The following is a 144,179-nucleotide window of genomic DNA, read 5'->3' as shown; positions in this document are numbered from 1 at the left end:
TGATAGGTAAGAGAACAGTACACAGCATTTTTTATGGAAGAAATCAGTGGACTTAATATGAGAATTCTTGAGTTTGGTTAGTAAATCCATCTAAAAAAAGGCTATGGGAATGTTGTGTAACTTGAGAAGACTTTTTTGGGCACCTTTTCACCCGAGAAAATTGACAATAAACCAGAGGATTTAACTCTCAACAAAAACCTGAGCAACATACTTTTGATTTAAAAAAAAATGGTAGTACTGTATATGAATATGAAAATATGAAGTTCTCATAAGTAAATGCTTGATGTATAGAAGCCTAGCCAATGGCTTTTATCTAGAGCAGTGTATGCTAGACTAGGGGCTGGGGGGCTGAGATTGACAGACAGTTAGGCTGATATTTGGGAAGTATATGTATTTGCCGTTCTAAGAAGTAAGAAGAAATTAAGTACTGCACATATACACACATACTACAAATTCCATCAAGGTATTGGAACTTTTACCATATATTTTAAATGATTGTTGTTATTGTTATTATCATGTACATTATATTTTATGTATTCTAGTATAATGCTCTTTTATTTATAAAGTAAGCAAAAATCACAAGCAAGATGTCTGCCATACATTTCACATATCCTTGTCCTCGAAGGTTCATATCTGCAAGTAAATACATTTGGGCTGATGGATGTTCTCTAGAACCAGCTGATGGCACACCCTCCCTGCTACTGGCACTATGTTTTCAGGTGAGTGCATTAGGAGCCTGTTATATTGTCTTTCAACTGGGGAAATAAACTTGAATCCCTTTCCTTAATTTTGTGTTATACACAATTAATTAACCACACACTGATTCAACATGTATGACCATTGCTGTGTATTGTAAAGAATCAACCAGCGATATAATGTGGCCGTGATGATATTTCCTACATTGGTTTCCTTTTCAAGTAAGTGCACTTCTGCCATTTTGCTTTCATTTAATATTCCATTTTCCATTAAGTGCAGTGAGTAGTAGGGTGCACATGGGTGGCGTCGTGATTTCCCCGCCTACATTCCTGCCTTCACATCCCTGATACTGCTATGGTTTATGTCAGGAAAATTGTATTAATGGATTTCCTCCTCTCTACAATGTACGACTACCAATAACTGCTGAGTATGTTGACAATAAACCCTTAAATTATGTATACGAGCACTAAACATCTTGGTGTTGCTTAAACCCAGCACTTGTAAATATTAAGGTACCTAATGCACCTAGAAGAGATGAGAGCTAGGGCTACTGGGATATGTGCAGATGGAAGGCCTAGGATTCAGGTTTAATGCTAACTTGGATTAGTTGTCTAGTGGAAGTTCATCAGACATCTTGTTACTATTCAAAAACCAGATTTTTCACAGCATGCAATATTTATGCTTCTAATGTATCCAAGGCTGGATTGTTTTCAATGGTCTGCCTAACTGAGTCAGCTTCTTAGCTCCCAAAGGGATTTTAATTATATATTGAATGGCTGCCTTCATGAAAAAAAAAGAAGTAAATGCTGTATGCAGAAGAAGACAGATCAACCTTCGGCAACTTGAAGTGCGTTTCCTTTCTATACCACAAGAAAATGCCTGACTTGTCATATTTTACATGCAATCGTACCAGCTTGTCTGACATAGAACTGCACTGTAAGGCGAGGTATCTATAGCCAGGAATCAAGCTGACATATAAATTTATATGAATTGCAGGTCCCTAGTTGCTTCACTTTGTGGCATATAGAAACCTTACATACCAATATTAGAAGGCAGCGATAATACTAGTTATGTTATAGACCCCCTGTCTCTTAATTCAGCATTTACATTTCTGCCTGTTAAGTGTGCTCAATGTTCACTGACTTCTACTAGTGTGATAAGAGACCATAAGGATTGAAATGGAAGTCAGCAAGGGATGTGTAGACGTGTAAGTACAGTAGTGTTACTGCAGTTTATCACTGTGTTTAATTCCTGAACATGAGGTTTGGATCTAATTTTAATAATGTATATTGTAATTAAGATTGATTGATGTAGGTACAGTCTATTATAATTCTATTGTAACAAAAGGTTAGGATTAAAGGAGAACTAAATCTTAACTAAAGAAGTAGGGCAGAAATGTACATTATGTTTTGGGCTTCTGTACCAGCCCAAGATATCACAGCCCTTTAGCAGTAAAGATCTGTACCTCCAAAGATGTCCTAGCAGCTCCTCCTGCTGATTCACTGCACATGCTCTGTGCTGTTGTTAGGTACCTGGGCTTAGGGTCCCACGTATAAGATACTGAACATATATAAAATGTCACAATAGATAAGGCTGAGGCTGATTAGTAAATAATTATTGGTACATGGCAGCTCAGAACACAGCATAATTAGCATCAGAATTTAATAATCAGCCCTGTAGCATCAGCTTATATGACAAATATAAATATAATATAAATATATGGCAAAGCTCATTTTCTGCTTGATGATTTGTGATAATCCTTTAGCTTCTCAACAGCTGCTCAAATCACACTGAGCATGTGCGAGTCCCAAGATGGGAAACTCCTGTGACAACAATTACTGCTATAGAGATGCTGAACATTTAGCCTGGTTCCATAAGTTCAGTATATAAAATATGGCATTTCTAACCATATTATTTGTAGAGTTCAGTTTTCCTTTCAGCCCTCATATATACTGTTAGATAAACAATACTGTATTACTATATATGTATGTATATGTTATTAGAGAATGTAATAAAATTGTAAGGAAAATATTGTGACTAGTATTGACAACTTAGTGAATATATGCTATCTTCAAAATAAAGCACAGTCACTTACCCTTAACAATGTTTATCATTTATAAATGCATTGAGCTGGGTTTCTACACAATGGTGTAGTATTTTATACCTCCTATAGGTTGCATAACCACTCTTTCCTAACTTTTAGGGGCAGATTTATTAAGGTTCGAATTGTGTTTTCCACAAAAAATCTGAGTTTTTCAAGGTTATTTTTGAGTCAAAATCCCCAAATTTTTAGTTTTTTTCAAAAATCTATTCTTTGGGTAAAAAAACCCTAACATTTTTGGATTTTTTTTTCAAAAACCTCTAATTTTTCAAGATTTATTATACCCTGTCCCTGGAAATAGTAAGAATCTCAAAATACTCGAGCTAAAACCTTTTGAGGTCATATAGAAATCAATAGCAGAGGTCCCTTGAACAATTTGAAGATGTTAATAGCCTTAATGATGTTCGAGTTTTTATTCGAACGGTTTAACTCAAAAACATTTTAATTCAAGTGTTTTTTTTCGCCAAACACTCAATCAATTTGAATTTTCTGATTGTTAACCTGGAACTTACTGATTCTAGTTTTTTCTATTTGCTTTTTTTCTTAAATTAGAAACCAATCGAGTTGTGAGTTCATTCAAGGTTTCTCTTCTACCTGATAAAGAGCTGCAGCACCAACACACCTTATGTACCAATATTATAGAGTGTAACGGAGGGGTAGTGGCTTATTTACTGTTTGTGTTCCATAATACGTAGAGAGCTGAATGGCCAATAAGCCACAGCTGTTTCACCTGTGTTGACCTTCACTATAGTAAGTTGATCCAAAGGAATAATTAAAACCTTATATACTCATTCAGTACACATCTGCAGGTAGAATATCTCGGCTGGCCATATATGGCGGTTGGTATAACCCTAGAGCACGTAATCATTCCAACATTATTCTTGACCCTGCAGAGAGGGCATAAGCTAGCTGAAGATACTATAGAGGCGCATGACTGCCCAAACCAATCTTTACAACACAAATATTGTACATGGTCAACTTATAAATAATTTGTGCAACAAGATGTCGGCCAATTTTTTGTGAAAACAGTAATAGTATTAATTGTAAAGTTAAAAAATATTTATTAGGACATGCATGATCTAACGTGCCCCATAAGGCATGAAACGGGTTCGAGCAGACACCGTTTACTTCAAGTTTACTTTTCGTATTTTGTAGAATGGCCAATTCTAAGCACCTTTTCAGTTGGTCCTCATTTTTTATTTTTTTATAGTTTTTAAATTTTTTCGCCGTTCTCTTTGGATGCTTTCCAGCTTTCAAATGGGGGTCACTGACCCCATGTAAAAACAACTGTTCTGTAAGGATACACATTTATTGCTATTGCTAATTTTTATTACTCATCTTAGGCCCTCTTCTATTCGTATTCCAATCTCTTATTCAAATCAATGCATGGTTGCTAGGATAATTTGGACCCCAGCAACCAAATTGCTGACATTGTAACTCATTACTCATCAAGGCCCTCTTCTATTCGTATTCCAATCTCTTATTCAAATCAATGCATGGTTGCTAGGATAATTTGGACCCCAGCAACCAAATTGCTGACATTGCAAACCGGAGAGCTGCTGAATAAAAAGCTTAATAACTCAAAAAACACAAATAATAAAACATGAAAACCAATTTCAAATTGTTGCAGAATATCACTCTTTACATCATACTAAAAGTCAACTCAAAGGCAAACAACCTCTTTAATTATAAGTGGGTGCCTGTTGTTAAATATACATTTGGATTTGGGGGTAAATGATCTCTCACAACATAAGGTTTCTGGTTTGTGGACGGGTTAGATGGAATAGAGGTGTAAAAACTAAGGAGGCTGCCAAAATAATAAAAGAGAAGTCCAATGAATCAATGGTGTGATTGACATTAGTACAACATGCATGTTCTGCACATCTGCCATTAACCAAAAGGTGCCAGATAGACAGATTTTGAGTAGAAGGATTAGGCTGACATCATTTCATAGCCTATATATCCAAGGCTTTCAGTCTGTTCCACCTTTAATCAACCTCAGGGCTTCTCAGGGCTCTTCCAATCTCTGTCTATGAACCCAGGCCTGTCAGGCATATTTCTTAAGGTGGCCATAGACATAGAGATCTGCTCATTTGTTGATGTCGCCAAACAAGCGAATCTCTTCCCAATATGCCCAAATCTGAATGGATCCGATACGGACAGTCGGATTGTGGGGCTGCATAGACTCACAGATGCGCCCGTGATCCGACTGGATTTTTTAACTTACCCAATCGAGATCTGGTCGACTTTCGGCCAGATATCGATAGGGGAAGCCCGTTGGATGGCACCACACTGCCAACTCGCTTTGTCACCAGCTTCGGCCGGTGTATGGGGGGCTTTAGACTTGTTCCACCTCCACCTATTCTGCGGTTTATGTTTATTGTAGGTATTGTCAGTGTCGGAGTGGGCCACCAGGGGCCCACCCAAAAACCTTAGACCAGGGCCCACCAAGAAAATTTAGACCTGGGCCTACTCTAAGTACTATTATTCTTCCTCTCCTCACTTAACCTCTATTCTCCTAGTCTCTTTAGTTAGACATACTATAATCTATTATTCCATCTATTTAGCCTCTTTGTTCTCATAGAAATAGGGAATGGCCATGAAATAGGCCAAATGTTTAGCAGCACGAAGGCCCACTGACACCTGGGCACACTGCGAGTTTTCCTGGTATCCCGGTGGGCCAGTCCGACACGGAGTATAGTTAATCTGCATCTTTCCAACAAAACCTGTTAATTATGTGCATATTATTGGTATATAATGGTAAATACCTACATTTACTACATATACCCAACATAAAGCATAACATTGAATGATCAGTTTAAACCGAAACAAAGAAATTCCAAGCTAACAAAAAAAAAATATTAACAATAACACATAGCTGATATGATAAAATGCTTCCTATAGCTGCTCCTGGGGACTTGTGACTAGGTGATCCTGCAGACGTTGCATTACTGGGTTTTTGCCTTCACCACACAAGAAGCCTAGAAATGTTGGGAAACATATAAATCATTGGGAATATGCACCTGGGGTGGCTGAACAAAGTAAACCATGGGCAGTTTCTTGTGGAGACTAGCAAGAGCAAGTGCACAGTACAGCACAGCTGCAATCCTTGCAGTCACAATGTTATCACATGACATAACAGCAAATGATGTTCTTAGTCCTTTTTTTTTATATTTGAAGGTTTTTATTGGTTTTCAATATTACAAAAATAAAAAGAATGCAGTAAAGCACACCATATATTCAGCTGCATGTCTGGCTATGTCTAAATATGTTATGACATTGTATACAGAACATTCTCAGGAACTAGCCATTTCCCATAGCCTCTCAGGCTTTGCTGATTCGATATTAATCATGCAGCTGGCTCGTGGATGGGGGAGAAAAAACAATTATGGGGAAGGGAAAAGAAAGAAAGGGGGGAGAAAGATTAAGAAGAGAGACAGTTAACATTGAAAGTACTGTTTCTATTTTTGCAGATGATACTAAATTGTGCAGAACTATAGGTTCATTGCAGGATGCTGCCACTTTGCAGAGTGATTTGTCTAAACTGGAAAACTGGGCAGCAAACTGGAAAATGAGGTTCAATGTTGATAAATGCAGGTTATGCACATTGGCAAAAATAATATAAATGCAAGTTATACACTAAATGGCAGTGTGTTGGGATTTTCCTTAAATGAGAAGGATCTAGGGGTCTTTGTAACACATTGTCTAATTCTGAGCAGTGTCATTCTGTGGCTACTAAAGCAAATAAAGTTCTGTCTTGCATAAAAAAGGGCATTAACTCAAGGGATGAAAACATAATTATGCCTCTTTATAGGTCCCTGGTAAGGCCTCATCTGGAGTATGCAGTGCAGTTTTGGACTCCAGTCCTTAAGAGGGATATAAATGAGCTGGAGAGAGTGCAGAGACTAAGTGCAACTAAATTGGTTAGAGGGACGGAAGACTTAAATAATGAGGGTAGACTGTCAAGGTTGGGGTTGTTTTCTCTGGAAAAAAGGCGCTTGGGAGGGGACATGATTACACTTTACAAGTACATTAGAGGACATTATAGACAAATAGCAGGGGACCTTTTTACCCATAAAGTGGATCACCGTACCAGAGGCCTCCCCTTTAGACTAGAAGAAAAGAACTTTCATTTGAAGCAACGTAGGGGGTTCTTCACAGTCAGGACAGTGAGGTTGTGGAATGCACTGCCGGGTGATGTTGTGATGCTGATTCAGTTAATGCCTTTAAGAATGGCTTGGATGATTTTTTGGACAGAAAAAATATCAAAGGCTATTGTGATACTAAACTCTATAGTTAGTATAGATATGGGTATATAGAATTTAAATAAAAGTAGGGAGGGGTGTGTGTATGGATGCTGGGTTTTCATTTGGAGGGGTTGAACTTGATGGACTTTGTCTTTTTTCAACCTGATTTAACTATGTAACTATGTAACTATGTAACATGACTTCATTACAGCGTTATCAAATGCCATCTTATTTATTGCACTGTTCAAGTGGTTCCAGATTCAGAGGAGTCAGACTCAGATTGGATTTCCTCCAGATAATGAGCCCACGGATGCCACTCCAGCTCCCCCTCATAGCTCTTGTCCAAAAGTATAGATAGATTCCATCGCTCGGATCCAGTTCACTTTGGTTATCAGTGATTGTCGGCCAGGTAATTGTGGTCGTTTCCATTTAGCTGCTAGTAGAGATCTTGCTGCTGTCAGAATATGTGTGGCAAGTTTATGAGAGAGTTTAGAATGGATAGTTTAGATTTTCATAGTAAAAATGTATGTGGAGTTGCTGGGATATCGCTATTTAGAATCTCGGAGAGCAGAGAGGCTATCATCTTCTAGAAGTCTTGGGCCACGGTACATGTCCACCAAATATGTAAAAAGGATTCTTGTTTGCCACAACCTCTAAAGCAAATGGCGTGTTCCATGTTGCCACTAAATTTACTAATGCGTGTTGGAGTAAAATACCAGCGGTAAATGATTTTATATGCCCTTTCACTGGAGGTTGCACATATGGATGTTTTTTTGGCATTATCCCAGATATATGACCATGTCTTATCTGATATTGGGAGATCTAAATCCGATTCCCATTTCGTCATATATGGCTGGCGCATATCAGTAGTGTTTAATGAGATGTGGTGGTATAATATAGATATCAGATGTGTCGGGTATGAGCGTTTGAAGCAGGTCGTTTGTTCTTAGCGTTTTTTCGCTAGCGTTCGGCATTTTCGCTACTGCGCAAATTCACTAACGAACGCTGGCGTAGTTTCGCTAGTGTTACTTCGCAACCTTACGCCAGGCGGATTTTCGCTAGCGACGAAACTAAGCAAATTCACTAACTTGCGCAGTGTAGCGAACGCTACCTTTTACGCTAGACTTCCTTCGCCACCTCAGACCAGGCGAAGCGCAATAGAGTAGATAGGGATTGTTTCCAAAAAAGTCAAAATTTTTTCTAAGTCCCAAAAAACGCTGGCGTGTTTTCTACATGATGGCTGATAGGCTGAAAAAGATCTAAATATTTTTGGGGCTCCCCTTCCTCCCCCCTACTTTTCCTGACTCATGGCAACTTACCTAGACAGTGGGCACATGTGTAGGGCAAAATAAAATTTTTATTTTCTTAGTGAATTTGCCCCTTAGTATCTTAGCCACATTGTTGATTAATTTATCAAGTAATCCATGCCTGATTTCCTTCATAGAGAATCTTCCTTCAAAACTGATCTCAAAGATTGGATCTTGGGTCACTGCCATAACATTACATTCAGCCTTGGCATTTATCAGGCAATGCCAATCACTGTACATGGCAGCACTTATCATACTCCTATTTGCACCTCTACATTACCCACCCATTTAGATTGTAAGTTCTAAAGGACTGGGACCTCCTCCTCTTGCCTCGTAAGACCACTTAATCATGAGTATAATTGTAATTAGGAATTTATGTTCTAATATTGCATTGATGCCCCTCTATTCTGGATGTATGGGATCTATTATCCGGAAATCCATTATCCAGCAAGCTCCATATTATAGGAGGATCATCTCCCATAGACTCTATTTTAAGCAACTAATTATGAGTTTTAAAAATGATTTCCCTTTTCTCTGTAATAATAAAACAGTACATTGCACTTGATCCCAACTAAGATATAATTAATCCTTATTGGAGACAAGACAATCCTGTAGGATAAAATTAATGTTTACATGATTTGTAGCAGACTAAACATACAGAGATCCAAATCTAACAGTCAGATATTTCCCCCAATATGTAAAAAAAAATGGCATAAAATTTGGTGACCAGCAAATGCTTCCAGCTAACTGGTTTCTACAGGTGACTAGTCAAGTAGCTAACTTTGTACCTTTTACACAATAACCCTCTTTATCTGCTATAACTGTGGACTGAAGCTGCCCCCCAGAAATAGCAACCTCCTCATTTTAATTCGACTGGTACTGCTTTTGTTTTTTATTTTAACTTTTCTATTGGATCAAATGTTCTAAGGGATCTTTCTAATCAAAAATCGTCATCTTCAGTGGATATATTTTTTGCTTGTGGTTTCCAGTGTGTGAGTGAGTATGTGCATGTGTGTGATTATTTGCTGGGTTGATGCACATTACTTCTAAGTCTTTGAACCTGTCCTTGTTTTGTCAGTTCTTTATCTATGAATTTCTAACATTTTTAACACATATATATAAATAAAACAAAGAAACAAGAAGACCAGCAACACAGAGATATCTTTTGAAATGTATTTGAAAAATATTTGAACAATTACATGCAAATATTTTTCAAATACATTTTTGAGCATTTCACAAGATATCTCGGTGTTGCTGGTCATTTCTTCGTTATCTAATCTACTTACCGTGCACCCGAGGCAAGTCCTAACGGCGGAATGCTGCCCATTTGAAGATATATATATATGTTCAGATGGTACCTGCACTCAAACTCCAACTTCTGTTTGCGGGTGCTGGGTCAAATTCAAATGTATAATTCTTATAGATGGACCCGCACTCCAAATTCATGTGAAAAAAAGGCTTTTATTTATTAATCACTCGTGCATCCACGAGTGATGAATAAATAGAAGCCTTTTTTTTCACATGAATTTGGAGTGCGGGTCCATCTATAAGAGTTATATATATGTATCCAGCAATGAGTCAGTCTCATTATATAGGGGGATTTAAACTTTTCTGTTGAAGACCCTCCCACAAATGACCCTTGAGGTTCAGCCATACTGTTAGGACCCCACTTAGCTGATAACTCGTTTTTAGACAAATGAAAACATTAGTGTAGCAGCAAATCAGCCATAATTACAAGAACCTCTAGGAAAGCCAATAACATTTCATGCTAAATCTGACACTAATTGACCTTCTGATCTCCCACGAGTTAAAGGAGAGTAAAAAGCGCTTCTCCCCATATCTCACTCAACCTTGCCTTCAGGCTGTGCCTTCCATGAGGGACTATTCCAACTGTTTGGGAACCACTACTCTAGAAGTAGAGAGGGCTATATGCAGTACATATTGTGATATTAGATTAATTATGTGCTGCAAAGAGGCAATGAAAAACACAAGAGAGTTAATTTACTAACATAGAAGCTAACTTGCACATGCCAGTAGAAACTAATCAGGTCTTGTAGCAGACTGTTCAAAACAAATTGCTGATTGATACTGACATTTGCACTTGTGCTATTTACAAACTTTGCATTTGGAAATTTAAAAATCAGACAACCCAACTTGGCCACTCTAAGCTTTCCCATTATCTTATACCTCTGCTAGACTGGTTCCTCATTCACTTAACTCACCTAAGGGCCTACTCTGATGGGAATGTCCTGTTTACTATATGCCTTCTCTTTTCATTCTTTTTTTTCGGAATTTCTCACATTTCTTCAGAGATATCGGCTTCCAACGTCCCGCTTACAGGGTAACCAGAAGGAAAAGACACTTTAATGCACAAAACACAAAAAAACAAGATTGATCTTCAATTAGCTCCAAGTATGTTAGGACTCCCCATATTTACAAGGAAGCAATGGCAGTAAAATAGCATTCATTTAAACCACTTTCCTGTGCGTTTGTTAGATGCTTTCCAGACCCCAGTCTCTCTCCCCTGTGTACAGGCAGAAAGCAATGTGTTTGCTCTTTCATCACATTGCGAGGCACTATGCTGAGATTCATCACTTATGCACAGTACTGCTGAGCACTCAAAAATGGCGACATCCTCATGGGCTAAAATACTAAATCCTTTGAGAATACTGAATCTAGTCCAATAAAAAAAATGAGTATGAATGGGAGAACACCAATGCTCGTGACACAGAACAGAAATTACCCTGTTTATGAATATATAGGTTTCAGTAGTATTCCAAGTTACTCATTTCATAAGCACCAGTGCACAAGATCAGTAAAACAGCCATTTGCACTTACAGAAAGTTACATTATCTCAAAAGCCTGGTCTGGTGATAATTAGGCTTGCTCAATTTTATCCAAAAAATGTTAATCCTTTAAAGTGATACTGTCATGGGAAATTTTTTTTTTTTTCCAAAATGAATCAGTTAATAGTGCTGCTCCAGCAGAATTCTGCACTGAAATCCATTTCTCAAAAGAGCAAACAGATTTTTTTATATTCAGTTTTAAAATCTGACATGGGGCTAGACATATTGTCAATTTCCCAGCTGCCCCTGGTCATGTGACTTGTGCCTGCACTTTAGGAGAGAAATGCTTTCTGGCAGGCTGCTGTTTTTCCTTCTCAATGTAACTGAATGTGTCTCAGTGGGACATGGGTTTTTACTATTGAGTGTTGTTCTTAAATCTACCAGGCAGCTGTTATCTTGTGTTAGGGAGCTGTTATCTGGTTACCTTCCCATTGTTCTTTTCTGGGGGGAAAAGGGGAGGGGGGTGATATCACTCTAACTTGCAGTACAGCAGTAAAGATTGATTGAAGTTTATCAGAGCACAAGTCACATGACTTGGGGCAGCTGGGAAATTGACAATATGTCTAGCCCCATGTCAGATTTCAAAATTGAATATAAAAAATCTGTTTGCTCTTTTGAGAAATGGATTTCAGTGCAGAATTCTGCTGGAGCAGCACTATTAACTGATTCATTTTGAAAAAAAAATTTTTTCCCATGACAGTATCCCTTTAAACTTTTTCTCTATCATAATAAAACAGTGCCTTGTACTAAAATATATGTAATCCTTATTGGAAGCAAAACCAGCCTATTGGGTTTATTTAATGTTTACATGATTTTCTAGTAGACTTAAGGTATGAAGATCCAAATTACAGAAAGTACCCTTATCCGGAAAGCCCCAGGTCCCGAGCATTCTACATAACAGGTTCCTTACCTGTACTAATGAGAAGCAATAATATCTTTTTAGTAATAAACAAGTAATAAGCAAGATTTGAGGTGCTCCTCATGCTAAGGTCTATTTCATTAAACGAGGTGCTTAGACAGAATGGGGTGATAATGAACCACACATTTTAAAATGACACTGCAAGATCAGGCAAGAATGAAGGATTGATACAACAGGGTACTGTAGTGAAGGCATTGCCAGTACAGGTATAGGCTCTATTTTGCAGAATACTTGGGTATTGGGGGTTTTCTTTCTGTACTGAGATATCCATACCTTAATTTTGCTAATAGGATTGTTTTGCCACCCATATGGATTCATGCAGCTTAATTACCATCAAGTACAAGGTACTGTTTTATTACTGCAGAGAAAAAGAAAATCATTTTTAAAAATTACAGTTAAATGGACTCTAGGGGGCAGATTTACTAAAGGGTGGATTGTTGCCAGCAACTGATTGCACACTTCGCACCACTTGTCCAGGTTGCAAATTCGTTACCACTACTCTAATTCACTAAAATGCGATGTTGAGTCCCGGGCGCTTGAGGTGGCAAAGTCAACTCAGGCGAAAGAGGTATCGCTTAGTAAAATTCTCACTTTACTGAATTTGGGAGTAAAGGCTGTACACAAGAGCGAAAAGTCGACGATAGAGTATGAATGAACGCTAGCAGACAGTCCTGTTCGCTAGCGAATTGTCGACTACACTTGTTGAAAATTGCCAATGTCCCTGTGGATGGGATTTCTGTCGAAATGACGCTAGCGCAAGGCACTTTGCCCTTTAGTAAATCTGCCCCTATGAGAGATGGCCTTCCTGAAAGTTGGTGTTTTTTGAATAATGGGTTTCTGGATAAGGGATCCCATACCTGTGTTTAGAACATTCTCAATAACAGGTTTGAACTGCAAGATCATTTTTAGCTGGAAGTAAATCACTAACCACATGCAGTAAATCGGTAGAGGGTGCAAGACGAGATAACCTCTCACTCATCTGCCTGTCTCATCGTTTAAGGATCTCGCTGCCTGCCTTCTGACCTCGGACCTCCTGACCACGATTCTGCTTAATCCTCTGTACTTCGCTAACCGTCTCACTGGCTACTCTCCACAACCCTACTCCCTGTTCCACTCCAGGTGGGTAGTGGTTGTGTGAGGCGCTTGTGGGTTCATTATCCACCGCTCCAGCTCCTTCTACGACTGGATTATACTGGTAAGTCTGACAGCTTCCCCCCTACATTTCCTAACAAATGCCACATAAACTATACACTGGGCTCATGTGTAGGGCAGTATAATAATTTAATTTATTTTATTTTATTAAGGTTTCCTGGGCTTGTGTAATGTAATGTACTTGCTGCAACATTTACGTCCATTCAACTTTAACTTCCCGCGTATGCAAATTAGCCAACTATAGCGCAACTTCGCCAGCGCTCAGTGCCCTGAATGCAACTTCGGATTTTAGTGAATTAGCTAAATGACCCTTTAAAATGCCATACTCCACAGGGTTAATCCACAGAAATAAAAACAGAGTTAAAGCAGGAGGGCACACAATTCCAATACACCCCACTTTTATGACTGCCCTTTGGGATTTTGCCACTTATAAACACCAGTATGAGCTCTCTCAATCTGTGACCATAGCTGTACAATAGCTTGTGTCACAGCACGGAACATGTAAAATATATTTGTGGCCCTTTATGTTAAGGTTTACTTTCTATTGTCTGCACTTTTAATATACTGTAAGCAATGCACAGCTATGCACATAGTATTACCATAAATATTGTACAGCCCGTTATCCAGAAGGCAGCTACGAATTATGGGAAGGCCGTCTCCCATAGACGCCATTTTCTCCAAATAATCCAAATGTTTTAAAATTATTTTATAAATGGATTTCAGCTTCGAACTTGTGTCCTAAGAAAGAAATAGGTCATAGGAAGGATATTCTGTCATATGCATTTCTTTTACACTTGTTCAAGCTTCAACACGTTCAGCTCTTAAAGTTATTTGTGTTCCATAGTGTAGATAACCCGTAGATATACAGGTAGATGGCTAATAGCCACCTGTGCAGGACTTGAGGATACAAATCTTTGAGGTTGAGAAAAAAATGTGATTGCAAAAAAAATGTGACAAAACTTGTGTGATTTTTTTTGTGTACGTTGGCTTATTTAAGAAAAAAATGCAGCAAAAAAAGTGGCATGCAGCGAAAATCACATTGTTTAATTCTTTGTATTTGTATTCAATGAAAATCTCAAATGTAACAAACTGTCTCGTTTTTTTCTCAAATCGCAAAATAAATTCAATCTCCGTTTCTGAAAAAGCTGTCGCTAAATATGAAACGAGTACTCAGGCAACTGAGTTTTTGATACATAGAAGGGGGTAAGAATCAGCAATATATTCACCTCTTAGTAGTCCTGATTGCAAAAGACTACCCGATTTTCAAAGTAAAATCTGGGGACAGATATGTGGATTTTTATTTAATCTATATATTTACCCCACAGGGGCTGCAGTATAAAAGTAGTACAAAACAGTAATATAGCCATTGATATTTCTAATGTATGTTTCATGGCAACCACTGAATAATATGGAACATACACTATAGTGGTATAAATACAATGCCATTCATTGTAGTGTCCAATTACACACAGTATAATGAAGAGCACTGCACGCACCCCCACCTAAAGTGACATGCCTGATATAAAGTGAGTTATATAGGGTAATGGATGAAAGAGACTTAGAACAACCAAAAAGGATCATTTTAAAGACCTTAAACAAATGCTCAGGGCTTAAATTATGGAAAATGAAAAATGACACCACCAAGAGCAGGAGAAGTGATTGGGAGCATAGAGCCATGGTGGGAATTTCTCACCCACTGTTACCTGTATGGATCTAGTGAAACTGCCTCTCTGCTCTGCGCTTATTCCGTGAAATGTAAAAAAAAAAATGTGGAAAGTGAAATCATTTCTTCTAAGGTTATCCAGCCTTCATTTATCTTTTTATGACAGGGTGTGTGAATTTAAGACCATTAATCATCACCAAACTGCCTGCTGGGTTTACCACTCCAACCGTTCAGATTCCTCCAGTTGGATTTCTGCTGAATCAGTTGCACTTTGTCTTCTGTCTGATTGTTTGTAGGCTTAGAGCCCCGGAAGCCAGCTGTATGGCTGCTGTGTTCTTACTGTAGCCTTTTATTTATTTTCCAAAATATATTTGCACAGGTGAATTAAAGGGGTGGCTCACCTTTCAGTTATCTTTTAGTATATTATAGAATGGCCATAAGCAACTTTTCAATTGGTTTTTATTAATTATTTTTTTTATAGTTTTTGAACTATTTGCCTTCTTCTTCTTACCGTTTCCAGCGCTGAAATGGGAGTCACTGACTCCATCTAAAAATAAATATTCTGTAAGGCTACACATCTAGGGGCATATTTATCAAGGGTCGAACTTCGAATAGAAAAAACTTTCAGAAAGACCAACCGAAATTAAGTCGAAATTTTTTTTGGGTCGAATAGGTCAGTATTCGGCCGAACTTGAATCGTACGAATCAAAGGAATAGCGAAATTGATTGAATTTGATTCAAAGTTTTCCCAAAAAAAACCCTCGATCTTTCAAAGTCCACCAATTGACTCCAAATAGGAGGTCCCCCATAGGCTAAAACAGCAATTCGGCAGGTTTTAGATGGCGAATGGTCGAAAGAGACAGTACATGATTAATTTCAATATTCAAATTTTCCAATTTTCTAATTTGGACTATTCCCTAGTCGAAGTACACAAAAAGAGCTGCTGAATAAAAAGCTAAATAACTCAAAAGCTACAAATTATTAAAAAACATAAACCAATTGCAAATTTTCTCACAATATCGCTCCCTACATCATACTAATTAATTGAAAGATAAAAAACCCCTTTAAGGCTTGAATTCATTTTAGAAAAAACTTTGAGAATTGCTTTTCTGTTTGATATAGCTCCACCAAAATATCTGTTTTACTTGCGGTACTTGTTTTACTTGCGCTTATTTATTATTACATTTTCCCGAAAATCTGCTTTGCGGGGAAAAAATCCAGTTTTCACAATTTTTTTCGGATTTTTCATCCGATTTTAACGATTTTTTTGATTTTCCATCTGATTTTGACGATTTTTTTAGGATTTTTCATCTGAAAACTGAAATTTTTGCCCGAAAACTGGGTATTGCATGAAACCCAGCGCACATCAAAAAATCATTGGGACTTCTCCCATTGACTTATATGCAACCTCGACAGGTCTGAGATGCCAGATTTTCAGATTCGGACTCAGGTTTAACAACTTCCCAAAAAATTCGTGATTTTTTAAAAGTCAGATTTTCGTGATTTTTGCATTTGGAGTTTAGTAAATAACCCCCTCATGGTCTCATAAGTGTGCAAAAGTACAATTTACTATTGATATTAGTATGAGTAAGGGTATATAGTGGATTCACTGAGCCACATAGTTCAGTAACAAATCTTGTTCACGTCATGCCTATCTGTCTACCAGCTCAACCTTCTCCTTGGTCCTTACCACAAACACTACGACTAGTGGACCCTGAGACTGTTGTTTGGCTCCTTGGTCGTAACAGGCTAAACAAGAAAATCAATAACAATGTAATTCTGAGACTATTACATTGAACAAGATCAAGAAATAAAGCCTGATCACTACTGGTGACATATAGTTAGGATACCGCATCTTCAGCCTGGACTATATCATATTTTATCATCTTGGAATTGGTTCATCGTGGACAAGTACTCAGGAACAAGGTAAGTGTATCTCACTAATGAACTTACTTTATTCTTTATGCCTTAAAAATATCCCTCAGTTGGTTTGTAAGAGCACCAATAACACACCCCAATACTGATCAGTTGGTTCTTACAAGTATCCAGCTTGGCTCTTGGTTATGTCTTGGGTAGGTTTAGTGATGGTCATTCAGATTGTCAGGCAGAGGCTTGTAAGGCACTTGGTGAGGGGCTAGCTTGATGAATAACAATTATCTCAATACAGTTTCTCTTGCAACTTAACAGATATGTGTAAAATTAGCAGCAGTTGAAAAGGTGCATCTCCAGCTTCTGTGTGTGGAAATTGTAGAGTATGCAGTCACTTAGCCAAACAGAATCTCTCTAGATTGATTTGCTATTATTTATTATCAAGCTATTAAGAAGAGCACAAAAAATGCTTGTAATGAGTTTGTAAAAGATATGGCGAACACACAAAAATTAAAGTGATATCAGCAATAAAAACAGTACCCAACAGAAACCAATGGGATACTCATCACACGTTGAGTCGGAATACTTACCAGACCAAAACCATCACCATATCTCCTGCATTCAACTACCATGCAAAGACACAATGATGACAATGTGCCATGCCCTGTAGAACAACTATGACCTGGGGGCATATTTATCAAGGGTCGAATTTCGAAGTAAAAAATACTTTGAAATTCGACCAGCGAATTCGAAGGTTTTTTATGAATTTGACCGTTTTGCGGTCGAAGTAAAATCGAACGATTCAACCAATTTCAGCGATCGATCGAAGGATTTTACTTCGACTACAACAACCTTAGCAAAACGCATTAGAAGGTCCCCATAGGCTAACATAGCACTTTGGCAGGTTTAATTTGGCGAACTATTGAAGTCGAAGTTTTTTTTAAAGAGACAGTACTTTGATTATCGAATATTCAAACTATTTTACTTCGAATCGAATTCGAAGTAAATTCGAAGTCGTAGTATCCTATTCGATGGTCGAAGTACCCAAAAAATTACTTAGTATTTCGAATTTTTTTACTTCGAAAATTCCTTTGAATTCACTTCGACCCTTGATAAATCTGCCCCCTAGTGTCAACTATGACCAAATAACCACATTGATCAAACTGCTTTTATTTACACTAAAAGGCCAATATTAAGATACTATAATAAAAGTTACATAAAACACAGAACTAATTAGGTTTTCGAGTTCAAACCACTTACCATTGAATACTACCTTCTGATTGGCTGCTATGCATTACTAGCAACCCAGTGATTGCTGGTTGACCAGAGGAAATTCAAGAGACTAGAAAACGTGAACAAAGGTTCAGGGTACTAAAAGAACTCCGCTCCCTGATACTCAGTTTTCCAGGATTATTTGAGATCGGCCATGGTGTTGAGAGATTGGCAATTTGCTAACACCGTGCCATTATTCCAAATGGGTTCCTCCACTATAGAAAAAAGGGGGGTTGTGGGTGCACTCCTAAGGCTAAGTTAAAATATGTTTAAGTACAATGAAAGTGCTACTGATTTGGCCAGTTAATCAGTGCACATTCCCTGGTCCCCTGTCTCATAAGTAATTCAGTAAATATGCAAGTGCATGTGTTTATAAAAACAGGGCTTTTTAGTTACAAAGTTATGATCATAAAGTTGATAAGCCACCATACCACGTCAAGGTAAACCCCATATGGCGGTCCCTAACTTGTTTACCTCTGGTCATAGTATAAAAGGTCTTGTACCTCTCTGCATAATAGCATTACTTTGAGTAAATGTCTCCTGAACTTTGGTTTCAGTCTGAGGGCTAGATCCTCCCCCGCCACTAGCTTGCGGCTTTTAAGAGAAAGAGACTGCGGCTTTTTTTTAAATAACAATGAAATTATGGAAAAACAATAGTGAAGGCAAAGTAAAGTTGCATGTATAGGTGCACACTTGGAAAGTATACAGTATGTGTGTGAATATAGGTGTGAGTATAGGTAAGAGTATAAAACTATCCCCTAAAAATGAATATGGCTAAAAATGCCTTATTTTATATAATGAATTTATTGCACCAGCCTACAGTTTCAGCTTGTAAATAGCAGCAATGATCCAGGACTTCAAACTTGTCACAGGGGGTCACCATCTTGGAAAGTGTCTGTGACACTCACATACTCAGTGGGCCCTGAGCAGCTGTTAAGAAGCTAAGCTTAGGGGTCGTTACTAATTATCAAGCGCAAAATGAGGTTGGTCTGTAATATAAGCTGATGCCACAGGGCCGATTATAACTTCTGATGCTAATTGCACTGGTTTCTGTGCTGCCATGTAGTAATTATCTGTATTAATTACTAATTAGCCTTATATTGTGACATTTCTATTCTATGTGTACTGTATATTGTGAGTCAATCCCTAAGCTCAGTAACTGACAGCAGCACAGAGCATGTGCAGTGAATCAGCAGAAAAAAAGACAGGGAGCTACTGGGGCATCGGAGACACAAATCTTTACTGCTAAAGGACTGTGGTTGCCCTAGGCTGGTACAGAAGCCCAAAACATAATGTACAGCATTTCTGCCCTCCTACTTTAGTTAAATTTTAGTTCTCCTTTAAAGTTGCTGACTAACTAAGAGTTAGAGAGCTGCAAAGCAGCAAGTTGGTTCTGCCTTTTATGTTAGACATCCAGTCACTCCAGCATTAATAGATTCCATTTTTGACTAACTATATTAGAAACATTTTTTATTTTGTACAGACTATCTATTTACCCCACTTTTATTTTTATACTGAACGGTACCTTTAAACTGCCAAGGTTGGGATTGTTTTCTCTGGAGAAAAGTCAAGGGGACATAATTACTCTTTGCAAGTACATTGAAGGACATTATAGACAAATAGTGAGGGATCTTTTTTTCCTTTAGAAAAGATCAAAGAACCAAAGTCCCCCCCTTTCTTTAGACTAGAGGAACAGTGCTTTTATTTGAAGCAGTGTAGGTTATTAAAGGTGAGGACAGTGAGGTTGTGAATTACCCTGCCGGGGATGTTGTGTTGCAGATTCTATTAATGCCTTGAAGGGCTAAACTACATGGGAGATTTTTTAAGACAATGGGGAAAATTCACTAAAGGGCAAAGCGCCTAACGTTAGTGCAAATTCGCCAGCGTCATGTCATTTCGTTACTTTGCCAATTTACGGGCGCTGGCGTAAATTCGCTAGCGAAGTGGACCTACTCTAGCGCTAATTAGCACCCTTACGCCAGGCGAAGTTGCGCTTTGGCAAGGGTCAATGTAACTACGCTAATTCACTAACTTGCGCATTTTACTGAACGTTACCTCTTGCGCCAGACTTGCCTTCACTACCTCAGACCGGTCGAAGTGCAATAGAGTAGATAGGGATTGCTTCAAAAATAGTTTAAATTTTTGCTAAGTTCCAAAAAACGCTGGCGTTTTTTCCTTTTTTAAGGGTGATAGGCTGAAAAAGATCGTAAATTTTTTGGGGGTACCCTCCTTCCTCCCTACATTTCCTAACATATGGCACCTAAACTATACAGTGGGCACATGTGTAGGGCAAAATAACAACTTTATTTTATTTTATGAAGGTTTCCCAGGCTTGTGTAGTGTAATGTATTTGCTAATGTAATGTATAACTTGGCACCGCATGCAAATTAGGCATCGCTAGCGTAACTTCGCTTTGCTTGACGAATTAACGCTAGTGCAAATTCGCTACCGTTCGCCTCCCTGAGCGCAACTTCAGATTTTAGTGAATTAGCGGCACCCTGGCGAAACTTCGCCTCGCATTTTTGCTGCTTAGTGAATTTGCCCCAATGTTGGATCAACAGAGCACATCCTGCAATTGGGATGTTGCCGCATGGGTCAAAACATAATAGGAATCTGATGTGTAAACTACGTCATTTGCCATCCGTCACAACACACTTGTAGAAAGCGAATGTTGCATGCTGTATGGAGTGTTTTGAAGGCTTTTTACTCTCTTTGAAATACACTGACTTTGAGCAAAACATACCATCACCACCACTTTATCTAATCCATCAAAGCAGTGGGGATCAGGCTGCTATATCTAAATCCTGTGCCGTTATGTGACACGATTCTGATGAAAATCATCCATGTAACTTAGCTCTAAGAGTCTTAGCTCTAAGTGTCTTAGATGATCTCTTGGTCAAGCACAATATCCAAGGTAAATATCCAATTTGGTATAGGTATATATATAGTACATGCATTTGGGATTGAATTTGATATACCTTGATCTTTTTTCAACCCAAATTAACTATGTATCTGTAACTTTGAACCATTTATTGCCATACCCCATATTGCCGCAGAATTGTATTTAGTACAGGGAATAATTATATTGACATTTCCATGACAGCCCATTTGTCTAGACATTTCCATCCACGACCATTTGATTGTTAGGTTATGCTACTTTATGTCATGTTGTTAGGGAATTATACAGTAAGGGTAAGTGGAGATCATAAGGGCAATGGCACATGGGGCTAATTTGTGTGCTGCGTTTTTTTTTTATCAGCCTGACAACAGGTGCCAAGCACCAGAAGCCGTTTAGCATAAACTTTCATGTAAATTGTATGACCGGAGTTTGTAGCCTAAAAAACCATCTTGTCTATTTTTTTACATAGTGTAATTCTAAGAGTTTTCAATTATTAGTATATTCAATCTATAATAAATCTATACTAAAATATTGTCTAGCTGCTTTACATTCTCTGGACTCCAGGCTCTGGCTCCTTAAAACAATGTTACAAGCTGGCTAAATTGATTAAACACAGAGAAGATATGGGAATAAAGAAACACTTATTATAACTTTAAAATCATTTAATATTTGTAATAATGTATTTTATTATGCAAATTAGATTATATATCCTGCTTTGACAATCATATATAAAGCTCTTCCTGCGGGTTGGCCAAGTTACTTGAAAGTGCCTGGTTATGTTGGAATCACTGCTGTGATAAAAGCACAGAGGCTGTTCAACTAGGTTCCAAAAGGTTTAAGATTGAGGGCACACAGTGCATTGGCTCTGCTGCTCTCAGCCTTGTTTTTTTGCAGGCTGAGAGAAGTGGATCAGCTCCCTTTCACAGCTCTGTTGAACTGCACTGAAAAGTAAAGCTTCCACCTGAGTGCAGATATATGGGCATGGCCTGAAATGGGAAAGCTTACATTTTTGGGCTAAACCTCCGCTCCGGATCCAATTCTCTCTGCCTGCAAGAAAAACACAGGCTGAGAGCAGTGGATCTTAAGGGCTTAAAGGACTATTTAGGCTTGTACAAAAATATATGGTGGATCAGGGCTGCCTTTAGAAATCACAGGGCCATGTAGGAAATGATTTTCTGGGTCCCCTGGTCCCCGCCCACCACCAAGCCCCCATAGCTTGCCCACCCCACAGTAAAAAGGCCACAAAGACAACAGGGATAAAACAGTAACCCCTGAATTCCAGAAAAGCCATTGGTGGCCAGTCCCCCCACATTATAAAAAGCCATTGGTGATCAGGGGGCCCCCTGCAAGTGAAAAAAATAAATTATTGATGGCCTGGGCCACCCCCACAAGTTATAAAAAGCCAGTGGTGATCTCACCCCCCCCCCCTTAAGTCCTGGTGAAGCTGCATTGGGATTGGATAGGCTGGAAGGAAAGGTCCTACTTCACCCATCCAATCCCTGTACAGCTTTACCAGGACTTAAACTTAAGAACTCAGAGAACTGAATAGGAGAAAAATCATGTAGGCACCGGATCTCCATTCCTCTTGTCCATTAGCTTGTGTCCTGTTTTTACTATTGTGTCCACTGCTAGCTCTCACTAGCTCTCTTATCCAATTGTTACTTTAATTAATTTCACATAGCATTGTAAATGCCAATCATTTCCTGTTTTATTACCTGATCAACCATTCTTACTGCTATGTGGCAATTTCTCCAGGGATATAACCATTTTTGCTTCTTGTCCAAACTACTTACCATTTAATGCTAACACCATACTAACCTTAATCCTACAGGGATAGGTAACTGGAGGCAAATACAAAAGGTCCTCTGCACTCAACCTATTATCAATATATTTAAGACATTGAGACATTTTGTGCATACTGCTACTGAAAAATGCTTCTATTGCTTATACATTTTACAAAGGGACTAAGTAGGTAAAACTCAGTCCCTTTGTAAAATGTATAACAAAGCAATAGAATTCTTAATGAATCAGATGAAAATTGAGCATAGGACTGGCCAGATATGGGATGACTTTGACGTAGTTGGCCAGCTTAAATTTATTGCAATATATGGACAAACAATCCCTGTTTTGTTTAAAGGGTAAGGCATTTTCAGTAGCTGTATGCACAAAATATATCAATGTCTTAAATATATGTATTTGTCTATATGTATTTTGTGGTCACAGTCTCATTGTAAATTAGTGGTAAGCACAACTTTTTCCCTTGTTTGTTATAGGTAACTGGAGGCCGCAGGCCATATGTGGCCCTCCAAAAGCTTTATATACATCCAGTTTTGCATCATCCATCTACAGTATGTAGAAACAGTTAGTCCTAGAGCAAGCGATTACAGGTTCTAACGTATCATATGTAATATAGTTCAGTCTGGAGCCTACTACAGTGACACAGAGGGGGGTTGTGGCAGCATTCCACTGCTAAGTAAAAGTCAAGTACAGTGGGAGTACACCTAATCTAGCCAATTCTACTTTAAACACATGAAAGAGGTTTGCTATGTTTTATAATAAAATTGTCCAGATCAGCTGGACACTTCCATTGCAATTGGACATACCCCTCCCCTTTTGTGTATTTCTGCATTTTAGCTGAATTCAGCAAAAAGTATGGCCAAAGTTTCATGAGATCTCTATAAAAGTTACTGTGGGAGTGATTCAGCCTGTGAGACCAATGCTTTGCCATGCAGGGAGGTGCCAGTCTATGAATAATATGACCAGAGGAAAATAGTTTAGGACCACCATATGGGGTTTTGCTTTCACTGGTATTGTTGCCTGGTAACTTTATGATCATAACTTTGTAACTAACCCCCTCTTTTTAAAAATGTATGCCCTTGCGTATACAATAAATTACCAATAAAACACCGGATTGGGAATGTGCATTGATCAAGCTCTTCTTTTGAATTCTCAAGTGAATCACCTCTGTGCCACCCACTCCCAGGCTTCTCAACGACAATGGTAACAAATCATTACCTAATAAGATAAACCAAATGAATACAGATCCAGCCTCATGATTTGCAACCAGGAAGAGAATGTTCTATCTTCCTTCTCAGTAAACCTTGGACAGACAGAGAAATGGATATTACCAAATATCAATGATGTTATTCACTGAAATCCCCCCGATTTACTCATTGTCGAGGGATGGGTAACTATAACTATTCACAAGGGGGAACCATTTTATTAGTCTACTTGTGGATTTGTAGCTCAGTGATATAGCTGAATTTAAAATATCTTGAAATGTTTGGCTGGTTTGTGACAAAGTGTCCCAGGTAAAGGACAATGACAAGCCTAAAGGGCACAAATATCACAAATATCATCTCACAGCTGATCAGTATTCTGCTACCTGGGCAGGCCCTTATAGTGACACTGACACTAAAATCCTATTCAAAATATCAAAGTTACATATAGGTCGCGTTGATCGTTTTTTGCTGATCGTTCCGTCTTTTGTAAGTGTTTCTTGAAGTTCCTAAACCTGACTGTTTTGCCAACCTGACTGTCCCATCTCAGCCTGTCAGATTCTAATGCTAATGGACTCCTGCTGCACAAATATGGCAGCCCCCTCATACAGGAACATGGTGCATCAGACAGATAATGTAAAAGCATCAGGCAAATACTTTATGGCAAAATTATAAATAGCATTCAAAGATAATGTTATGATGGATATAAAAAAGGTTATTTGCTGGTGTCAGTATCTCTTTAACTCCACTGTGTGTGAATGCAGCCCTGCCTATAACTATGAATGGTGTGGCCCCTGACAGTAGACACTATGTATCCATTATGAACCCGTGCAACTTCTCATTTTCCCTAGGAGTCCAATTGCCCATGTGCTGCTGCCTGAGACCAGGGTTCCCTTCAAGGCTCAACATCGCAGGTAAGTGGATAGTGTTTGAGTGTAGGATTGAGTGTAGGATTGAGTGTAGGATTGAGTGAAGGATTGAGTGTAGGGCTGAGTGTAGGGCTGAGTGTGGGACTGAGTGTAGGATTGAGTGTAGAACTGAGTGTAGGACTGAGTGTAGGATTGAGTGTAGGATTGACTGTAGGACTAAGTGTAGGATTATCTGAAGGACTGAGTGTAGGACTGACTGTAGGATTGAGTGTAGGACTGACTGTAAGATTAAGTGTATGACTGAGTGTAGGTGTGAGAGTAGGACTGAGTGTAGGAGTTGCTGTGTTGGCCCAGATGGTGAGTACATGGGGCCCAGCCGTGTATGGAGGTAGGTGCCAATCTTTACATACAAAGCTCCCGGCTCTGTTTCTTGGCGATTTTTGCGCACCTGGGCCATTTCCAAGGACATCGAATCCCCTGAGCCGATAGTAAGACAATTGTCAGGACTACCCTTCCCACGCCTGCACAGCACAATGCATCCACCGCATTGTTTTCCACGAGAAGCTGTGAATGAAAGGCGAGTTCCCAGCGCAATTAGGAGCCACGCTCGCCCTCCCCGCCGCACTCATAAACTTGTCTCCCCAGCGCGGCTGCCCCACTCGCTTCCTTCCAGCATCTCCCCGGCACCTCCCACTCGAAGCGACTTCACGTGACCAGGTGACGTCATCAGAGGTCCTTCTCTCCCCGTAGAATGTTACAGTAGCAGCCGCGGGCAGCATGGCGACGGGCGCAGTTCCTCCTCCTGCAGCTGCAGACTCCCCACCTCTGCAGTCCGGCGGCGCCTGCGGGGACTCGCGCTAGACCTGTGGCCAAGTAAGTGCGCGGGGGAAATAAAGCGGCTGCAAAAGCGCAGCCTGACATTGAACGTGGGTCTGGGATGTGATTCGCTGCCAGTAGGATTGTTGCACAGATTGAGGGATGGAGAGTGAATTCTGCTGCTGCTCCGGGATATGGGGCTTGTGGAGATGTAACGCGTTTTGCCGCACAGCCCTGCATATTCCTCCGCTCCCGTGTGGACTGGGCTGTGGGGGAGCCGGGGCTGATGTAGCGACGTGTCTCTATCCCCAGAGCAAGGCAAAGGCACCGTCTCATTAGAACTCTTTACTAGTGATACCTGTGTACTGCACGGGCCCCGGCAAGGGAGCGATTGTTTAGGGGACGTCCTTGCCTTCAGGCTCAAACTACAACTCCCAGGGTCCCCCGACAGCCGGCAAATGTGTAGTTGGGCAGGTGTATGGGCCGCAGGTTGTGTCTCATTGCTTTACCTGCGTGTGGTCCAACACTGACCTTAATGTATGTTCAGCACCAATGTCCCCTCCTCACCCGCTCACTTACTCCAGGGGCCAATCTGCACCAGTTCTACTCCAGCTGCTCAGTGCGGCTCTACACAATCCCAACTGTCATCTCTTTCCGTCCAGCCCCTCCCTTGTCTGTGCCACATCTACATTGGAACCTATGGCCAAGGCTTATGGGGCTCCGATGGGTTCTCTGGTCAGTCCTGGCTAAGGGTCCCCCCTCTTCCTTGTCCCAACGAGACCCCCCCACCCCCTCCTAAGTCCTGCTCTTAAAGCTGTAGGTGAGTTTGGAGGAATGCGGGTGTGGTGGGTGGATATTTCTGCATGTTCTGTAACGTGTATGGCTCGGCTAAGTGCATTTATCGCTCACATGGAAAGATTCCTGTGCCGGGAGGCGACTTGTGCAGTGTAGGGCCGCGTGACGAATCGGCAGTTTGGACTGAGCCGGCTCCGCTACACTGCAGCATTTTTTTCCTCTTCACGTGAAGCCTATGGCCCTTGCGCCCTGCAATGTGAGTGCGCGTAGGAAGAAGCCCCTCTGCTTTGCCCTATGTCGTGTATAATCATGTGTTTAATCATGTGTATAATCATGTGTATAATCATGTGTATGATTTGTATAATCGCAGGGACGTCCTGCAGGCGACCCCTCACTTGTTATTTGGGGCATGTAGTGTTGGAGGGCCGCTCATCTTGCAGTATTCACAATCGGTCCATTCATATCACTGCGCTAACATCTTACTGCTCTGCAATGTTCTATTTCACTTCTTATTTCTCTTGTCGTGTTTAGAATTAAGACCAGGGTTGATCTTCAATTTGGTGCTACGACGTCCAGACATCTCTGATGGGGAGAGTCTGATTTTTTTTTTAATGTTGGGCTACAAATGGTTAAAGAGCAAAGGCTCCCTGGCGCAAACTTCAAACCTGATGACCCACGTTTTGTGAACAAAGCTCATTCAGAGCAGGACTGATACCATTGCGACTGATACCATTGCGACTGATACCATTGCGACTGATACTATTGCAGTGGTTCGTTTTGCAGGTTATATAGTTATTATTTGAGCCTAGGATCCATTAGTAGTAAGTGCGACCCTGTGGTGCTGAATGGACAGCTCCAGTGGGTCGCACTGCTTTCTGGCAGTGATTGTGGTGCTGAATGGACAGCTCCTTATTTCTGCTGTTCAGTGTGCAGTGAGATTAGTCCTGAAACCCACCTTGCATTATGGGGCTGGATTGCTGGCCTCATTTTGTCCGTATAGATCAGTCATTCTGCCTTTCTTGGAACTACAGTGCTGAATTGACGCTTCTTGATGGTGGTTAGGCCCATGTGAGGCAGTGTCGGACTGGGATGCCAGGGGCCCACCAGAAAACCGTAGACCGTAGGCCCACTTTCCAAACTATTATTCCTCTCGTCATTTAACCTCTTTATTCTCCTAGTCTTTTATATCTACTTATTATACTCTAGTCTTTCAATATTAAGCCATTTTTCCCCCATGAAGAAATAGTGAATGACAATGAAATAGGCTAAATGGTTAGAAGCAAGAATGCCCACTGACACCTGGGCCCACCGGGAGTTTTCCTGGTGTCCCGATGGGCCAGTCCGACACTGTGTGGAGGTGTTCAATATGTCGTACAGCATCCTATGGGTTACTGATCCTAAATTTTCAATATACTGTTTGATGCAGTACTTCTGGGGATTGTTTAAAACAAAATTTTGATGCCTGCTAGAGCATAGTGTTGAATTGGCAGCTCCTGAGGCTTGCTTGGCGCAGGTGGTGGGCTGAGCAGATTTGTCCTTACTCCTGCTTTACATTAAGATGCTGCATTGTTCGTTTCTTCATTCTGAAAATACCTGCTTATTTTGGACTGGTTTTTAGAAATGGGGTGCTCCAAATGTTTTGATAATTGCAGAAAAATGCAGATGGAGGGGCCCATGGACCTCACGTTTAATTTGTTGTACCGTAGATTATTCTTCACATTTCTGTAGGAAGATCTCCTGATGATCGCTAGTCCTTTAGTGTGCCTTAGCTCACGGGAATGAATAAGCAGCTCATGCACATTGCTTGCCCCAGATTGCATTAGTGAATATATAATTGCTGCTTACTTGTCTTTTTTTTGTGATGCTAAAAGTGCTACTCAGAAGGACTGCTCAACTTAAAGGGGAACTATTGGGAAAATGAAATTTCTATATACGTATCATCATGCTGAAATGAGAAACTTTCGAAATACAATCAATTAAAAATCCTGCATCGTTTCTGAAATAATCAAGTAAGATCCAATATATCTTATGGGGGGGGGGGCTCCTTTTCCTAGCAGATGAATTAGAGCTCACTTAAATAACTGATTCCAGTACAAAATAACTGCCTTTTGCACAAATTCTGCATGTAGAGAGGCAGGATGTCTGGTGATTTTTTTTTAATAGAGTGAGCTCTAATACATCTTCTAGGCAAAAGGAGCCCCCTAATAAGATATGTTGGATCTAACTGTCAATGAATCTCGGACACCAAACTGCATGTAGAGAGAATGAAGAAAAACCAATGCTGAGAGAGAAATAGTAAAGGTGAACTTTATTATTTCAGAAACAGTAACAGTACATAAATTTTAATTGATTATTTTAGAAAACTTCTTATTTCAGTATGATGAAGCTTATATTGAATTTTCATAATCGCTAGTTCCCCTTTAATCACGGTGAATGACTATAGCTTAATCCTAATGCTGGCTTTAGAGTATAGTGCTGCAGTATCAGCAGTAAACACAAAATACATAGATTGGTATTGCATTCAGTTTCTTTACCTTTTCTTTGACTACTTTGCTAACCAGACCACTTCTGGTGATTTGCCCAGCCCATGCTGTAGTGATGGATTGCTTTGAGAATACAGCCCCTTTATATTGCTGACCTCAAACTTTTGCTGCTAAGTAGACTAGTCCGATACTGGCTAGGATCATAGATGGACATAATGGATGTGATCTCTGATGACTTAGATTACTGCTGAGTAAACATCTCCCAAAGTGCTGAATAGATCGGCACATGGTTTAGCCTTATCTCAGATGGTTGCGAATAGATTATTTCTGTTTATCTGCCTTGGATTATGGTACACAATGTGCAGTTAATTTGAAATGCCAGGTCCAGATGGTGGGAGGGTAGAGCTCCAGATGTTTCATGGCCGTAAAAGCGGTGGTTCACCTTGGGGTATGTATTAGAATGGTCTATTCTTAGCAACTTTTCAATTGGTCATCAGTTTTTATTATTAATTTATTTTATAGTTTTTGAATTATTTACCTCTTTCCACCTTTCAAATGGGGTCACTGACCCCAGCAACCAAAAACGATGGTTCTGTGAAGCTACAATGTTATTGCAACTTTTTGTTACTTATCTTTCAATTTAGGCCCTCCCCTCCCTTTATATTCATGTTCCATTTTCAAACCACTACCTTAAATTGGACCCTAGCAACCAGATGAAGTAACTTCAAGCCAGGTTGGAAGACTGAAGTGACACACGGGTTTTACCACTAGCGATTCACATTATTGCCAGTGGGAATGCTTTTACAGGAGATTAGTCTCCCGCAGAAGCAGCGATTTATCGCTGGTGATCAATCTCCTGGTGTGCCATTGCCCTAGGGGTGATATCTCAACCTTAAAGACATATCTTCGAGGTTGAGATACCACTCTTAAGGGCTTATGTAATAAAAAGCACTAAGTTTGCCTAGAAGCAGTAACCCATACGAACAAATGATCAGGTAGCATTTTCTGGTCACCCGTTTAAAGGAGAATTCAACCCCCTAGGTGCAAAAATTACGTAAAGATCCCTTATCCAGAAAACTACAAGTCTTGAGCATTCCGGATAACCAGTTTCATACCTGTAATAGATCCCATACCAGTGTGTAATATTTACCTTTGGAATCCTCTTCGATCTTTTCAAAACTAAATTCAGACTATTTCTTGGAGCACTGTCATAACATGTGACACAGTCTAAGCACCTTTGAGGCTAAATGTCAACCGCTGTAAATTTCAGTGCTTAAAATTCTCCTTTTTTTGACTGTAAGTTACCCGGATCTTGTGCTGTACAACCATTTTGATAGAGAAAGATTTAAATGATCAACAGCCTCAAAGGTCTAATATGATGTAAGGCAAAATCTATATTAGTCTTGGCCCACCTGTGACCATCCATATGTTGTTTTATTACAACTCCCAGTATCCCATTGATGGCCTTGCTGAAAGTCGCTCTTCATCATATGTAGAGTCTCGTGTTGCTTCAATCTTATTTGTATTAAAGCTGAAAATGTAAGTTTCAGATGTTCTTGCTAAACATATTTTAGTCTGGCACCAGCAAATTGTTGCAGGTTGTGGAGGAACTCTCAGCTGACTGCCCTGCAGCTGTGTGTCACTGCATAGTGTTTTCCCCAGCTCTGTTCTCGTCTGTCCTGCCTTCTACTATATCATGATTTGTTTTGTTTTCTTACCTTGCAAAAAAGCAGGTGTAAATACCTTTAATTTTATCTAAGCAGAATTCACAAATCTATTGTTTTTGTCTTTATTTTTCCTTTGTATTCTGTTGTATTTAAAGGAGAACTACTGTGAAAGTGAAAATTTAAGATAAGGTTCTTCATACTGAAGTAAGAAACTTTCTAAATACAATCAATTCAAAATTCTGCATTGTTTCTGAAATAATCAAGTTTATATTCACTATTATTCACTATTATTCTTATTTCAGTATGCTGAAGCTAATATTACATTTCATTTTCACAATAGTTCCCCTTTAAGGATGCTAGAACAAAATGTTAGTTACGCATGCAGAAAGGCTTTTTATATTATTTCCAACAACATTCCTTCTCCAGTCTACTCGTATCTGCTTTCATTATTTTAAAGGGAGACTGTCATGGGAAAAACAAAAAAATTCAAAATGAATCAGTTAATAGTGCTGCTCCAGCAGAATTCTGCACTGAAATCCATTTCTCAAAAGAGCAAACAGATTTTTTTTATAATCAGTATTGAAATCCGACATGGGGCTAGACATATTGTCAATTTCCCAGCTGCCCCAAGTCATGTGACTTGTGCTCTGATAAACTTCAATCACTCTTTACTGCTGTACTGCAAGTTGGAGTGATATCACCACCTCCCTTTTCCCCCCAGCAGCCAAACAAAAGAACAATGGGAAGGTAACCAGATAACAGCTCCCTAACACAAGATAACAACTGCCTGGTAGATCTAAGAACAACACTCAATAGTAAAAACCCATATCCCACTGAGACACATTCAGTTACATTGAGAAGGAAAAACAGCAGCCTGCCAGAAAGCATTTCTCTCCTAAAGTGCAGGCACAAGTCACATGACCAGGGGCAGCTGGGAAATTGACAAAATGTCTAGCCCCATGTCAGATTTCAAAATTGAATATAAAAAAATCTGTTTGCTCTTTTGAGAAATGGATTTCAGTGCAGAAAAACATGTTTTCCGAAGACAGGATCCCTTTAAGCTCTTTTGTATCTTGTCCTCCACCAAGACTTGCAATCATGCCTGAACTAACACTCATAAACTACCAGGGTCCTCTGAAATAAGCTGCGATCTCTTTATATGTCACAGGCTTGTAGTTTTGTCATGTTCCCTTTACTATGTTTTGTTGGACATTGCTTATAATCCATCCACATTCCTTAGACTGATGTCTGTGACATGCTTACTAACACAGATCATGCCATTGATTTGTTAAAGCACAACTGTTTGACATTGGCAGCTCTATTCTCTCCTGCTCTTCTTGTTTCCACTTTTACACAGCATGTTATTACAACAAAAAGCCTCATGTATCAAGACAGTTTACCAACTACAATCTATCTATAAAATATCCTTTTGTTGGAGCTAAACTTTTACACCATCATTACTGTATGTCAGTGTTTGGAAAACCGATGAGAACCATCGAATAGGCCAAATTCGACTTTGTCGAAAATCGAAGTACTGTCTCTTTAAAAGAAACTTCGACTTTGACACCTTAAACCTGCCGAATAGCTATGTTAGCCTATGGGGACCTCCTAGAACCTATAGGCAACATTTGGCTAAGTTTTTAGAATTGAAAATCGATCGATTAAATCGCAAGAATCGTTTGAATCGAAGGATTTAATTGATCGACCGAACGATTTTACTTCGATTGCATATGGCCATATTCGATCAAAAGAACCTTCGACTTCGAATATCGTACTACTGCAATTCGATGTGAATTTCGAAGTGAAAAAACGTAAACGTGCCCCTTCTTAAGTGTCTGCCTGATAACTACAGTTGGATGGTCGAAGCTTGTTCCTCTCTTTGTTTATATACCTCTTTTCCCAGAAATTAACAGAACAACAGATATTTAATATTGGGTTTGGTGTTTCTTAGAAGAAAGCAATGTTCTTGGGATATAAAGTTTCCTTTGTACTTACTCCTACGGCTTGTTCTGCTGAGCACAACATTGCTCCTGTTGTAAGGTAATTAGAGAGAACAGCAGGGCATTAGACTGATAAATAACACAGACATATGTGCACGAGAAGACTCTCCCTGTTTAACATGTTATGAAAACCCAGTGGGTTTGAACATATTTTAAGGGCATCTAAAGACCAATGTTTAAGTGTAGGTTGATGGGCTGGTGCACAGAACCCAATGTCCTTTTGCCCCATTTAGGTTCTGAAAAGGCATTACAATGATGAAATGCAACTGTACCCTAATAAATAACTTTTAACATGATATGGAGAATATTATTCTAGAATAGTCTGCCATTTGTAATTTCTAAGATGCTGATGGAACAGAGTTAATGGAAGCATTTGGCACCCAAAGCTGTATCTATTTTCCCATTGCCTTCTGGTAGCAGAGGTTAGCATCCTATAGCTATTATAAGCTGGAGTCCCATTGACTCCCCCCCCCACTTGGAAATACATTCTCCACCTACAAATGACCCTTTTTTACGCTGTTATTCTTACCCATCCAAATATATGGGTAGATATAATGTACGATTGTGCTGGGGAGTGCATAAAATTGGAGCAAGGACTTTACGTTATTACAGGTATGGGACCTATTGTCTGGAATGCTCGGGACCTAGGGTTTTCAGGATAACTGATCTTTCTATAATTTGGATCACCAGACCATAAGTCTACTAGAAAATCATGTAAACATAAAATATGCCCAATAGGCAGGTTTTGCTTCCAAAAAGGATTAATTGTATCTTTGGGGATCAAGTAAAAGGGATTGTTTTATTATTACAAAGAAAAAATAAATAATTTAAAAAAAATTGGATTATTTGAATAAAATTGAGTCTATGGGAGAAAGCATTTGTGTTAATAAGAACTTTCTTGATAACAGGTTTTAGGATAACCGATCCACACCTTAACTAGGATGGAGAGATTTTGCAGGCTCAGTGATATCCACAATATTATATGCCATGCAGCATGAACATCTTAATTATTTTTATCTTTGATTCAACCTTTATCCTACCTTGTCTACAAATGCTATGAACTTACACATCTATATAATAATATATAATAATGATATAATGCATTTGTAAACGCCATAGGGAATTTCAGCACCTTTTACGTTAACTACTGCGAAAGAAGTTCCAGCATGTTATATGAGACAACCAGAATGCAGTACCAATAATCTGTTCTATTGTATGTAGGTCTGTGGTTAGTATCCTGACAAGTGAAACAGTTCTGAGATGCAGGAGAAAGTTGTGAATGGTGTAACATTGTAGACTTAACATCTTTTTATTTAATGTTGGCAGGAGAGTACCATTCAGACTAGATAGTGCGAAAACTTCATAGGCATGCTAGTTAGATTCAAAAGAGTTAACATGTCTTTGCAACCTTGAAACAACCTTATTCTTGGAATGATAAAGTGCGAATGCAGAGAAAACAGCTCAAAACTGTACAAAATACAACAGTCTTTGAAACATTCGAGGGATTGTTCAGTTTAAGGAATCCAAAGTGTCTGCACTTTGTATATTATAGAATATGCTGTTTTACCAGGAGGTCCACCTGGGCTGGCCTTGCTCTTGCTTGCATGATTTATATCTGGGCATCATAGTCCCCACCTTACATCTGATAGGGAACCCTTCATCATTTCCTGGTTGCTACATATAAGCAATGTTAAGTAACAATAAAATCATCAGGAAAATGCGATCTGAACTTTAGGTGGAGTCAATAAATGAAAAAAAATGAGCAGTCTTAACAGAGGATCCCGTCCCATATGATATGGTAAATATACTTTTGGATTTTTTTGTTTTGCAGCATCATGTTTGAACCGTTCTAAAATCATTCTTCATTTAGTTGTGAAAACTGAATAAAAAGTATATGTTTTGATGGGCTTGTTCTATGATATCCGAGATCAAACTCTGAAATATATTATATGGTCCTTAAAGGGGAAAAAAATTTTTTTCAAAGTGAATCAGTTAATAGTGCTGCTCCAGCAGAATTCTGCACTGAAATCCATTTCTCAAAAGAGCAAACAGATTTTTGATATTCAATTTTGAAATCTGACATGGGGCTAGACATTTTGTCAATTTCCCAGCTGCCCCTGGTCATGGGGAAATTTTTTTTTTTTTCAAAGTGAATCAGTTAATAGTGCTGCTCCAGCAGAATTCTGCACTGAAATCCATTTCTCAAAAGAGCAAACAGATTTTTTATATTCAATTTTGAAATCTGACATGGGGCTAGACATTTTGTCAATTTCCCAGCTGCCCCTGGTCATGTGACTTGTGCCTGCACTTTAGGAGAGAAATGCTTTCTGGCAGGCTGCTGTTTTTCCTTCTCAATGTAACTAAATGTGTCTCAGTGGGACATGGGTTTTTACTATTGAGTGCTGTTCTTTGATCTACCAGGCAGCTGTTATCTTGTGTTAGGGAGCTGCTATCTGGTTACCTTCCCATTGTTCTTTTGTTTGGCTGCTGGGGGGGAAAAGGGAGGGGGGTGATATCACTCCAACTTGCAGTACAGCAGTAAAGAGTGATTGAAGTTTATCAGAGCACAAGTCACATGACTTGGGGCAGCTGGGAAATTGACAATATGTCTAGCCCCATGTCAGATTTCAAAATTGAATATAAAAAAATCTGTTTGCTCTTTTGAGAAATGGATTTCAGTGCAGAATTCTGCTGGGGCAGCACTATTAACTGATTCATTTTGAAAAAATGTGGGGGGTCTGCTTCCTCTGCTTCCTCTATAGTTACGCCACTGCTTTCTACAATAACTTGGAAAGCAACCTTGACAGGAGAGAGTAATTTAACATATGAAACCACTGCAATTAACAACAAACACATTAAAACAATCGGTCTAGCTGTTGAGGCCAAATGAATGCTTCTCTATAGCATCTTATGGAGATACTTCCTAATTCAGTGATGCCTCTCAGCTGCTTCATGAATTTCTGGTCTTTTCTTAGGTCGAAGAGCTACTTTTAGGGGCAGATTTATTAAGGTTTGAGTCGTGTTTTCACATGGAAAAAAAAGAACTGTTAAACAGCTGGATTTCAGCATAGAAAATGGCATTTATTCATAGTTTTTGAAGAAACCAGTAGCTGTGATGGATATATTAGGAGTTTCTGTGTTATGTGGGCCTCTTTATCAACTTTTTGGTTGATAAAGCCGGAGTTCCCCTTTAAAATGATACAGAAGGGGTTGTTTTATGAAACAAAATTTCAAAAGACTCTAGAATACATTTTGATACATTCTGATCCAGTGTTGCTTTACAGATACATTTTATAGAAAATGAATAATGAATTTGTTGTTTTTGTAAATGTAAACCTTTACACAATTATGTTACTTGTAGGTGATACCGAAGAGGTCAGATGGTAATTCCAGCTTCCCAAAAGATGTTGGAGAAAGATTGGTCATAAATTAGAAATACTGAGGTTGAAAACTAACTTTCTGCCCTTTTAGTTGATACTAACTTTCTGTCCTATATTCATTTAATTGTAACCGAGGTAAGGCGATTAAAAGCTTTCATCAGAATGTTTTCAAGGGTCTAGACATGTCTGGGAAAAATTCCAGAATATGAAATCATGTTGACATTATGGGGCTGATTCACTAACTTCGAGTGAAGGATTCGAAGTAAAAAAACTTCGAATTTCGAAGGCTTTTTTGGGCTACTTCGACCATCGAATGGGCTACTTCGACCTTCGACTACGACTAAGACTTCGAATCGAAGGATTCGAACTAAAAATCGTTCGACCATTCAATAGTCAAAGTACTGTCTCTTTAAAAAAAACTTTGACCCTCTAGTTCGGCAGATAAAAGCTACCGAAGTCAATGTTAGCCTATGTTAGCCTAACTTTTTTTGATCGAAGGATATTCCTTCGATCGGTGGATTAAAATCCTTCGAATCGTTCGATTCGAAGGATTTTATCGTTCGAACGAAGGAATTATCCTTCGATTGTTCGATCAAATTTTCTGCGCTAAATCCTTCGACTTCGATATTCAGATAACCAGATAAATTGGATCTTCCTGTAATTTAGGGTTCCTCAAACCCTTTTAAAATAAACCCTAGAAATGAATGTGGTTAACTTGTCAATTTGTTCCAGGTTATCATAAATATTCGTACATTTTTAGTTCATTCTGCTGCCGCTACAAACTCGATGCCCTTGTTTAAACTGCAGCATCTCCTATTCTAAGGATGTCTATGTAGCTACAGATTGAGTGGCATCAGAAGATGCAAAATGCTGTGCAGGAAGGGTGTTTTTTTTACAGTAGAACTGTCACACCACTACTAAACTACAATGTGGCAATTTAGGTATGAAGGTTAGTGGGGCAGGCAGAAAGTAATACTAATACTCCATTAGCTCATGTTCTTATGTGTGCTCAAAACTTCTTTTTAAATGTGCAGAAAAGAATCCAAGTGAAAGTGCCCTAAATATGTTTGTTTAAATCACAACAGCCAATAAAATCAAGAAAAATATCCAAACACTTTAAAAATTTAGCAAATGAATTAAATCGCCGCATCCCTCCCAGGCAAAAAATTCCATATTACTTCTGATCTCAGTATCAAAAAATAATATTCCTGTGCTGAAGTTATTTGCATTGACCTTGAATTAAATTGTATATTTGGAAATCCCTTTTACAGTTGCTTAGAAAGAGAGCAAACCTATCTAGAAAAAAACATTTTGGCTGGGGATGTATTCATTTCCACTTTTGGTTTTGTTGCATATGTTCATAGTTTGTCCAGTTAATATTATATTTTTCGGAGATCTGATCCTCAAAAAAAGCATTTATCATTCAAGGTCAAGTTTTGCCAAAGATTAGGCGGAATTCTTTTCCTGTTCCTCTTTGAAAACATCCATGAAAGAAATCTTTAATTCTCCTGAAACACATTATTTAGAAATTTTCAATAATTCCAACATTATTTGAAAATTGAAACGCTTTGGAAAGCAGTTTCTGTCTCTGCAGGTGATGACCACATGTACCGTTGAAACAAGGAAGTAGAATTTTGCTTTCATCTAGACAGAAATTCCCATAATGCCTTGCACTGTGATCGTCTTTTTTTTAACAGGTCTGTTAAGCACAGAACGTGCAATGCAAAGTAATAAAAATGGCTATTAAATACAAGTTGCATATTTTTTGTTATAAGGTTTATTTGTGTGTCTTTTTCTCTCCAGCTTTTAAGGGCCCATGCCTAGGGGAATTTGAATGTCCCTCTATTTAAAAACTTAATGAAATGCTCAAGTTGAATTTCTTTTATTGCGAAAGGCATACAAGTGTTGCATGTTAAAAAAGAAATCCAATGAAATTCTACTATAATGCAGCAATTAAGGTCGGAAGGTTAGTGGGGCAACCAGTTAGAAAAAAAATACTCAGCTCATGTTCTTATGTGTGCGCAAACCGTTTAAATGTGTAGAAAATAATTCATGTGAAATTGCTCTTAATATGTCTGTTTAAATCACAAGAGCCAAGGAAATCAAGAATTGTATCCAAACACATTCAAAATGTAGTAAATGAATTGAATAACCACAGCCCTCCCAGGCAGAGAATTCCATATTCCCACTGCTCTCCGTAGCAAAAACATAATATTCCTGTGCTGAAGGTGAAACATTCCTCCTCTAAACATCATATATGAGCTCTTGTACTTTGCTCTTCCATGTGAGGAGAGAAATTCCCAAGTGTGCAATTTGCATTGACCTTGAATTACATTTTAGATTTGGAAAACCCTTTTACAGCTGCCTAAAGAAGGGCCAACCTATCAAGAAAAATACATTTTGGAGGGGTTGGATGTGTTAATTACCACTTTTGATTTTGTTGCATATGTTCATAGTTTGTCCAGTTGAATTTTTATTTAATGTATAATAATATGTTCGTCATTTGTCCAATTTAATATTATACTTTTCAGAAATCTTATCCTCAAAGAAGCATTTATTATTCAAGGTTAAGTTTTGCCAAAGTAGGCAGAATTCTCTCCCTGTTCTCCTTTGAAAACATTATTTTGCAAAATCAAAGAAATATTTCATTCTCCACACATTATTTAGAAAATTTTCATGCATTATTAGTAAAAGGAAATCCTTCTGAAAGTAGTTTGTCTCTGTCCTTTGCAGGTGATGATTACATGTACTACAAACCATTAGAATTCTTCTTTCATCTAGCCATGACTTCCCACGAGTTGAACAATTCTACTTTTTCATGTTGGTAGATTTAAGGCATGGTGCTCCATATTATCTTGAAAGACCTGTAGTTTCCAAATGTTCTGGATAATATATACCATACCCGTTTCCTGAATTTAGAATATAAGCCACACAAATTATATGTTATCTATGATAGGAAAAAAAACTTGTGCTCAACACTAAATAATTTTAAACCATTAGACAGGGGTGCAATGAGGCTGTGACCACAAAATTCATATAGACAAAGCAAGAGGTCCTCCTCACTCAACCCATTATCAATATATATACCTGTAGGACAGTAAGACATTTTGGGGCAGATTTATCAAGGGTTGAATTTCGAAGTACAAAAAACTTCAAAATTCAACCATCGAATTAAAAAGCTTTAAATTCAAATATCGAATTCGAATTTTTTTCAGAAAACTTGACAATCCTGCATCGAATAAAAATCGAATTCGATCGCATGATTAAATCGTTCGAATCGAACAATTAGAACGATTTTATCATACGATCGAAGGATTTTTATTCAAACCAAAAAAAACTTCTAAAAGTATTCTGGAAGGTCCCCATAGGCTAACATTGCACTTCAGTAGCTTTAATTTGGCGAAGTATGAAGTCGAAGTTTTTTTTAAAGAGACAATACTTCGATTATCGAATGGTCAAATATTCAAACGATTTTTACTTCGAATCGAAGTCTAAGTATTCTAGTATTTCATTATAAATTTTCCACAGGGCCTAAATTAATTTCCAGGGATTAATGCCTTTGGGTCCTTTTTAATGGACACCATTGGGATCACCTGTAGATGGAAACGATGGGAGGAACAACAAAATGCTGGCCACTGTTCCTGTATAAACTTTAACAAAAAGGAAAGTTGTGTGTGTGTGAAAATATACCCAAATAAATACTGACTATATTGCATGTGGTGCCCTGGGTACATACGGATAATTTCATTTTATCAATAAGGATAAACACTGCTTTCAAGGGCAGTGAGTTGTTGTCAGTATACTAGAGTGTTCTGACACTTTTCCAACAATATGTGGAATCTGTTTCTCTTTTTCAATTCTCCAACAGAATTGAAAACAAAACCCAATCTTTGGTCAAGAAATGAATATATTATTAATATACTTGGCCTGTCTGTTAGACTCTATGTGACAAGATTATTGTTCTAGTGTCAGGGCAATATTTTCATATAATACTGGAAAATACCAAATTATATTGTTGTTATTGAATATTTCAAACCATTTAAAGAGTTCATTTCGGTAAAGATGTTGGTCTGCCTACTAGTGAGCTATGCTCATTTTAGTTTGTATACTCTAGAGCGCTGATTCCCTAACCAAGCTACATGTTGCTCACCAACCCCTTGGATGTTGCTCCCAATGGTTTAAAAGCAGGTGATTATTTTTGAATTACTGGCTTTGATTCAAATTTTGGTTGCATAAAACTCACGTGCAATGGCAAACCCTCCTGTAGGCTGCCAGTCCACATAGAGATACCAAATACCCAACCACAGCCCTTATTTAGCATCCCCATAATACTTGTGTTGCCCCTGCTCTAGAGACCCAGTGCTTTATTTGCTTTTATTTATGTCTACTGTAATGTTGTATGAATGCCTTCTTGGGTTATGCAACTGTGTTAAGGTCTTATTTCTTGATCTTGTTTACTAGCAAGTTAAGCTGTTGTATTGCAGCTTCTTTGATGTAAATAGAATCAAAGGATTGTTTTATTTTATAATTCAGCCTGCTGCCACTAACCCACTTAGACTTTTCTGTTTCCTTGTTTTGCTAAATATTTAAAAACATTTTTGAGGTCTTGCTGTCTTGGCATTGAGCCCTTTATTTTATTGCTTTGCTGACTTGATTTGTGTTCGTTTTCCTTTCTGGGCAATCATTAAAAGGTACGACTTTGTTTTGTCATAAGCAATCAATATCTGCTTATTTCTACCCATTTTGTGGTTAGCTTTCTACTAGGCTGCGGTGGTTTTTATATGTTTCAGTTACTTTTTTGTATCTAGTAGTTTTCTCTGCAATGTGCCCCACTTATTTATGGTTATGTTCTCTATCATAAGTTCATTTTATCCTGTTTTTGCACTACAGTGATGTGTTTATTTTAGAACGTCAGAAATTTCCAGTCTTTGGTGCTTTGTAATTTTGTCTTTTTTTGAAGGTAATGCAAATTTCTGTTCCCATGGAGATTGCAAAATATAAAAAAAACCTTCATGTCTGCCTGTCTTCTGTAATTGAATGGACAGGATTGCACAGTTTCGCTAAAATCTTGTTCCCTTTCCTAGGTTGTATAATTCTTTAAACAAAAAGTCATTCATATAAGATTTTAAACTTTGTACTGTAGAATTTTTTTGCACTGTTGATCAAGAGACATACAAGAAAAAAAAATCATCTTAATGATTTTAGCTTCAGTTTGTAAAGTGATCAGACATTCCCAGGTAAGGTGGCCATACATAGGCCAATAAAAGTTCAAAAACACTCACTGATATATGCCTGAAAATCCACTAGATTTGGATCAGGCAAGTTTAAAGATCTCATCAAGGTGAAAGGAGGGGTACTGCATAAGACCAAACATGGAGTAGCTATAATTTCCCTTTTTGTCTCAAGTTTACCTAAAAGGAGAACCAAACCCTTAATTATAAAAAACCCTACCCTACATAGACCCCTCTCTGCTCCCCCCCCCAGCCTAGGTGTTTACCCCCTGGTAAATGGCCCTACCTCTTTACTTACCCCTCTGTGAAGATAATGGGTATCCGTATAACGGATCCCTTACCTGTATATTCAAATTTTAAAGCTTTATTGGAAAAAAAAATTTTGTGCCGTCGACATGCATATCAGTGCATTTATCTACACAGAACCACGTCTGAAATTTGGTTGTGCCGTCTCTTAATTCTAACCAAGTCATTCTGAAAAATAGGAGACATCTTGCATCTTATTTTGCATGATTGAAAAATACAGAGATGATTCTCTCAATGTCATATTCAAGGTCGTTCATGAATATATTATGTGGAAGTGGTCCATTGGCTTATCCCTCAGGAACTCCACTTCCAGCAGTGTTCCAAGTAGGAAATGTCCAATTAATCACTGTGCATTCTATCTTTCAGCCAGTTTTCCATCCAATTATAAATAGTTGGTCCCAGACCTATATTCTTTCATTCACATTCTAATTCTAAAATGTTTTGGCTAAATCAAATTATACTATACTCCGCTCACAGATTAAAGCGTATACTCACTTCATCTCTAAAGTATAGTGTCTAATTTAGAAATGCGCCAATTCTGTTGAATCCCAGGGTTCTTGTGACACATCATCAAACCATGACCCATTGTTTTTCCAATTTTTAGTATATAAATTAGGGTTTGCAATTCAACTGAATGCACACTGTTTTGATTCAGGGCATTTCCTAATCTAAATGCATAATTGCAAGCTTGCTCACATAGTTTTGCTATTCAAATCCATTCAATGATATGATCTTGCAGATATAGACATTGTCCTTGTGGCATTCTTGATTTTATTATAATTGTGAACTACCAGTGTACTAGCTCCCTATGCATTAGGAGATAGATTTATTTTGGGTCCATATAGGTCTGGTCAAATGGTCTAATTTTTATTATCATTCCATTTGGAAAAAAAAAGCTCATAGCTATCCAAAAAAACACTCACCTATCCCTGTGTTCTGTTGAAGCAAGCCTCAGTACACAGGCGATTATGACTTCAAAACCACTGATATTTTGTCTCTAAGGGAAGTTTTGCCTTCTATCTGCAAATATAAAATGGGCAGATCACAAAATTGCAACTTCTTCATTGCTCCTAGTAAAAATATTGGTCTGTGTATAGGTATTAATTAGAAACAATAAAAATGTAGACTCATACATTTTTTTTCATTGGGAGTACAAACCTTGGTAAACAGATGTTATTGAAAATATCAAGATAATAATAAGCAAAATAAGCAAATAATTCAAAAGTCATCGGCAGAAACTTACCTGTGCCCTCATAACAAATGTCAATATTTGAGGTGTACAAAACAGCATCCAGACCAGAGGCCTTTTGGAAACAAGTGATGTGGACCAATTAAGTCAAAACACAACTCTTTAGCCACATTAACCAAAGGTTTTTTGGAGAATAAAAACACATATTTTGGGTTTGTGGGGCAGCCAGCGGCACAGAGAACATTGGACACGTAGAGGGAAGAATGGATTTAACTAAATATCAGGAAATTCTGCATTCCAATGTGAAACAGTCAGCAAAAAAGCTGACCTTGAAAAAGGGATCCACCTCTTACAACAAGATGATAATTCTGATGGTTTTGGAATTTCCCTCACTATTCTCTGACTTAAACATTGTTGAAAATCTATGGGTAGATGTTAAACATACTAGGCCCAAGAAAATCTCAGAATTAGAAGTAATCTGCAAAATATCTGCAACAAGAACGGAATAATTCTTATATGGATACAACAGGCGATTACAAGTTGTGATCTGTGCCAAAGGGGTCGTTAACAAATGCCGACTAACTAGCGTGTCCATACCTTTGCACATGCCACATTTACTAATTTCTTTCCTTTCAACTGTGCATCATATGAACATCAAGTGGCATCTCCCCCCGAGTTGCCAGTTACCAAAATTCTGCTCTCCCCGTTCACTTGCCTGTGAAGTGCTGCAGGGGCTCCTGCTTGATATAACTAAAAGATTTATTGCTGCTCCTTTTGGCTGCTCTTGTCTGGTTGATGACTTTAAACATAAGCAGTAAATCAAGAGGGGGCATCCATCCCACACAGGGAACATGTCTGGACTGAGAATTATAGCAGGCCCAGTCATTTCAAGAACACAGAGGCCCAAACAGCTCACACAGAGGCTCAAAAAGCCCCCCACCAGCCCAATAAATAGTGACGGTCCATGGCATCTTACAGCAGCCCCTCTGCCATTTGCCAGAACCCACAGATTGCCAGTCCGGGCCTGACAGGGAATGACTTTACTCCACAACCCATTTATACATGTACATGTTGAATAATTCTTAAAATATGTTCATTTTATTTTAGCAGGTTATTGTAGGCTGCATAGCTTTTCTAACTTCATGGCACTGTTTAGACCAAATTTCCCATAGAGCAAGTTTTCAATTTGTCTGAGAGGGGTACAGTATCATTTCAGCTCAGAGCTGGGATCATGGTTTGCTCTGTAAACCTCACATTCTCAAAAACTGTACTGTCTAAGGCAATTCTATTTTAAGAGGATAAAGTGTTTCCGAAACGCAGTCGATGATACTTTCAGGAAGATCATTTACTCATTGTGATATGATTGATTATTACCATAGCCCAGTAAGACTGTCTCCACTGTTTCTGAATGTTGCTGTAGTAAGCACTTGGTGTGTTCTGCTAGTTCAGTTGCTGGATTTTCGATTGCATTGATAGCAAATAGCAAAATGTGCGTAACCTTTGCAGCATCAATTAATACTTTACCTGTTGCTTTTTTTTTTTATATAAACCAGATGTAAATACCCACCAGCTACTCGCTATTCTAATTTAATACTGAGGAGCATATATTTTATCATTGGACATATGGACAACATCATTGGTGATGTTTGTCTCCAACCAATCAGATCTTTGTTTTTATTTTCTAACTTGTAGGTGTTTAATTCTAATTGCTGATTGGTTGCTATGTGCAATATCACCAGTGATTGTTTCCAGTGTTAATCAATACACCCCCCGTGTGTTACCTGTAATGTTCATTAAGTACTGGGCATGCAAACACAGCAATCCCTAAGCAATTATAGGGTGTTAGTATATTGTAAGATCTTTGGGACAGAACACTTGTTTAATATCACTGGATCATTTATAATTGCACCTGTTTGTGTTTATGCCTACCAAATAGTGAAAACACTGCAAGACACGTCCAGAGTCTGTTTTGCATTTGTGCCCTCGAGTGTTCTAGTGTCTAACCAGTTAACTTGTATGCAAGAAGGGAAATATTGCTTTGTGTTCCCAAAAATGATTTCCGATAACCAATGACTCCAGAGGTGGCTTATATATGGATTTAAAAAATAATACATTGAATGGATATTCTAGTTGAGTACTGCTTTTGACTGATGCTTTATTCAAAGTTATTTCTTGTCACGGTTGTTCTGCTGTTATTCATAACTGCCATGGCTGCCTTCATGGGTTCCCATACTACTTAATGAGCAGGGCTATCGCCCCCTAGGGGACCTATTTGTTAATCCACTGCCTGCCAGGGCATCCTGAGCCTCCATTAAAAAATACTCACCTATTCATGAAATGCAAACGTGCTGCTGAAGACCACTACGTTTCTGACCTCTGTGTGGTATCCCGCCACCACCGTTACGGTGGCCCTGTGCGCTACTGGTGCCATTGGATTCAACAGAGTCCCTGAATTGTTTTTACTTCAAAATGAGCACCTATTATTCTTAATACATATCTGTTGCGTGACTTATTCAAGATATTCACTAAGGATAAATTGAGGTTATGGGGATGTGTCAAAATAGCTGTGCTTTAAATAAAACACTTTTAATAGGATAATTAGTATAGTTGCAAACATCATTGCAGTTCTAGGTTAGAAAATGGCAGAATTTTCAGGTCATAACGATTTAACATGTCCATAAATTCTGAACAGTCAACTTCATAATGACCATACAAACTTAAAATCCTCTGTTTGCGGTAAAATAAATGATTTGCACCCTGCACAGAACAGGCTTTTATCGTCCTCTGTAAGAGCCGTTTTAGATAAGTGTAACCCTGGTTTATCAAGATTTCTCCTGAGACCTAAAACTTTAAGGAAAGTAGAGGCGACTAAGCCCTTTTCTATTTAGAATTTCTGATGGAGCTCCATGTTATGGGCTTATATTCACCTCTGTTAATGATGTCGGCTTATACTTATGCCTTCATATTCACTATGATGTATCCATACCAAATGTTTACCAGAAGGTATTTTGTCTCATTCATCCTCTTAGACTGATGCATCCAAAAGATTGGGTTTGTAACCTGAAGTCCTGTTACTGCACTGATGAGTTGTGCTTAGTACTAAGAACTACTAGAAGGCTGTCACAGATCATGTCCTTAATGATGTTAGGCAATACCCTCTGGGCCAATAGACTTGCTACCTTTAAGACGATCATTCGGAAAGCTGAGAAAGATAACAGTGCTTGTGGCCAGCCTCCCTTGTAAGCAATGGCATCCTAGTTGTCTCGCATCGGTTCTTGCAGTCTGGATTAGTGATGGGTTAATAAATTCGCCTGGCACGAATTAGCGGAGAATTTCCACGTTTCGCCGCTGGAGAATAAATTTGCGAATCTCCCGCGAAAATTCGCCGGTGCAAATTCATTTTCCGATTGTCACAATTTTTCATTAAAATGTCAGATTTTCAAGATTTTTTAGTGAAAACCTTCAAATTTCACGATTTTTTTGTGAAAACGTCAGAATTTCACGTTTTTTTCGTGAACTTTCGGATTTCACGATTTTTCACCGTTTTGTAAATTTTGCAGGAAATTAGAATTTTTGGACGAAGCAAACGGGAAAAATTCGCCCATCACGAGTCTGGATGCATGTTTTTAGCTCCTTGACTTGTAAAATTGATTCTTTCGTTCAATTTCCAAAGTCATTGCTGAATATACAAATGATTTTTTTTTTTTTTTTTTTTAATATTTTCTTTTGTAGGTCCAACAGAACTTGAATTAACTGGCAATTCTCCAGCAGATGAGAATAATAGGAGAATAAGCAATCGCTGCATCTTAGACACGTGTATGAAAGCAGATTGATCAATGACATTTTGGCCATTTTCACAACAGGGAGATCCAGCATATCCTGTAAATCATCAAAGCACAGTTTAGAATTTTTCTGTTTAGGCACAAACCAGGATTTTGGAAATGAATTGGTGCAGTGTCGAGTAGCAAATGCTATTCAAGTAAATGCACAAGGAAGCTGATGTCATAATGGAAAGAATTCTTGGCAGGGTATTGTCAGTACCAGAGCTGCTATTTGTAAATTGGCTTAGCAGCTTATTTCCTGTAAAGCTTTGGTGGCTGAATCCTTTTTCTATTCTCTTAACTCTTTAAACCTAAAAAGCATCCATACATTTCTGCCAGATGCTGAAGTTATATGAACTAAACATTGTAGTTCTCTGGCATTATATTTCATTACTGTATGGGGATGTTATAGTATACACACTAGGCTGAGACAAAATAACATTCTTGAGCCAAACATTGTTATTGTTAGTGCTAAAAGTTTGCAAACAATAAAAAAAAAAAATGAGAGATTCATAAAAAAAACTAAATCAGATACAGGTATGGGATCTGTTATCAAGAAAACCCTTTTGAAAGCTTTGAATTATGGAAAGATCATCTCCCATAGATTGTTTTATCCAAATAAACCAAAGTTTTTTCTCTGTAATAATAAAACAGTAGCTTGTATTTGATCCCAACTAAGGTATAATCAATCCATATTGGAAGCAAAAGCAGCCTATTGGGTTTATTTAATGTTTACAATATTTTCTGGTAGACTTAAGAAGATCCAAATTATGAAAAGATCTCTTATCTGGAAAACCCCAAGTCCCAAGAATTCTGGATAACGGGGTCCCATACCTGTACATATTTATATAGCTTGCATACAAAAGTCCTTAGAATTATCAACCCTCTCTAATGGGGCATGTACAGTATGTTTCCAAATACAGGTATGGGATCCATTATTCGGAAACACGTTATCCAGAAAGCTCCAAATGACAGGAAAGAGATTTCCCATAGACTCTATTTTAAAGAAATAATATATATATTTTTTTAAATGATTACCTTTTTCTTTTGTAGTAATAAAACAGTTCCTTATATTCGATCTCAACTAGGATATAATTAATCCTTATTGGAGGCGAAACAACTCTAGGTTACTATTAGGTTTATTAAATGTTTAAATGATTTTTCAATAGACAGCATGTCTATTGAAAATTGATTCAGATGACAGAAAAATCTCTTATCCAGAAAACCAGAGCCTTCTGGATAACAGGTCCCATAATTGTAATACCTCTCTGCTTAAACAGGTACAGGAATAGTGTTTAGCTTAGCATCTCAGTTTCATTCTTGGAAAGCCTTTATTGACAGCTGGTACATTGTGCATGTGTCATACGGTATACTTGAACCCAGTCTGGCAATCTGTGGATTCTGGCAAATGCCAGAGGGGCTTCTGTAAGATGCCATAAACAGCGACGTGCAATTGAATTGCCAGGGCCTATTATGAATCTCAGTCCAGGCCTGCTTGAACCTTAATAGGTTCATAAGTAAAAATCACTTTAGGGGCAGATTTATCAAGGGTCGAATTTCAAGGTGGTGAAAGTTTTTTTTTTTAAACTCCCATCATCTCGAAATTCGAATAAAAAAGACCAACCTAAATATTTTTTTAAAAAAATAAAATTTTTAAAATTCAAGTGAATAGGCTGTATTCGACCGTTCAAATAGAATTCGGCTTGTATTCGATCGGATTCGATTCAAAGTATTTTTTAAAAAAAACTTTGATTTTTCAAAGTCCACCAAATGACTCCAAATAGGTTCTAGGTGATCCCCCATAGGCTAAAACAGCAATATGATGGGTTCTAGATGGCGAATAGTCGGTCGGATGTTTAGAGAAAGTTTTTTCAAAATCGAATCGAATTTGGAGTATTCCCTAGTCGAAGTACACTAAAATTAGCTCAAAAATTTGAAAATTCGATTTTTCAATTCGACCCTTGATAAATCTGCCCCAAGTGTATGACTCAACTACAGGTTGCTATGGGAACTTTGCATATTCTGTTTCATTATCTGCCTACTAGTTCTTGCGAGCACCATGGACATTGCAGTGATGCTTCCAACTGTGGTCTTTGTTTTCTTCCATTATATTATCCTTAAGAGCCTGTTCCACGGCATGGGGTGCATTATTGTTATGCTTTTATTACTATTCTTTTTGTAAATATTTCATGTGCTTTGTAGTTTTTGTTATACCTGATGGTTTTTGAAGCTCTTTTTGACTTCACAATTCTTGTGTTCAATAAGCAAGCAAGGGAAGAACCTCTAAAGCTGGCCATAGACGTGCAGATATAGCCTTATATCGGATGAACGATCATGCGGTGCAATTTCCCAACCTACCACTAGCCATTCAGATTAAATGAAGTTGTAAAAAGAACAAATCAGACTATGTTCTGACCATTAATTCACTGTACAACAATTGTACAAAAGTTATGTCCAACAAATAGTAGCGACCGCCTCCCATTGATATTGTAAGATAAGCAATACATGCAGAGATATTATCTTTAGCTAACAGACATCTTCTAAACCAGTCTGATCAACCATGGCATGAAAAATGTTGGGTTTATCCACACACGGTCCGAAAATCTTAAGAAACAAAGATTTGTAAGTCTTTATCTTTGTATCTATGGCCATCTTAAGCCAGGCATAGAAACAGGAAAAACCTTAAGTTGGTCAAAACCTATACAGCAGGCGATCTTTACATTTTTTTTAATAGTAATCAAATGGAGCCAGGAATATGCTTGATACCCTAGATACCTGCAGGTTAAGACACTATAAAACGAATGCTTGGGACCAAGGACCAAGGGTTTTCCAAATGTAATTTGCCTCATAATGTAAATAAACCCAGTAGGATTGTTTTTCTACCAATATAGATTAATTTAGTTTCTTGAATGTATAGCTTTACTTATCAAGATTTTTGTATAATTGTGTAATTATAACTGGTCAAGTGATAATTTTTAATGTAGCTTTCTCTTATTCTTTACAGAGTTGACCTGTTGTAGGTACTACTTAATGGGAGAAGTTGCTGCAGGATGAAAATATGGCACCGCCGCTTATCAAACCACCTGGCCCTGATAGCTTCAAAGCTTTTACTCGTGAATCTTTGGCTGCCATTGAAAAGCGCATAGCCGAGGAGAAGAATAAAAAGCCACCAAAGCAAGACAGTAGCCACAGAGACGATGATGAGGAAAATAAACCCCACCCAAACAGTGATCTGGAAGCAGGCAAAAGCGTGCCGTTTATTTACGGCGATATTCCTTCACAATTGGTTGCTGAGCCAATCGAAGACTTGGACCCTTTTTATGTAAAAGTGAGTCTACATCTCACAGAAATATTTCATTGGGATTACAGATTTATGCCTGTTGGTTGATGGCTTCACTTGGGAATTAATTTGACAAATAAAGTGAATGGGAATGGTTTTAGGCTTGCATCTTGCACTAGAGCACTGAAGCAGTGCTGGGGATTCTTACAAGAAAGAGAGAATTCCTCAAGATATTGGAACCCCCAGTTTGTTGATAAGTTTGATATGAATTTTATTCCATTGCTAATATTTTTAAAGCGTGTTTTGTGTAAGTTGAGATAGTTGTATGAATGTATTTTTCCCCCTAAATATGATTATGCCATTATAAGAATCAACCAGTCATTTTGCATTGCACACGTTGATGCCATAGGCTAGTACATCACATCAGGCCATCATTGCTTTGCCCCCCAAACAATCTTGTATGTTACATATACACACATGTTACATAATACAAACCAGGGCATCACATTATCTGTGTTTCATAAGGAAGTGATACAAATAATAGAAAGTTTGACTCCAGCCTACATACAATATTCTGACTAGCCCTTTTATGTTTTAAAATACTCCATATAAAACATGTAGGCATTATACAACTTTATATGCCACATGTTATAGTGTGCATATGTAACACCACTTTGTTAATTAACTCATTTATGGAGACACCACTTAAAGGAACAGTTCAGAGTAAAAATAAAAACTGGGTAAATAGGCTGTGCAAAATAAAAAATGTTTCTAATATAGTTAGTTAGACAAAAATGTAATGTATAAAGGCTGGAGTGACTAGATGGCTAATATAATAGCCAGAACACTACTTCCTGTTTTTCAGCTCTCTAACTCTGAGTTAGTCAGCGACTTAAAGGAAAACTATACCCCCAAAATAAACACTTAAGCAACAGATAGTTCATATCATATTAAGTGGCATATTAAAGAATCTTGCCAAACTGAAATATATATTTAAGTAAATATTGCCCTTTTACATCTCTTGCCTTGAGCCACCATTTCGTGATGGTCTGTGTGCTGCCTCAGAGATCACATGACCAGAAATACTACAACTCTAACTGTAACAGGAAGAAGTGTGGAAGCAAAAGACACAACTCTGTCTGTTAATTGGCTCATGTGACCTAACATGTATGGTTTGTTGGTATGTTTGTGAGTACAGTGAATCCTACGATCCCAGGGGGCGGCCCTTATTTTTTAAAATGGCAATTTTCTATTTATGATTACCCAATGGCACATACTACTAGAAAAGTATATATTAATGAATCTTGCCAAACTGAAATATATATTTAAGTAAATATTGCCCTTTTACATCTCTTGCCTTGAGCCACCATTTCGTGATGGTCTGTGTGCTGCCTCAGAGATCACCTGACCAGAAATGCTACAACTCTAACTGTAACAGGAAGAAGTGTGGACGCAAAAGACACAACTCTGTCTGTTAATTGGCTCATGTGACCTAACATGTATGGTTTGTTGGTATGTTTGTGAGTACAGTGAATCGTACGATCCCAGGGGGTGGCCCTTATTTTTTAAAATGGCAATTTTTTATTTAGGATTACCCAATGGCACATACTACTAGAAAAGTATATTATTATGAAAATGGTTTATTTACATGAAGCAGGATTTTACATATGAGCTGTTTTATGCAATATCTTTTTATAGAGACCTACATTGTTTGGGGGGTATAGTTTTCCTTTAAAGGGGGGCCACATGGTAAATACTGTATCTGTTCCATGAGCTTGCACTTGATCCTCGGCATTCAGCTCCGATTCAAAAGCTTTGACCCATTTGGCCCTCCTCAAGTCTCTCAGTGGAAACCAAGAGCGTTGCAAAGCAGGAAGTAGTGTTCTGGCTATTATGTTACACATCCAGTCACTCCAGCCTTTATACATTACATTTTTGCCTAACTAACTATATTATAAAATTTTTTTATTTTGCACAGCCTATCTATTTACCCAGTTTTTATTTTTATACTGAACAATTCCCTTAAGAAGTGCTATTTGTGAAGCTTGGACAACAGATCCACAGGGAAAGCTCTTGTTGGATACTTTTTAGAATCCTGTCTTTAGACAAGAGTTTGTAAGGGCTGCAAGGAAATGGGCATTCAAGTAACTTCTACACTGAGAATGAACAAACATCTTGCAAAGATCCTTAAGCATTTAAGGATGTTGTAAGTCACTGAGGAGTTCAATGACCAAATAAAGTTATGAGGCTGGAGGCTGAGTGCTTTTATACAGATCATGCAACTCCAAGGTAAATTCTAATATCCTCATATTTTACAACAGAGGGTATATTATTTTTTCATAATACACATGTTTCAGTGAGTAACATTAATTTAATCATTAAGCACTGATTAAAACTGATGACACAAAGCTTCATGTATAAAGATATAATTTACAGTATAGTTATGAGGATGCACCAAATTCACTATTTGGGATTTGCCTGAATTTCCGAATCCTTAGTAAAAGATTTGGCCGAATGCTGAAGCCGAATCCCAATTTGCTTTTTACTTACATATTTTGTGACAAAAAGTTATGCGATTTTCCTTTCCAATCCCTAATTTATAAATGCAATTTATGATTTGTATTCGGTTTGCCCAGGCACAAGGATTTTGCAAAATTTGAATCCTGCTGAAAATGGCTGAATCCTGAAAGAATCCTGAACCCAATCCTGGATTCGGTGCATCCCTAATATTTATGGCTCCTGTGTATTACAGGGTGAATAATGTAACCCCTATTGTAAAATTTAAGAATCTTCTATGCCACTAAGGCTTTCTATGAATTGAAGTGTGATGTGGCTGCGAATATCCTCATATTTTATAATAGTGGGTACATTAGTATAATACAAAAGTTTCAGTGGTTCATGAGATCACTAAGCACAGTTTATATATTGAATAAAGTACCCCCTATTGTAAAATATAAGGATATTATAAATCACAGAGGAGTTCCATGACCATATAAAAGTACGAGGCCGAAGGCCAAGTGTTTTTATACAGTTCATGGAACTCCGAGGTTACTTCTAATATCCTCATATTTTCCAACAAGGGGTACTTTATTTACTATAATGTTTCAGTGAGTCATGTGACAGAAATGACATCACTACTCACCGTTTATAAGGATATAATTTACAGGATATTCATGGCTTTTGTGTATTATAAGGATAAAATTTACAGTACATGATATTCCTGGCTCTTGTCTATTATATTCATATATAGTTAGAACATATTATTTTCAAGTAGGCACGACAGGGTGAATCTATTTTTTTTTTTTTTATAAATACGTGGAACAAATATAATATAATGTCTGACTCACATGGACGACCATTTATATTAGAGGGAATAGAAAATTGTTTCTTTCTGTCAGATACCAAAAAAACTAATCCTATTAAGTGTGTCCATACAAGGACCATTTATGAAGGATTTGTTTTTCACCTATGTGGTCAAAATACAGGGTTCAGGGTTCTAACTTTTGGCCCAAGGGGCCATCAGTTGATAACCTTAATCACTCACACCTATGGAAAGCAATGGAAGATAGATTATCTGGCCCGTTTATTGAACGTTGAATAAATCTGGTTGAGGTTTTACGGGGGAAAAAGTTTTTTGTCCGCTAATCTGGAAAAGTCAACCTTACTATGCGGATTGATGCTCAGTTTTGACTAAACGTTTTGTCACTTGGATTTTTTTGAGAAAAATGATTGATAAATGAGTTCAATTTGTCGAAACAAAAACAGAGATTCATTTGTTTTTTTGTAAATAACCCTCTACGTGTCTGAGATGTGAAGCAATGAGATTTGATGATGTAATGCCTAAACATCTGTGTCCATGACACACTGCTCAGAACATTTAAATGTAGATAAATGAAGGACCTGTCTAGATCACTTTGTGTTTGGCAAGGTAACTTGACATTACTTTGTATAAATCACATCAAAGGCAGACAAGGTTCAGTGTTTGGATTTTGAGTGTGTAGAGGTTGTGACATCAAGGGATAAACCTCTTTGATGTCACTGTTGAAGGAATACTCACAGCTAGGCTGCACCCCATGTATCACAGAGAAGTCTAAAGACCATTTGTTTTATGCTGAGCAATGGACACCAGCAACCAATTTGTTTTTTAGATGTGATATTGCAGTGGTTTACAGGGATAGCTCGATCTTAAGGCTAGTCGTAAATTGAATAATTGCTGATCTTATATTTTCAATATGTCTGGAATTATAGCATGTTCACTGTTAGGGCCTTACTTTCAGCTATCCATAATTATATTCTACCCGGAAGTGGGCCTTACTAGTTTTAAGCCCATATAGATGTCAGATGAAGGTCTCATCTGGTAGTAACCTTATAGCTAACACAGGGAGATTTTGAGTCTTGCCCCAGCCTTATGCTTTATTAATAAGGTTTGGTGGCTAGGTATGCATCATTGATGCCTAAACGTCTTTCATCATCATTAGTTAGAGGTTATAGTGGAACAGCAACAAAAGGGAGAGTCAGCGTTTTTGTGCACATGCAGTAGCCGACCTTTTAAAACCCATTGCTTGAGTTGTAGTTTGTAGGGCTTTGCATGAAAACCTTTATAGAAACCCAAAGTGCATATGTGCCCCTTACTGCTCCTCCTACAGCTCTTTTGTTTGGGATCTGGCTGCGTTTGGCACCGGACTGGAAATTCAGCACTAAACACTGAACACAGCCAGATTCTGGTCTGCCATTATTACCTGCTCTTGTGGCCTGCACTCCCTAAAGTGTTTAAATAGCCTGAAGGGTAAAGGATGGAAGGTGGGGATGCCTATGTGCCTCTCCCGCACCTAATGAATACAGTACTGCTGAACTAAGGAACATGTTTCGTGATCCATTTTGTCTTTTTTTCAAACCAAAGTAACGGTTATGTATGCTGTAGCCTTAAGGTTTGCTTTTAATGGAATCGGGATCATGGAAAACGTACCCAACAATCAATCTTCCTCCAAACTGTACCATCAGCTTTATGCATACAGGCAAGTAGTGTTCTTCTGGCATCTGTCAAATACAGACTTTTTCATCAGACTGCCAGATGGTGAGATGGTGTTTATTATGACAGTCAATGTGTTTCCTTTGCTCCCGAGTTGGTGGTGACTTTTTTTGCTAATGCATTGCATTGGAGATGCTTCCTATGAATAGTTCTTGTCCTGACAGTGAGTGTTTCAACAGAGGATATGCCATTTTAGGCTGAGCATGTTTGCATTTTTTATTTTGTGTACCTTCAACTACTTCTCCCTTGAACAGCTGAATCCTGGCCTATCCCAATTCTTTATTTTCTGTGGGAGAATAAAATTTTTCAGCAAAATGAGAGTGAAAAAATATTTGTTCTACCTACTGAAAATTATGACTTTCATTTTCATTATTAAATTCTCAGTGACTTTGGCTTTCTTTAAAAATAGGCCAACCTCTCACTGTCTGAAACCAGAAAAGTTGTTTTAAGAACTCATATAGGGCCCAAAGAGTAACTGTGGAATGCAGAATGTGCCTTGAATGAGGCAAAGAAATAGGGTTTCTGAATTAATGAAACCGTTAACCACCTTTCACATAAAATTGCTCTTCAAGTTCACTTGTGCCATATTTTGGCTACAGTGACTAGAGGTAAAGCTTAAAAAATGGGTGAATTGTTGACATAGTGACTATTATCTACATTGATCAAGACTGCTCAGGTTGCTAAGGTTTATAAGTAAAAGGCAGTTACTTATAAACCAGATGCAGTTGAACTGCAGACTTTCATCTTTAATGCAGTGGGTTGAACAAAAAGATGGGAGGAACTAAAGCCTTTTTTTAACACAATCACTTCATTTCAGGTGCTCAAAAGTAATTTGACAATTGACTCAAAGGCTATTTCATGGGCAGGTTTGGGCAATTCCTTTGTTATGTCATTATCAATAAAGCTGATAAAAGCCCTGAAGTTTACTTGAGGGGGGTCAACTTCAGAGTAGTGACACGTCGCAATGCGACTAAACGCATGCAACGTGTCACTACTCTGGGTGAAAATGTAACTAAGTTGTTAATGAGAAAAAAAAGTCATAAACAAGATCAATGTCATATTCTATTGGGGGGGTTATTTAATAAAAAAAATAGAATTTCTAAAACTCGCACAAATTTTACCAACTCGAAACGTATTCAAATTGAATTCGACTAAACTCGATTTCGAGTTTTTTTCAGAGATCAGAAAGGCCAGTAACATGTCCTAATTGGTCCCTGGACCACTCCCATTGACTTGATACATGAACTCGGCAGGTTTTAGGTGGCAAATAGTCAAATTCGAATTTTTAAATGGTCAGAGTTGGATAAATCTTTTAATTTTTATTAAAATTAGAATCGATTTTAGATAATTCACAATTATTCACACTCTAATTTGAGAGTTTTGACGAAAAAAAAAAAATTCTAAATTCCAATTTTCAATTCGACCATTAATAAATCTGCCCCTGAATGTTAATTGTGCATAGCGTATTTGAAAGATCTCCTTAAAGATCACATTCTGTCCTGGCACTATGATAACCTTTTCATTAAGAAGTTTTATTACATACTCGGCAAACTCTAAAACTTGCAGTCTTTCATCCACTGAATAATGGGGTCGCTAAATACTTTCTAGGGTTGCAAAAGCTATATAAATTTTGCACAATGGCAAAATTGTTTTTTCAAGTTGCAAATATTTTTTTCCATTAATTACTTTTATTACATTCCGCCCACACCCATCTCTTTCACTTCAGCTACAGGCATTTCAGGCAGCAGTGTAGTAAATGGTTATGAGCCATTCAGATATAGGTACAATATCAACCAAGCTGGCACACAGATGCAGTTCAACAAGTGGAAAACCACTGTGATTTATTGTGTCAACCAGATACACAAACACTTTTTTTTTGGGGGGGGGGATGTGTCCTATCGAAGGTAAGCCCCAGAACCAATGCCAGGTTGGTTTATTTTGAACCAGTGTATTAAAGGGGACGCTTTTCACCAGAATATTTCAATAGAGAGGCTCCCAAGGTGTGTCTGTGTGTATGATTACCATTCTGATAAAGGATAATCGATTGTTCTTCATCTTGTGGGACACTGGCTTTGATTCTGACAATATGTCTAGAATTCCTTCTGTATTTTTCTAGAAAGAAAACAGAAAGGGGCAGATTTATCAAGGGTCGAATTTTGAAGTTGAAAATACTTTTAAATTCGACCATCGAATTTAAATACTTCGAATATCGAATTTGAAGTTTTTTCAGCAAATTTGGCATTCAATCGATCAAATTAAAATCGTTCGAATGAACGATTAATTCCTTTGAATCGAACGATTCGAAGGATTTCAGCGATCGTTCGAACGATTTTAATTATGCGTGTAAAGACTTGGAAAAAGCTTGTAGAAGGCCCCCACAGGCTAACAGCAATTCAGCAGGTTTAATTTGGCAAAGTATTGAAGTCGAAGTTTTTTTAAAGAGACAGTACTTCGATTATCGAATATTTGAGTACTCAAACTATTTTACTTTGAATCGAATTCGAAGTCGTAGTATCCTATTTGATGGTCGACGTATCCAAAAAATTTCTTTGAATTTCGATTTTTTTTTTACTTTGAAAATTCCCTCGAATTCACTTCGACCCTTGATAAATCTGCCCCAAAGTGTTGCATAAATACCAGGGTATTTTATTATGCAGAAAAGTGTTGATATCTTTTCCAGCAGTGAAACTCATACAGCTGGAGTACACTTTATTTTGACTTGTGGCACATAGTCCCGAATTACATTGTGGATGGTTTGTGCCACATGAGAAATTAAACTGTATTAGATGGCACCAAACATTTTTGTTTCGTTGTTTATATACCTGCATCCATAAAAGAACAGTAAATTGTAGATCTAGATTAGAGTTTTCTGTAAAGATTTAATATAAAACGTATTCAAAGTATAACTGTTTTCTTCTTCACTGTAACTGTATTCTACAATCTCTAATTTCTTTTTCTTTTTTTTCCCACAGACCTTTATAGTAGTAAACAGAGGAAAAACAATCTTCAGATTTAGTGCCGCGCCTGCCTTGTATATTATAAGTCCTTTTAACCCACTAAGAAAATTTGCAATTAAAATTTTGATACATTCATATCCTTTTGATGGAAGAATACTTTTTGTATAGCAGAATTGTATGTTAATTTAGAGGGACAAAGCTGCTGAGCTTTGAATAAGTGTGGTATTTTTCTATTTCTTATACAATGTGAATAAGAAAAAGGTTACTGTATACCAAAGACTTTGCAGCAAAAGGTCTAATTTCTGGAATGCCTGCCTAATTCCACAATGTCCCCATCATTCCTTATGGCTACTAAGAACCATTAAATAAAAAAAAAAAACGATACGGTTGATTGGCCATCATGATGGATTTAGAGATGGATTACAGAGAAAAGAGAGGATGTGCCAAAAAAAGGAATTGTTTGCATAAATGGTACTCTTAATTCTGAGCTATCTGGATAATCCATTTCCAGATAATAGACCCCCCATACCTGTATTGTTTGTGTTGTACATAAAGGGGCATATTTATAAAGGTCTCTAGCAGCAGTCGCTTAATTTTGTAGTGACAATAGTAGTCAATGGGTTCTTTATAAGTATGTTTACAACATTAAAAATAGGAATTTAAAGTAACAAGCAGCTCCATGACCCAGTCAAGAGATATAAAGATTGGCATTGGCAAACCTCTGAATACAGTAAGACCATATAGAAGAATTATTGTAGTATCTACAATGGTTCAGTAAGTACTAAAGTTTAGATTTGATAAATCAGCTACCATTGGCTAACCCATGAACTGCTGAAATATGGGGAATATTATCGCTGACCTATCACAGGATGAGGAACTGAAAATTTATTATGTGCAAAAACATGTTTGACATTTTTTATACCAATGATATTTTGTTTCTCCTTAACCTCATGGTACAATATTTAGCATGATCATTATGTGCACTATTTTGACCAACTGTGTATTCATGACTTTTAGTAATCCTCCTGAATGGTCCAAACAAGTGGAGTAAGTACATTTCATTTTTCTGTTAAATCATAGAAATTAAAGTCACAGATAAAGGAAATACCGGAACAACCATAAAACAGCAATGTTTGCTTTAACTGCCACTGCATCTCTATTTATATCTTCTTTTAATATGAATTGCATGAAACGAGTAACTAAATCACATAAAAGTTTTGCTAAAATGCAGTGCTTTTAGTATATCCATTTATATTTTGGAGCAGTTGAAGAATGGGTTTGTTATTTATTGATCTAGTTTTTGGCAGAACCTTTTCCCTGCTCCGTATGTATAATTGTAATATCATACAGTACCTCTAATTGTCCATATTTACAGGACAGTCACCAGTTGTAGGCTTTAAAGGGCAGGAGTTATGCAGAAACTGAATGTGGTTTGCGCTGAGGGTTATGATGTAAAATGTGCATCTGGAAATTAAAGAATAATAAAATGTGGAACTCAAAAATATTAGTTAATTAGACATTGATTTTCTGCACCAATTTTTATCTTATTGCCCAATATCTTGATGCACAAGTTTTCTGTAAAGCAAAATTATATATCTAGTCAACATTTATAGTAAAATTAGAATGATTATAATTCGTATTTGAATAAATAGAGCAATCCAGAAATCTAGGAATAAACCTTTTTGCTTATTAAATATTTTATGTTACTCTCCCATATTCATGTTCCCACAGATATACATTCACTGGCATTTATACATTTGAATCACTTGTGAAAATCATTGCAAGAGGTTTTTGCATAGACAGCTTTACATTTTTGCGGGACCCATGGAACTGGTTGGATTTCAGCGTTATAACGATGGCGTAAGTTGCTTAAATTTACATACTTATTGGTTGTAATTGGGGACTGGTATTTTGTCTTTTTTAGTGTCTACCTTAGGGAGGCAAATCTTACATTATCCTGATGCCAGATTTGCACATCAATCTACTCTGCATTATGAGTGCTAGAGGCCAGATAACAGGTATCCATGGGCCAGCTGGTGTGGAAAGGGATAATCTTTGAAACAATACAGGGATTTATTTTAGTAATACCAACATGGCTAAGGCTCTTCTGCCATGGTTTATAGACATTTTCATAGGTATCATGATAAAATTATGTTCTATCACAAATGTTATGTATCCTCTTTTTTAATTTCAAAATGGCAGCCTTTAAAGATCTTGGACTGAAGCCAGATTATTCAAACCAGCTAAAAACTAGTGCTAATGTTCCCATTTGGCTTCTGACAATCACTGCTAAAATTCTTTATGCAGTGTTAGTTGCACAGGCCTTCCTGCTCTTAACAGACATGCCTAAACCACAATAATTTAATCATGCTGAGAATGTGATTCAATATAGTTTCTGTTTTAATGGTGTTTATTCTGATATAAATGCAAATCTGTCTTCTCTTAAGAAGACCTGTAGTTTCACAATTGTTAATTAAAAATATACTAACCACATTTTTAGTTCCGGGATTGCCCTTCCTGTTAAGTAGACACTTTGTTTTCCGACTCTTTGAGTCTGAGGACTGGAAGGATTATTTAAGGTCCCGTATATCATCTTTACAAGGGAGGCTATTGCAAGTACTTACAGCATTGACAGCTCCCAAATTAGAGGGACACATTCATTGACGGCCTCAAAAAGAAAAATGTAATAGGACTATTCATTAAAGAAAACTATACCCCCAAAATGAATATTTAAGAAACAGTTTATATTATATTAAAGAATCTTACCAAACTGGAATATATATTTAAGTAAATATTGCCCTTGAAGCACCATTTCATGACTCTATCTGTGTGCTGCCTCAGAGGTCACCTGACCAGAAATACTACAACTCTAACTGTAACAGGAAGTAGTGTGAAAGCAAAAGACAGAAATATGTCTGCTAATTGGCTCATGTGACCTTACATGTGGTTTGTTTGTGTGCACAGTGAATCCTATGATCCCAGTGGGCAGCCCTTATATTTTAAAATGTCGATTTACAATTAAAGATTACCCAATGGCACATACTTCTAATAAAGTATATTATTATGTGAATAGTTTACTTACATGAAGCAGGGTTTTACACATGAGCTGTTTTATGCAATATCTTTTTATGAAGACCTACATTGTTCGGAGGGGATAGTTTTCCTTTAATAAAAATGCTTGATCGGGTCAAACAAAGGGATAGGACAATGCAGTCCAAATTGAATGAATGGCTAAAAACACAATTCTGAATGTATAGTTGAATAGTATTTGCAATGACTTAAAAATCATATTCCCATACTTGCAAGACTTTGAATCTAATTACTAAAGCAAACTGGGAAAGTTCAGGTGCTTGAGTAATTTTTGTCATGGATACTTCATGTATGATCCATATATAAAAATTACTGCTTAGTATCTTATATGCATGAATCATGAACATGATTTAAGTATATTAGACACATTTACAAAGCACAATGATTCAGCTCTGTTCACTTACCCCATCCTTTCCTAAAACATTACTGAAAATCTCCCCAGTCTTGTTGGCAATAACAAACAATATATGGTGCAGGATTCAGGGGCTAAACATAATCATTATCTTTAAAACGGACCCCTTTATTTGAGCTTCCCATAGATCCTCTCTGATTCCTGTTTCAAATGAGGAGTGGATGTATCATAACTGTCCCTGACAGAAGCATTGTAGGAGGGGGATAGCCACTCATAGCATTGCAGTTGTACAAGCAAACACTTTCTTCAGTCCCCTATCAGGTCTGCCTGGCTGCTTATCCTACAGTGCAGTCTTGTGAGTGCTGCTGCACATCCCGAGAATTAAGCTAGCAGGAAGTGCAAGAGTAAGGTGTTGTAGGATGGGGGGACATTTAAAATAAACCAGCCCAAAAAACTACTTTTTAAAGCACATTTCATTCTTTTTTTAAAAGAATATAAATCACAACTGCTTTCTTGTTTTTTTTTATACATGTGCTTGGTGTTAACATTAGCTCCTCCTATTTTTAGGCCTAATCCTTGCCCCTGGCCAACACTTTAATTATAACATTGGTTCAGCATCCAATTCTGAAATGTATTGCAAAGTTCAATTAGAAGAATCCTCAAGAACTATATGGCCCTTGACAAGTCCATAATATATCAGCCATAACTTCCAGGCCATATAAGGATAACAAGTATCTTTCTTCATTTATTTAATCATCCTCTCCATCTGTAAGGTAAAGAAATAGCCAGATCATATGTAATAGAGTTCCTCTTATAGTAATTTCCATTGCCTATCCTAATTACCTGTGACTACCTGTTCTAGCACCTTCCAGCTTAGCTGCCTAATTCTGATTATGTTCCTGAATTGTGTTCCTACTGCATTGTCACTTGAGCTAGCATTTTTTAATGCAAATGTAATGCTCATTTAACCATAAACATAGGTGACTTGAGGTTTGTCCTACCTTATCCTTAGCCACATTAGGATGTTTTAATTAAGAATATTATAATGTGTGATAAAGATGTGATCTGTGATTTGTTTTATCTAAATGATTTAATACTGTGGCCTCTTGATGAATGCATTTCATGGCCATGAATACTTTCTCCTAAATTGCATCCTTTGACAGTGTTCTTCCCTCCATAAACACACACAAAAAATCTTCTCATCCATAGAGTCTCACAAACAAAACAGACTATATAATTATGTGAAGACCTCCTGAAAAAGTAGTAGGGCAAAAAATTAGAAAGTATTAAAAAGGGCATTAATAAACCATTGGGTGGAAAAAGAAGGCACTCGGTAATAGCAAAAGGAAAAACTATAGTAAACAGAACAGAAAGCGGCCAAATCAAGCAAAACAGAAAGAGCAACTCTGTTACTGTAAGGAAGACGTCTATATCTCCATTGAGCCTTAAATGTGAGGCTGGTGTCACAGTGTGAGAGACAATGGGGGTCATTTATAAAATTCGCAAAGATTGGTTCGCAAAGTGAATATATTTGCCCTGCGCATGGTTATATTTATAAAGCTGAATAAGAGGGTGCAAACAGAATTGCACATTTTTTTTTTAACAATGCGAATGTCTATAGGAGCTTTTTAAATATGTCACAATTCGTAAATTGCAAATATTTATGCGCACACTCTGCTACTCAATTACGCCACAACTTTGGTGGCAGATAAAATATTCGCAAAACAGTTTCGCAAACTGCGAATTTAAGTTACTGTCAACGCTATTTTCGCGCACAACAACCTCGCACATTGGGTGCGCGCAAACTCCCTTCTCATTTGCGAAAATTTATTCACACTGTGAATTCGCAAAAACCGGAAAGACGGGCAGAGCAGTGGAATATGTTAGCGTGCAGGAAAAAACATGCGTAATACAACCATTTGCGAAAAATATGCGCTGTGCGAACTTTATAAATGACCCCCAATGTTTTAAGGACTCTTCCAAGGGGGCTTGTAATAGATGCTAGTGGGTTTTCTATTTGGAATCTGAAGCATTGAGTAGGATCACACTGTTTCCACATTTTCTTTGTGTTTTGAAAACACAAGTGAACCCCACAGAGTCTTGTTCACTTTGCATCATGCCCTTCCAACCTCCAGAGTCCTGCAGTAACAAAAGTAGTTAATGTTGGTCTGCTTTCGCCTCTGAAACCATCCACACTATTACAAGTAACTCTGATTTGATTCTGCAGGTATATAACAGAGTTTGTAAACCTAGGCAATGTTTCAGCTCTACGCACTTTCAGAGTTCTGAGAGCTTTGAAAACTATTTCTGTAATTCCAGGTAAGGTGGTATGCAGTCAATGTTAGGTGTTGGGTAGGCCCTGTGATGTACTTCCTGTTGTAGCTGTTTTGTGTTTTGTCATTGTGTTTGTGTGTGACCTCCCTTATTACAGATATGTGACAGAGTTTGTGGACCTTGGGAATGTCTCAGCGCTGAGAACATTCAGAGTTCTCCGAGCTTTGAAAACTATCTCTGTCATTCCAGGTGAGAAACAGTTTAAACACTAAGGCTGAACGCTCCCCTCAATCTGCTTTTTTTGAATTCTTTCAAAAATGGTAAAAATACATTTTTGACAGGCTTTGCGGTTTACTTTACTATGGAATGAGGTTGAAAGGCTAGTGAGATACAATGGAACCTTGTGAAAGGCAAAAAGTGCTATTAAATGCATAAATGTAATGCTCAGCAATAGACAATTGTGTCTGTATCCCATTATGTTATGGTTTTGTCACCGCTGTTAACTAAATTCTTCAGAGATCACATTTGTGAATTCAAATTCTTCTCCAAGTTTTGATCTCAGCACCTTTCATTTTTAAAAGCACTTTATAACATATCTTCAGAAATATTGTTGAAAATAGATGTTATGAGTGCAATGACATGCTTGTGCTGAAAAAAATGTTGCCTGTTCTTTTAATAAGAAATAGCTGTGTGTTTTGTGCACTAAACAGGCCAAAGACTTAAACTGAGTAATTAGTGGTTCAGAGAAATTGTGGGGAGAGGGAGAAAGCAGTTAATTAAATTGCAAGCCCCTGTATAATGAACTGCTCCTTACCTCTAAGCTTGCAGCTGGGGAAGGGAGGGGAGTATTTATACAGTGCTCATTATCTGTATTTAAAGAAAGTCTTCCTATAACACGGGGTGGTACTAAGGATAAAAATAAACAATGATCTGTTAGGGCAAAGACACACGCTCAGATTCAGGGAGATTAGTCGCCCAGCAACAAATCTCCTCTTCTTCAGGGCGCCTAATCTCCCTGAACTGCCTCCCTCCGGCTAGAATGTAAATCAGAGTGCCATCCCGCCGTTGATTTACATTCTAGCCAGCGGGAGGCAGTTTGGGGAGATTATTGGCGATTTATTGCCGGGTGACTAAATCTCCCCAAATCTGAGTGTGTGTCTCTGCCCTTAGTATATCAGAAAAATAAGGAAAACATGGATTAAAGGAATAGGCAGAACACATTTTCAACACAAACAATATATATTTTGCTGATCATAAACAAATTGTATTGTTTAAGCTTATATAAACTTGTAAAAAAAAGTTCCAATATGCCTTTAAAGCTCAATTTCCCTGCCAAGACTGCCGAGCCTAATTTATAGACATACATTTCTTGCATGATGCTCAGTGCGTTTACAATATGACCGCAAAATAAAACCTTCTGATGAAATAAATACGGTCTTCTACTTAAGACAGAGGTCTGTGACCTGTGGCCCCTCTAACTGTGTGTGTTATGACTTTGCAACAGCATGAGAGCCACCTGTTGCAAATCCATGTTCTTAGGCTAAGAAGAGCTGCAAAATGCTGAGCATGCCTAGAAAAACCTTGCATTGCTTCCAAGAACTCTAGTTTCCAGATGCTCTAAAACATTCCCTTTGAGACTGTGTAGAAAGAACTTGGGTGGATCAAGGTCTTGACATTTTATTCATAGGTTGATCCATAGGCTCAAGATAACATGAACGATAGATTGCCCAAATTGCATTAAAATATTTTATAAATTTATGATGAAGAGGTATTAATTGTAGAAGCCTGAAGTCTAGCATGTTTAATGGTGTAAGGTGTCATTCTCAAGGCCAAGTTTTGGAAACCACAATATCATCTACTTTTACAATGATATGGCTCCACTAATATGAATATAATATATAAAATGTATTAAGGCTTGTTGCACTCCAGTGTAAAGACCATTTTTGGAGTGTCTACAGATGCATTTCTTGCTAGCAGGATTGTGGTTTATGTCATCAATTATTTTGGATGCCTTTTATAATTATAAATTAATATCACATTCACATGTAGGAACTATATTTAGGTGCAACCTTTATTTAAATTGAAGCTGCAGTATACTATGCAACCAATAAAAGCATGTATAAAATATATGTATTAACTGTATGTGCATATTTTTTTTATCAGAGGAAATTTCTACTTGTCTTTAAATGGGAGAGTAAAGGACACTATAATGTATTAATTTATCTTTCACTATAGCATAAAATGCCAATTGGCTTCATGGCAAATAAGAGAAATGTGATTACTAAAATGCAAACTTTTTTTATTCTAGTTATAATATATCAGCATTACGATTTTATTTCCAGATGTTCTGTTGCATGGCAGAATCAGCACCTGAAAGCATTCCCCCTCCTCTTAACTAATCAATAAAGCATCTTCATGTCTGTCTCAAGCAATAAAATATTTCATTTATTGGATTGCATCAATTTGAAAATTTGAAAAACTGCTCAGCCTTGGCGTTTAAATGATTTGCATGGAAATGATCTGAACCCTGCCTGAATTCCATCCATGAATGAATTTGTTTATTTTGTGTTAATGGATTGCATGAAATTTTGCTGTAATGTCTCTTTTTAAAAAAAATGTTGTGTTATTGTCTGATAACAATATAGATATATTTTATGGAGACAATTAACCTTACATTGCTTTTTAAAAGGAAGTCTGCATCTTTTACCTCAAAATAAGATTTTTATATTTCTTGCTGTTTACTTGTGCATATTTAAGAAAAATTGCCAATCTTGGGATATACAAATAGAAAATACAACATTTGTTAGGCATTTCTAGGGGAATGTAATAAGCTGTAATAAAAAACTAAAACAAATTAATTAATTTTGCAAAAAGATCTTCTTAAAGTGCAGTTTTTAAGCCACAATTATTATGATATTTCAGGCAACAAGTTTTATGACATATACTGCACAAACTCAAAAAATTGCATTTTTTGGACTGTAAGATGATTGGCTGAATACTTTTGTGTGTTTGCAAAAATATTTAGTGCAACTGAAAAATTCTCTGCACAATATTGTTTAAATTGCCATATTTTTTCAGACTTTTATTACATTCCCTGAAATTATTCTGCTTCTACATTTTCTTCCACTGTTTTGTGTTAAGATTTTTCTACAGGATTTCTCCTACTGTCTCTTTGTATATTTTAGATGTTTTTTATTGGAGTTATGCCCATAGAAGGTTTTTGCTGTATACATGATAGTATTAGCACCCCTTGGTGTAAACACAATTCTCATAAAGCACATCAATAATAAATCTTAAAGAAGAAGGACATTTTTATATACAGTATCCACAATATAATGAGTAACATATTACCACAACTCTGCCCTGTGTTAAATAGATTGGCTGCAACTTTCTACTCTCTGCTAATAGAATCAAGTACCTGGATCACAACAGCCCCACTTCCTTTCAGTGATGGCCGGGGGATCCTTGCATGTGCAATGGAGACCTCAGCTGTCAGAGGAGAAAGCTGTGCTTGGGGAAATGTTGGAAAAATATTTGCGCATGCGCATTAGAAGGTAGCTGGTAGAGTAAGTGCAGAGCTCCTTGCTAAAACAGTGACCACAAAGAAATGGAGTAGACTATCGTATCAACAGACATTATCTTAAAGTGGTGGTTCACCTTTAAGTTAAAGGGATCCTGTCATGGGTAAAAACATTTCAAAATGCATCAGTTAATAGTGCTACTCCTGCAGACTTCTGCACCGAAATCCATTTCTCAAAAGAGCAAACAGATTTTTTATATTCTATTTTGAAATCTGACATGGGGCTAGACATTTTGTCAATTTCCCAGCTGCCCCTGGTCATGTGACTTTAGGAGAGAAATGCTTTCTTGCAGGCTGCTGTTTTTTTTCCTCAATGTAACTGAATGCGTCTCAGTGGGACATGAGTTTTTACTATTGAGTGTTGTTCTTAGATCTACCAGGCAGCTGTTATCTTGTGTTAGGGAGCTGCTATCTGGTTACCTTCCTATTGTTCTTTTGTTCGGCTGCTGGGGGGGGGAAGGGAGGGGGTGATATCACTCCAACTTGCAGTACAGTAGTAAAGAGTGATTGAAGTTTATCGGAGCACAAGTCACATGACTGGGGGCAGCTGGGAAATTGACAATATGTCTAGCCCCATGTCAGATTTCAAAATAGAATATAAAAAAATCTGTTTGCTCTTTTGAGAAATGGATTTCAGTGCAGAATTCTGCTGGATCAGCACTATTAACTGATTCATTTTGAATTTTTTTTTTTGGTGCGAGCTCTACTAGCTCTACTAGCCCGAACCTTTGGTGGGTGGAATTAATGGCCAACAGGTGCCCTTTAAATATATTGTATCAGTAATGCAGACAATGCTAAGATAATTCTTAACATTACAGATTTAGAGAGTGTCTTTTATACTGTATGGTGGTTTTCTTTTGATTTATGCAGTCAATTTCTAAAACTATAGTAAATAAAACAAGTTAATTGTTCACTCACTATGTAGAAGCAAAATAATTGTATTTGCCAATCCCGCTTTTTCCTCTTTCCGCTATGAATCACAATTTTATAGAATGCTTACAATTAGGAATATTGGAAAAAGATATGCTATGTAATTGTAGATGGAATTTTATACCTGGATTATTCCTTATGTAATATTGGCAGTGCAAAGAGCACTTATAAAGGAGTTTATAAATAATTTGTTACCCTTTTTCCACCACAGGCCTGAAGACCATTGTGGGTGCACTAATTCAGTCTGTGAAGAAGCTGTCAGATGTAATGATTTTGACAGTGTTTTGCCTCAGTGTCTTTGCTTTAATCGGTCTACAGCTTTTCATGGGCCATCTAAGGCGCAAATGTGTTGCTTGGCCTGTGGACATGGACCAGATGTACTTGGCCAATGGCAGCAAAGGATTTGATTTTGACGAATACATCATGAATGACAGTATGTTACACGTCCTCCCCTTAACTTAATTATATTTGTACTTACATTTTTTGATTGAGATTATTTTAAGTAATACAAAATTAGAATAATCAATGTACATATAATCAACCATATGAGGATAAAGAACATTTTTAGAGGAGGGCTTTTGGAAAAGGTAAAAATATGCTTCCATCTGCAAAAGAGCGAAGTTCACCCAACACTTTTCTACGTACATCAGAAACTATTTCTCTGAAGTTGTATTTGGCAAACCCATGCCATTTTGTTTTGGGGAAATACACTACAGGACTCTTCTTAAATATGAAGAGTGCTTTTTTTTTTAATTGAGACATATGCATTATATCTTTAAAAAAAAATAATGTTACAGTCATTATATTTCTGTTCTTAAAATGCTGTTTTATTCTCTTAAAACCTTTTCAGCAAACTTTTTTAAAGTCCATGGAGCATTGGATCCAATACTCTGTGGTAATGGCTCAGACGCTGGGTAAGATATCTTGTTCTCTTTTTTTGTTATTTATCTGTTTACAGCATGCCAGTGTGTATCTGTTGAACCATTTCTTTCCTTGGTCCTGTCTCCCAAAACTGATTTTTACATGATGAAAGAAAATGTCAATGTTTCTGTATACATTTAAAAATACATACATTCTGAGGGTAGTATGGGGAAAAAGGATATTACAGGCCACACCAGGATGATAATGGATATGGGCCAAACATTTGCATGTTTATTAACTAGAATTTGCAACAGAAAAATAAAATTAATTTATATTACGGGGCATATTTTTCAAAGCATATAAGACATTTCTCAAAAAAATTTAGACTTACTCAAGATGATTGAGAATTTTGTGGAGAATTGCCTTTTAGATATATCCCCCCTAATTGTAAATACACCCTTTACTAGTTTGTATTAATATATAAATGCTTATTTATAATGACCTTTGCAGTTGCTATGTAAAATGTTTATTGGTTTATAAAATACTGACACCATTTGTAACTAATCCACCTATAGAGAACTTAATGGTCTTTTAGGACAGACAAACAATGTCTTTCAGCTTCCTTTTCAGCCATGTTCTCTTTTTCCTGGGGGTAAATATATATACTTTGAATTTTTTACTAGCAATATGCCTCACAACTGCCAAAACATATTTAATTAGTGTAAAGGGAAACCATTTAACACATCACCCTGTCTAATATATACAAAAAGATGTTTTGGGCTTTTGGATAGTAAGAAGTTAGTTAAGTTAGAAGACTGAGAGAAGATTAAACAGAAGAAGGTAGAAAAAAACTGTATTAAAAGTAACAGAGAAAGGAAAAGAGACATAGAAAGGTGAACAAAATCACATATGATTAAAAAAGGTAGACTTTGTTCATAGAAAAAAAAGCTGAGGAAGATGAGAAATAAACTTGGGTATTGATTAAAGTTAAAAAGATTACATGAAGCATCTGGAAAAAATGATTATGGTATATGAAAAAAAGTTAATGCAGGTATAATTAAAAGGTTAACTCAAAAGAAAGTTTAAATAAACGGAAACAGTGGAAGATGGAAGATTTAAGAATCAGGAGTTGAGTGAAAAAGAAAGGGAATTAAATCAAAGCAAATCATTGGAAATGGAGAGATCGCCAATTACTTTATAGAAGGTTTTGCTGATATCTGACGGAGATGTGTTTTACCATTACTGATTTCACCTTCAAATAAAATTAAGCTTATATGGAAAGAGCCGTTCTAAGACCACCTACAGAGATAGTTGTATTCAGTGATACCAATAGGTTCTGAAATTCTCTCTGAAGTAGTATCCAAATTGTTGTGGAAATTGGACTATTTTGTGTTTGCCTCACCATCTTAAAGATCAATTTCCAACAAAACCACCTCTACAGTTTCTTGTGGAATAATTGGCTTTCATGCGCTCCCTTCAAACACACTTGAGAATAGTCTTTTTTTTTTTTACTGTGGCTGCTTAAAATATGACATGCTTTCAGTCCTGCTATTAATTATGTTTTCATATTAATGTGTCTAGTGCTTTTGTGAAATTCCATACTATCTGAGGCAGATCCTATTCAATACTGTCATACATGTTACAAATAAAGCAATTTTTGGGTCAGATTACCATGCTATCTGTACTACTCTGTACAGTGCAATGCTCTTATGGGGAGTGAACTTTGTATTTCAGGCAATGCCCAGAAGGATACACATGTATGAAAGCAGGGAGGAATCCAAATTATGGCTATACTAGCTTTGACACTTTTAGCTGGGCCTTCTTGGCTTTATTTCGCCTTATGACTCAGGATTTTTGGGAAAACTTGTACCAGTTAGTAAGTATGCATGTTTGCATGTATGTATGCATGTCTGTCTTTATCCCTTTGTGGCATGTCATACTGTCCATAATATTGTACCTATTAAAGTGAAGAATTATTAAGCTCTACCCCTCTTGTGCCATTAGCACTGGGATGAGTCCTGCTTGCTTTGGCACATTGCTTGAGTATCACTATCCTGTCAATTATGCCACAGAGGAAGAGATTGCTAGCTGTCTATGTGGCTCCTATGGTGAAATTGGAATGGCATATAGGTACTTGAATTAACCAACAACTCTTTGGGGGCCTGAGCTTTCTCCATAGGAGGCACACTCACTAGCCTTGTGGTACAGCATGCATGTGGACTAGAGTGTAGGGCTGGTAGTCAGACTAAGGTGTAAGGTGGCGTGCAACACAATCCACTGACAAGCTGACAAGCTAAAGGAGGTCCAAGCACAAGAGCAGGCAGGTGAAATCTGGTTAGATCTAAGGTGTCAATCAGAAAAGTTTTAGAGAAGAGTTGCAGCAAACAGATGCCAGATTGGCTATTGATGCTGGAGTATTCAGCCACTTTAAATGCTCTATTATGCCAATGACCCAATGTTGCATGCAGGGTCACAATTACCAGGTGGCTGAAAAAGCATCCCTGTGACTAACCTGGGTAACCTTCTGATTATTAATTTTGGGAAAAATATAACTCTGCTAGGCTTAGATTTCTTATATTATTCTAAATTAAATTTTGGTCAGTGTCTTTCTACAGAATATTCTTCTCTAATGGTCATTTGTTCAAATGGTCACTAGTATATTATACATTTTTATTTTAGACATTGCGTGCATCTGGAAAAACCTATATGATCTTCTTTGTCTTGGTGATCTTTGTGGGGTCATTTTACCTGGTAAATTTAATTCTGGCTGTAGTGGCCATGGCTTATGAAGAACAAAACCAAGCCACTTTGGAGGAAGCAGAGCAGAAGGAACATGAATTTAAGGCAATGCTGGAACAGTTGAAAAGGATGCAAGAAGAAGCTCAGGTCTGATGTTGTTTCATTACTTATAAAGTGACACTTGCTCTCTTGTATGCCACTTATTTAAACAGTATTACAAGTAACATTTTTAAGAGGCTTGTCTTCTTTATATGTAAATTCCCACCAAAATACAGTATAGCTATATATAATACACAAGAGCCATGGATATCCTGTAAATTATATCCTTAAAAACAGTGCTTAGTGATGTCATCGGTTATAATTGAAGCTTAGTGATTTCTGTCACATGACTCACTGAAACTTGTGTATTATAATAAATAAGCTACCCCCTGTTGCAAAATATGAGGATATTATAAGTAATCTCATAGTTTCATGGAACTCCTCAGTACCTTAAAATACCCTTATATTTCACAAGAGGGGGTACTTTATTAACTATATAATTTATTTCTTAGATGACCATGATAAACTATAGGGGCCATTTTAATTAGGGATACACTGAATCCACTATTTGGAATTTGGCAGAATCCCCAAATCCTTTGTGAAAAATTTGACCAATTTAATTTCTTGTTTTTTGATTTCCCTTCCTGCTCCTAGTTTACATATGCAAATTAGGATCGGATTCGGATCGGACAGGCACAAGGATTTGGCCGAATCTGAATCTTGCTATAAAAAAGTCTGAATCCCGAAGCGAATCCTGGATTTGGTGCATCCCTAATACAGAATATCTACAGTATATATAATCTTTCTTTTTCTTAGACGACCATGATAAACTATAGGGGCCATTTTAATTACTGTGTTCTATTAAATGGGGTTTTCACCTTTAAATTAAATTTTAGTACAATGTAGAGAGTGATATTCTGAGACATTTTGTAATTAGTTTTCATTTATTTTATTGGTGTTTTTTGCGTTATTTAGCTTTTTATTCAGCAGCTCTCCAGTTTGCATTTTCAGCAATCTAGTTACTAGGGTCCAAATTATCCTAGCAACCATTGGGTATATAAAAATATAAATCAAGTAATGGTGGGAGAGGTATATTAAATTATAATTAAATTATTAATTGTATTAGTAGTAAATGATCTGGTTTGTGGAATTCTTTTTTATTAATTCCTCATTAAGACATTTTAATAGAAATACGGCACTGAGCATTGATAAATAAGGGATGTTCTTTTGTTTTCTTAATCATGTATAAATGTTAAAATAAAATTAAAATTGTCATCTTGCGTTTTCTTTATATAGCTATCCGCATCTTTATGCTGCTAATATCAGGTTCAGCTCTAGCTTTTATAGCTGCTAGTTGGACCTAAGATTAATTGAATATGCAAGGTTGTGTTTTATTAGAGGCACTGCCTGCATATTCAATTAGTCCTGCATACACATAATCTGTTACAAAGAGCTACTGAGTGAAAAGCACTATACAGTAGAACCCCCATTTTACATCCCCTGATTTTAAGTTTTCCCTCATTTTACATTGTTGTTTTCTGGTCCCCTAAAAAACGTAAAATGGTGGTTCTACTGTATTAGCAGTATAAAACTACTATTTTAAAACCAATAAAAACAGAAAGTTAACATAAAATTCAAAAAAGGAAAAGTGCTCTGAAGCTTACTTTTATGTATTTTTTAATGGGGATCATAGAGATCCAGCTTTGGTTTTGAATCCCTGCCATGAACGTTAATTCAGAGTTTACATTTAAATCTTTGTGTGCAAAATACCTAACATGGGAAAAATTTATTTATATGCTGGTTAAATGGATAAACCAGTGACTGAATGTCAGAAAAGTACACATGGTGGCCTAATGTATGCACACAGCTTTTACTGTATACAGTGTATTTGTTGACTGAATATTTTTATTAAAGAAGCTTTCAAGAAATTGCAGATTTGCTTTAGAGTGCAGGACTTGCATGCCTGGATTTGTGGTGAGGCCAAAAAGGCCCGAGACTAGGGCGGCAAAATTTTAGGAGTGGCAAGTCACCCAGCCGCATCCTAAAGTGCATTGGGAATGGAGTTTCCCAGCGCTATGGCACATGTGTGGACAAGGGGGGTTTGCACGCGAACGGCGGACACTAGGATCATGAGGCCTGTATATGTGCTTTGTGTTTGTATTAGGCTCAAGCAAATGCTACATCTGCTGGCACAGTGACTGAGGATGCTGTGGAAGACGAAGATGGAGAGGCTCAGATGTCTCACACTTCTTCTGAGTTCTCCAAACCAAGCTCAAAGAGTGCCAAGGAAAGGAGAAATCGCAGAAAGAAACGGAAACAGAAAGAATTGTCTGAGGGGGAAGAGAAAGGAGATAGCGAAAAGGTGTACAAGTCTGAGTCCGAAGATGGGGTAAAAAGAATAGGCTTCTGGTACCCTGACAATAGACTGGGAAGAAGGTTTTCAATCATGAACCAGGTATTGAAATGAAGGCTTCTTTGGTCTATAAAGCTATAAAAAAAACTTTTCATTAATGTGTGATAATCCTGCTACTATAGGACTGGTTGGTGGGTGGGGCAACCAAGGAAATGTAAAGCCAAATACAACGCATTTGCCATACAAATACTGAGATCTAGAAATATTAAGAAAGAAAAATATCAAGATCAAAACTTAAAAAAAATAAGTTGAAAGGTGCAATAATCTGGTGATATGTGTTTGTAACTGAACTGTTTTGTTGTTGTTGCTTAATACATTTTTCAGCTCCTCTCCTCTTTCTTTATTGTCTGTTGCAGTCTCTTCTGAGCATACCAGGGTCTCCATACCTCTCAAGAAACAACAGCAAGAGCAGTATATTCAGTTTTAGAGGACGTTTCAGGGATCCAGTCTCTGAAAATGAATTTGCCGATGATGAACACAGCACAGTAGAAGAGAGTGAAGGCAGGCGTGATTCCCTTTTCATCCCAGTCCGTGGGCATGACAGAAGGAATAGCTACAATAGCGGTTACAGTCAGGGCAGTCGATCATCTCGCATCCTCCAGAACCTGCGGAGAAATCCGAAAAGGAATAGCACTGTGGATTGTAATGGCGTGGTCTCTCTGATTGGTGGTCCAGGCTCCAATATCCCTGGTGGACGTCTTTTGCCTGAGGTGAAAATAGATAAGGCAGCTACTGATGACAGTGTAAGGAAGTTAATAAGTAGTTTAGTATAGGCATCGTGGTCTACCCTTCTGCTTTCCTGTATGCCACCCTCAAAGTCTGAAATGGATCCCTCCCTGATGGAATGAGTATTGGTTTATCCTATCCTCAGATGCTTTCTGGAAACTTCTAAAGAGATTGATTATTCTTTTTGTTTTCTTAGATTTTAATTAACCTGGAGACAAAAGCAGTTTGAAATGTTACATTTGGTACACAATTTATTTATATCTACAATAAATTTGTGTACGTGAACGAAATTCAATTTTCCATATTTATTGGGTATTTTATTTAGTAAGCAATTTGTGAAAGATGAAGCGAGATGCCAAGCTAAATATTATTCCATAAAACAGCCTTAACACATCAAAATTGTAAATTCCAGTTTGCTTTTGTCTCATGGGCAAAACATTTTAACTCTCTCTATTTCTATATTTTCTTCTTTGTGTTAGTTAAGTTAAATGTTACACCTTGATTTAGATAGCATGTTAGTTTTCTATATTAATCAGTTTTCCCTTTCTAACCTAGCATGGGAGATTATATATTTAGCATGATGCATGTTCAGATACCAACTGAAAAAACATAGTTGATATTTTATTTTTCTTCTATCTGACTATGCCTAAAGCAAGGTAGAATGACTGGGTCTCTCCAACGTTTGTGGAGCTAAACCCATCAACGTCTGCAGATCATTGGAACTTTAGTTTAAAAATAGCTGAACCACAAGTTGCATTATTTTCATTTTTAACCGATATACGAATAGGTTAAACTACCTATTCTTTGTATTACACCAAGAGTGTCCAAACATGCATCCTGGTTTCTTTCTTCAGCTAGGAGTAGGCAATTTTCAGAACAGTTTGTTGTAAAAGTACAAATTCCATCAGCTTGAAGGTCAGTTAAAATGAGATTTGGTGTGCAAATGCACAATTCTTTTCCAGAATCCTAGCATAATTATGCAACTGCAGTTCAGTACAAATTTTTGTGGCCAATGACACAAAGATTTGTGGTGGTTATGTACTAGCACTTATTTATTCTGCTAAGGGAGCATGGCCATTGACCATGATCAAATAACAAACACCTAAGGGACTGTGTTAAGGGAATCCTATACTTTTTTTTATAAGGCTGTACACCCTCACATGCTGCTACTTGCACTGGAAACTACAACACAGTTGCAACTGGCACATACTCTTGCACAAAAGCAACCACTTTTTTTTTTTAAATAAAAGTGCATTGAGAACATACAAAGAGTGCAGGTAGACTTGTCTTGTAAAATACAGAGTCCCAATACTCTACGTTACCCAGTTAAAAGGCCTGCAGTGAACAAGAATCTTCTTGATGGCAAATGGCAAATCAAAGACCACTTACTATAGTAGCAAGAAATTTATTTTAGTTTTAGTTATTTATTTTATTTGATATTTTTAGATGCAAGATCTTATACTCAAAAACTCAGTCATAGTGTCGTTTTTCTATAATGCGGCATGCACAATCTTGCTCTGCACTGGAAATAGTTGAAAATATTCGTGCCTCTTTTAGATTCTGTACTGTGGCATTCCATTAGTAATAATTAAGAAGAAATTGAAGATTGCAATAGCTATGTCACAAACATTTGCTTTTCTATAACAGTATGAAATGAAGGAATGGAAATTTTGAAAGGTATGATTAGCATGCTGACGAAATCACTATAGAAAGGCAGTATGGCTCCATGCTCCAGCTGTATATTACAGATACACTTTTTAAATGTACAAAGCAACTTGGTTTCTCAGCATTCTAATCCTAAGAACACAAAGTGGCTTTAAAACACTTCCTCTGTATAAATGAATGTATCTGTTCTGCAGCCTACAACTGAAGTAGAAGTAAAAAGGAAGCCTTCAGCATCTCTTCGTGTGTCCATGGACCAGCTGACTGCAACTTTTGGAAGGAAGAGAGCCAATAGTATTCTGAGTGTTGTAACTCAAACTTTAGTGGAAGGTAACATTTATACTATTATTTCTGAGCCACACTTTTAGGGAATACAACTTCTTTGGTGGCTTATCATCAATTGATGTTCCTAGTTTGGCAAAGCGATTGCAGAAAAGGCGAGTGACTTCCTGAACTCACTCTTGTTTTCTCAACCAATGGGTTTTATTTTTTCCAAAAAGTTTTTTTTAAAAACAATGGCTGTCTTGTTTTTATCCACAAGTGGATTTGGAAAAAAACTAAAAAGCTTGCCACGTAAAATCAGGCAAGCTTTTTATTATATGCAAAACAAAATTAATTTGACTGGGTGTGATTGGCTATATGTATGTTACTGTTAATTTTATATAATCTTCTTGCCATCTAAAGAAAAATCATAAATTCTCAGGTTTAGGTTAGCTATAAAATCACTACTCGTCACTGGTGAATTGAAGTCCAGTCCTCGTATATATAACATGCAGGAATTATAGAATGTCAGGTTTCTTAAGATATTCAGCAATACAGATGTTTTTAATACATTTTCTTTTTTTCTCTCCAAAGAGCTGGAGGAATCTCAAAGAAAGTGTCCCCCTTGTTGGTACAAATTTGCTGACACCTATCTAATATGGACTTGCTGCCCTTTTTGGATTCGCTTTAAAACCATTGTAAACATGATTGTAATGGATCCTTTTGTGGACTTGGCCATCACCATTTGTATTATTCTTAACACGTTATTTATGGCTATGGAGCACTATCCAATGACGCCTCATTTTGAAAGTGTTTTGATTGTGGGAAATCTGGTAAGATATTTTCAACTGTTTTTTTGTGGCTTGATAAAGCTGTACGAGAATGGTATCCCAAATGAAAGTTAATCAAATCATATCCAAGAATGTATGGCATGCTTGCATTGACACATACATAAACTGACATGTTCTAATTTGAGATATTGATTGGCCTGTTGTTTTGTGATCAAGTTGATCTACGCTTTGTCTTTATTCTGAGAATGAGAAAGCTACAGCTATTGTGTAAATTGGGTTATTTAACAAAAAATGTAACTAACCCGTTGCAGGTTGGTATATATGGTCATGGCCAAAAATATTGCACCTCTATACCTCTGCACTATAAGTTCCAAAATAATGATTTCAGGATGGCATATACACTTTTTCTAAGAATTACAAGAATTTGATTTTGGTAAACTTCAGTTCTGCTTTTTTAAGTTTCTTCACCAGCAGTGGAGTCTTCCTGGGAGTCTTTCCCACCATAGCACCCACTTTCACTCAGTTGGCCATGTGGTACCTTGGCGTCCAATTCAAACAATCTTGTGCAATCTTGAATCATTTTTTTGCTGCAGTTTTTCTAACATTACTTTTGGTTGACATGGGAACTCTAAGATCTCTGGAGACCAAAATATAACCTTGACATTGTCTGCCTTACAATTTTCTATTTCACCTCCTCAGATAGGTCTTGGCACTCCTTTCTTTTCTTCACATTCACTGTGGTGCACAGAGATGATTCAGACTCCAGAAGAGATTCAAGATTTCTTTATTTGTCAATACAGACTATATAGCTATACAGCATATTGAAATCACGTTTCACTCAGGCCCCCCCACCCCATGGTGCATTTGCATAAAGAAAGAAACGGGTGATTTTACTCCTAAATGAAAGGAGAATCATCTGATCGAAATCATGTATATATGGATTACACAACTTCATATTTTACACAACTTCTAAAAGGTGCCACAAATTTTGTTAAGTTTAGTCTGTCTTAAGAAAGAAAAGATTGAGTACTTTTTGTGTTGTACTGCGTTAAACAAAATCAAAACATATATGAATACCATAGTATTGTGACAATTGTCTGTTAGAACTGGTACATTTATTAAAAACAAGTGACAGGGCGCTGATATTTTTTGTGTATTTCTCAAAGTTCTTTGAAGCTCCTATGATGCCCTTGAAGTGCTGATAGCCAGTCCTGGTGAATATCATTCCCTTTTTGGAGCAACTAGCTTTCTGCGCTGTTCTGATGCTGGACGCATTATTACCAGACAAGAATTCATTTAAATACAACTGCAGTCAAAAAGCAGATTAGTTTTAGGGCTGGTTGTGGATAATATAGTAGTCAGGTCAAGCAGGTGATTTTTCAAGTCACAGGTGTTTTTAAGCAGCATTTTACACTGCCGTCTGGTAGTTGCCGAAAGGACTCTGCCAGTAACCCTATCAATTATTTTTGTGTGTTCACCAACCACCAAACTAAAATAAAAATACAATCATACTTTTAATTTTAACAACTATTCCAAAGAAATCAGCATGCCAATCTGCTGCACGGCTGTGCCTCATTCAGTTGTGCCATTCTAGTTGGAAAGCTTGTTTACCATTTAGAAGAAAAAGTTAGTAAATTCTGTGGTACTACCTGAATATGTGCATATCCATGTGTAAAGTATTTGTGGCATGCATGTTCTTCTATAGCACTTAAGTTGAAGTACTTGGAATTCTGATGGTATCAACACACCTTTCCTCCATTCTGCTGATTATGTTAAAATGCTGTATTGTGTGCCAAACGGATGAGGTACAATGATTAATACGTGGTTACTTCTTTTTTTCTCCCCAGGTATTCACTGGCATTTTTACAGCAGAAATGTTCTTGAAGCTGATTGCAATGGATCCATATTACTATTTTCAGGAGGGTTGGAACATATTTGATAGCTTTATTGTTTCCCTCAGTTTAATGGAATTAGGACTTCAAGATGTTGAGGGGCTCTCTGTACTGCGCTCCTTCCGCTTGGTATAACAAAGTTCCATAATCTTTTTGCGATTGCTTAAAGGGAATTATGTTAATATGTTGTGAGAAGTGTTAGAGAATATTTGGAATTTGACTTAATTAAGTGAAATCTGTTATAAAGAGACTAGTGATGTGCGGGCCGGCACAATACCCACGAAACCCGCGGGTCGGGCTGGTTTGGTCCAACCACGAACTCCCATTTGCAGGTGACGGGTACCAGCTGAGCTCTTCTTCCTGCTCTTCCTGCTCTTCCTGCCTGCCACCTTGAACTGCGTGCTTCTGGCTTCATTTTTTAAAGTTGCGTGCCTGCTTGCCCCGCCCCCTTTGTGACATCATTGGTGGGGCGGACCTTAAAATGGATGCCGGAAGTCGGGCTTGGGGGTGGAGGGAGGGCGGGTTAAAGTTGAGTGCGGGTTTAACCCGACCCTCACATCACTAAAAGAGACCAATAGCTATAAAGCAGTGAATCTTTCTGTAATTTGGATCACTTTAACTTTTCCCCCATTTTTTCCTACTAAAAACTTTTAAACTTTAAAGAAACCCAATAGGATTGTTTTGTCGCCAGTATGGCAGCATAGTCACCATCAAGATGCTGATTTATTAATTAAAGAAAGGGAAACGTTTGCTTAAGGTGATCGGTAAAATAATTCATATATTCAAGTTTTCCTCATAATGGATTTCTGGATAGTAGATCCCATTACCTGTATTTGACTTTTGTGTGTGTATGTTGCTCATAAAGCAGTGAAAATAATATATCTTTTTTTGTCCTTCCACAGCTAAGAGTCTTCAAACTAGCTAAATCGTGGCCAACATTAAACATGCTGATAAAAATCATTGGGAATTCTGTTGGTGCCTTGGGGAACTTGACCTTGGTGCTTGCCATTATTGTCTTCATTTTTGCTGTGGTGGGCATGCAGCTATTTGGCAAAAGCTATAAGGACTGTGTCTGCAAAATACACCCAGACTGTATACTGCCACGCTGGCACATGAATGATTTTTTTCATTCCTTTCTTATCGTTTTCCGGGTATTATGTGGAGAGTGGATTGAAACCATGTGGGACTGCATGGAGGTTGCTGGACAATCCATGTGTATTATGGTCTTCATGATGGTGATGGTCATTGGTAATCTGGTGGTCAGTATTTGTTATAACTTTTTTTGAAAATAGTTCATTTTCCTTTTTAGAGATAAGAGCTCATTTACTTGCAAAGGTGCACAATTGTATCAGTGCAGTAACCCACTAAAACAAATAACAGCTAGCTTTTATTGGCTAACTTCCACTAACCTAATCTAAACCTGTTACTGCTTGGTTGCTATGAGCTACTGTGCAAAAATAGCCTCCTGCCAACACAATTGGCCAAGATAAGATATCAGTTACAGAAGGATCTTCACCTTTTAACCAAAATGAAAATAAAGTTTTCTTCGAGGCTGCCATGAAAATACATAATTTACTTTTTGAACTAGAGAATGAGGAATTTTACTCAACAGAACCTCATCAAGCTTAAATTGCAACAAGGTAAAACAAGGAGAAAGTTTTAGTGGTATTTTTAAGTCTAGGAATCAAAAAATTCTGCCAGAAACTAATTCCTTCAGGACAAGCCCAAAGATAATGCAATAGGTTCACATCAACTTTCGCGCATTTAGGGCAATAGGAAGAAATAGAAGAGGATTTACTCCTAAAAAACATTTCCCTGTAACCCAACCGTTGAACCCTTCAGTTTTCAGTGTGAATCCATTCATTATAGTCATGCATAGATTTAATAAGCTGAGAAGGGGAAACCATATTTTGTAACTAATTGGACCATTTATAAGAAGTTGTGTCAAGTGGATGGCTACCTAGTTTATAAGAATCCCAGAATGTTTTGGAGATTATATTAAATGTAATATTATTAGGATGTTCCATGAATTCTAAAATCGCCTCTGCTAACCAATGATTAGTGAGATAGTTTGTTTTTGTTATGGATAACTGACAAACCACAACTGCTTGCCATATAATATTTGTCTTGTTCAATATTTTTCCTTAAAGATCCATTTATTGTGTTCAATATATCTTTCAACAATACCATCTTATTTCCTCCCGGAGAAGTACAAAAAAGGATTTTTAAATGGTCTGAGACTTTCAAAAGCAGTTTGATTGGCATGAAAGGAATTACAGACTAATCAAACCCATGACAAGTAAATTGGTTCTTCCAAACAAAAATGGAATCTCTATACACAGGATTTTTTTAAAGGAGAACTATACCCCCCTTTAGGCAAAAGTCCCCACTGGCCCCCCCTCCCTTCCTCCCCCCTGATAAGTGATACCCCAGAATTATGTCGCCTATAGGGTTACTAACCGCACATGCAGAGTCAGCTTTGGTAAGCTTCGAGTCTTCTCCATTCCCTTCTGCAATTTCTATCACTTTCAGCCCATGCACAGTTGTAACAAACCGGAAAACTGCTCCAACTGCACATTCGCCGATACGCTGCTCACTTCACAAAGAATATCGAAGCAACGAAGATGGTGCCCGTGAGTTCCACTGCGCTGACTCTGCATGTTCGGTCAGTAATCCTACAGGGGACACAGTTCTGGGGTAGCACTTAGCAGGGAGGGGGGCCAGTGGGGACTTTTGACCATGGGGGGTAGAATTCTACTTTATAGTCACTAGGAACATCAAACCATTTACTGTATTAAATAGAGAGAATGTCGTGCGATTCATGAAGAATTTCTATCTCTGGGTAGATGAATTTATTACTGCATGAAATCCATTCAATAGGATATTTAGTTAGTGCTGCCAAGTTTAATGTGGGACTTTAGGACCTCAGAATTTGACAGTAGTTCTTAGCAATTTTAAACTTTTTGCCATTCCATATAAAGCTAATGAGTGCAAAATCTACTTTTTAGTTTCAGAATGTCTAATGAGTAGGATAAACCAACTTAGGAAATAATAATGTTTTAAAGAATATCACTCTTCCTATAATGTTTAATGGAAAATAAGCCCATCTTTTACACATTGAAGTTAATTTTCTATAACTGGTGATTTTTGATCTTGATGTCTTGGATAGTTCTCAGAGAATTAAATGCGCAAAGTAAAGGCGATAAGGGACAGTTTTATCTTTTTTCAGTCTTATAATTGAAAATACAAAAAGTTTTAGGATTAGCTCAAATATATTTTATGTAATGATAAAATGGACCTGTAATGCCACAAATTTCCAAACATCTGAAAAGGTAATTCCAGATGATATTGTCAAAAGCCTTCTCGGTACCATTATTAATAACTGTGCATGGAATTTTGTTCTTCTTGGAAAAATATATTATATTTAATAAAGTCCTAATGTTTATAATTCTAGATCGGTTTTTCATGAAACCATTTTGAGCATCTGAGAAGGGGGAAGACTAACAGGGCCTGATTTGTTTGATTTCAAATTGTTAATAGTAGCAAAAACTTATTCGGTAGTTATTGGCTTGTTAAGGTCACTCAGCTGTTCTTTAGTAAGCTTGGGGGTCCCTGCTTTAGCATAAAACTGATCCATTATTTCAAAGTCGCTATGAGCATTAGAACAAAGTGCTTTGTAGTACTCTTTAAATATAGCAGCATTTTTGTTAGGGTTATTTGTCAGTGAGCTTTGTTTGTCTTCAATTTGGATGAGTTTAGCTCACCTATCAACTCTTTAAGTTATGTTAAAAAGGACATTGTTAGGACATTGCTGTATTTCGCAGTCATTTCTGTAAGCAATCCAAGCTTTAAGATCAGCAGTAACCTTTTTGTATTTTAGGGCATTATCCTGAGAAGGGAAAAGTGCAATTTCTAGTGCTATTGCTATTTTTTCCCCACAATGCAGTGTTTTTTCACAGAATTTCAACCCCTTTGTATTCACAAAGAAGCAATTTACCGGACGCAGTTGCTTTTGATTCTCCAAAATTAACATAATACAAACACATTTTGCTTTGAATCAATTGCAGTTGCATGCAAGTCCATCTGTCAGCATTAACACTGTTCACGGTGCAGTTGAAATGTGCCCACGATTCCTTAGTCACTGGTCAGGAGGTGGCAGTAGCTTTAATAAGTGCAGCAGTGCCTGATTTGTAACTAAAATCAAGAAGGCCTGAGTGGCACAGAGCGCAATTCAGTGGTGTAAATAAGGCCCCTGTAGACCCTAAAATGCAGGGGCCCCTGAGTCCTGAAAGGCCATGCTGCCACCAGTGTGTTTGTGAGGGGGATGGAGCGGGAGGAGAAAGGCAAAGGAGGGAAGGGGAGGTCCAGATTGCAAGGACAGAGTGACTCCTCTGGTCTGGCAGGAAACGAAGAATTGAGGAAACGGCACACAGAATTGAATGCAAAAGGGGATATACCCCTATGGATTTATTCTGTCAAACAGCACTGCTGTTTGACACAATAAATCCATAGGGGTATATCCCCTTTTGCATTCAATTCTGTGTGCCGTTTCCTCAATTCTTCGTTTCCTGTGAACCCAGGGGAGTGCCGTCTCCCTAGAGGACTGAGCACCAGATTATTGCATACGAGAAGGCCTGGGAGTGCATACAATTTCTACTTTTTCCTCTGGTCTGGCACAATTAGTTTAGAGCAGGGATCCTCAAGCTTTTGAACCCGTGAGCAACATTCAGATGTAAAAGGCGTTGGGGAGCAACACTTGCTTTAAAAATGTTCTTGGGGTGCCAAATAAGTGTTGTGATTAGCCATTTGTTAGCCCCTATGTGGACTGTCAACCTACAGGAGGTTCTGTTTGGTAGTACATGTGGTTTTTATGCAACAAAAACTTGCCTCCAAGTCAGTGATTCAAAAATAAGCACTTGTTTTGAGGCCAATGAGAGCAACATCCAAAGGTGTTGGTGAGCAACATGTTGCTTGTGAGCCACTGGTTTAGAGGCAGCAGCAGTGAGAGACAGTGTGCAGGCTGCTCAATTTTTGTTAGTAAACACATTGGAGGACACTAGTATAACCTGACTGACCTGTAACTTGAATATTTTTTTTAATAGACTAAGACCATTGCAATTTTGGGTCAGGGTTACTGTGGTCATCCCTTATTAAGATTCCTAGGTTTAGGCCAATAATCTTGTGGCATCCATATAAATGGAGGGGCACCAAATGTTCTTTGCAAGGGGGTCCTAAAAGTTCCTCTGCATGGGCCCCACAAACTTTAATTACACCACTGGTGCCACTATTACAAAGGCAAAGGGCACATTTTCAGTAAAGTTCCTTTATTGAAAAGGGTTTCATGTGCAACTGACTGTGAGGAAAAGTGCAGGAGCGCAACTGCTCTTGCAGACATAAATAACCTCTATTGTCTCTGAGGATGCACCAGGTTCAGTTTTCATGCTGAATTTCTCATCAACACTTTGGGGTTCAGGCAATACAAAGTAGGGAAAAGAAAGCGAAAGAATAATAATCCATTATCAGTTTAATTAAATAGCTGACCAGGTTTAAGTGGCATGGCCCAACCCCACTTCTGTGACTCTGCAACTCCTTTCTGCTTTTAATTTATATACTCATTGAGGTCAGAAATGGATGGGTCCAGCGCAGGTATATAATTTCAACCTGTGCATCACAGGTGGCAACTGGTGGCAATGTTTTTAAAAACCCAGCTCCTGGATTAAAAACATTTTGATGGAAGAAAACACAAGGGACATTAAGATTGCACTCTCATCTTTTCTTACTTTAAATTACCTAAACCCAAGCTACAATTCTTTATAAATAAGCCCCTGAAGGTAGCCAGCAGGTGTAAATAAAAACATTGCTATTTATTTCCCCCATAGTATTTTTTCTTATTATTATTCTATATCTAAGAATGCCATTTGTAACAGGGCTATAAAATTACAATTTTAGACTGGTTTTAAATAACAACTTTTAAGTAAACTCTATTACCACACATTTCTGAGGGGCAAATTTACTAAAGGGTGAATTTTCACCAGTTCCGCCACACTTCACGCTTGAAGTGGCTACTTATTATTACACATGTCTAAGGAAGGAAAATAAGGATTAAAGAGATCCTCTAATGCCTAGACATCAGTCCACACTAAAACAAATGTGGCATGCCCCTCAAATTGGTTAAAAAAATTAACACAAAAATCTTTCATAGTTAAGACTTTTGAAGGCAATCCCACTTTAAAAAATCAAAAGATGCCAATGTTTTTTTTTACAACTTTTATGACTTTTCAGCATACAGGATATGATGTCGCTGACATAAGATTGAGGAGGAAGTAGCTTAGCTTTATCCATTCACATGGTCTAAGGTGGAGAGAGAAACTCTGATAAAAGAGGTAATGTTCTATAAAATTCGCACTTTAGTGAATTGTGGTGTAACGATTGTTCGCTTGAGTGAAAATCCGCCTGGCGATAGGGCGCGAGACTACATTAGCAATGGTCTCTTTTCCTAGAAAATTGTCATCTACGCCTGTTAGTAAATTGGTGATGTCCTTGCAGATAAGATTTCTGGCAATTTTTTCTATCGATGACCACTTCGCCATTTAGTAAATCTGCCCCATTGTATCAGCAGTGATGGTGGTGTTTTATCCCTTGAATCCATGATGCATTTATATAAACATGACTGGCCATAACAGTTTTCATGAAATATATATTTTTTTATTTATTTGTCACTTCCTGTTCATTAGGTGCTGAACCTTTTCCTGGCTTTACTGCTGAGCTCGTTTAGTGCAGACAACCTGGCAGCCACAGACGACGATGGTGAGATGAACAACCTGCAGATATCGGCCATTCGAATCAAAAAAGGGATCGCCTGGATTAAGCTCAAAGCACATGATTTTATGCAAAAGCATTTTAAAAAGAAAGATGCAGATGAGGTTAAACCTCTGGATGAAATGTATGAGAAGAAGATGAACTGTTTGGCAAACCACACAGGTGCTGATATTCACAGAGATATGGATTACCCAAAGAATGGAAACGGAACTACTAGTGGTATTGGAAGTAGCGTTGAAAAATACATGTTAGATGAGGATCACATGTCTTTCATACATAACCCTAACCTCACAGTCAAAGTGCCCATTGCAGTTGGAGAGTCGGATTTTGAAAATCTGATCACGGAGGATTTGAGCAGTGCGTCTGATGGAGAAGACGGCAAAGATGTAAGAATGGATGCATGAAACAATGCTTTCAATTTGAGATTTTTAAAATGAAGGGAAACTGTGTAAAGGTTTAAAACAGGTCTGTTAATTGGTGTAGTAGTCTGTATATTGTCCTTCAAGGGATAGTTTTTATAACTAATCATATTTAATATAACCTGGCCAGTTGTATTAAATGGGAATGGGGGTAATAATATTACATTTTTAAATGTGTTTAAAATCGTTTGCATACAAAAATAGGTAATTGTGTGCCATTATGCTTATTCAACGAATACATTAAACTGAGGTTTAGTAATGTTTATCACAACAGTAATCCTGGTGAAAACAAATAAGAAGTTCTCAATTGTCATATCATCTGGTAATAAAGCACACAGTTAATATATAATATATATACAGTTAATATATACAATAAATACTTTGTTATAGCTATAATTGTATTCATATGGTTTCAGAAATCGGATGACACCAGTTCTTCAGAAGGAAGTACAATTGATATAAAGCCAGAAGATGAGGAAGTTCCTGTAGAGCAGCCAGAAGAGTATTTAGATCCAGAGAACTGCTTTACTGATGGTAAGTATTCTGGCTCCTCATAAGTCATTTATCCAGTCTATTTTCTAACAATAAATAAGCAAAATTACAAATTATGATGGCAGTTAAGAACAAATCAAGGTCTGACAATAGTTTTAACAAAAAGGATTATAAAATAAAAATCAGAGGATCCATCCTACTCACAAGAGCTTAAGGGTAAGGGAACATTTTAAACATAATGATGATGAAAGCAATTCTTTATTTATTATAATACGTTGATTTCTTATATGGGTCTTTAGGGAGGCTTTGGAAGGAAGGAGAGAGTGTGACAGACCATGGCAGGGAGTTCCAGAGACAGAAGTAAGCTTGAGAGAAGTCTTGTAATAGGTTGAAGTGATGTGAGGAGAAGAAAGCAAAAGGTCAGAAGTATAGTGTAGGCATGCATTTTGAGATCAGTGCTGAAATACTTATTGAGAGGGACATTTTAATTCAGATTTGAATCTGCAACTTTAAAAAATGTTACTTTTGTATATACTTGCATTCCATTTAGTGAGATAGCGTGTTAGTAGGACATGCATTTTTTAATTATGTTCAACAACCCTTGGTTGTGTAAGCAGCCTGATCTGTCTTTTTTTCCTTAAGGCTGTGTGGCACGTTTCAAGATTTTACAAGTTAGCGTAGAAGATGGTTTGGGTAAAACTTGGTGGACACTGCGTAAAACCTGTTACCTCATAGTGGAGCACAACTGGTTTGAAACCTTCATCATTTTCATGATATTGTTAAGCAGTGGAGCGCTGGTAAGTTTTGTTTTTTTAAAATATAGGTTTGGATACAGTGTGTTTCTGTTTATATAGATCTATCTATCTATCTATCTATCTATCTATCTATCTATCTATCTATCTATCTGCCTATCTGCCTATCTGCCTATCTGCCTATCTGCCTATCTGTCTATCTATCTATCGCTTTTAAACAGGCATAGGCTCAATATTAGGGAGCACACACATTATATAATTTATTTATCTTTACATAATAGAAATATTCGCAGCAGTGGTTTCTATGTGGGGTTCTATAGGCCGACCTAGCAGATAATGATTAATTTAATACAGGACATAAACTGGATTCAAATACCATCTTACATTATGTAAATTTTCCTAAACAAAACAGAAATGCTGCTGCCTGATGTATTTTATTTATAGATAAGAATAACCTACAGTTCTACATATTTAAATGTTTTGGCATTCCAGTCTTTTTATTTAGCCACCATAGGTCTAGTCCAAAAATATACTACCAAGATTTTCTTTACGACAATTTTCATGTAACCAAATGAGTCTTTTGCATACATCTATTCCTTTCTTCTGTGTCACCTTGCAAATAGATTACCGTATATACTCGAGTATAAACCGAGTTTTTCAGCATCCAAAATGTGCTGAAAAAGTCTACCTCGGCTTATACTCGGGTAAGCGGGCAGTAGCTGAGATTGCAGTCACTTTTAATCATTCCTATACCAACAGTTCACTTGGGGAGAGACTGCAATATCACACAGCGCCCTCTGTTGGTTATATCAAAGTATAACAGTGACTGCAATATCACACAGCGCCCTCTGTTGGTTATATGAAAGAATAACAGTGCGCCCTCTGTTGGTTATATGAAAGAATAACAGTGACTGCAATATCACACAGCGCCCGCTGTTGGTTATATGAAGGATTAACAGTGATGGCAATATCACACAACACCCTCTGCACATGGTAGTGGGACAGTGGGACAATGCACACAGTAATCCGTTTGGCAATTCTCTGTCACCATCAACTTTGCAAAGAAGTCCGGTTGATCGCTGGGGGGGTCGCTTTGGCTGAATGTGCGCTGCTGGGAGACAGGGCTGTAGTTGTGTCTAGGCTTATACTCGGGTCGGCTTATACTCGAGTATATACGGTATGTATTGTAAGACAGATAGAGGGCGAGGCTGAAGGGTTGTCTCTGTTGATGCCCATTGTTAGTGATGCATCTGTCCATGTGTAAGTATAAAAAGATGTGAAGGGATTTAGGACATAGTCATCTCTACAAGAAGACCCACCTGTTTTTTTTTGTATTGAGTATAGGTGGAAATCTAATTTGCAATTAGTGTTTTTCCTAGGGTAAAAGAATAGGATAATTAGGACAGCTTCATTAATAATATTTATCATCACCCCCCCCCCATTATAAGTCAACAGGGCAGATTTACTCGTGGGTGAAAACTCGCCAGCGACCACTTCGAGTTGACGCTAGCGTTAGCCACTTCACCCTCCAGTAAATCTATAACAATATCTTTCCCCTAGATTATGGAAGAAAGGCAGTTGTAGTTTAGAAGCAACAAAGTTTCATGATGTTATGGGTAAATTGGATAGGATTAGTTAATGATAGACTGAGATCCTATGCACATATACAAGACAGAGCTGCTACTTTTCCAGCAGCCCATAGCTCCTCTGAAAGTTGGTTATTATTGTAATGATATCCACACGCTTAGGTACATACTGTAAATGTCTGCCTGGGAATGTGCACTGTAAAAGGCTAAAGTTATAACTGTGCATGAATACTGCATCCACAGTTATAACTGATTAATAACCAACGACAGTATCCATTGCTGCGGCACATTACATAGTGAACACAACCTTCCAATGTATAACCTTTTTCAAATTGTACTATATATACACTGTACTATCACTGTATATATCACTCTACATCATCAGTGAACTTGGGGATAATAAGTGAATAAAAATGCTGAGCACATACAGCATAATAAAAACACAGAATACATAAGAAAGAGCTTTCCTTCTCTGAAGAGTTACACAGAGTTACACAGAGCTAGGGATTTCTTTTAGAGCTATTTCTAAATTAATTGTCTTTCAGGTTTATTATTCATTGAAATATTACACATTTAATTTTTATTTCATTTAAAATGTCATTTCCCTTTTGACAGGCCTTTGAGGATGTTTACATAGAACAGCGGAAAACCATACGAACGATCCTCGAATATGCAGATAAAGTTTTCACTTATATTTTCATATTGGAAATGTTACTGAAATGGCTGGCGTATGGATTTGTGAAGTTCTTCACCAATGCCTGGTGTTGGCTAGACTTCCTCATTGTTGCTGTATGTATCTCTTTATTTTTGTTTTACAACAACTGTTTCCCTTAAATATATGGTTTTTGAGACATGATAAAAACTAGGAAGCATTGTTATTATTTTTTTTTATTAAAATAATAAGTGGTAGTTTTTTTTTTTTAAATAAAAAAAGTATGATTTTCTTTAATCATACGGTAATGCAGAATTAGCAAAATTAGATTATTTATGTGTGCTTGGTTTTGCTACTAACATTTCACTGTTTTCTTTAATATATTTGTTTATGGAAATTAATGTGGTACAGGTATGGGATCCATTATCCGGAAACCTGTTATCCAGAAAGCTCCGAATTACTGGAAGGCCATCTCCTATAGACTCTATTTTAATCAAATAATTAAAATTGTAAAAATGTATTTCATTTTTCTCTGTAATAATTAAAACAGTACCTTATACTTTATCCCAACTAAGATATAGTTAATCCTTATTGGAGGCAAACAAGCCTATTGGGTTTATTTAATGTTTAATGTTTAAATTCATTTATTTTATTAGAGAAAGTACGGAGATCCAAATTACAGAAAGACCACATATCCAGAAAAACCACAGGTCTGAAGCATTCCGAATAACAAGTCCCAAACCCGTATAACAATATAAATAAGAAGATAATGTATTTCAATTATGCAATGATTGGTCAGTGTGTTAGGCATGGGAGTAGTACAATGTAGTCAGTGTATCACACACAATTTCTCAATATCTGGCATGTATTGCCTTAGCCTTCTGTTACAATGTAAGGTAGTTTGTGATGTAATATAAAGGGAAAAATCAAATGCAATTGGGGCTCATTTTCTGTACATTACATCTGTGCTTTTGACTAGTACTGTATAGGGTATCTATTTCTTTAGTCATATATTTGTTAAAATATGATTCACCGGAAAGAAAATTGCTGCAATACATTTCGAAATAGGTAAAATAGTTGCCTTTTGTTATTATTTTATTATGATGATCTGTTGTCATCATGATTGAATTATTGTCCTAATACACAATAAAGTCTATGGAAAAAGACACGAATAGGCATCAGTGGATTAAGTCAAATGAATGGTGCCATTTTCCCAACTAATAAAAGTTGCAATCAATTTGTTGAAACGTTATAAAAAGACTCTGTTTTACATATTCCTGGTTTTGCCACTATTTGGCATTCTGCTTTGTTCAGTATTGTCAACCAATACTGGTACAAAAGGGCAGGAAGGCCCTGTGATAAAGAGCTTACAATTTAAAGGGAAGGGAATAAGACACAAGTTGTGGGCAAGATCACAATTAAGTGGGTGAGAGATGTAGTAATGTATGTGGTATTGCATTTGGTAGTTAAGCAGAGTGAGGGTAGGCTTCACTAAATAGGTGTGTTTTAAGAGATCTTTTGAAAGCAGAAAGGTTGGGAGAAAGTCAAACAGACCATGGGAGAGATTTCCAGAGGAGGGGTGCAGCCTTTGCCAAGCATGCAAGCATGTGAGGAGGTAATGAGAGAAGAGCTGAGTAGCAGGTCAGCAGAGGAGCGTAGTAAGCGGTTGGGTGAGTATATAGAGATGAGATCAGAGATGAAGGGAGGGGCAGAGTTATGAAGTGCTTTGAATGTCAGGGTCATTCATTTGAATTTTATTCTGGAAGGTAGCTGAAGCCAGTGCAACGATTGGCAGAGTGGCGAGCCAGAAGAGGAGCAGTTGCTGAGGTTTATGAGCCTTGCGGCAGTGTTCATTATGGACTGTAGAGGCGACAGTCTCTGGTGGGGAAGGCCAATTAAAAGAGAGTTATAGTAGTCTAGATGTGATCTGACGAGAGAGTGAATAAGAATTTTGGCGCCATCTTGGGTAATAAATGATTGTATTTTGGATATGTTCCTTAGGTGGAATTGACATGATTTAATAAGTGACTGGATATGAGGAGTGAAGGACAGGGTAGAATCAAGGTTAACCCCAAGGCACTGGTCCTGGGGAGACAGGGTGATAGTGAAATTGTTAGCTATAATAGATACTTCAAGGATGTTACAGGTGTTAGTTGGAAGAAAGAGAGCCATTTCCATTTTAGAGAGGTTTAATTTAAGGTAGCGTTGCGACATCCAAATAGAGATAGCAGATAGGCAGGAGGAGACACGAGTTTGGAGTTCTGGGTTGAGATCAGGAGAGTAGAGATAGATCTGAGTATAGTCCGCATAGAGGTGGTAGTGGAAATCATGTCCGTTGATTAGTTTGCCGAGGGAGAAAGTAAAGAGGGAGAATAATAAGGGGCCCAGGACAGTGCCTTGAGGAACCCCATCTGAAAGAGGTAGGGGAGAAAATGCTACTCCTTTGTAGGAGACACTAATGGAACGATTAGTGAGGTAAGAAGAGAACCAGGACAGGGCCATGTCACGAAGGCCAAACAAATGGAAGGACTGGTGGAGGAGAGGGTGATTCACAGTGTCAAATGCAGCAGAGAGATCAAGCAGTATTAGTACAGGTATGGGACCTGTTATCCAAAATGCTCGGGACCTGGGGTTTTCCGGATAATGGATCTTTCCGTAATTTGGATCTTCATGCCTTAAGTCTACTAGAAATTCATTTAAACGTTAAATAAACCCAATAGGCTGGTTTTGCTTCCAATAAGGATTAATTATATCTTAGTTGCGAAGCTACTGTTTTATTATTATAGAGAAAAAGGAAATCATTTTTAAAAATTTGGATAAGGGATAAGGGATCTTATACCTGTAGTGAGAAATGGTTTTTGGCTTTAGCTATTAAAAATAGCTGAAATTGTAGATTGCAGCCAGTTTTCTGACAATTTGTCCTTTTAGGAAAATGGATTGCAGCTCATTTGCTCAAGATTGATGTGGAGAAATGTAATAGAAGTCATATATGGAAAAAAAATCCCAATGGATAAATATGTGCTTTATCTGCTCTTTAATATTATTTGCTAACATTTCTGATCATTTTTAAGAAATACTTAAAATTTACATATTTTTGCAAAAATAAACCTTGCTTTTGAAAGGTTTATTACACACTGTGCTCTGGCGGGTGGTTCATTAAATTTATACAAAGACAAAATAATTTCCTTGGTTGATATATCTCCATATATCTATTTATTACATTCCCCCATTAGAGATGTTATTAAAGGTACCACTTCTTTTTCTTTGTGATTTAAAAACAGCTAATAAATTAAATGCACTGCAAATAAAGCTGTTTATTCTATCTAGCATGAATTTAAAAAAAAAACTGAAAATGTACATTGCAACGTCTTAAAACTGTATATTGTGCAATAACTACCAAATTTTCAGTTTCAGAGGACTACAAATGTTATTTATTACTCTTCTCCAGGTGTTATTCCTCAGGAAATATGCTAACCGCTTCGAGTGCATATGAATGTAAAGGTGACATAACTGAATTCACTGGTGTGGAATACAATGATTTGTCACTGTGGTAACATGGGTTTAAATAGACAGAACATATTATTTTATGAAAGGAGTAGTTTTTATAACCGATTTCAAGTTGCACATTTAAAAAAAAAAACAAAAAACAAAAATGTTGATACAGGTATGGGATCCATTAGCCGGAAGCCCTTTATCCAGAAAGCTTTGAATTACAAAAAGGCCATCTACCATAGATTCACATTTTAATCAAATAGTTAAAAATTTAAAAAAAAAATATTTACTTTTTTGTGTAATAATAAAACACCACCTTGTAGTTGAGCCCAACTAAAATATAGTTAATCCTTACAGAAAGAAAAACAATCCTACTAGGTTTAATTAATGTTTATTTTTTTTTTAATTTAATCTAAATTAAGGAAAACCCAGGTCCTGAGCATTCTGGATTACAGGTCCCATACCTGTATATGTAATTGGAATGTAATTTGGTACCTCCACCTTAATTCTAATTTGCCAATAAGACAAGCTCTTATCCTGGGTAGTGACATTCTAATATTTATAGACTAGTATACCGTGCATTCAGCAGTTATAGAGCTAATTAACCTAGCTCAGTCTATATTAATAACTTATATTAATAACCTATAAGTTTGAAAAATTGTGACCTAAAAATAAGTAATTCCCTTTTCTATGGGGATATTAGATTTGTATAATATTTATTAGCAAAATAGGTTAAAATTGAAAATCTAACAAAAGGATTGGGTCCGTTAAAACCAGTGTATGTGGTTCTTAGTTAAAATATATTGTATTTTAAATAGGAATCATTAGAATAGCTTACACTAGATGCTTAGTCTATTGTGTTCTAAATTTTCATATCTGAACACAACGTTGTGCTGAGATGACTGGATCCCACCCGCCTACTTTATAACAGGCAATGGTTAAAGGAGAACTATATATTCTGAAAAAAATACTACAGGGTCGTCGACCCCCCCCATCCCAGAGCTGCTTTAGAAAGATGAAAGATTAGATTTACATTTCAATATTAGAACGGACACAGATAAAAAATAATCGGAAAAAGTCTTTATTTCTCGTGAACTATCTGTAACCTCCAAAGAATCTTAGAAATTGAATTAGAAGTATCCGTAAATATTAGGGATGCACCGAATCCAGGATTCGGTTCGGGATTCGGCCAGGATTCTGCCTTTTTCAGCAGGATTCGGATTCAGCCGAATCCTTCTTGCGGGCCTAACCGAATCCTAATTTGCAAATGCACATTAGGGACGGGGAGGGAAATCGCGTGACTTTTTGTCATAAAACAAGGAAGTAAAAAATGTTTCCCCCTTCCCATCCCTAATTTGCATATGCAAATTCGGATTAGGTTCGGTATTCAGCCGAATCTTTCGCAAAGGATTCGGGGGTTCGGCCAAATCCAAAATAGTGGATTCGGTGCATCCCTAGTAAATATTGCCCTTGGTTTGTCTGTGAGCACAAAATATCAGCGTTTCAGTATGAAGTTATTTAAAGGCACAGCTCTGTCGTCAATGCTACAAGCCTTTTTGCTGTAAGGCTGTGCATTTGAATGCCTAAATATGGTTATATGATTAACCATAAGGTATATAGAGCGCAGACATATAATTATATTAGATGAATATGATCTGCAAAACCATGTGCCATGTGTTTACATACATTTAACACTGTGATACTATTTAATGGTGCAGTGATCCAAATTATCTGCACTTTTACAGGCAGCCACCTTGTGAGGGAAGATGTCTGCACATCGTGACATATATCTCTCTTCAGTCTTAATCCATAGATTTAACACAGAGGTTCCCAAATTAGTCACACTTACAAGAACACAAAACTATGATGCTTCCTGCATTTACGACAAGTAAACAACAAATTACATCATAACATTTAAAATAGTATTAAGTAGCAACAAAAGTGCTGGGTTAAGCCCCTCCTTATTTAGGCAGAGAGGGTAGCATTGGTTCTGAGTCATAGAAATAATCTAGAACTTTAGAAGTTCTAGGTGTTATTTTTATTTAACATTGTAAAATGCCGCCTCACTGTTATTCTACGGCAACCCGCTGGTTGCACTTGTTTTCTCGTGTCCTCATTGATTAAAATGAAGGAGTCCATAGTGTTTCATCTCATAGAGACTGTGATAGAGATGAAATGACTCACCTGTTTATTTTTTAACTGTTGATAAGCATGTCTGTAAGTGCTAATGCCATAGGGTTTAAGTACCACATACTCTGGTTTTTGACACATATTCATATATTTGCATTGTTAAGAAATAGTATACTTAAAATAATCGACGCTAAACATTTACAGTAAGAGGTAACTATGCACGGTTTAATTTCCTGTAAAAAAGGCAATCATTTGCATATAGTATTTATCTTCATTTCTGAGGGCAAGCACTAGGTGAAAATATTCTAGACATAATGGAACCGCAAAGGAAAAAGCAAAGTATAGCACCAGTCAAGAAACCCAGTATAATTTTTTACATTCCAGTTAAAATGGTCACAGGAGGCATGTCCTGTATATGTTTATCTGTATTCTTTCTCACAGGTACGTTTATTTTGTCTGGCTTAATTTAATGGGAGGAGCTGTTACCGAGAGACGGTGAAGGGCCAGGGTAAGAACTTTGTCTGATCTGCCTTGAACAGACCCCACTATCTGTGTATGTGGTCCTGCTTTGCTCTCATATATTTTTCCCTCCTTTTTCTAATCCCTTTCTTAACCAGGTTTCCTTTCAGGTCAATACTGTCCAGTGACTTAGGTCCCAGCCTTGAATCCAGTCTGTACAATCAGTATTAGGCTTTGATTCTAACAGTCTGGAACCTCTCTTTGCTTTTCTGTTTCTGTGTAGGTCTCTATAGTAAGCCTTGTAGCTAATGCCCTGGGCTACTCGGAACTAGGTGCCATTAAGTCCCTTAGGACCTTAAGAGCATTGAGACCCCTAAGAGCCTTGTCACGATTTGAAGGGATGAGGGTAAGATGCTGAAAGCAACTGATCCTTCTGCATGCATATGGAGCAGTTTTAAGCATGCTAGAACTGATCAAACTGGATTGAAATTCAAAATTCATGATGCAGCTGCTGACTTCCTTATCCCTGCACCCTCTCCTACAAACAAGGGAGATGCATTCAGCTGCCTCATCGCATTAATACTGGCCCAAAACTACATACCGTTTGTAGTACATCGTAACATTGGCTGTTCTCATCTGGCCTGGCTTGTCCCCAGCACCCAGAAGGTACCCCTGCTATATCTCTGTAGGGAGAATCACCAGGTGCAAAGAAGAGGAATTTAAACCCCTTCTTTTGTCATTAATTCAACATTGGAACTTTGTATATGAGTGGGTAATTGGGAATGCAAAGCAAATTGTAGTAATTGATCTTGATTATTCAGGTTAAAGAATGAGTTATTCTAAACAGTAAATGATGCTTTCACACTTTGGTTTAATTCATCTTGTTGCACCTTGTTGTTCTCAATCCAGTCCTCCGTAGACTGGAAGGCTTGTCTGACAGCAATTCTGCTTCACTTTCTCCTACTTATTTGTTTGCTTTATGATACCCTGCCCTATCACTGCAGCTTATGGAACACAAACCATCAAACAATACTGTCTGATACTTCCAAGTAGACTATAGTGATCACATGGCACCATTTTTCTGTTTGGTCCTAGCCCATGTTCATAAAAATTGAAGAAAAACATGGAAGCAAAATAGTTAGCAATCATTTTTTTCATTAAAATTTTACGTGCCCTCGTAAATAGGTTTAGTTTTCTTCTAATTTTCCAGAATGCATTTTTTTTTATATACGATTCCAGAATTCTTGCATGGCATTTGGGACTATATTTCTGTCTAAGTTTCCTTTATAAATACATTTGTTAACAATTGAAAGTACCTTTGTACAATAAGTTGAGAATAAGCACTGCATACATATTACATTTGCTTTAGCTATGTTGCTTGTTCTACTGTATTTGTGTTTGAAGGATACATTTAGACCAAGATGGAGGGAGGATTGAGTAAAGATAATGCTTTAAATTGACAGCTTTGAATATCAAAAGCTCAATGTTGTTATTCAACTATTGCCGCACCTTTACTACATTTTTTAGAACTATCTATTTTTATCTCACCAATAGATTCTATTTTTCCAGATTATTGGCATATTTATTAAGGTTGAATGAAACTATGAAGATTTTCATTCATCCAGGTCATGGTATATCTATTATAGGTAAATTTAAAACAACTGGATTTGCTGAGTAATCAATGAAGACGTTTCACTACTCATCCGAGCAGCTTCTTCAGTTCAACTGACTGGTGTGGGAAGTGTGGGAAGTTCTCTGCTGGTGTGGGAAGTGTGGGAAGTTCTCGGCATATAAACTCTTCCACTTATCCAATCCAATGTGCCATTGTGATTGGATTAGTGGAAGAGTTTATATGCCGGGAATTTACCACACCAGTCAGTTGAACTAAGGTTGAATAAATTGATTTTTTAAAATGACTTTTTTTCATGTTAAGACGTGACTCTTGACTCTTCTTGACTTTGCGTTCAAATGGAATTCGAGAAGCACACACTCTGCTCAATTCCTGCTTATTCGGTTGCTCCTCCCACAGTGTCCTTCCACACTGGAAAACACTTATAGCAAATCGAAATAGGCAGCATTCCAAAGTTAAATTAAAATTGCCTTTATTCTTAATTGCAGGGCAGCAGTAATCGCAACATTTCGAGCCTGGCACGGCTCTTTATCAAGCTTGATAAAGAGCCGTGCCAGGCTCGAAACATTGCGATAAATTACATTACCTTTCTTACCCCCTTTTTTCCCTATGAAGGGGCTGCCATATTTGTGCAGCAGGAGTCCGTTAGCATTAGAAACTCTAACTGACAAGTTGAGAAGGGTCAGTCAGGTTGACTTCAAGTAACAATTAATTACAAAAGCAGAACTATCAGCGAAATACGATCAACATGACCTATAGATAGCTTTTCATGTAGATTAATATTTTGAAATAAAATTTTTAGTGTCAGTATCACTTTAAAGATGGCACGTAAGATGAATAATAGAGGGCTTCAGTAGAAATACATGTGATACAAATATTGGAAACATCTAACCACAGGAATGTTCTGCCAGGCTCCAAACTGATCAAACACCACACAAAAATAAAAGACCAATTGCAATTGTCTCAGAAAATCGCTGCTTGCATCATATTAAAAGTTAATTTTAAAGAGAACTGTTAATGTATCATTACATTTCCATATACAAGCTTTAATTTAGCTAAATATGAATGTTTTGAGGCATATAACATGTCACTTTATGATGATAGTGCCTATAATAGTAAGTACACAAAATATTTATTTGGGATGGGCCTGTCTACAAAGTCACTTGACTTTATGCCTTTCTATAGGTTATGAAATATTATAAGGCAGCTTTACATGACACAAATACAATAGAAATACTGTTTCCAAGCAATACGGAAACTGACAGTACCGCTGTTGAACATGCATGCAACATATTAACTGCACAAATCACATAAAAGCCATGTTCCCTCAGTTAGTTGGGGGAATCACAATTTTAAAGTGAAACATGAATGGTAATAAAAAAATGTTTATTCTATATGGTTGGATCTTGTTAAAAAAGCAAAATCTAAACAATGAGCCAAATATCTGAATCCCGAGGAAGACAGGACTGCAGTAATCCTTACTCTTCAGGGTCATCCTTTATCAGAAGCAGTTCTCATTACTTTACATCTATCTGAATAAAAAGGTTTGCATTATATGCTAAAGTGAGCAGACCTTTGTTAACATTTAAATGCTGAGTGGAATAAGATGACATTTATCACAGGGCACAAAATTCTGTGTGCATATTAATAATGTTCTTTTTCAACTAGATTTCTTTCACTCTAATAAATAATATAAATTATCAAGGACAGCATAAGAAAGTGTGTGCTTTTTTTTTCTTTTTTCTTTTTTCTTTAAAGGTGTTTTAGACAATTAAGCTTTAGTCTGGCGTAGACAGAAGTGTTTTAAGGCAATTTTCAATTAGTCTTGCTTTATATTTTTGGATTTTTTTAACTTTTAACCCCCCCATTACCACTCAAACATGAAATGTAACCCCTATATGGAAGATAAGGCTTAATTACTCTAGCAACTGTTATACGCTACCACTGATGGTTTGTTGGCTCAAACCCACCCCACATGCAGGTATATAGGAAAACAACTTGGCACAATCATGTTTTCTTAAGGAAGCTCAGCTTAACCTGTGATGTAGGCCTAACTAATTTTTAGAAACAGAACATTTTCTTGAAGTAAGAGTGGCCTGTCAGCATTTATTTAACTGAAGGTTAAACTTCAGAGTAGAGTTAAAGGAATATTACAAGTGGTCAAACCATGGCTGCTGTTAGTAGATATGGGAAAAGTGGGAAAGTGAGTTCATAATTGTTCGATGTTATTATGTAAGGAATGGCTTTAAATAATTTGCACACGTTCAGTCTGTCCATCTATGCATTTATGAACTGTATGCAGAAGAGGGTACAGCTCCAGTATGATACTTTTTAAGTTGATTTACAAAAAAAAAAAAGAGAGACACAAATATGCCTCTTGGAAATATATCCATAGTTAAATAGTTCAGTTGTGTTGAAATAGAGCAAAACCCATCAAGTTCAACCCCTCCAGATGAAACGCAGCGTCCATATATACACACGCTCACACCAACCCCTCCGCACACAAAAACTATATTCACCAATATGTATATTAATTGTAGATTTTAGTATCACTATGGCCTTGGATATAAGTCCCTCTTAAGAGCATTAACAGACTCAGCCATCACAACATCACCCGGCACTGCATTCCACAACCTCACTGTCCTGACTGTGAAGAACCCCCTACGTTGCTTCAAATGAAATGTCTATTCCTCTAGTCTAAAGGGGTGGCCTCTGGTCTGGTTATGTATGTATGTACAACCTATTTGTAAAGCGCTGCTAAGGAGCTGCAGTGCCATACAATGCATAAAAGTACACACAGGGAGAACAAGTCAACAAATACAATAAATGTATACATCACACAGTACACAGAGCTCATATAAGGACACATCGCTCATGTAGTAAGAGACACAGTAGGAAGGAGGTCCCTGCCCTGTAGAGCTTACAGACTAAGTGGGTGGGTGGATAACATACAAGCACAAATTGGAGGGGAAACCGTACACAAGGTTAAAGGCATTGTCCTACTTTTCCTCTTTATGGGAAAAAAGGGTCCCCCAATATCTGTCTATTACGCCCTCTAATGTACTTGTAAAGAATAGTCCTGTCCCCTCACAAGTGTCTTTTCTTCAGAGAGAACAATCCCAACCGTGACAATGTACCCTCATAGTTTAAATCAGTGATTCCCAACCAGTGGCTTGTGAGCAACATGTTGCTCTCCAACCGCTTGAATGTTTCTCCCAGTTCCCTCAAAGCAGGTGCTTATTTTTAAATTCCTGGTTCGGAGGCAAGTTTTGTTTGCATTAAAATCAGATGTGCTGCCAAACAGAGCCTCCTGCAGGCTGCCAGTTCACACAGGGGCTACCAAATAGCCAGTCAGCACTTAGTTTTGCACCACCAAGGAATATTTTTAATGCTTGCATTGCTCCCCAACTCTTTTTAGATTTAAATGTTGCTCATGGGTAAGAATCATCTGGGACCTCTGGTTTAAAATTTCCATCCCTCTAACCAGTTTAGTTGCATATCTCTGCACTCTCTCCAGCTCATTTATATCCTTAAGGACTGGAGCCCAAAACTGCACTGCAGAAGGTGAGGCCTTATCAAGGACCTATGAATAGGCGAAATTATGTTTTCATCCCTAGAGTTAATGCCCTTTTTATGCAAACCAGCACTTTATTTGCTTTACTAGCCACTGAATAACACTGCTTGGAATTAGACAATTTGTTATCTACAAAACGCCAATGTAGACAAAAGAAATAGAAACAAGGTTAGTAAGTAATTGAATACAAATGGGTAATTTTTCTTAAATCCACAATAACCAAAATAATAGTTCAGCCACAAAACAAAGGTACACCTACAAAATCCATAGACAAATGAAATGCAAGAAGGAATAGGCTTAGGTAAAGTAGACTCCCTAACAGAGTAGGAGGTTGTTGTTAGGGGCTTTATCCCCTCCCTAAGGTGCATATGCAATGTACCAAAATCTGGTTTGATCTCTGTGCACATTCAAATCAAATTAATATTGAAGATAAAGGACCTGCACTCCCATGGAACATAATTTGTGTGCTTTTATTGCATATCACTGTGTATCCAGCATTTTATCTCTATATCAAATATATATTTTAAAAGTGATATAATTCTACCTATATGGTTTGCACATCACCCAACAGCTGTGAAATAAAGGAGGATCCTAGTTAAAAACAATAAAAGAAGATTAATCAATAAACAAACATTCGTTATGATCCATTTGTACAGTGCACCTTGCCTGGTATTTTTCTGTTATTTGTTAACTTAACAGGTACAACACAGGTCCTAATTATTTGGTCCCGTTCCTATTAATTAAATGCCAAGGTGGTGCTTTCCATACATAATTACAATGCAGCAATAGCAAGGTACCAGATGCATAGCAAATGTATATAAGTAGTATTCAATTTATTTCAAATATGACCACAAACTAGTTCTTTAATCTGCTAGTATGCCTACAACCAGAGTAGGTGGTTGTCTGCAGCTCACATAGCACTTATAAAATGCCATACTCTTGTAAAAAACCATAAATAGTAGTTGCTGTCACCAAAACAGCACATAAAAAGCAATATGGCAATATGGAGGTTATACAGGGAAATGTAGTGGAAGAACCGTACTTGCTGTGAAAGCAATTGTTCTGCTTAGAGATTTGGAACAAATCATAAATACTATACATGAATGTTATGGGATCTATGTATAAAGAAATGTCCTGACATGTCTAATTGACCAACGTCTTTCTGTGATGAGAGCTTGTAGTTCAAAGAACAGCAGCAGATTAATTAAATCAACCTTAGAGCATTTAATTGTAGTTATTACTGGATCACACACACTGGGGCAGATTCACTAAAGGACGAAGTGGCTTACGCTAGCGTCAATTCGCCAGGTATCCGCAGGAACATCGCCTATTCACTAACAGGCGCAGGCATCAATTCAATAGCGAAAGAGACAGTCGATAGCATTCGTTCGCATTCTATCGCCAGGCGACTTTTCGCTCTGGTGAAAGGTTGTTACTCTGCAAATTCATTAAAGTGTAGATTTTACTGAACCTTACCTCTTTTGCCAGATTTAATTTCGCCACCTCAGACTAGGCAAAGTGCTTAAAAGCAGCTAGATCCTCCTCACTTACATCATATCCTGTGTGCCGAAAATGCATTAAAGTTCAAAAACGCTGGCGAGTTTTTCTTTTTTTAAGTGGGATTGCCTGCAAAAGTCCTAACATTTTTTTTTGGGTAACCGGTTTTGGTCTCGACCCCCCCCCCCCCACCCTTTTGCACATTTCCAATTTCACATTTTATTTATTATTTTTGTTTTTCTTCAGTTATCTTAAATTCATTTTTTTAAGCATAGGGAATATGGCTAATATTTTCTACAAAAGAAATTTTAAAATGTTCATGTATTTCTCTAGGTACACCTCAACCAACCATCACAGGTTTACATTTCAGGATATTGCAAACATATGTAAAATGTTTAACATTTATTCCACTCTGCTTTTAAGTATTACTTATTTAAAAATACAATATTGATGCAAGGATTTACACTGGCTATATCTTTACTAGAGAACTCATCAAACTCATCAAGCTCATCAAAGCAACCAAAATAATATAAGGAGAAAGATTTTTAAAAGCCTTAAAATTTAGTTATAGTCTTTTCTAAAGTCATGAGCCTACCTGCAGTTTTCATCTTCCCACTGTGGCTCTGAGGAGGGGATATGGCTTTTTTTTTCAACTTGAGCTTGCATTCTATGCATGCTCAATGCCTTGCCTGAGGCATATGTTATACATAGTCACCAATGCAGTCTATCTGGACACTAACCCATTGTTAAATAATCAACATTTTACCAAATATCAAGGGGAATGTTGATTTAAAGGCCACTTGCCGATATGACTACTGATTTTTCACCACTTAAGGCTTTAAAAATGCATGTTAAAAAAAATATTATTTACTATTTTATAATATATTGTGGTTAGTTACATTTTTCGATGTGGAAGAAGCTTCCTTTGATTGATTTAGTTATTTTTCCACATGAAAAACATATATATATATATATATATATATATATATATATATATATATATATACAGTATATATGAAGAAAATAAGCAAACATAATATTTTGAAAAAAAGATTGCATATTTTATTACTGATATCAGTTGTTTCCAACCTTTCTTAGTATAAAAGCACAATGACATCATATACATAGCAGAAGCCAGATACACCTGATCATATACAAGATAAACTGAATATACTTGCATTGTACCATATCATTGTAACATAGGCACCATGCATTATACATGTGCCATAGTTTGGAAACCCCTGATGCAATCTACTGATTTTATTTTTCACCCGTACGTACCTGTTAGTGGCCTTTAGTGTTAATCATTTGTTTGTTAAAACCAGCACTTTTTTTATTTTTCTCTCATGTTGTTACTGCATTTGTTCTGCTTCCAATACAGGTGGTAGTTAATGCCTTGGTTGGTGCCATCCCGTCCATTATGAATGTGTTACTGGTCTGCCTTATATTTTGGCTGATTTTTAGTATCATGGGTGTGAACCTGTTTGCGGGCAAGTACTACTACTGCTATAATGAAACAGCAGAAGGCATGTTTGAAGTTGAAGACGTGGATAATGAAACCGAATGTTTTGACCTTATTTCAAATAATGCTACCGAAGTTAGATGGAAAAATGTGAAGATAAACTTTGACAATGTTGGAGCTGGATATCTTGCTTTGCTTCAAATAGTAAGTTTGCTTTCTTTTCATTTGTGTTGAATATGACATCAGTAATCGTTCCTTATCATGCAGATGTATCTGTGGGGCTGTTAAAGGACCAGTAACATCAATTTTTTTACATTTTTTTTTGTATAGAACGAAATAAAACAAATTAAACATTTAAATCACTAATGGGAGAATGTAATAAAAGTCGGTAACAGAAAAAATATTCTCAATGCGAAGAGTTATGCCTCTGTGCGAACAAATTTTCAATGCGCAAATTTAATATAGCTTTTGTGAACCTGGAACTGTTTATCGATCACTTTGGTCAGTGGAGGAAGGTTTGCGAATTTTATAGTTTGCGCCAGGGCGCAGTGAATGTAATAAAACTTCTTACTGAAAAAGTCGTTATGTTTGCTCCAAAAGATTACGACACATTCAAGCACTTCTTAAAAGTGAGCAATGCGCAATGAAAATTTGCAATGCGCAATAACAGTTTAAAAAAGAATATTACATTGCGAAATGCACATTTATATTCTTAATTGTGCGAATTTTTTTGCTTTTTGCGACTTTTATTACATTCCCCCATAAGTCTTTATTAAGAAATAACTTACAGAGACTCTGCTTGTGCTCCTCTTCAGAAAAGCCGATCCATCGTGGGGCGTTTGATTTCTCCTACCTGCCTTCCTTATAGGAGATTGCCAGGGAGGAGAAATCGAGTGCCGAATGATGGATTACCGCCCTGTCGCCTTTTCTAAAGCCGGAGTTTCGGTAAGTTATTTGTTAGTAAAGACTTAGCGATTTTCATTTGTCTTTGTGTTTTTTTTTTCATTCTATACTAATGAATTTAAAAAAAATGATGTTACTGGTCCTTTAAGCTGGTTGAGGGTCTTGATAATTACTTGGAGGACCATTTGGTGCATGCCTACAGTAATCAATAGCTACTGCAGGGGAAATAACGAAAACAAATCTCTTATAGGTAGCTATGCTCATGTGCAAATGTATAAAGTGTCTGTGATTGGACCCTATTATTTTTAAAATTTATATGTCTTCCAGAATAATTCTGTTACATCAGAGTCCATTTTATAAACTATGAAGTAAGTTCTTGCACTTAAAAATAATGTTAAAGCAATTTTTATGGTTGTTGAAATCTCATCCTAAGGGCATCTATTTTGGAGACCCCTAAAGATAGGTGTGATCTAGTCATGTTATATTTCCTTACAGTTGCCAGGACATGATGTTAACATTACCTAGAGCCATCAATTCAGCTGAAAAACTAGACAATATGCTGTTTTTTTTCTTGTGGATTTTCTTTCTTGGGTCTTAGAATGACTTGCTCCTTAAAGGGGACATGTCACCATAAGAAATATTTCCAAATCATTTTCTATCATGTTAGTTGAGCAAAATAAACTTTGTTTCACTATATATTATTTAAATATTGTTTCCTTTAGTCTTGGAATTACACAATCACAGCAAGCAGGCAGGCACCATTTTGTAGGCAAGGTGTGTATCACCACAAAGTCTTGTGTATGTATCAGAATTAGGAACCAAATGCCCATGTGCAGTGTCCTACACAATTATAGAGTGTGAAGAGGGAGGAGGAATGAGAGGAGGGCAGTGACTTCTATGAAGTGCTAAATGGAAAGTGAAAGTAATTGATTGCCCCACCTACATGCCTCAGGCCTAGAGGCAGGGCAAGAAATATATGATTGGCAGTGCAGATTTTTAAACATCTCTACAACTGTTATGGATGTTTTAATGAAAAAAATTAATTTGGGTTTCATTTGCAAAAGACTTTCATTATTCAGCTTTTTTGTGGGTGTGTGACAGGCCCACTTTAAAGTATATTAAAGTTTTTTTTTTTTTTTTTTTAATTAATTTGAATACATTACTTTAGTATTCCTACTATCTCTATAGACTTTTTTTTTTTTTACATTTTGTATAGATTTTAATAGTTATGTATTGTAAATCAATAAGAGGAGGACATAGAGGAGACTGCACGTGGGGCATTTCCAACAATCTATTTTTACAAAGTAAACTTGATAAAAGGTGCTTTATCCATGTTGTGAACATCATGATTAATAATAGCACATGACAGCCAAATTACTGCCTGAGAGATGTACTTTGCTCTCTTTTTAATGATAAACTTTGAGGGTCAGAGATCCAAGTCAAATTTGTATCCACAATATACTTATATGTATATGTATATATATATATATATATATATATATATATATATATATATATATATATATATATATATATATAATGTTATAGTCTGTATTCTGATTCTTCTCAGATTAAAATGTCTGTATTACAGTGATGTCCAGCATCTGCTGAGCTCATGGAAAGGTTTATTTGAAATTTAGGTATAATTTACTCTATGAGAAAATCCCCCCCATGGCCACCCCATGACAAGTCTGCTACTCTATGTTAACCTTAAAGGAAAGGTTTAACCCCAAAATGAATATTTAAGCAACAGTTTATATCATATTGCGTGACATATTTAAGAATCTTACCAAACTGGTATATATATTTAAGTAAATATTGCCCTTTTACATCTCTTGCCTTGAACCACCATTTTGTGATGGTCTGTGTGCTGCCTCAGAGATCACCTGACCAGAAATACTGCAGCTCTAACTGTAACAGGAAGAAGTGTTGAAGCAAAAGACAGAACTCTGATCATGTGACCTAACATGTATGTTTTTTTTGTGTGCACCATGAATCCTACGATCCCAGGGGGCGGTCCTTATTTATTTATTTATTTTTTTTAAATGTCAGTTTTTTATTTATGATTACCCAATGGCACATACTATAAAAAAGTATATTATTATGAAAATTGTTTATTTACATGAAGCAGGGTTTTACACATGAGCTGTTTTATGCTATATCTTTTTATGATAACCTACATTTTTTGGGGGTATAGTTTTCCTTTAACCAAATATACATTTGTAAATCTGCTGTGTATTTATTATTTCAGGCTACTTTTAAAGGCTGGATGGATATTATGTATGCAGCAGTAGATTCCAGGAAGGTGAGCATTATAATTTATATTTAATACCCTATACTAATTCTCCCTCTCTTTTAATTTACCCCTTGAGAGAGTGTTCTAGTCAAACAACCTACATTTGTTCATAGCGATTGCTAAACAAAAAGGTCACCTACTGGTCTTTGGGGGAACCTGGATTGCCACATGTTGTTCTAGAAAGGTGGCTTTAATAGCTGTACCCTTCAGTATATGCTTTATGCAAAAATTGCACATGCAATTTGCAGTGGGGATCCCATGGGGGCTGTGAGAACATGAGTAACCATCCCAACAAGGTGCTTGTGGAAATGGCTGATTTAGGATAAATATTAACACATTAGGCCAGTAAATATTGATCCTAGGTACATTGGAGACATTTAAGCTGACCATAGACGCAAAGATCTCATCGTACGAATCGAGACTGTCACCAGCTTTGTCTATCGTACGATTGCTGTCAGGGGAAGAACATCGGCTGATCTGTTCTTTAACTACTTGTTTGATCTGAATGGTAAGACTTTGATCTGAATGGTTAGTAGCAGGTAGGGAGATGGGAAAGTCCAATCGTACATTGATTCATATGATTGGATCTTTGCGTCTGTGGCCCGCTTTAGGTTTGGGTGAAGCTGAAGCTAGATAGTCAAAACTGGGACAAATGGTCAATAGCAGCTGTTTAATAAAATATGCTTCTGTATTAGTTTGGGTAAAAATTATCTATGAATTACAAATCTGGTAAGTCTAGTTGGTAACCCACCATGTTAGTATTGCTGAAAAGTTTGATCAGAATTGTCAGCCCCCAGAGGCCCTTACAACTATTCCATGTAATCTATCCATGTAATGTTTTTTCTTATAATTAATAGGTTTATACATTTCTTTAAATTTTCATGTGCATTCATAAAAATTGGTTACAGTTGTGTAGTGTGTAGCGCTCAACACTCATGAAAGCATTTAGCTAATCAATCTATAATGTTTGTGTACTTCTCTTTGTATACATATATTTAAGGAGAGATGCTTTTTTTATTGACTTATGTTTTTAAATTATAGGTTCACGACCAACCAAAATATGAAGACAACATTTATATGTACATTTATTTTGTAATCTTCATTATTTTTGGCTCTTTCTTCACTCTAAATCTATTTATTGGTGTCATCATTGATAACTTCAATCAACAAAAGAAGAAGATAAGTTTTTATACATATATATATATATATATATATATATATATATTATGCTAAACATTTGTTGCCTCCATAAAGTTCTAAGTGCAATTTGGAGAGGAGCAGCACAATTTTAGTTTTGTCACTGCATGACACAGAAAGGGGGTTTGGTGCTGCATATTGTAGAAGATGTATAATCTGTCTTTTAGACAACTATTACAAAGAATGCCAATGCGTACTTCCATAGATATTTTCTGATTATGGTGCAGGCATATTTGTGATGTTGTCATTTAGCAGGTGTCATATTATATGGAAAGAATATACTGCATGGAGACTGCAAACCAAAGGGGCATACCAACCCATGTTTATTGCTTCATAGTAGAGCACACAGGATTTCTGGAGATATGGGTGGCCACCTTTCATCAGGTCATTTTAGACAGCTTGCCCATTTCAATAATAGTGTCTCTCTCTCTCTGTATAGTGTTAACAAGTGTGGTTTATTTAATAAAGGGGTGGGATAATCTATCTATCCCTTGCACATTTTTTGAAAAGTATACGATATTTAAGGATGAGCATACGTGAAGATGGATTGTAACCAGTTTTGTCTTTTTCTATTTACTTTGGAGGTCAAGACATCTTTATGACAGAAGAACAAAAAAAGTATTATAATGCTATGAAGAAACTGGGATCTAAGAAACCACAAAAACCTATACCCAGGCCATCAGTAAGTGATCATATTGACTTGTGAAAATCGCATTGCCATAGACTGCCTTTATTTAAACAATTATTTCAATAAATTAGGATAGGCTAGGTATAATAATGGCAATACAATGATTGCAAGTTTGAAAATATTACTAAGAAGAGTGCCATAAAGTCCATAATGAAGTGCATACAACCAAAAAAGTAAAATGTAAACAGCTTTTTTCAGATGTGGTTGAAGAACAACTTATCATTGCTGGCCATGATTTGGGAATCACATTATTGCCCTGGATCAAAGTGTTACCTTTACAAATATTGTTATAATCACCACTTGAAAGCTGGAAAGAGGAAGATCAGGGCAAAAAAACTACAAAAAATGTAAAAAAAAATTAAAAAGAAGACCAACAAAGGCTGCTAAGAATTGGTCATTAAATAACACACACACAAGTTAATGTAGAACCCTTTACTGTGGGTTCCTCTAACATGTTTGACTCCAGAGATTGGCCAATATCAAGTAATACTGAGTTATAAGTTATACTTCAATTCCTTCCACTGCAGAACATGTCTACATGTTATTCAAATTGATTTTGTTGATACAGATTAGAATCCACAAGCAGAACTCTTAAGGATAGTCTCTACATTCGAGATTACAGGGTAATTACGACTGCAAGTGCACTAATTTTGCCACAGTCAGAAACTTCTTATACCCCATTCATGTCAAAATGCATTCTTTGCATTTCCATATAGTTGCGAAGACCTATCGAATTCCTTCTACTTAGGAGGAAAATATTACCCTATTTATACTATTTCTCTGGAGTTGCACTTATCCTTGCACTACAATATTTGTAGTACTTTGTATACTCTGAAGTTATTTGTATTTAACTGTATTTAACTTTTGCTCTGACTTTTTTTTTTAGCTTTCTATGGTCCATTTGATGTATTCATTCACTAATTTGAGAGCACTGTGTTTAGGATTATATTAATGATTATTGGTGAAGATTACACTGGGTATGGAGTACTTGATTTTTCAGTAATGCCTATGACTAAATCTGTGCCAGCATATGAAATATATCTGACATGAGTTTAGAACCACAGGGGGCCCCACAAGTTGCACTTGATGCTATTGATTCATCCATTTTTATTGCAAGATTCATTGTTGCTAGGTTTATGTGAAAGCAATGATAATATAGGGGTCAAGTTATTCTTGTTATCAGGTATAATTTATAAAGCAAGGGAATTGCCCTATTTTAACAATGTGTTCTCTGCTTTTAAACAGAATAAATTCCAAGGAGTCATTTTTGATATAATCACGCAACAAGCGTTTGATATCGTGATTATGATTCTGATTTGTCTGAACATGGTGACTATGATGGTAGAAACAGATGACCAGAGTGAATACACAGAAAATGTTCTCTACAAGATCAATGTGGTCTTCATTGTATTTTTTACCACCGAGTGTATTCTAAAGCTCTGTGCCCTTCGACATTATTACTTTACCATTGGATGGAATATTTTTGACTTTGTTGTTGTAATCCTTTCAATTGTTGGTAAGTAAAATGCCAAATGTTTTATTTCTCTATATAAACATATATAGAGAAAGATGTCCATAGAAGAGCAGTTTATTTAATGCATGGTGCCAATAATCAAGTCCCACAAAGTAAAGCACTCACTCAACAAGTCTTTTCAACACAACAGAAGTGTTTTTTTATTTTTTCAAACCCCCACCATTTTTAACATGCCAGAAGTATTTTTATTGGTTTAAAAATTCGACATTTCGGTCACTGGCTGTGACCTTTCTCAAGGGGGACTTTTTTTTGCAATGCAAGATACAATCAAACCCTTTTAATTAATAGACAGTCGTAGCACAGAAAAATGTCAATACTTTTATTTAGTTTGTATATTTTATTCTACACTGAAAACTGTAATCTGTCTTTTATTTTACATGTTTTTTGCTAAAAAAAAAGTTCCCATCTACTTCTCAGTGTAATTGAATACTTTGCAATTATACCATTGTGTATGAATACAAAAAGCAATTTGTTGTTGAAGATTTATGTTGCCTAGAGCTGGACATACAAGAAAGATCTGTCCAAACACAAGAATGTCACCGCTCAAATTTAGGGCAAGTGTAGAGCTGTCAACTGTGGACTCCAATCACAGTCCAATGTCGTTCTTAACTGATAAGTATGTCTGTCTGGCCTAATCAGTATCTGACCTGGCACCTTTAGAACTCTTGCCAGAGTTTAATTACATTAAATCCACTATGTTTGCCTAGAATAACAATGCCAACATTAAGCAGTAATTCTGCCGTTGTCACAAATAATATTAAGTGGAGGAGAATATATATAAATCTGTGTATGAAAAAAATAATTTGTACACTTGATGTTTTCTGAATGTTATGAATGTTCTATAATTTAACATTATCACTTATTTTTACTAGGAATGTTCCTTGCCGATTTGATCACAAAATACTTTGTATCACCCACTCTGTTCAGAGTCATACGCCTGGCTCGTATTGGCCGCATTCTTCGCTTAATCAAGGGAGCCAAAGGGATACGGACCCTGCTTTTTGCCTTAATGATGTCATTGCCGGCTTTGTTCAACATCGGCCTTCTTCTGTTTCTAGTGATGTTTATATTTTCAATATTTGGAATGTCGAACTTCGCTTATGTGAAGAAGGAAGCAGGGATAGATGACATGTTCAACTTTGAAACCTTCGGCAATAGTATGATCTGCTTATTTCAGGTCACTACATCTGCTGGCTGGGATGGCTTGTTGCTGCCTATCCTAAACCGCCCACCAGATTGTGATGCTCACAAAGAGAACCCAGGTAGTCAAGTGAAAGGTGACTGCGGAAATCCTTCTGTTGGAATCTTTTTCTTTGTCAGCTACATTATTGTCTCTTTCCTGATTGTGGTGAACATGTACATTGCTATAATTTTGGAAAACTTTGGCGTGGCGACTGAAGAGAGCGCTGATCCATTAAGTGAGGATGACTTTGAAACCTTTTATGAAATCTGGGAGAAATTTGATCCTGATGCAACACAGTTTATCCAGTTCGGCAAACTGCCAGATTTCGCAGATGCCTTGGAGCATCCTCTGCGAGTCCCCAAGCCAAACACCATTGAACTTATTGCAATGGATTTGCCTATGGTGAGTGGTGACAGAATTCATTGTCTGGATATTCTCTTTGCCTTCACCAAACGGGTACTTGGAGAGAGTGGAGAGCTGGATATATTGCGCCAGCAGATGGAAGAAAGATTTGTGGCTTCCAACCCTTCAAAAGTGTCTTATGAGCCCATTACCACCACACTCAGGCGAAAGCAAGAGGATGTATCTGCGGTTGTGATCCAGCAAGCTTACAGACGCCATTTAGTCAAACGAGGATTTATTTCTAGAAAGCGGTCAACTGGCAAAATGGAGAATGGGGGAACCAACATGGATCAAAAAGAGGGAACACCATCCACTGCATCACTCCCATCATATGACAGTGTAACTAAACCTGACAAAGCAAAACAAGAAAGAATAGAAGATGCAATTAGAGAGAGAGCTAAAAAACAAAAATCTGACAGGGAATCAAAGTGTTGAAAAAAATGTAAACATTTCATATTTGCAAGCAAAAGATTGTTTAAAAATTGAATGAACTTATCAATGCAGATCAGCTATTTAGACACTTAACCTAACGATCAATACCAAACAGTCTGCTTATTGTGACTTTGTTGCATCAACAGCAGTGGCACACCTGTTTAAAAGACTATAACAAGAGCCTTCAATAAGGATTTTATATTTTTGGACAGGTGAATACTGCATGTTCCACGTCAATCAATGCAACTTAGGGGATACCAGAGCCGTAGGGATCAGTATAATCCCAGAGCGGCCAAATGGAGTTTATTTTCTCATATTATTGTGAAAATAAAAAAAAGCACCACTTAGGGGGTTTGTTCATGCAAAACTGTATTTGCAATGTTACATTAGTTAAGCAGCATAATAAAAAAAAATTAAACAAAAATCTGGCAAAAAAAAAAAAATCAAAAACATTAAGCCCATGCCATATAATTGTCACAGTTTATTTGATATATCTGCATATCTTTTTTATATGGGCTTCATGCAGTTCGTGAGATGGGAAAATGAGGTTAAACTTCGGGCTTAGGGGCATTTTGCTCAGGCCGATTCCAAATAAATAAATTTTTTGCTCGTTCAATGCATAGAAATGACTTGCATGATGGCATGCTGTGATCAGGAATCATGCATGAAGACTCATAAAACACAGGAGACCACTACTCTGTCCACTGCAGTGGGAAGGCTGTATTCTGAGGCACTCCACTGAATACTGAACACTGTATTTGGAGGTAATTTAATATATACCCTTCACCAATATTTACCAAAACCTTTTACATGTCATGATTAGGAATTAAAGCAGACAGAAAGATTTTGTGTATGTTTATTAAAAGGTTCTTTAAATACCATCACAGCTGCACACGATACCAACAAATGAGATAACTAGTTGCTGCTCAAGATTTTCTTTTGTTGTTGAATGGGATACTAAAATTAAGACTAGCTTCTACTACTATGTCACTGTAAACCAAAACTTAGGGCTTATCGAATTCTGCTTTTGTATTTGCAATCTTTTTAGTCTCCATTACACAGAGGGGAGAAGAACCATGCTATTTGGGGAAAAAAAAGACTTTTTTTTTTTCTGTGGTGGATATTGGGAAATGCCATTATGTTTTGTTGCAAATGTTTATGCAAATCACTGTTCTTTGTATAAACAATGTTTGGATAAGAAACAAATATGTTCATTCTGTCCCCTACTGGGGTAATTTGTATCTTGGCACTTTAATACTGCATGTTTTCTCTTTTCTAGCCATAAGAAAAAAGTATTTAAAAGGACAACATGGTGCAAAGCAAAAATATCTGTGTATTTCACCTATAACCATATTGCCTGGCACCAGTTGTTCTTTAGTGGCAGGGATGAAGGAAGAGGAAAAAAGGGCGAGGGGCTCTGGAAATGCTGGGGTCCTCATGTGAATGTGGAGATGCATAAATCAGAGATGTGCAACCTGTAGTTTGAACAACTGTAGGTTGGACCTGCTTTATTTATATAATGAAGATCTGTAACATTAGTTATACAATAAAATATAATCCTTTCTACTTTTACCAACCCATCCTCCATCTAAGGATGCCTGTGATGCTGGAGGCCCAGGGAATAATTCCCTCTCTGCCCTATCCTAAAACCAGACCTCGTATTAGACATTATCCGTCATGGAATATGCATTACTTTACATGTGGTTATTTACATTTTTAAACAAACAGCATAGCACTCCCTGTAACTTGCATCATTATAATGTTTTGGATGAAACATATTTGTAATAATTTAGCATGTAGCTTTTGAGAACCCTGGGAATTCAGAAAGCTTTAAACTACTGTCCAATCTTTTGCAACTGTCTTTTACATCTGGAAGCATCTTCATTTCAAAAGGTCTGATGAGAACACCTTGCTGGTGCTGCAGAAATTTTATGAAAAAAAACAAACAAAACAAAACAGCATGCCTTCTTCTGTGTTCCAAGTGATGAAACGTTTGCAAATGCTAAAGGAATATGTGGTGTAAAAGGATTCAACATGCTGAGTGTGACCAAACCATTGTTTCACATTAAATCAATACAAGATGCATTAAGAGGCATTTTACTGTACACTGTCATTAGCAGACCTTCAGGTCCAAGTTTTTCAGTTTTACTGTACATCACTTAGAACCATATCTCTGTGCCAAGTCGGACTTCTTAGCTCAATTAACAGACAATTGCAGTGGCATCAGTGAAGCTGACAAAATTGGAAAATGGTTTGCGGCTGGGGAACAATTTCTAACTCAATAGAGTAATGTTTTTTTCGATTTGCTTCTATGACAGAATGTATTATATTATATTAACTTCCATACGTATGTACAGGCTATGTTGTAAACAGCACAAAAAAAAGCTGAAAAAAAGTCTGATTCTACTTTTTAAGAGGATATTATACCATTTTATTGATTTGTTTTTTTTTTATAAATACAAAGAAAACAAACACAAATTAAATAGAATGGCTTCTGGCGTATGCCATCTTCCTCTTTGTCTTTCATTTTTTAAGAATTTAGAAGAAATGTCTATCCCTAGTCTGACCTTATTACCAATGGTCTATTGTTCCAATGTGCAATAAATTCTGACCACTTCTATGCAAAAAATTTGGCTGACCTTCATATACATGGGGAACAAATTGTTAATTCATAATCATTGTTATAAACAATGTGTTTCTGAGGCTGGTGATATCACAATGCTACTTTTTACGAACCAATTTAATTTTCCAGTTTTTTTACTGAACAATTATTCATCTCAAATCTATAAAGAATCCTAAATTTGTTTTTCTTTTTTTTCTTTTTTTCTTTTTTTTAACATTCAGCCACATAATGCTTCAATGTTTGCTAGCTTGATTACTTTTGAAGTATAGGTAGCAGAGTGACCTCATCACCAGCAATACAAGGGCAGATAACAAGTAGTGAGAAATCAATGTCTACATGTTTTTGTATTACGTTCATTTGGACAAGGGAAGGGATGATGAAAAATCAAGCTTCAGTAAATAAAAAGTACCAATGCATTTTGTAGTCTTTGATGCAATGTTTCTATAAAGTCCACCAGTTGGGGAACCAAAAAACTTCTTCTCAAGAAAGTTTTTGGTAGATTGATTGTTACTTTTACTCCCAGAGGAGCCAATTAAATGATGAGGTTGTGTTTTGCTTTTTCAGGCATGTATGGGTGGATTTGTCTTTTGTGCTTATGGGAAGAATGATAATGTATTACGTTTTTCTTTCTTCCTCTCTTATCTGTCTCTCCAATCTTACACTTTATCATTTCAAGACAGCTTGTCTGTTTTCTTTAAAAAATGTATATTTTAATTTGACTTCTTTTTTTTTATCATGCATTTTTATATTTTCTTCATTTCCAAATTTTGTGTCAGTGTTAAATCATGTAACAGAACTCTAGTAATGAATAATGTGTTAATATAGTGCATGGAGATTCATGCTGATCTTACCCAAACTAGAAAAAAAACCTGACATTACTACTATAGGCCAAAATGAAAATAAAAGTTAGCCTTTTTACTGTATGAAAAAAGGTTGTCGTTTGTGTGCACTATTCTTTGTCTCTTTCCCACAACACAATTCTGGTGTTAATCAGCAACAGTAGAGCGGCATAATGTTTTTTAGCAAAATATGATGTGAATGCTAAATTTACCTGCTTTTACATCAACCATTTGAAGTTTTACCATTCAAGGTTCAATGTGTTTTTGTATTAATATTTTTCCATCTTTCATTTTATTTTTCTTCAATGGAAGGAATTGGAGAGTTTGTATTGTGCCTTTTTTGCTATTACCAAAGCATATTGTAATGTTAATTTGGTAAGCAGCGTCCCTCTATTTTCCAGTTTCTGTGTGTGCATATTAAAAACTGTATTAGGATGAAAAAAAAATGTTTAAAGATCCGAGCACAGGTTTTGGTTATTCTCATTAAGCCTGTACAGGTCCGGACTGAGAATTAAAATAGGTCCTGACATTTCAGAGGCCCAATCAGCCCACATGTAGGCCCAAACAGCCCACTAAATACTGACTTTCTATGGGACCTGATAGCAGCCCCTCTGGCATTTGCCAGAACCCACAGATTGCCAGTCAGGGCCTGAGCCTGTATAATGTAGTGGTCCCTTTTCCAATAATCCACCCTCAATTATTGTGTTGTGTTAAAAAACAGAATCCAACTCAAATGTAAATCTTATTTGTTCGATCTTTTTTTAGCCCAATTTATATCTTCCCATATTGAATGTCCAAACGTCTATGTGACATAGCCGTTCCTGGCCCAGCTCCTGGTTGCTCATAGCTCATTAGTAGACTAACCTGAATTCTGCCTCAACCTGGGTAATTTCTGGATACTGTTTTGGTCTTTCTGCATCGGCCCCCACTGACCTGCCTGGCCTGTATTTTATACTCTTTTCACCTGCCCACATAGAAGAAAAGTGACTGACTCAGTATTTAAATCAAGCTGCAGTGCTTTACTCTTTATCACCCAGGTCAAAGCTAACACTCCTTTGCCAAACTCTTTGCTACATATTATTGTGAGTAGTTCATTCTATTTCTTTTCAGACTTACTCTTTGCCGTGTTCTCTGCACTCTGCCTTGTTAATTCCAAAGCCTTTGAGTTTCAGTTGAAGCCTGGAATTCCCTGCATCCAGCTTGGGCCTGTGTAACTGCTCTCAGCAGCTTCCAGAAATACTAGCTAAATAATAAAGCCAATTATGAAACCTGTTTAAAGTGTTCTGCTTTGACCCTACAAGTATCAGAACTACAGTATGTTTATTATTGTCTGAGAAATGATCATGTTCACTCCAAGAAATGTACAGTTCTAAGGTGGTATTTATATTTAAATTACTAAACGGGGAGGCATTTTATCAAGTCTCACTTTATTTAAAAGCCCTATTTTAAAAAACCTCCAGCAATGGATAGTTGCCGTGGGACTCTTCTTAAATGAACATAATTTGTGTCACCGCTGAAACGGTCCTTATTCATCATAAGCAGGGCTAAGATACAACTACTGAGCTCACAGATGATTTATGGAAGTGGGTAAGTTGAATTGATTAGGCTCAGTCTGCTCAGTGCTTCCATTTTTGTTAGGCACTCGCAGAGTATCACAAATGGACAGGCTTAGGTTGCATTCATCAAGGATTTAGTAGACTTTAATAAAGGTTGACTTCAAAAGAACTATTGACTTTTTTTAAAGAAAGTCAGAGCATCAAGGATTTAAACAACCCCTCTGCCATTTTGATCTTCTGAGGCCCCTTCTCTTAAGCGTGAAACAAGCACTGTCGAAAAAGGAAAAATAGCCATTATTTGTAGTAAAGCGGCAAAATTTACAATTTCCTGCCCATTGATGAAAAGGCCAACATAACAAAGAAACTACTATGTAGAAACCATATTTATGTTTACGTATTTAAATTATTACTTTGGTTTATTATAATCTTGAACCTATTTGATGATGTCTTTTCTAAAGCCTCTCAAATTTTTGTCTGTTATACTATTTCTCTGCTGATGGCTGTTTTTTTTTGGGCCTCTGACTCAAGACACACTTTGTTTTTTTTTTAGTGAATCTGATCATGAAAAAGTCCAAGTATTTTCTCCTCTCTTCTTCATGCTTTCCTCTAATTCTAGGTTTGCCTTGTTTATCAGGTTATCATTGCTAATACTAATAATTCTCCTTCTGAAATGCAGCAAGAATCATTGGTCTCTGCTGTCTACCATGTTCATATTTGAACGTTAACAATTTCTTAGACATGGTAATTTTGGGTGTGTTCACTCCACAAGAATCCTATGATTGCTTGATTTAACTGTTGCTAAGGGTAGAACTTATTATTTGTCTGAACTAGAATTTTAGGGTAGGACTACACAGACGATTTCCGTGTGCTTCTGTTGGATCTGCGCGCTGCGTTTGCATCAGACAGTCGCGTCGCGTCGGACGAACGAATTTTGAAATTACTTTCCTTGTTTCTCATCGCATCTGACTTGACGCAGGCGTTTTGTCGCCCAGCGTCGGATCCGACAGAAGCAAGCGGAAGTCGTCGTGTAGTCCTATCCTAAGGCTTTACAGGAAAACAATCAGGAAAACTTGGCTACTGCCTCATTTTTACCTTCCAATCTCCTGCTGGCACTTCAATGGTGGATGTGAAAAAAAGATGAACCTCTATGTCCTTGTGTGAACTATGAAGAATAAATTTGCATTACAGATGAGAATCTGCTGTCTTTAATTATCTGCATCCTTTCCAAATATGATGTGGCTGTTACGTGTAATTAATTATACTCTTTGGGTGACATCTTGATCTTATCTGGAAACTCAGTTAACCTAGAAAATTTGAAGTGTAAATTATTCCTGTGTTCTATTGTCTCTTTCTAGATTGGATCATTCTAATGTTATTTAAAAATGACATCCTCAGTTACACATTTAGGGGCCGATTCACTAACTTCGAGTGAAGGATTCGAAGTAAAAAAACTTCGAATTTTGAAGTTTTTTGAGCTACTTCGACAATCGAATTGGCTACTTCGACCTTCGACTACGACTTCTAATCGAAGGATTCAAACTAAAAATCGACTATTCGACCATTCGATAATCGAAGTACTGTCTCTTTAAGAAAAAAATTTGACCCCCTAGTTCGCCATCTAAAAGCTACCGAACTCAATGTTAGCCTATGGGGAAGGTCCCCTTAGGCTTTCCTAAGTTTTTTTGATTCGAAGGATTTAATCGTTCGATCGAAGGAATAATCCTTAGATCGTTCGATCAAACTATTTGCGCTAAAATCCTTCGACTTCGATATTTGAAGTCGAAGGATTTTAATTCCCAGTCGAATATCGAGGGTTAATTAACCCTTGATATTCGACCCTTGGTGAATCGGCCCCTGACTGTTACTTGGAACTGCAGTTGCCTGACTGGGATGCTGAAATTGTAGCAGATTTTTTAATGTCTAAAGAAATGTTTAAAATTGGATTCCTGCCTTAATTATATTTGAATTGTTAGCTACCTGCTTTATGGAGCTGATGTTTCCAGTGGTGTCCAAGGTGGAGTATCTAAGTATCTCAGACCAAAGTAATGCAGTTATGATAATAGAATCAATGAATTGTTGCCCTTTAAGAAAGGTTTTTCTCCATGGCAGGTCTCTTTTACAAGAATTACCTTGTGTGGTCACTGTAATCACTCACACACAAAATTCAAAGGCTGCCATGTGGGTCAATGCTTGCCGGGTTACTTAGACCATGTACTTTTCATGTACTTTTTTCTGGTGTACTTTCCAGGGTACCCGGAATTTGATGCATCCTCTTGAATGTATTTACAATCAGCAGTCAGAACTATTCCTGTGTCTAATATTTTACCTGTGAAGACATTCATTTAGGCTACATTTTTCAGAATTTTTTTGGCAAATTTATTTTTCAAAACCAAAGATCCAATTGGGTTGCTGGAAGCTCACTCAGTCATCTCTTTGTATCACACCTGGTGCCTGTGGAATTCTCCCAGATGATACATGACTTTTCTTCTGGTGGCTGTTTCAGAAATAAAAACCTCGAAATTGATTTTCTTCTGGAATTCCACAGCCAATGAAGCAAACAATCCTCTTTAACAGATTTGCAAGTTTTTAATTCAGATTCTCCATAAGGTACAAGCTCAGCAAAAATCCTTCTTATGAATCTGGTTTTTCAAATTGATAAGAAGCGTTGACAATCCACTATGTTGTATCTCTTATAAAAGGTCCTAAATTTCTCAGATCTATTGAGATTTTTCGATCATTTTAACCAAGTAATTCTTTGTTTCAAAATGCAAATTGATTTGTAAGGGTGTTAAATATAGACCACTTTCCTCAAAACTATGGGGCAGATTTATCAAAGGTGAATTTTCGAATGAAATAAAAATCGTATTTCAAGCTATTTTTTGTGTACTTCGACTAGGTATTAGTCCAAAATCGATTCGAATTTTAAAAAATTAGAATATCAAAATTTATCATGTACTGTTTCTTTAAAAACTTTACTTTGACCATTCACCATCTAGAACCTGCCAAATTGCTGTTTTAGCCTATGGGGGACCTCCTAGAACCCATTTGGAGTCAATTGGTGGACTTTAAAAAAATCTAAGGTTTTATTGGGGAAACTTTGATTCGAATTCAATCGAATACACTATTACTTCGATTCTAATTCGGCTGAATACGTACCTATTCGGTCAAAAATAGACCTATTCAGGCACAAAAAACCATTGACTTACTTTTGGTTGGTCTTTTTCAATTAGAATTTCGAAGTTTTTCAAATTCGGAATCTGACCTTTTGATAAATATGCCCCTATGTGTCCAGAGAGGTGTGTGGATTTATGCCAATATTAATGTATGTGTTTGCATAAAAAGTTTTATTTGTGCTCTTCATATTGTTCCATGAGTTGATTATATTTATATGGGTGCATGAGTGGAAAGCTTAGAGGGAGCATTGCTGGTTAGGAAAGTTCACAGAAATAAAAATTTGGTTTGGTCAGCAATGTACCTTTTCTACTAAAAATCAGTACTAAACTGCCTCAATTTTTTTCTACAATGTATTAGTAATTTACACACAAAAAGATTACAATTGACAAAAATATATATCTTTCTGCCCATGCTTGCATGGTGTCTAGAATCTGTATTGTCTCACCTTTTTTCCAGAGTTATTTCATAAACCAGTTCAGTATTCCATAGCAACCAAGGATTGAATACCATTTTCTGGTCAGCTGTTAATTAAATATCTGATTGGTTGCTGGTTGTTTCTGTGCCTGGTGCAAACATTGCATCTTTATTATGTACCTCCACCCCCCTATATCTTTTCTGCAAGGTAACTTTATAATGTGTCCAAATTTTAGTGACTTAAAGGAAAACTATACCCCCAAAATGAATACTTAAGCAACAGATAGTTTATATCAAATTGAATGACATATTAAAGAATCTTACCAAACTGGAATATATATTTACATAAATATTGCCCTTTTACATCTCTTGCCTTGAACCACCATTTCGTGACTCTATCTGTGCTGCCTCAGAGATCACCTGACCAGAAATACTACAACACTAAGGGGCACATTTACTAAGGGTCGAATATCAAGGGTTAATAAACCCTCGATATTCGACCATCGAAGTAAAATCGTTCGACTTCGAATATCGAAGTCGAACGATTTAGCGCTAATACTTCGATCGAACGATCGAACGAATATCCTTCGATCCAAAAAACATAGGCAAGCCTATGGGGACCTTCCCCATAGGCTAACATTGAGTTCGGTAGCTTTTAGCTGCCGAACTAGGGGGGTCGAAGTTTTTCTTAAAGAGACAGTACTTCGATTATCGAACGATCGAATAGTCGAACGATTTTTAGTTCGAATCGTTCGATTCGTAGTCGAAGTCATAGTCGAAGGTCGAACTAGCCCATTCGATGGTCGAAGTAGCCAAAAAAACACTTCGAAATTCGAAGTTTTTTTTATTCGAATCCTTCACTCGAGCTTTATAAATGTGCCCCTAACTGTAACAGGAAGAAGTGAGGAAGAAAAAGGCAGAACTCTGTCTGTTAATTGGCTCATGTGACCTTACATGTGGTTTGTATGTGTGCACAGTGAATCTTACGATCTCAGGGGGCGGCCCTTATTTTTTAAAATGGCAATTTTCTATTTATGATTACCCAATGGCAAATAGTACTAAAAAAGTATATTATTATGATAATGGTTCATTTACATGAAGCAGGGTTTTACACATGAGCTGTTTACTCAGTATCTTTTAATAGAGACCTACATTGTTTGGGGGGTATAGTTTTCCTTTAATGTAAATTTTGTTTACATTAAAATGCCTGATAATTCTGACTCTTGTCACTCCCTTGAGAAGTTATAGGTGGTCTTCCTTTACTTTAAGACAGGAGACATGGGGGCACATTTACTAAAGAACAAATTGTGTTTTCTGATGAACTTTTCACAAAAAAGACAATTTGCAGCAACATTGCCTATTTACTAAAAAAACAAGCAACACAATTCACTAGCAAATTACCTTATTACTGGAGAACACTGCTTTTCGACCGGTGAATTCTCTATCAGGCGATAGGATCATAAATCCGCTAATTTATCAAAGTGTGAAAATTTTAATTTGTTACCATTTTCACCAAAATCTATTTCACCAGGTTCTGAATGGCCAATTAATACAAAGACGCTACATCCTCAACATTATGATGTCAGTGACATCATATCCTGTATTACAAAAAAGTCATAAGCAAAAGTCAAAACTTTTTTTCATATTTAAAATGGGATAACTTTTACCAGTGGTGTAACTTGATATTACTGGGCCCCACAGTAGATTATTTTTCAGGCCCTCAGGTTGACCAGTTTTACCAATATTTTTTGAAATTGTATATGAATTAGGGCCTTTTGGTGCCCCTATAACTCCTTTGCCCCCTGTAGCCGCAGGATCTGCTTCCTCTATAGTTACACCCCTGTTACTTACAGGTTGTAACTGCTAAAAATATCTTATTTACACATTTTTTAACATTTGAAGTCCATGCCAAATTTGTTTTCAGATGGGCTCATGGCCTAGGACAATAGAGTTGATACTTTCAGCATCACTAATAAAAAAAAGTGTAAGTAAGTTAAAGTTTCTCTAGGAAGAAATTTAATTTTTGTGCCAACGAATCATCACTGACGAAAGTATTCCAGCGTTCTTTTGCTGAGAAGTAACCGCATTTTGATGGGTACACATATTTGTCACAAAATAACGTCTAATGTAATTGCATGAAGCTAACGGAGACTTCCAAAGCGAAAATTCACATGTAAGTAAATGTGTCCCACGGGGTGTAGATCGGGGACCTGCTAGCTTAAATACACTGGTGGGAAAAAAAAAAGAAGATATGTATGCCATTAGCCTAAACATACAAAACAAATATATATAGTTACTGGAACTTCTACAGTAATGAATATAGTTTTCCCTGCTGATTACTATTGTTGGATGCTGTTCTTTACCTGTACAAAAACTTGTGAAAATATAGTCTTTTCTGAGTGAGATTAACCAGTAGAATTATCAATTATGTCTGTAACGGCCCATCGGGTTATTTAAAAGTTTAGCTTGAAACAAACTTTTTGTTGCTTTTTTGCAAAATAAATTGTACCTCAGAACTCTATGGGGCAAATTCACTAAACGACGAAGCGCCTAACGCTAGCATTAATTCGCTAGCGTAGCGCATTTTCGTTAATTCGCCGATTCACTAACGGACGCTGGCTTAAAATTAGCTAATGTTACGTCGCACCCTTACGCCTGGCGAATTTGCGCAACGGACGTAACTACGGAAAAATTTACTGACGCGTGAATTATTCTGAATGCTACCTTTTACGCCAGACTTCCTTCGCCACCTCAGACTAGGCGAAGTGCATAGAATAGATAGGGATTGCTTCAAAAAAAGTTAAGTGTTTCTAAGTCCCAAAAAACACTGGCATTTTTTCTTTTTTTATGGGTGATAGGCTGAAAAAGATCAAAAAAATTTTTGGGGCTACCCTCCTTCCCCCCTACATTTCCTAATTCATGGCACCTTAACTATACAGTGGGCACATGTGTAGGGGCAAAATAAAAATTTTATTTGCTGTTTTGAAGGTTTCCCAGGCTTGTGTAGTTTTGCTACATATACCTCCAATTTGGCGCCGTATGCAAATTAAGCATCGCTAGCGTAACTTCGCTTTGCTTGGCAAATTAACGACAGCGCAACTTCGCAACCTTACGCTTCCCCTGAGTGCAACTTCAGATTTTAGTGAATTTGCCTAGCGCTGGCTAAATACGCCTGGCGAAGTGCAGCGAATCAGGCGCTGGCGCAACTACGAATCTTAGTGAATTTGCCCCTAGGTGAGCTGGTACTTTAGACAATGTTTTTTTTTTTAGATTTTCTGCTTGTGGTGCTTCCCTCTATTAGAATAAGCACCCATTGCAATTTCCTTCTATGGTTTCCAAGTGTATTACACTTTACCAAAATATGTAATCCTGAAGTAGTTCTCTGAACAGTCAAATGGGTCTCCCTTGTAGAAGTTGCACCAGTATTTCTCCTTTGTTATAGCATATGACCCTGGAGACGGATGTGCCGTTCCTGAATCTGCATCTGGCTCTATTATAGTTCTTAAATGTCTGTATGTTCGCACACTCAACACAAAAAATGCAATTTAGAGAGAGAATGGTTTGAAAAAATAGTTTTTTACTTTACTTTTATACAGAAAAAAAGCATTTTGCATAGAAAACACCATACAAGGCAAAATTTATACAATGTTAAAAACCACTCATTGGTAATACATAGCAAACAAGGAACAAGCAAGGAGCGGATACACCTACCAGGAAAATGAGAATGGCCCCAACGTTTTCGCCACCAAGGCCTTTGTCAAAGGGATTCCCTTGACAAAGGCCTTGGTGCCAAAACGTTGGGGCCATTCTCATTTTCCTGGTAGGTGTATCCGCTCCTTGCTTGTTCCTTGTTTGCTATGTATTACCAATGAGTGGTTTTTAACATTGTATAAATTTTGCCTTGTATGGTGTTTTCTATGCAAAATGCTTTTTTTCTGTATAAAAGTAAAGTAAAAAACTATTTTTTCAAACCATTCTCTCTCTAAATTGCATTTTTTGTGTTGAGTGTGCGAACATACAGACATTTAATATTGATACAGGTTACCTTCAGTAGGGGTAACATTTGTTTCTGCACCTCTTATTACTTTTTGAAAAATTTTGGTGTGCCCTCCATCCATTATTTATTCTATTATAGTTCTTTTTGGATAGCCAACCCAATTCTCCACCTTAGCAGCAGAGGAAGGCTGTGAATGTGCAGGAGATTGCGCAATTGTAATTGCACAAGCATATTCCTGTTAAAGGGTCTGACAATTTCTCTGCCACATTCAGGCTTTACTTTGTATACAAGAATGGCTGCCCAATTACTTCATATGGTATTTCCTCCCACTTTGTTTTTTACAACTTTGTCTTACTGTGATCGAGTTCTACTTTAACTAATATATAGTCCTCTAGCTCAATAGGAGGTGATAGCTTATTAGTTGTTGCAGGGTGTGGGTTAGCTAGTGAATTTTGGCAGCAACTACTTTGTGAGCTCTTTTTGTGCATCAGTTCCAACATTCCTCACTAGGGGAATCAGGCAATACCATCTCTACAGGACACCTTTTATTGTGGCCAAAAATCAGAAAATATGAGCAATAACCTGTACTGAAGTTAATAGAATTGTATACCCAAAACAGTTAGGGGCAAATTTACTTAAGGTTGAATATCAAGGGTTAATTAACCCTCGATATTCGACTGCCAAATCTAAATACTTCGAATATCGAAGTCGAAGGATTTACCGCAATTCGTTCAATCGTTCGAGCGAATGAAAAATCTTTCGAACGTTCGATTCAAAGGATTTTAATCCATTGATCGAACGATTTTTCTTCAAGATAAAAAAGATAGCTAAGCCTATGGGGACCTTCCCCATAGGCTAACATTGACTTCGGTAGCTTTTAGGTGGCAAACTGGGGGGTCGAAGTTTTTTTTTAAAGAGACAGTACTTCGACTATCGAATGGTCGAATAGTCAAACTATTTTTAGTTCGAATCGTTCGATTTGAAGTCAAAGTCGTAGTTGAAGGTAATAAATCGTTAAAACCAAGTAACAGTTTGAAATGCAAACCTGAGATCTGCTGTAGGATCTCAAATCCTCCTATGCTGTTTCATTTTGTGTTTTTTCGGTGTAGCTTATGAAGGCAGCCGTAGAAGTATTAAACAGACAGTTATATATTTGCATTGTAAAGCAATGATCCTCTTGGTTGATGGTTGAATTGGGCAGATTCATGCAATAAAAAAAGTTCTACATCAGCAACTTTGTAACTAAAAAGCCCTGTTTTTATAAACACGTGCACTTGCATATATACTGAATTATTTGTGAGACAGGGGTCCAAGGAATATGTATCGATTAATTGGACAAATCAGTAGCACTTCAATTGTATTTAAACACATTTTTACTTATCCTTGAAGTTCTCCCACAACCCCCTTGTATTTTTTGTGTCAGTATTATCCCTAATTAGTGATGGGTGAATTTGCGCGATTCGCCGCAAGCAAATACATTCGCGAAACGCACACGAAAAAATGGGCGCCGGTGTCAAAAACGAGACGCCGACGCCGTTTCGTTAATTTTTCGCAGTTTTGCAAATTTCGCGGGAAATTCCCGAATTTTTCGGCAAATCGAAACGGCGCAAATTCTCCCATCACTATCCCTAATATGAAGGTTTGTTCTGAGTCACCTTTTAGACTATATACAGTATATAAACAGGATGACATGTCATATTCCCATACCTAAACTTCATCCTCTCCAACATAAAATAATCTTATAGATCTCTGTGTCTTCTAATATCCTTTTATTTAACTGGGGTGCATTATGCCACATATATTCTCCAAAATGTCTGCATTTTACATTAAGCACAGCTGGACTTTGCTTAGCAGCTGAGTAACATTCTGCAATATGCAGTGCCTATCATGGACAGCAGATGGTAGTGATGCATTACAGTGTAGTTTGCATTTATTCACACCTTCCCTCACAAGCAGGTCCAGGATTATTGGTTTTGCTTTTGATACTATATTTTAACACCCTCCATTGGATTTCAGAAAAGCAAATAAAACATTATACAATACATACAGCTGGGGAACTAGATTTATTGTATTTAATTCTATATTCTCTTTTTTTTTTTTTTTTTGCTTTATAGAACCTCTCCAATCTCCTTATGGGCCTGTTTATTTTATACAGGTATGGTATCTGTTATCCAAAATGCTTTGGACCTGAGGTTTTCTGGATAAGGGATCTTTCCATAATTTGGATCTCCATACATTAATTCAGCTCAAAATTAATTTAAACATTAATTAAACCCGATAGGCTTGTTTTGCCTCCAATAAGGATTAATTGTATCTTAGCTGGGATCAAGTTCAAGGTACTCTTTTATTATTACAGAGAAAAAGTGAAATTGTTTAAAATTATTTGAATATAATGGAGTCTATGGGGGATACCCTTCCTCTAATTTGGGGCTTTCTGTGTAACAGGTCACATACCTGTACTGTAAAACCAGCTTCTGGAACTTTAATTTAATATTAAAATGGGATTTCTAGATGAACATTTGTAGTGGTTTTTATGAAGGACCAGGGGCTCTGAGTGTAACAATCAAGGCAACACTTTTCCCCCAAACTGCAGAATTATTCCCTTGAATTCATATATCTGCTTTGATGGATTGTTACTTTCAGGGTTCACTGTGCATGTTGCTCCTACATGTGTAACTGACTTGTGTCTAGTGAATCACATGCTATTTATGATGTGGTGCACATTGGTATGTCAAAAGTGATGCCATGGGGTCATTTATTATTCCCTGGGTACAAGAGCCTGCCCCTTGGTGCTTACTTACTAAGTACTTACTAAGTATCCCATGGAATTCTGCTCTCTACACTAAGCACAAAGATCAAAAAAGATCAAAAAAATCCAGTGCTCTGCATGGAGACAGTGGGGAGATGCTGAGGTGCCTCCTCCCATCCGGCTCACCGTATAAAATGGTACTGAGAATAAATCATGCACAAGTTGCAGAGACAAATAAATGGATGCATATGATATTATAGGATCTATGATTATTTGATATTCTGGATGTATTGTGCTTTCTAGTGGATTAGGTGCCTTAGTGCTAGGATTTAGTCTGCAAAGGGCCATATAGAAAGAGAAATATAAATCATGCTTTAATTACTATTTAACCCTTACAGTATCACCTGCCATATAATATTTGACACCAGCATTAAGCTACCACAGTGCTAGTACTGTTGATAAGCTAACAATGTTGTCTGTAAAAGCTGGATTGGCAGGTTATATAAACCCATTTATGGCTAAAGTGCCCTGGGGGTAGAGGAGTTCAGGTCAGATAAGGGCTAAACATGTTGTTGTCATAGGGCAATGTGTACTATGTAATAACCACAGTTTTTAGTTGGGGCATTACTGAGCCCCAAAACAGATCATGTTCCCAAGAATTCCAAATAAATAATTTAATTTGAATTCAAATACATAATTTGAATATGATGCCAATTTTTTTCATCATAAAGAAAAAAATCCCTACTTAATTGAAAGTATACAGGAGGATACCTTTTTTTAATGCAAGGTCTTTTGAGGAGCTAGCAACACCACTTGGGATCAGAGGGCAGTTTACTTAATCTTTGCACATGTTGGGTATGGATTTAGTGGCTGGACTGCCAAAGGCGAAGGGCACAATTGACTGCTGGTGCTTAGCATGCTGTGCCCCCTAATAAATGAACCAACTTTGTCCTAAGTGAGTAAGAATGCTGGTGGTTGAGTGGTTAGCAGTTCTGCCATCTTTGCGGTGTCAAGTCTGATTCCTGAATGGGTGCCATCTACAAGGATTATATATGTTCTCCGCATGTCTATGTGGATTTCCTCTGGTTTCTTTCCACACTCCTCAAACATACAGGCTGGTTCAGTTGCATGCCATAATTACTGTGGGGGGCAGGGGGTGCGATTGAACCTGATCCTAATCGGGAAACCTACTGTATTTATGATGCATGGCGCGTATCTAGGTTTTTTTTTTTTGATGGACTCTCGCTTCTCACAACTGGTCAATATGTTGTTGGTTATAAGATTTGTAATTCTCCTTCCATCTGAGTTCGAAATTATTTTTCCATTGGGTTTTCCATGGATCTACCTAAATTTTCCCTGCCCCAATTACATTTCCTTAGAAATATGATTCCTTTCCATGTGTTTTTGGAATCCTTCAAGGGCAGACGTGCTTTTGTTTCCCCTAATTGTACTACACAAGCCAATGACCAGGTTTTATCACCAAAAATGAATGTCTACAAATGGCTCAGCGGTAACTATCAGCTTACATGTATGGGCTTTATTTGTTTTGATTGATCGTATATTGTATGCCATCTGTTATTCTGATCAATTAAGATGGGGATCGAGTGTCATCTATTGTCAGTGTGAGGATATGCTAACAGCTAGAGAAGGATGTTAATTGAGGTGCTGCCAGGAAAGTGAACATTCTGACCAGATTTGTTTCCATAACCTGAAGTGAAAAATGTGATACCAGTGATAATGTTCTGAAGGGCACATGCTGCCAATATCCAATGGCAAGTGCTCCTGCTGAGGAAGTAAACATTAATTCTACCTAGGTTTTATGGATGTGGGCTTCACAACAAGATAAACATTATCACCCTGCTTCACTGTTTCTAAATGCTATATCTTGGGAGGCCCGCAAACTGCAAATAGAGACACTATTGTGATGATGTATCTATGGTTGGTGATGTATGAATGCAGTTTAGAACCTCATTTTAGGTTTCTTTTTTTTCATATTATCTGGAAAGGATAATAAAGTAAACAGCACCATGGAGTTCTAGAAGATATTTTAAATTATGGTGCAAAACACCTACATTTCCATTTCTAGATTTCACCCGTAATTTACTTTTCTTAGATTCATGCACAATTCCCACTGCTTTGCGTAAGGACAATGAGTATTTCCGACCTTCAGTTGCATTTCATCAGCAACTTTCCAAGAAACCTTCATTTCAAAGGATTTTTAAGTGTTTTTTAATTTCTTAAATATAACTGACATAAAAATAAGTTCTCAGGTTCTGGCTTCTGAAATAAAGGAGTAGAAGGCTGCTGATTACCAGAACTGGTGGAGATCTAACGTCAGATACATTGTTTCAAAAGCTAGAGAACAGAAAATGCAATTTACATTTGCAAATAATTTTAAAACCAGTAAACATTGTTAATGAATGTTTAATAAAGTGTTGCTTATAATTAGGCTTTCTTTTATTTGGCAAAATAGTTTTTGGGTGGAGATTCCATAAATGCAAATGACGGGCTTCATTAATGAGCTTGTTCTCTGTAATAATAATAACAATACCTTGTACTTGATGGTAACTAAGCTGCATGAATTGGTAGTAAAACAACCCTATTGGGGTCATTTAATGTTTAAATGATTTTTAGCAGACATCCAAAATTACAGAAGGACCTATTATCCAGAAAATCCAGAATACCCCAAGACCCAATGATTCTGTATAGTAGATCCTATACCTGTATATTATATTAAATGTACCAAACGTGATGCTTAATAAAGCGAGAACCCTAAGTAAGGGCACATTTATAAAAAAAACTGCAGAAAATGTAACGACTGTGAAAAAAATAATATCAACTAATAGCCACCTAGATTTTTTGCAGGAATCACAAATGCTATTTACTGAGATATTTTGCATAATTATGAAAAAATTGGGTAAAGGATATAATTTTAAGTCATTATGAAACATTGTTAAGAAATTGGAATTAACAATGTTCCATTCATTTTCAAGCAAGGTGAGGAATCTCAAATGGGGCAAAATCACCCACAATTTTCAGGTTTCTTTTACAATGAAGATACACTTCCATTGGCTTCTATGGCATCTCAGAAGGCTGTAGACAACATGATTTTGATTTTCACAGTTAACGTTTTCCATGTTTCATCTATTGAATCACCATTCCTTTTTTCATTTAAAATAATTTAAAAATTAAATAAACACAATAGGATTGTTTGCCACCAATATCAATTCATGCAGCTTAATTACAATCAAAAACATGGTATAGGTATGTTACCAATTATCCAGAATGCTTGGGACCTTGGTTTTTCTGGATAATGGTTCTTTATGTAATTTGGATCTTTATACCTTAAGTCTGCTAAAAAAACATGTAAACATTAAATAAACCCAATAGGCTGTTTTTGCTTCCAAGAAGAAAAATTATATCTTATTTGGATCAAGTACAAGGTACTGGTTTTTTTTATTACAGAGAGAAAGGCAATTGTAAAAATTTTGATTATTTTTATAAAATGGAGTCTATGGGAGACGGCCTTTCCATAATTTTGATCTATATAACAGGTTTCCAGATAACGGATCCCATATCTGTACAGAGAATAAGGAAGTCATTACAGAATTTGAATTATTTTCTCTGTAGAAGATAACCTTTTCACCGTGAATTTCGCAGCGAAACGAGACAAATTCGCCCATCACTGAATTCCACGGCTTCACCGCTCTCACTGTAAAAAACCTCTTCAGAATATTTAGATGGAACCCCCTTTCTTCTAATCGGAATGGGTGACCTTGTGTCAGCTGGAAAGACCTACTGGTAAATAAAGCATTGGAGAGACTATTATATGATCCCCTTATATATTTATACATAGTCATCATATCATCCCTTAAGCGCCTCTTCTCCAGTGTGCACATCCCCAATTTGGCCAGTCTTTCCTCATAGCTAAGTTGCCCTTCTCTGTGCCCTCTCTAATACAATAATGTCCTGTTTAAGCACTGGAGACCAAAACTGTACGGAATATTCTAGATAGGGCCTTACAAGTGCTCTATACAGTGGAAGAATGACCCCTTCCTGCCGTGAATCTATGTCCCTTTTAATACAGCTCAATACCTTATTTACCCTTGATGCTGCTGACTGGCATTGCTTGCTACAACCAAGTTTATTATATAGGTCCTTTTCCATAAAGGATTTGCCTAGTGCAGTCCCATTAAGGGTATAAGTGGCTTGGATATTTTTACATCCCAGGTGCATGACTTTACATTTATCAATATTGAATCTCATTTGCCACTTAGCTGCCCAGATTGCCAGTTTGTCAAGATCGTGTTACAAGGATGCCACATCCTGGATGGAATTAATTGGGCTGGATAGTTTTGTGTCATCTGCAAACACTGATACATTACTTACAACACCCTCCCCTAAGTCAATAATGAACAAGTTAAATAAAAGTGGACCCAATACCGAGCCCTGAGGGACCCCACTAAGAACTTTTCTCCAAGTAGAGAATGTACCATTAACAACCCACCACTTGTACCCAATCCTGTAGCCAGTTCCCTATCAATGTGTAAACGCCTTCATTAAGCCCAACAGACCTTAGTTTAGAAAGCAGTCGTTTGTGGGGCACGGTATCAAACACTTTGGCAAAATCCAAATAGATCACATCTACTGCTCCCTCACTGTCCAGCATCTTACTTACCTCATCATAAAGAAACTCAAAACATCAAATTTGTCTGACATGACCTATCCTTCATAAAGCCATGCTGATTGCTGCTCATAATTCTATTCACTAGGACACAATTTTGAATTTGATCCCGTAACAAGCCATCAAATAATTTGCCCACCACAGATGTCAAATTTACTGGCCTATAATTGCCAGACTGAGATTGCAATCCCCTTTTAAATATTGGAATGACATCAGCTTTTCTACAATTCATAGGTACTATACCAGATGAAAGCAAATCTGTGAAAATCAGAAATAGGGGCTGGTCTAAAACTGAACTAAGCTCTCTTGGGTGTGGGTGTATGCCATCTGGCCCTGGTGCCTTTTTTACATTCATTTGTATTAGTCAGCCACTGACTAGAATGAGTCAACAGTGCAGCTACAGTGTATCTATTCTGAATCTACTGTGATGCTTTTGGCTTTTTTTCAGGCATTACATACTGTATCTAGGTATCTTTAATGTATTACACTATTTGAGTTAATATTAATATTATAGGTATGGGATCTCTTATCCCGTATCCTAAATTACCATAGAGTCCATTTTAATTAAATATTTAAAAAAATAATTCCTTTTTCTTTGTAATAATAATACGGTACCTTGTACTTGATGTTAACTAAGATACATGAATCCATATTGGATTCCATATTGGCAAAACCATCCTATTTAGTTTATTTAATGTTCAAATAATTTTTTGTAGCCTTAAGGTATGAAGATCGAATTCACAGAAGGACCCCTTATCCAAAAAAAAAAAACAGGTCCCAATCATTCCAGATAACAGATGCTACACCTGCACATTCAAGTATGCCTTTTTGTGTGCTCTTTTCTTGCGATAAGGATACGTTTACAAACAATGTTAGTAAACTATACTGATATTGCTCTTCTGTATTAGAATTAGATCCCATAGAATTCATTTATATAAATAAGCAGTCGGTTATAAGCAAGTAAAACTGTGGCACCTTTTACTATGTGACAAATGGAAAAAGTAGCATCCAATTTTTTTTTTAACCAATATTTAGTTTACCTTATTTCATATAAAAGTGGGATGGTTGAATGATCCTAACCCATTTTTATCGCCATTGGACAAAGATTGCTTCATTAGGAACAATATCTGGAGCTTATAGTTCTGGCACTGGCCTCATTGTTGCTGCTTTGTGTGTTTCTCCTCTCCTGGATAGCAATGAGCACAGGTAAATTGACTATGCATGGGAAACTGGAGCTTTAAGGAAAACAGAGACCTAAACCAACAGGCAAGAGATAATAGACATTGTAAAGAGGAGCGATGTTGTGGAACCTAGCCCCTAATTCTCCAGCTGAGCGTGACTGACAATCAGTCATCTTCCCAACAGAAACATCTTTGATTGGCAGTTTAAAGATGTGCTGCATTTAATCTCAGCTGAGAAATGACAATTTAAAAAAGGAGCAATGAATAAATAATCAGTGTTATAAAGAAAAATGTCTCCCCTCCCATTATTCATTCTAATAGGAATATGACTTGAATTATACAGACTTTATATAGTTTGCATATTACTCATGCAATGGTTCACATACAGCAGTCAGTAATGCAGAAAGTCATTTGAATTGGGGTTTCCACTATTACATGCTATAGAGAGTTGACTAAGCACATGACAATATTGTAATGCTGAGCCTTGGGCCTGACAATGGGAGGGAATACAGCAGTTTTGCTTCAGTGCTTCCACTACTTCCACCTATCTCCTTATTTTTACAATACTATATGTAAAGACAAATATCCATACTGCATACATATTTATATTCCATAATAATGTGGTTGTCAGACTTATTCTGTCCAAGCCTCCATGAAAACCATGCAAAATGCCATTTAGCCACAGTTTCAACAATGTATAGAAGAGCACAGGAGTGCTGACCTCAGAATCCCAGTCTATATGGGAGACAGAATATCATAGTTTGGAAACCACTGCCTTAATACATAAGATGAAGGGACCATTTAATGCATGAAGCATTGCAGTTCTCCTTCTAAAGTGGATCTGCACTCAATTTTAGTGATGGGTGAATCAGTGCTGTTTCGCCAAAAAATTAGAGAATTTACAGCGAAATTCACAAAACTGCAATAAAATTGCGTTGAAATTAATGGGCATCCAAATAATTTTGATGTGCGTCAATTTTGACTCGAGCAACTATTTTTATACTCGCGGCTATTTGGTCCAAATGCATTAAAGTCAATGGGCGTCTAAATAATTTTGACGTGCAACAATTTTTTTGATGCAGCGGATTTTTCTCCGGTGAAATGTCGTCACAGTTTCGCGAATGAATTTGCTTGCAGTGAGACGTCGAAAATTTGTCGCAAATTCGTGGCAAATTTATTCGCCCATCACTACTCACTGTATATATTCCTAATCTAGATAATATCTTTGGGGTAGTATTACATTATTATATAAACAGTCCATTACATTTCATTCTGTATAGTCCACTGAAAATAATAATACTTGTTTACAGTATAGATCAATCAGATCTTTATGTAACTTCTAAATAAGTTTTGTGAGATTAAATGATGGACCATTCACATTTGTATTGAACAAAAATGATTTGGCAGATTAACAACTTTAAATAACAACTGCTGATGAGATGATTGTGGAAGTCACCATGGGGGGGGGCTGCAAACATGATTGGTGCATGTAGGGCCAGGGGAGCCTGTGTGATAAGGCTACTGTACCCATGCACCCATGACACCTAAAGCAGTTCTTCCCATAATGTCAGGGTTCTGGTCTCACCACAATGCTACAGCATTACTTGCTCATCATTTTACATAGCCATCAATATTTGACCCCAAATGCAAACACAGTTTCCCAGAGATGTAGTTTAACATTGCATTAGGGATATACCTGCAATGTTTGTGCATGCTTCATATTATTTTACACTGTTCTTATGCTAGGTATCACATGCCAGGTCTACCCGAATTTTAGTTGTACTTACCACTAAATTTTAAACCATTAGGCAGAGGTGCAATAAGGTCTTGAACACAATTCATACAAAGGTCCGCTGTACTCACCCATAATCATTATGCTAAGGCATTAAGACATTTTAAGCCTTGGCCTTTAAATTAGATTTAATAATGGGAGAATTTTGTTTTTTAACTTAGGTCACTTGTTTCTACCCCTTGCTATCATGGAAAAAAATGTGCTTTATGTATACATACACAGACAGAACCATACTACAATTATTTGTTCAGGAATATAAATTTCTAGTATGTCTAGAGAAAATATATGCATGTGTATGGCAGCTGTTTAAAACTGTCTCATGAAAACATTTATGCAGTGTGCAGTCGAGAGTTCATCTGAGCATAATGCCGACCACAAACGAGGTCTTTATGCTTAATGTAATAAACTTTAATTTATACACAGTCCATGTAACATTTAAACGTACATGAGCCGAACATAACCCATGACCCAGACCTGAACCAAGCTTGTACTGCCTCAGGTCAAAAAGCCTCTTTGCATAAAGTTCTTTGTATTTCTCTGTGACAATGCATAAATGTGTCATCTTTATTCACACAGACTCCACTTTCCTCCCACTCATTTATTTCTAAGATTTGTATTGAATGTGGAGTAGATTGAGAGCGTCCCGAGGAGAAGGTTAATGTCTCACTTGGCTGTTGGAATAGATCAGTCACCTTCTATCGTAGTCTGTTCTCTTGCACATACAATTAGAACTTGCTCTCCAATGAACTTAAAGCCAATATTACAATTATATAATAATTCAAATTTGAGTCCGTAATAATTCCAAGCTATTGTTTAAAGACAGAAAGTTTTCACAACATTCTGAAACTTTTCATGACATAAATCCAGCTCATCTATCCTACAATTTCTTTACTTCCCAAAAAGTGTTCTAAAACTTCCAAATTTGAATAGTCAAAACTTTATTCTATGGGATAAAACCATCGAAGTCTGCTTCAAATTTAAAATTAACTCAAATCAGCCAATTCAGTCAACTCTGCGGGAAATGTATGACAATGCAAATATATGGCAAAATCCGATGAGTAAACAGCTAGGCATGATTTTAACATCTTTACACAAGGAAGGAAGAAAGGAAGGAAGGAAAAAAATAATATTAAATACTAATTATAAAAAACATTTGCTGATACATTTACATTTTAATTGGTAATAAAATGTAAAAAAATGCATCATTGTCTTAATCTTGATGATTCATCAGTCTTTTAAACATTTTTACAGTTTGTTTTATAACACATCACTGCTGCAAAATCTAAGAACCTTTATATCAGTGATCCCCAACTAGTGGCTTGAGAGCAACACCAACTCCTTTGATGTTGCTCTCAGTGTCCTCAAAGCAAATGCTCATCTTGTAGTCATAAAGACCTTAGGGGCCATTTACAATGCACCATCCACTGTGCAAAGTCAAACAGCCATAATCAGCCATTTTTTGCACTTTACATACTGAGAGAGCATTGTTTACAACTTTTTGGAAAGCATCATTTAGAGAGGGAGTATCAAGAGGCTCAGCCCATATCATGTCACTCTCCTTACTGCCTGTCCAAGACAAGTGAGCAATAAGGAGAACACACTTGAGCACCTTAATCTAGCTCATGCTCACAGGGGTCGTGTAAATTGCCCCTCATGAACTGCCAAATTCAGCCTTCCAAAGGCTGTCAGTCCTCATGGTGCTGCCAAATAGTCAATCACTGGCACCCCCATGCTTGTATTTCCCCTCAACTCATATTTAGATTTGAATGTGGCTCATAGGCAATAGAAATTGGGAAGACCTGCTCTATATAAACATAGTGGGAACTATCCATGTATTTGTCCAAACTGGGATCTCCATGAACATTTTATAATTAGTGATGAGCGGAACTGCCCCATGTGTAAAAATTTGCAAAACCTTGGAAAAATGTGTAAAATTTCACTGAATGCATTGTAGTCACACTTTTTCTTTTACATGTGCGGACTGCAGGCCACTAGAAGAGAATGTAATTACTGATTGACATTTAGTTAATAGAGGTCTTGGATTCTGTTGCAACATAAAAGATATTTGCTTTTAAAAACATGAGCATTAAATGATATCTGCTGACAGGTTGATATGGGTTACTAGAATTAGTGTGATCTTAATTACATTACCCCCATTTTTTCTATTCCATTAAATCAGTGGCAGACATTTCTCCAAACAGTTATTTTATTGTTGGCCAAAACCTCCATTCTTCTACATCTACCACAAGCAATTTTTATTTCATGTCTATTAATATAAGAAGGAATATTATGTTTAGGATGTGTTCTCTAGTAGGCTCTATGTAGGTCATTGTTAAGTTGTGGTGATTATAGAATGTGAATCTACAATTCTACACTCAAAGCCAGAAACCATTTTGAGGTGTTTATAAATCTGCAATTCTGCGCACAACCATTATATGGGGTTAACATGAGTTCCACTTCATATGCCCAACTAACCAGTTGGTTTTTCTGCTAATTTGTAGGATGCAAATACTTCATCATTTATATTTGGCCAGATAAGACTTTAAGATAAATATTTTCACACATAAAACACTTTGAAACTAGTGATGCCGGAAAACTCACAAATTTCGCACAAAACTTGTCTTTTTGATGCCGACGTCCGTTTTTTTGACGCCGGCGTCCATTTTTTTGGCAAAAATGTGCCGGCGTCCATAAAATGGACCATTGTGGCTGTTTCGCAAATTTATACGCCGGCAAATTCACCACGAATTCACTCCTGGCGAATAAATTCGGCCATCACTATTTGAAACTAAAGAAAATGTGAAAACTGCCCCCTCTCCCACAAACTCTACATTTTTCTATATTCCTGATGGTTTTTTAGGGGCTTCTTGGATTCAATTCCTAAGCTTTCTTGGCATGGGCCCTTCGTTGGGTTTGTTTATCTTTAATTTCTAAAAGAAACTGTATTACTGTGTCCATAGAATAACATAATACAATTAAGACTCAGGACATCTTTTTATGTTAAAATCAATAATAAATCTAACAGGAATACATTTTATTAGAACAAGTTTAAATCTCAGTGTTCCCACCACAAATGCTTTTTTTTGCCAGCAATTCAAGGAAATTAAAGCCATTTTCAATAGGATTATTAGTGAATGCTTTGCTGTCAGCTTCTCTCCCTTTAATCTCAGATTCTTGCATTCTACATCCAATATGAAAGGAACACTTCTTTAGAAACAAAAGGAAGCTTAGCGTGACTGCATCCATCAAGACTTCGAATCAAACTACCTTAAGAGCTTTTTGGAAACAGTAGACAGTCAGTGTGTGGGGCTGTAGAGTAGGAACCGGCATAGACAAATATCTCGCAAGTCAATGTATTCACTCTATAAGAGGAAAGAGAAGTGTGCTTTGTGGCCAGTAGATTTATTGAGAGCACGGTGGTCCTTGTAAAGTAAACGAGATCTATCTTTTTAATGAGTCTGACAGCAATTTCTACTAGTGTACCAGCAATACAGTAGTGCTTTGTAGACAACAAGGTGACCTATAAATTTTACCCACAGAAAAGAAAACCATTGCTTAGGCTAAGTGTTGTTGTCCAATCAAATCCTTCACAGATGGCACTTGTATATATTTTATCTGTATGTTAATAGGTTGATACAGCCTAGTTCAGATCTGCAATGGAAATCTAGTTTCAACAACATAGAAAGGTTGAGAGCTTAACATCTGCCAGTTGAAGGTACCCCATAGGTCAAGTAGGCACTACACTTACACAGGTGCCCTTTTCTGGGAGAATGAGGAAGGACAATCACACTTGCAAGAGGAGTTGTGGTTTTCTGGAATGAATAGGGTAGGCTTCAAGGTCAAAAAAAGACATTGTTGCTTGAAGTTTACATGTTAAGTTAATCAGAGGATTAACAATGTGGAGGTAAAGCAAGAATACATGGGACAACCTTATTCCCAACTGAAATGCCATTCAATACATGTAATAGAAGATCTGTGAAGAACAAGCTGGAACTGTTTTGAGTGTGTACTTTTTTTAAGAAACTAAAATCTTATACAAATAAATTTTCTAAAAACTGGTAATCATAAATGTATAAACCATTTAAAATGATGCTATTATTTTATGCCAAAAGCTTCTGTTTCTGTCCCCGCCAATATACAGGGGTAGATTTATCAAAAAGTGAAGGTAGAGATCGTCACAGTCTTCTTGCGACGCCTCTCTCCATTCATTTGTATGGGATTTTTAAAGGTGTATTTATCAAATAGTAAACTTTCATCCTTTGATAAATACACCTTTAAAAATCCCATAGAAATGAATGGAGAGAGTGGCGGTATTTCACTCTATTGGACTGTGGTGAGCTCTAATTTCACTCTTTGATAAATATACCCAAGGGTCGAAGTGAATTCGAGGGAATTTTCGAAGTAAAAAAATTTGAATTTCATTTTTTGGATACTTTGACGATCGAATAGGATACTACGACTTTGAATTTACTTTGATTCAAAGTAAAAATCGTTTGAATATTCGACCATTCGATAATCAAAGTACTGTCTCTTTTTTAAAAAAACTTCGACTTCAATACTTCGCCAAATTAAACCTGCCGAAGTGCTATGTTAGCCTATGGGGACCTTCTACAACCATTTTCTTTACACATCAAAGTAAAATCGTTCGATCGTACGCTAAAATTGTTCGAATAGTTCGATTCAAACGATTTAATCGGTTGATCGAACGATTTTACTTAGATCGTTCAATGGCCAAATTCTGTGAAAAATACTTTGACTTTGATATTCGAATTCGAAGTATTTTAATTCGATGGTCGGATTTCGAAGTATTTTACACTTCGAAATTCAACCCTTGATAAATCTGCCCCTTAGTGTTAATCTCCTACAGTAGAGTTATTTTCTGAATGGGAGATACAGATGTTTGAATGCAGACATGCTAAAATTTAAGGCACTCTAAGGGGGTAATTTATCAATGTTCGGATTAAATTTTTTTCCATAAATCGAATTGTGTTGCTATAAACTCAAAAACATTCAAAACATTTGTTCAGCTTGAATGTAAATCTTATTCATTTTCGGCATCTAAAAGATGCTGAATTTATGTAGAAGTCAATGGAAGCTGTTTTTTCCCATTGAAAATTATAAATAGAGTAAAAATTTTGAGGTATTTGATTTTTTAATGATTTTTTGTCAGTCAAATTTTTTAGATAAATATTATTAAATAAGTAAATGCGCAAACAATCACATATTTTAACAAATTATAGGTCATTCAAAGTAGAAAAAAACATTAGCATTGCACAGATTTGAATTTTGATGAATAAGCCAACAAGATGCAGATACTTTAAGGGGGCTTTTTTTTCTACCTCGAATAAATTCACAATTCAAAATGTTTTCTTATTTATGAAAAAACCCGAATGTAAAAAAGTCGAATTGGGGGGGATAAACTCGAATACTCTAATTGATTAAATTATCAGCAAAAAAATCTTAAATTGCTCGAATTTATAGAGTTTTCAAGTGAACCATTGAACAACCCCCAAAAATCATGAAGGCTACAAACCTCTTCAAATGGTTCAAGGGACCTCTGCCATTGACGTCTACATGACTTTGACAGGTTTTAGGTGGAGTATTTTCAGATTTGAGCTTTTTGCAGCTTCGGGTCATAATAAATATGAAAAAAATTTGTAATATATCAATAATTTTTACTTAAACTACCCGTGAAAAATGCTGCAGATTCCAGACCAGGAGAACTAAAATAATTCCAAAAAATTGACGCACTTAGTATCTGTGGTAGGATCAGATATCGTTCCGATTCACGGCTGGTGTAGCTGTGGGTCAGATGATATCTGATATAACTATGAATATATGTCACTTCACCCTTTCTCTCTACCCTCTTTCTTTGCTTGTGTCGCTCCCTTTGAAGTTATATCTGGACAAATATTAAGAACTTTGACACAAAATGATTTGTAGAAGAAATTACAAATTTTACACACTTGAAATGATATAGTTATGTCTTGTGTAGTGATGGGCGAATTTGGTCCGTTTCGCTTCGCCGTAAAATTCGCGAATTTCGCGAGAATTCCGCGAAACTGCGAAAAATTCGCGAAACGGCGCCGTTTTTGACGCGGGCGCCCGTTTTTGGCGCCGGCGTCCGTTTTTTCGAAAATAAAATTTTTTTTGACGCCGGCGATTTTTTGGCGCAAATTTTCGCGGGCGTTCCGCGAATTTATTCGCTGGCGGCAAAACGCGTAAATTCGCCGCAAATTCGCGCCTGGCGAATAAATTCGCCCATCACTAGTCTTGTGTATGTAATCTGCTTAGTCACTCAAACTAAGTGGAGGCAGAACCAAGGAGTACAATATATTCCATGCTGAGGTGTTGGTATGTGTTGGTATGTGCAGGACCCTTGGGGGGGAGTCTTGCTTTATGGCCTCAGGTGCTCAAGAAAAAGAAGCAAGTGACATTGTAACATTCCCAGTGCATGGAATTTGGTCTGATGGCTCAGTTTCATTGCTAATGGTTACTCACTATGCAGTTCATATTCATTTTCACTATTCATAATTACAGTGCATGAGTAAAAAAAACAAGATGAACAATTCAAAGTGACAGGGGGGTTCTTTCGCTAATACATTTTTCCTCATTGCCCAGTGCAGTGTTTTATCTGCAGGAGTATATTAAACATTTAAAGCAAATTTGCTTTGGGACAGTGAATATTTCTCATTCCTTATTTGCAGCCAATGAATCTCTTGACTTCTGTTAATGATGAGCCAATTGGTAAATGGAGCTGAGGTCAGAGGTGCTTTTTAAGACCCAAGGGGACAGGCCTGCAACTTTGGTTATGTATTGCAAAATTGGACCATTCTTTATTACTTTTATGGCCCTGGGAATGTTACAACATGCTGCATGCCGGTAACAAAATTACAGTTGATGGAACTTTTTAAAACTTAAAATTTTAGTTTAAAGGAACAGTAACACCAAAAAAAGGAAGTGTTTTAAAGTAATGAAAATATCATGTAGTGTTGCCCTGCACTGGTAAAAATGATGTGTTTGCTTCAGAAACACTACTATAGTTCATATAAACAAGCTGCTGTGTATCAATGGCGGAAATTGAAAAAAGGCTATATGGCACAGGTTAAATAGTGGATAACAGATAACACCATTATGTTCTACAGAGCTTATCTGCTATCTGCTGAGCATTTTATTCTTTGAATGGCTGCCCCATTGCTACACAGCAGCTTATTTATATAAACAATAGTAGTGTTTCTGAAATAAACACACCAGTTTTAACAGTGCAGGGCAACACTGCATTATATTTTTAGTACCATTAAAAAACACTTTTTGATGTTAGTCAGAAACCTGAGACATTAATGATCTGTAAGATCAACCATGCTAGGTATGCATTTTTGAATTTTGCTGTTGTAGACCAGTAACTCCTCAGGTAATGGCCCAGGGTCTCTATTACACAGCCTGGGGCAAGGTGCACAGTGCAAAAACCAGTGAAAAGCACCCATGTTTTGTGCCTTGAGGTGCAACTCATTTCTTTATACAGGACTGGGACTTGTTATCCAAAATACTCAGGGCCCGGGGTTTTCTAGATAATAAATCTTTCTATAATTTGGATCTTCATACCTTAAGTGTACTAGAAAATAATGTAAATATTAAATAAACCCAATAGGCTGGTTTTGCCTCCAATAAGGATTAATTATATCTTAGTTGGGTTCAAGTAAAAGGTATTATTTGGTTAAATTGTATTCTATGGTAGACAGCCTTTCAGTAATCTGAGCTTTCTGGTTTCCAGATAACGGATCCCATAGCTGTACCAAGAGGCCACAGGTTGGCATGCGCTGGAATTTAAAGAATTAGTCAGGCTAGGGTTTGCTGGGGAGAACAGTACTTAATGCCTTCTATACCCGACACTCTGCACCTTGCACTGGATCAAAGGGGTGCAGAAAGAAGTTGCACAATGCACAAATGCAAGTTCATTAGCACCCCTTACTGCAGCACTTGTGCCCATAGTATTGGTAAATGAGCCCTACAGTCTAAAAAACCTGTGAGTCTCAAGACTCCCATTAAATATCAAAGTAAGAACAATGCACATCATTTCCAAATTGTTTTGCAATGTCATCTGTAGCACAGTACCCAAGAGAAGGAGAAAATAACCTATTATACTACCTCCCGTAATATATGCTCTCTTG

The 144,179-nt window shown here is 37.0% G+C and overlaps 1 protein-coding gene across 2 annotated transcripts; it reads left to right on the top strand.

Annotated features, from left to right (window-relative positions):
* The first annotated feature begins 25,522 nt into the window (after positions 1-25,522).
* On the top strand, positions 25,523-116,556 carry LOC108707553 (sodium channel protein type 8 subunit alpha). 2 transcript variants are annotated; one of them, XM_041582564.1, is made up of 27 exons: positions 25,523-25,712; positions 49,532-49,855; positions 57,809-57,927; positions 58,751-58,840; positions 59,525-59,653; positions 63,667-63,758; positions 68,231-68,452; positions 68,870-68,933; positions 70,615-70,756; positions 71,560-71,766; positions 73,823-74,113; positions 74,428-74,781; positions 76,657-76,789; positions 77,315-77,553; positions 79,359-79,532; positions 80,306-80,662; positions 86,138-86,608; positions 87,058-87,175; positions 87,776-87,930; positions 90,087-90,260; positions 96,488-96,610; positions 104,287-104,571; positions 107,522-107,575; positions 108,608-108,745; positions 109,341-109,445; positions 110,697-110,967; positions 111,858-116,556. In XM_041582564.1, exons 2-27 carry the CDS (start codon positions 49,586-49,588, stop codon positions 113,003-113,005), a joined length of 5,925 nt encoding a protein of 1,974 aa, XP_041438498.1. In that variant the 5' UTR covers positions 25,523-25,712; positions 49,532-49,585; the 3' UTR covers positions 113,006-116,556. The 2 variants fall into 2 exon arrangements, with proteins under 2 accessions (XP_041438498.1, XP_041438499.1); XM_041582565.1 differs by lacking the exon at positions 63,667-63,758 and adding an exon at positions 63,463-63,554.
* The last annotated feature ends 27,623 nt before the right edge of the window (positions 116,557-144,179 follow it).

Source organism: Xenopus laevis, chromosome 2L (assembly GCF_017654675.1).
Source record: "Xenopus laevis strain J_2021 chromosome 2L, Xenopus_laevis_v10.1, whole genome shotgun sequence".
Taxonomy (NCBI): domain Eukaryota; kingdom Metazoa; phylum Chordata; class Amphibia; order Anura; family Pipidae; genus Xenopus; species Xenopus laevis.
This window is presented reverse-complemented; position numbering and strand designations above follow the sequence as displayed.

Coding starts and splice junctions, on each gene's coding strand:
- LOC108707553 (XM_041582564.1), top strand. CDS start 49,586: ATGGCACCGCCGCTTATCAAACCACCTGGCCCTGATAGCTTCAAAGCT. Junction 79,533..80,305: donor TACTGCGCTCCTTCCGCTTG/GTATAACAAAGT, acceptor GTCCTTCCACAG/CTAAGAGTCTTCAAACTAGC. Junction 107,576..108,607: donor CAGCAGTAGATTCCAGGAAG/GTGAGCATTATA, acceptor TTTAAATTATAG/GTTCACGACCAACCAAAATA.